The sequence below is a fragment of the Lycium barbarum genome, chromosome 12 (genome assembly GCF_019175385.1).
Source record: "Lycium barbarum isolate Lr01 chromosome 12, ASM1917538v2, whole genome shotgun sequence".
NCBI classification, from domain to species: domain Eukaryota; kingdom Viridiplantae; phylum Streptophyta; class Magnoliopsida; order Solanales; family Solanaceae; genus Lycium; species Lycium barbarum.
The window spans coordinates 93,876,716-94,020,894 of record NC_083348.1 but is presented as its reverse complement, the minus strand read 5'-3'; the positions used below and the strand labels follow the sequence as shown (position 1 = coordinate 94,020,894).

The window sequence follows — 144,179 nt, the reverse complement described above, 5'->3', positions numbered from 1 at the left end:
CACATTATTTTCCAAATTTTCCAACCAACCAATTTGCGATATAACTATTTAATAATTTTATTTCCGTAAAGAAGTCGAAATTAACACTAACAACATCCTCCGCATTCTACAAGTTAAATACATTTGTTTTCATCCAAAATTTTCTTCAAACCCCATTCCACAATTCAACCATACCAACAAACGAATTTATCAAGCTATTTTCTTCGTTCTAATCCGTTAAAACACTAAATAAACTTGTTAACAATGAAAAGGAACCTTATTCATACCTTAAGTTCACAGCCAACACGTCCACCCTCTTCTCTTTAGTAGTTTTTTAGCTCAAATCGAAGGCAACGCGACGTAGAACACTTTTCTCTTCATGGGCTTGGGGATTCGGGGCTCCGATTTTGGTCAAAAATTAGTTTTCTCTCTAGGCTCTCCTCTCTCTTTTTCTCTAGAGTTTTCTAGGTGCTCCTGGTCTGAAAATGAGGGAGAGAGACCGAAAATTTTAATTAAAAAGCATGGGTAATGGGCCTGACCCGAATTGGATTCGGGTTGGGCCGGATTTACTGTTCAACTCGACCCTTCTGCCTTAAAACGTTCATATCTCCTTATCCCGATGTCACCTGTAGGCCCACGACCTACCGTTGGAAAGCTAATTCAATTATCGACAACTTTTATTTCTTGGAGTTTTCCCCAATTCCAAACTTATAATGCCGTGTTTGCCCCTCCAAATCAGGTCATCCGAAAACGTTTTCTTAAATCGTCCTTTTGGAGGGCTTACACTCATTTTTGGCTTATGGGTCATTCTTAGGACTTGCTCAACTTCACATGTAATACCCATATATCTCTTCATATGTCTTTTATAAAGTCCCGACGTGTGGGCCCCACCTTGACTTATGGTTACGAGGGCTATCATCGAGTGATCATGTTAACCGATTTACTTCCTACACTCTCCAAATGCCATATATATATATGTACTTATGCTCATATAACATAATCTTCATCCCTAACCTTCCTCAATATTTCCATACCAACAATAGGCAACTCGTGCATTAAAATAAAGTCGGGGTTAAGAGCCTCTACCTCGTGTTCCGAAATAGTCTTATTCCTAACTTATCATAATTATTCTAGACTAGCTCCATGGACAAAGTACGGGCATAACACCCGGTTATTGAAAAACGGTCATCTCCGAGATCTGCTGAGCGAGCGAGCCAAAAACCATTACAAGGAAAGAGAAGCTCATCGAAGGGCCGAGCCGGTGGAGCCCCAGCATACAATCAACATGATAATTGGGGGCGTCGATGCCCCTCGGGGGCCGGTAATGAAGAGAACCAAGATGCGTTGGGCTCTATCTCTTTCGATGACGAGGACGCAGAGGGCATCATTCAACCGCACAATGATGCGTTGGTAATCTCTATACTTGTCTTTAAAACTAAGGTTAAACGTATTTTGATCGACCCAGGTAGCTCGGCCAGCATCAACCGGTGGAGGGTGGTCGAACAGCTAGGGTTGCTTGATCAGATCGTACCAGCAACCCGGGTACTCAGCGGGTTCAATATGGCAAGCGAAACCACAAAAGGGGAAATCTCGCTGCCCGTAAACGTTGGTGGCACCATTCAACAAACAATGTTCTACGTGATCGAAGGGGACATGAAGTATAATGCATTGCTGGGTAGACCCTGGATACATAGCATGAGGGCAGTACCCTCAACACTGCATCAGTTGCTGAAATTCCCCACCCCAGAGGGGGTTAAAACAATCCGAGGTGAGCAGCCCGCAGCAAAGAAAATGTTCGCAGTAGAGGAGGCGGCGCCCCAGCGCAAGGAGCCGGCTCAGAAAGAGAGGGGTGTTACCGTAGGGGAGGTCCCCCAATAGCAATCAAAGCACTCCGGGCCAGATCCGGTTCATGAAGAGGATGATTTCGGGATACCCAGATCTTTTGTCATACCGGATGACTCGGACGCAACCAACTCAACCGTAGAGGAGCTGGAGCAGATCATCATATTCGAGTTCTTGCCGGATAGAAAGGTATACCTGGGCACGGGGCTTACCCCGGAGCTCAGGCGCAAATTAATTGAGTTTCTTCAAGCTAACGCCGATTGCTTTGCATGGTCGCATATAGATATGACAGGCATATCACCGGAAATAGCATCTCACAAGCTCAGCTTGGACGGGAAGTTTCCCCCGGTGAAGCAAAAAAGAAGGCCCATGGCGGAGCCAAAACACGCCTTCGTGAAAGACGAGGTAACAAAGCTTTTAAAAATAGATTCCATCCGGGAGGTGAAATACCCGGATTGTCTTGCTAAAGTGGTGGTGGTGCCCAAAAAAGGTAATAAATTTTGAATGTGTGTTGATTATAAGGATTTAAACAAAGCATGCCTGAAGGATTCATTTCCATTGCCTCACATCGATAGAATGATCGATGCGACGGCCGGGCATGAAATGTTAAGTTTTCTCGATGCTTACTCCGGGTATAACCAAATCCGGATGCACCCGGAGGATCAAGAGAAAACATCCTTCATCACCCGTTATGGGACTTACTGTTATAATGTCATGCCTTTCGGATTAAAAAATGTCGGTGCAACTTACCAACGCCTAGTTAATGGAATGTTCGAAGAACAAATAGGGAAAACGATGGAAGTTTATGTTGACGATATGGTTGTTAAGTCCCTGGAGACAGAGGACCATTTAAAGCATTTGCAGGAAACCTTTGATGTGCTCCGCAGATACAACATGAAGCTCGACCCGGAGAAATGTGCCTTCGGGGTAAGGTCCGGTAAATTTTTGGGTTTCATGGTGTCAAACCGGGGAATTGAAATCAATCCGGACAAGATCAAAGCCATCGAGGACATCGAGGTTGCGAATAACATAAAAAGGGTGCAAAAGCTCACCGGGAGAATAGCGGCGCTGAGTCACTTCATATCGAGGTCCTCGGACAAGAGTCACCGTTTCTTCTCTTTACTCAGGAAGAAGAACGACTTCGTGTGGACGCTGGAGTTTCAAGAAGCTCTACGGGAATTGAAGAGGTACTTGTCTAGCCCCCCGTTGCTGCACACACCGAAGGTCGACGAGCCGTTTTTCCTCTACCTAGCTGTCTCCAAAGTGGCGGTAAGTGGCGTTTTGGTCCGAGAAGAATCAGGTACGCAATTCCCTATCTATTACGTGAGTAGAACTTGGGGGGACGCGGAAACCCGTTACCCCCATTTGGAAAAGTTGGCATTAGCACTGGTAAGCGCTTCCAGAAAGCTCAAACCTTATTTTCAATGCCACCCCATATGCGTAGTAACCACTTACCCTTTGAAAAACATCATGCATAAACCAGAGTTATCAGGTAGGTTAACAAAATGGGCTATAGAAATTAGCGGTTACGATATCGAGTATAAACCTCGAACGACCATCAAATCCCAAATCTTGGCCGATTTTGTGGCAGACTTTTCCCCAGCTATGGTCCCCGAGGTCGAAAAGAAACTTTTGCTGACCTCGAGAACGACCACGGGCATTTGGTCTCTACACACGGACGGGGCCTCGAACCTTAGAGATTCCAGACTAGGGATTGTCCTTAGGACCCCTACCAGGGATGTCATTCGACAATCCGTTAGAACTGTTAAATTGACTAACAATGAAGCCGAGTATGAAGCTACGATTGCAGGTCTGGAACTGGCCCGAAGTATGGGAGCCGAAGTAATCGAAGCAAAGTGCGACTCATTTTTTGTCGCAAACCAAGTGAACGGCGTGTTCGAGGTCAAATATGAGCGGATGCAGAGGTACCTCGAAAAAACCCAAGTGGTGCTTCATCAATTTAAAGAATGGACCATGCAGCACATACCAAGAGAGCAGAACAGCGAAGCCGATGCATTAGCAAATTTGGGATCCTCGGTCGAGGGGGAGGAAATTGACCCCAGGGCGACGGTGCACTTATCAAACACGGCCATAGAAAGCGGACACGCTGAAATATACACAATGGGCTTAACCTGGGATTGGCGCAATAAGTACATCGACTACTAACGTGGTGGTAAGCTCCCAAATGACCCAAAGGAGTCACGATCACTACGGACCAAGGTTACCCGGTTTTGCTTAGTGGACGGCCAGCTGTATCGACGCTCTTTCCTCGGTCCCCTGGCTAAGTGTTTGGGCCCCAGGGGAACCTGCGGCAACCACTCCGGTGCGGAAGCTCTGGTTCGAAAGATTATCAGGGCCGGTTATTACTCGAACCGGATGGATGAAGACGCGAGAAGTTTTGTCCGAAAATGTGACGGGTGTAAGAAGCATGCTCCGATGATTCACAAGCCCGGGGAGTTGCTGCATTCGGTGATCTCACCTTGGCCTTTCATGAAGTGGGGTATGGACATTGTAGGTCCGTTGCCTTGGGCACCAGGTAAGGCCCGTTTCATTTTGTTTATGACTGACTATTTTTCTAAATGGGTTGAAGCACAGGCCTTCGAAAAGATAAGAGAGAAGGAAGTCATCGACTTCATATGGGATCACATCATCTGCCGTTTCGGCATCCCTGCCGAGATAACTTGTGATAATGGTCCTCAGTTCGTGGGTGGCAAGGTCAACAATTTTCTCAAGGGGTTGAAGATCAAACAAATCGTGTCAACCCCGTATCACCCATGTGCAAATGGACAGGCAGAATCCACGAACAAAACGATAGTCCAAAATCTGAGGAAAAAGACTTGAAGCATCAAAGCACCATTGGAGGGAGATATTACCGGAGGTGCTGTGGGCTTACAGAACTACATCCAAATCGAGCACGGGGGAACCCCCCTTTTCGTTGGTTTACGGGGCCGAAGCCCTTATTGCCGTCGAGGTCGGCGAACCGACCCTCCGTTTTAGGTACACCACCGACAAGTCAAACGAGGAGGCCATGGCCGTGAAGCTCGACCTCGCAGATGAACTACGCGAAAGCGCGTCGGTCCGCATAGCGGCCGAAAAGCAGAGGATGGAAAGATACTACAATCGAAGAGCAAACTTTCGACATTTCCAAGTTGGGGACTTAGTGCTTCGAAAAGTTACCTTGCACACCAAGAACCCCAACGAAGGAAAGCTGGGTCCAAATTGGGAGGGCCCGTACAAGGTAACCGGTATAACGGGCAAAGGATCGTACCAATTGGAGTCCATGGACGGGCAGCGTCTGCGTAATAACTAGATCGTGGCCCATCTGAAGAGATACTACTGCTAAGGTATGGTCTCCCCGTATTTTCTCATTAACCTTTCACTTTTTCAGGGAGTCGAGAACGGGATAAAGCTAGAATTAAGGCATGAAAACACGTGTTGCACTCTTTTCCTTAGTACGGTTTTGTCCCAAAAAGGGTTTTCCGACAAGGTTTTTAACGAGGCAACAAGTACAACGTGTTACTCGACAAAGATAAGGGACCAGCGCTCGGAAATTCGAGGCCACACTCTCCGATTGGGGAGTTAATATCACTCACCCGACCTTGGAGCTCCGATAAGTGCTAGGGGAGTACTATGCCCGCATCGGAGATTACTCCGGTCAAAAGAAAACGGAGAAACTCAAAACTCGCTACGGCATTACAAAGGCCCGGCCACTGGCCGTAGTCTTCAATGTAAGGGCCAAACGATCATAATGAATCGTGCCCCATTTAGCATTTGCTACGGCAAAACTAAGGCCCGGCCACTGGCCATAGCCTTCAATGTAGGGACCAAACGATCATAGCGAATCGTGCCCCATTTTCTTTATTGTTTTGCTACGGCAAAGGAAGAAAGAGTTAAAACTCTCATATGTACAAACATTTTGCAAAAACAAAGTTATCAAAAGCTGGGATAGCAACTTTCTGTTAAATGTACTCTGCCGCGGTGATAACCACCATATTTCGACGCTACCTCATTCACATACCCCATACCGGGTACCAAGGTCGAAACTCGGCAAAGGCAACAAGGTCACAATGATCCGAGCCAAAAATTTGATAAACCCCCCGAACGGGGACTGCTACGTCAAAAAGTTTTCTAGCCAAGGTCGAAAAGCTACCGGTCCTGAAATATAGCCAAAGAAAAATACCGGCCCTAATTAAATGCTCTTCGTAATTTGGGGATGTCCGAATTACGAAACAACGGATAAGTTCCTACGGGCACGATGAATCAACGACTACGAGTCGCCTTGTCCAAAAGCGGACCAAATATTGTAGCAAAAATAATAACAAACATTCAAACGAAGAAGCAAGAAAGATGCACTTTTTATACAACGGATGTTCTTTACATCAAAAGAAAAACAAAGTCTTACGAAGACAAAAAAATAAAGAGATAAAAGCCAAGCACAGGCCCTACGCTATTCGGCATGACTAGAGGAGGATGAATGATCGGACTCGGTTCGCTCGGAGTCGTCTGACTCGGACCCGAGAGCACGGTTAGCCTGCTTCTCCATCCCTTTGGCTTCGAATATCAGGGCCGGAAGATCCGTAAAGACGTGCTCAGCTTGCTCGAGGGTAAGACGCCGAGACTTCTACTTCTCATACTCGGCGACAATAGCAGTGTGAGCCTCGTCCGCCTCCATACTCTTCCAGGTTTCTTCCAAATCAGACTCAGCCTTGGCCTGTTTGGCTTCCAGATCAACCCGGTTCTTCTCAAGGGCATCTCTCATACGGGTGGCCGCACCCAGCTCGGCCTTAAGGCCGTCATTGACAATAATCACTTCCTTGAGCTCAGCTCTTAGGCCTTCACATATCCGAGACCGCTCCTCGGATTTCTCCTCGAATACCCTACTGCGCTCGATGAACAAAGCAGCCTCGGACTCAAGCAGCTGGTTCCTCTCGGCCAAGCCCGTAGCATCAGCCTTCATCGAGTCCAGTTCTCCCCGAAGTTGGGAAACCATGGCCTCGAGCTCATCTAGCCTCAAGGAAAATTGGGTTTTGTCCCGGCTGAAGCTGATCTTGTCAGCCTCAAGGCTCTGGTTATAATCGGTCATAGCGGCCAGTTCGCTCTTCAAACGACAGTTTTCGTCCTTAGCCGCATCAAGCTCAGGGCGAAGGTTGGCCAGCACGGCCGCCCGATTCAATTCTTCCTCCTTCTCCCAAAGAAGATGCCGGTATTTCTCCGTTTCTCGGCCCTGGGTATCCAGTTGACCCCGAAGATCGTCTATCTCGTGTTGGGCGCGGATGAAGGTCTCATTGACCAGCACCACACTCTGCAGATAAAACAAGTTAAAAGACTTAGGCGAAGTAAGGGTAAAATCCTCAGATAAATTATACAGGGATGGCCAAGAATCTTACCCGGTTGCCCGCGTGCATGCCCTCATTAATAAGGCACTTCCAAGTGACCCTGGTCATTTTGCGCCTGTCCGAATCAGAGACGAGGGGTCGCAAATAACTCGCTACACCCACCGGACGCGATAGGAAGCTGCAGTCCTCGGGGACGGTGATTACTGCCGATCGGGTTCTCCTTGGCTCCACGCTCGGGGCCGGGAAGATATTCACCAAACTATCTCTGGCGCCGGATTCGGAGGTCCGGTTAACCGGCTTCGTGGCCCGCGGAATAGGAAGATGACCAAAGTTCGCAGCTTCACCAGTGGCGGGGGAGTCCTCGAGAACATATCATCAAAATCATCCACCCGCAGAGCCGGGGTAGACGAACTCGGAGCAGCTTCAATATTTTCGGCAAAGGCCGGGGGCTCCGCAGAGGTAGCAGACCCACGATCAGGAGACGAACTAATGTCTATGGGGGCTTTAATCTCCGGTGCTGGAAAGGTTTTTTGATCGGCTTCAGCAGCAGCCGCTTCCTCGGACCTACTTTTCCTTTGCAGAGGAGTGTCTTCTGATGAAGTTTCACCTGAAATGTCGACAAAGTCAATCGACCGAGGAGGAGTCGGGGAAAGTATTTCTTCTGCACCTGAACGTGGAGCGCGAACCAAAAGACCTTCGCCGATAGAAGGAAGGGGCGGAACGGAGACCGTCTCCTCAGGTATTGGAGCCACGGAGGGAAGCGATCCGACTCTCCGAATAATGATGTCGGGTTCCGTCTCTTCCTTTGAAGACCGAGCTACGCTTCTTGACTTCTTCTTTTTTGGCGTCTGCCCCCTTTCGGAGGGCCGTTTTCTTTTTGCAGCATCGGCAAGAACACGGGAAGACCCCGCCCTGTCAAAATCTGACGCCAGTGCAGGGGGCGCGGTCCCCGATTCCGGTCGAGGCCACCGAGCCCTTGGGCAGACCTGGAAAGCAAAGACAGCAGCAAAGGTTGAGAGGGCAAAAGGCCACGGGCAGTGGAAAGCACAGCAAGCATGAAGAAAACCGAAATATTACCATGGTTTTGTGCGATCCACCGGCCACGAGACAGGTAAGCCCATGTCCGGTCATCGTAGGGATGCTGGCAGAGTAGTGTAGTAACCCATTCTCTCAGATTGCGAATAACGGGAGGAACGTACCCATTGGATAAATAAAAGCAAGGAAAAGGCAATGAGAAAACGAGACTGAAGAATGGCTAAACACGTAAAAACGATTGCTTAAGGATTCGAACTTACGCTTATTGTTCCAGTTCTCGAGGAAGGGCATGTAGTCGGCCGGAATGATGTCCTCGGTTTTCACCCGGACATATCGCTCTAACCAGCCCCTGTCCCGGTCTTCATCCATCTTCGAGAAGAGTGGATTCCAGCTGCGCTTGGCAAGTTTTATTACGCCGCCCTGGAAAATCCTCGGGGAGTACAGGTAGGGCTACGTATCGGGTGGTTCGGTTCGGGTTTGAAAGTTATCGGTTATCGGTTTGCAGACATGTTAAACCGTTAAAGAACCATTAAGATATCGGTTAATGGGTTATTGGTTAATCGATTTTTGATCGTGATCGGTTTAACCGTTAAGATATCACACGAAATTTTTTCAAGAACAAAGAACCCATTTTCAAAGCAGAATCAGAAACGAATTAACGAGATGCAAAATGAATAAAGTAGCTACAAAAGAAAGTGCCTGCAGTAGTTAGCTATAAATGGAGTTTTAAAATGAAAGCTGGCTGACATCTCCCAGACGTTTAAAACTTGAAACCTTTTCTTCATATTTACATGAATCCTAGTTCCCAGACCGCTGCTGACAGCTTTCCAATTTGACAAAGTTGTCTTTTTATGCTTCTTCATCCGAGTCCTCAACAACTCTCCTCATTTTTGCTCTCTTTACCCGTTGCATCAGTGGCACAAACTTGTAGAGAGGAGCTGTTAGCTGCCTGCAAGTTATTTCCACAAGCATTTGGTACTTGATGCTTGGTAAAGTTTGTTTTACACCTTTGGAAGCAATTAGAAGCTTTGACATTCGGGCTAAGTTCTTGTAAAACCTTGCAGCAAACTTCACTAGTGAGAAATAAATTGACTTAGGATTTACTAAGTAATTATATATGGAAGGGTAATAATGGAATGAATTCACTGGGCTGGACTCCACAAATTATATATGAAAGGTTATATATGGAAGGGTATAATTGTAATTAAATAAATGGTTATCGGGTTATCGGTTCACCCGTTAACAAAAGTGGTGAACTCGAGACCCGAACCAATACCCCAATAACTATAGAACACCACCCGATACCCGAACCATTAACCCACTAACCCGAACCATTAACCCAATAACCCAATTATCGGTTCGAATTATTGGTTTAACCGTTAACATGCACAGCCCTAAGTACAGGTGTATCAGGTGACCCAGTGAGAATTCCTTCTCGGCATTATTGGCCAGTAACCGGATACACGCAACGACCCTCCAAACGATCGGGCCGATCTGTGCCAGAGTCACGCCATAGGTCCGGCACATATCAAGAATGACCGGATCAATCGGAGGATTGAGCTTGAGGGTGAAGGGATAAGTGTATACGTACAAAAAACCTTCTCGGTAGTCGGTGATGGATTCATCCGGACCGAGTGCAAAGACCCTTACCGGACGGGTGTCCCACCCGCAGTCAGCCCGGACTATATCGAGCTTCTCCTCGGTAATAGATGAGGGGTATCGCCTCACATCGTATCCTCTGTCCGAAATGGAGGAAGGCTTTTCGACCTCAAGATCTTTGTTGAAGTTGAATTTAGCCGGTATGATGTCCGAGGCCGTGGGCTCGAATTTAGCCGGGGATGCGGGCTCGGTCGCCGAGGGAGACACCGGTGGAGCATCAGGGGAAGTGGTTTCAGACATCCTGGAAATATGAAAGAAAGAGGATTCGAGAGGGGAATTTAGGACGAACGAAGGAGCTGGCGGTTTGAGAAGTGGAAAAGTAAGAAACAACAACAATCGAGCAAGAATATTCGACAGAAATGGCGACAAAGTTGGTTCTTTTGCACGTAGTATGAAGTAATGAATCAACAAGCAGATCAAATGTGGAGTTAATTGTGTGTGATGCAAGTGGGAAAAACGCAGAAATGCAGTAGAGTTGAAGAAGAGCAAAGCGTGAAAATGATAAAATGAAGGGGTAAAAGGCCTTATATAGGTGTGAAAGAGGAGCGGTTACCGAGGATGACCAATCAGACGACGCCACGTGCCCCCATCATTAATGCGAAGCGACTTGAAACGACGTGAAAAGGACGGTTGGCAGAAGCGGACAACCCGGGGTGAGACACGTGGCCGATAAAAGGGGAGGCGTTATGCATCCGTTTCCGCCAAAATGAGAAGATAACGACGAGCTGAAAGAGCCACCAGTTTCAGAAGTTATAGACTCCCCGTTACTCCGATAGAACGGAGATCCGGGGAGTGTGGGGCTATCTGTATGCGGTAAAAACCGGATACAAGGCAAATCGGTGGAACGAGGAACCGGTGGAAGGAATGAGGATGTGCCGGATACTATTCGTCCTTGATCGAGGTAACGCTTGGACCGGAGCTGAGCGGGGGCACCGATTGATCTTCCTTTGCGTCATTGGAGTTGCCAAGCCGGGTGACCCGAGCATTCGTGGTCGTTGGTCCGTATAGCTATTGGTCCGAGTAGGCGTGGGTCCGTGTGGCCGTTACACGCGAGCCACGCGCCAGTAGCGTCCTGTCATGGTCAACTACCCACCATACGTGTGTCAGACGGCGCCGTCAGTCTAATCCCACCAAATCCGTGCAGGGCTGTCCTTATTACTATTATTTTATCAGTTCATATTGTATGAAACCCATGGAGGTCACACTATAAATAGAGGACATCCCCCTCCTTTGTAGGGGTTGACTCCTTTACTTTCCAAGAACCTTTTTTAATAAGGAAACTTCATAAATACAATCTCTCTCTCTCAATATCTGACACGTCCAAGGCTATTTGTTTCCATTCATATTGTGTTCCTTCCATCAAGTGTTGACGATAGCTTCCAAACGTCCATGTTCATAATAACTCAAGCAAGTTATCATTATTAGCCGTCATATTATTAAATACTCATATATTTACTTTCCATTACCGCACATATAGCAAGATCCAAGCGCATATCCTATACCCGCGTACAAATTCAATTGGTTTCCCAAATTCGGGGTAAACAATATTATTAATATGCAGTGTTATTCTTTGCTTTCGATCAAATCTACATTATTTTCTGTAATAAGCCTTATACTATTAAAAGTATCCTAAGCTCAATCTGTAATTTTTTTTTCTTTTTTAAAATTTTTGTAGCAATTCGCACACCTAACAATCTCCCCCAAGAGTCAAGTTTTACATAACTTTATCAGGCCAGTTATTGCCCTAAACTAGCCTAATGATACTCTTAAAATGATAGTGAGATAATATGTCCTCTAAAATAAGTTCACACCTTTTCCTCAAAATATACCTCACACATGAATATTCCCCTTCACTTTATTTATAGCTGTTATGAAATATATTATGAATGTCCAATACACAAATATAATGCTTCTCCTCCACCATTTTAATGGTTCCTCCATTTTCCTCCACCATCTTAATGGTTCCTCCATTTTCCTCCACCATCTTAATGGTTCCTCCATTTTCTCATATATTGAATGCATATGTAGCACTATAAATAGAGGCATAAGTTTTCATATGAAATACACTTGAAACACATTTTGGAAGAATAGTAAAAATCTCTCCTCTTTTGTCATTCTATTTCTATAGTTTTCATCCTTTAATATTGTGACTCTTTTAGCTTCATTTTATAACACGTTATCAGCACGAGACTCTGCCGTTCCGAGCAAATACTTTAAAGCCTCGAATGTATTGATTTTCTATCTTTCTTTACTAATGGCAAAACTTACCAAACGTGAATTTGTAGCTTTAGATATATCCGGCAATACCTATATGTCTTGGATTCTTGACGCCGAAATTCACCTTAATGCGATGGGTCCGGCAGACACCATCAAAGATAAAAATGAGGCATCAAACCAAGACCGTGCCAAGGCTATGATATTCCTCCGCCATCACCTTGATGAGGACTTGAAAATGGAATATCTCACTGTTAAAGATCCTCTTACTCTGTTGAATAATTTAAAAGATAGATATGACCACCTGAAGATGGTCATACTTCCACAAGCACGTTTTGATTGGCTCCATTTAAGGCTACAAGATTTTAAATCTTTAAGGCATATAATTCCGCCATGTTTAAAATTATTTCTCAGTTGAAATTATGTGGTGAAAATATTACTGATCATGATATGCTGGAGAAAACATTCTCCACTTTTCCTGCCTCGAGTATGCTCCTGCAGCAGCAATACCGAGAGATGAAATTCAAGAAATATTCTGATTTAATAGCACATCTTTTAGTTTCTGAACAACATAATGAATTATTAATGAAAAATCACGAAAGCCGACCCACTGGTACTGCCCCATTCCCTGAAGTGAATGAGGCAAATTTTCGTCATTCTAGGCGTGAAAGAGTTTGTGGCCCCAGTCGTGGTCATGGTCGTGGTCGAGAAAGCAATTTTAATCATGATTCTCGTCTTGCACCAAATAATATCCTTCACCACCAGCAGTGTAAAAGGAAGGATGAAAAGCATAAAGCTGTGCAAAAGAAAAATTCAGAAAATAAATGCTTCCGATGTGGAGGAAAGGGGCACTGGTCACGTACCTGTCGTACGCCAAAGCACCTAGTTGATTTGTATCAAGCCTCTCTCAAAAGGGCAGAAAAGGATGCCGAAGCAAATTTTATTTCTAAAGATAATGTTGAGCCCATGCATCTAGATATGGCAGATTTCTTTGAACTCCCTGAAGGGAAAATAGATCATTTGATCGGTGATGGATCTGTAAAAACTTAGATATTTCATACGTGTCGTTTGTATGTGGTTATGTTTCCATGTTTATGTAAATGAAGTGTGTGTAATGCTTTGTTTAAATAGTAATATATGTAATAAAATGTGTGTAATGCTTTGCCTAATCGTAATATCTACTTTGATATTCACTTTATCTATTATTTCATTTTGAAGAATCTATGGAAATTCCTCAAATTTTATTTGGATCAATGACCAATCATGAAGATATTTGTGTGATTGATAGTGGAACAACACATGCCATATTAAAAGATGAGAAATACTTTTCTCACTTGTATAGAAAAAGGGGAAAAATATTAATACAATTTCTGGCAATTCAAAATTGATTGAAGGCTCCGGAAGAGCTACTATATTTCTGACTAAGGGGACGAAACTTGTTATAGAAGATGCATTATTTTCTTCTAAATCCCCAAGAAACTTGTTAAGTTTCAAAGATATCCGCCGTAATGGATATCACGCTGAGACATTAAACGAAATAAATGATGAATATCTTGCCATTACAAAGAATGTCTCCGACCAGAAATATGTTTTGGAGAAATTGCCAACTTTGTCTTCTGGTCTGTATTATGCAAAAATTAGTACAATTGAAGCACACTCGATCGTAAACCAGAAGTTTAATGATTCAAGTACTTTTATGCTTTGGCATGACCGAATAGGTCACCCTGGATCAATAATGATGAGATGAATTATTGAAAATTCAAATGGACATCCACTTAAGAACCTGAAGATTCTTGAAAGTGGTGAATTTTCATGTGCTGCTTGTTATCACGGTAAGTTGATAGCTAAGCCATCACCAATGAAAGTTGACATTGAATCCCCTGCTTTTCTAGAACGTATACATGGGGATATATGTGGACCTATTCATCCACCTTGTGGGTCATTCAGATATTTTATGGTCCTAATAGACGCATCTTCAAGATGGTCTCATGTGTGCCTCCTATCGTCTCGAAACCTGGCATTTTCGAAATTATTGGCACAAATAATACGCTTAAGGGCACAGGGTCCGGATTATCCCATTAAGGCTATACGTCTCGATAATACCGGAGAATTTACGTCTCAATCTTTTGATGATTATTGTTTATCAGTTGGGATAAAAGTTGAACATCCTGTAGCACATGTTTATACCCAAAATGGTCTTGCTGAGTCATTTATTGAACGACTACAATTGATAGCAAGACCACTACTTATGAAAACACGGTTGCCCACTACCGTCTGGGGACATGCTATCTTACATGCAGCATTTCTTATTCGCCTCAGACCGACTCATTACAATAAATACTCCCCATCACAATTAGTATTTGGTCATGAACCAAATATTGCTCATCTCCGAATCTTTGGTTGTGCTGTATATGTGCCTGTAGCACCACCACAGCGTACTAAGATGGGCCCCCAAAGAAGGTTAGGTATATATGTTGGCTTTGAATCACCCTCTATTATTCGCTATCTTGAGCCATTGACGGGAGATTTATTCACTGCCCGATTTGTAGATTGTCGATTTGATGAAACAAATTTTCCACAATTAGGGGGAGAGAGAAAAGAAATCAAAAGAGAAATTGTGTGGAAAGTTCCATCACTATCTCATTTTGATCCACGTGCCCCCATATGTGAACAGGAGATCCAGAAGATCATTCACTTGCAAAAAATAGCAAATCAAATGCTAGACGCATTTACTGATTTGAAAAGGATAACTAAGTCACATATCCCTGCAGAGAATGTGCCTATCCGAATTGATGTCCCAAAGGGAAAATCTACTAGTGTCATAGCCTCTGAATCTCATGCACGCCTGAAACGTGGTAGGCTATTGAGTTCTAAGGATAAAAATCCTAGAAAAAGAAACACGAAAAATGATCAAAATGACACTATGAAAGAATATCATGAAGATATTCAAGATCTGACTAATCCTGATACTCCTGAAGATATTAGGGAACCCGAGACTCAAGTAAATAAAGAACTATCATTGAGTTCTTCTGGTGATGGGATAAATTTGAATCGATCGAAGATTATGGTGGATAATGTTTTTGCATATAATATTGCCCTAAATATTATGAAAGACATTAACGATCAGGAACCCCAATCTGTCGAAGAATGTCGACGAAGATATGATTGGCCAAAATGGCATGAGGTTTTTAGACCTGTAGTCCAAACGCCTAATGGTGTAAAACCAATTGGCCATAAATGGGTTTTTGTGCGAAAAAGGAATGAGAGAAATGAAATTGTGAGATACAAGGCATGCCTTGTTGCACAAGGATTCTCTCAACGACCCGGTATCGACTATGAAGAAACATATTCACCAGTTATGGATGGCATAACATTTCGATATCTCATCAGTTTAGCTGTACATGAAAACCTTGAAATACATCTGATGGATGTGGTTACAGCTTACCTTTATGGCTCACTTGATAATGAAGTCTATATGAAAATTCCTGAAGGATTTAAAATGCCTGAAGCAATTAACTCAAAGTCTCGGGAGATGTATTCAATCAGATTACAAAGATCGTTGTATGGTCTAAAACAATCAGGGCGCATGTGGTACAATCGCCTCAGTGAGTACTTGGTAAAAGAAGGTTATATAAATGATGCCATTTGTCCATGTGTTTTTATTAAGAAAGCAAAATCGGAGTTCGTTATAATCGCTGTTTATGTTGATGACATAAACCTAATTGGAACTCCAGAAGAGCTCCAAAAGGCGATTGAATATTTAAAGAAAGAATTTGAGATGAAAGATCTGGGAAAAGCAAAACTTTGTCTTGGTTTGCAGATTGAACATTTGACAGATGGGATCCTTATCCACCAATCTGCTTATACCGAAAAGGTTTTAAAAAGATTTTACATGGACAATGCGCATCCTTTAAGTACTCCAATGGTTGTTCGCTCACTTGAAGTGAGTAAAGATCCGTTCCGACCTCAAAAAGAAAATGAAGAGCTTCTTGGTCCTGAAGTACCATATCTTGGTGCAATTGGTGCACTTATGTATCTTGCTAACGCTACAAGACCTGATATAGCGTTCTCTGTTAATTTGCTAGCAAGATATAGCTCTTCTCCTACACGAAGACATTGGAACAGAGTTAAGCATATATTGCGATATCTGAAGGGAACTAGTGATATGAGTCTGTTTTATACTAACAAAGGTAGTACAGATCTTGTTGGTTATGCAGATGCAGGTTATTTATCTGATTCACATAAAGCTCGATCTCAAACAGGCTATCTGTTTACATGCGGAGGTACTGCTATATCATGGCGATCCACAAAGCAGTCCATTGTTGCTACTTCTTCGAATCATGCTGAGATAATAGCCATTCATGAAGCAAGTAGAGAATGTGTGTGGTTGAGATCAGTGATACATTTCATCAGAGAAATATGTGGCTTGAAGTGTGATACAAAATTACCCACAGTATTATATGAAGATAATGTTGCATGCATAGCTCAATTAAAAGGAGGATTTATAAAAGGAGATAGAACGAAGCACATTTCACCAAAGTTATTTTTCACACATGATCTCCAGAAGAAAGGTGATATTGATGTGCAACAAATTCGTTCAAGTGACAATCCTGCAGATTTGTTCACCAAATCTTTGCCAACTTCAACTCTTGAAAAGATGATATTCAAGATTGGAATGCGAAGACTCCGACATCTGAATATTGGTCTTCGTCAGGGGGAGTGAAATACGCGTTGTACTCTTTTTTTCTTAACCAAGTTTTGTCCCATTGGGTTTTCTTGGTAAGGTTTTTAATGAGTCAGCTCTCAAAGTGTATTACTAGATATGTGTACTCTTTTTTATTTCCTTCATTGAGGCTTTTTCCCACAGGGTTTTTCCCAATAAGATTTTTAACGATACACATCATCTATGAAATATATTATGGATGTCCAATACACAAATATAATGCTTCTCCTCCACCATCTTAATGGTTCCTCCATTTTCCTCCACCATCTTAATGGTTCCTCCATTTTCTCATATATTGAATGCATATGTAGCACTATAAATAGAGGCATAAGTTTTCATATGAAATACACTTGAAACACATCTTGGAAGAATAGTAAAAATCTCTCCTCTTTTGTCATTCTATTTCTATGGTTTTCATCCTTTAATATTGTGACTCTTGTTTACCCCGAAATTGGGAAACCAATTGAATTTGTACGCGGGTATAGGATGTGTGCTTGGATCTTGATATATATATTTGATAGCAGAAAATAAGCGTGTGAGTATTTGGTAATAAAACGGCTAGTAACGGTGATTTGCTTAATTTGCTACGGACATGAACGTTTAGAAGCCATGTTGAATACTTAATGGAAGAAACACAACGTAAATGGAAACAAACGGCCTCGGCCGGATCAGATATTGAGAGAGAGATTGAATATATGAGCTCTTCTATTATAAATGTTCTTGGAAGGTAAAAGATGCCAACCCTTACAAAGGAGGGGGATGTGCTCTATTTATGGTGTGACCTCCATGAGTCTCATATGATGTGAACTAATAAAATAATAGCAACAAGGACAGCTCTGCACGGATTTGGTGGGATTAGACTGACGGCGCCGTCCGACACACGCATGGTGGGTAGTTGACCAGGACAGGACGTTACTGACGCGTGACCCGCGTGCAACGGCCACACGGACCAACGGCTACTCGGACCAACAGCCACACAGACCAACGGCTACTCGGACCAACGGCTACTCGAACCAACAGCCGTACGGACCAACGGCCACGAATGCTCGGGTCACCGGGCTTGGTCGTTCCAATGACGAAGAAGGCAGATCAGTCGGTCCCCTCGCTCCACCGATTTGTCTCGCATCCGGTTTTTACCGTATACAACTCTTTTAGCTTCATTTTATAACAATAGCTTATTTTTATTTTTAATTATCAATATCACTTTATTTCCACCTTTTGGTGGAAAGAGAGATGCCCTTTGACTTTATTAGGCGTCTAAGATTTGACTCCTAATATGATAGGCTATTGATTAAACATATCTTCTGCTCGTTGTTCATCTTACTTTTGGGCTTGAGGCGCATTCTTTCTGATCACCATTTTGCAACTAGCCCTCAATATAATTTAATTATCGCCACCAGTGTAGTATTCCAAAACTTCGAAATAAAATAATTGGAACAGAGATTCAGATCGAATCAGATCGCATGCAGTGTCTACTATGACATATTCGTCATCATAACCCCTTCCATTATTCATTTTGATACCCAGAAGAAAAATAACCATTGTTTTCCTAATGTTATTTGTTAAGTTGAATTTAAACAAAAAGGTTAAGGAAAAAGAAGAGAAAGCATTGAGGGCTGTAAATTTCTACTATTTCTTTTCGTCTTTATATATTTCAATATTCCATTTCGTATTTCAAGAATAGGATCTCTTTAGTATCATATATTGACATTTAGAACTACGCATGCAGTGAACTAAATTTTACTCCGTTTTATAAAATGGTACATTAGCAGTGAATAATAACAAAGATGCTCATCTGCTTCGATCTCCCAAGAAGGATGGATATTACTCTGTAACTTCTTTAGATTGTTGAAATATAATGTCTTTTGACCTCTGAGATATGAGCAGACGTGACACCAATTATATTAGGAGTACTAATTAATTATTATGAACTAGACGGGCAAGGCAGTCAGTGCACAAAGCATCCCGCGTTAGTGGGGTTCGGGGAAAGGTCACACCAGGGGTGTGATATAAACAGTCTACTCTAATGCAAGCATTGGCTGCTTTCACGGCTCGAACACGGGATCTATAGGTCTTACGGAGACAACTTTACCGTTGCTCCAAGACTCCCCTTCTATTATGAACGGGACGATTCAATCAATTTCGTCAACCTAAATGAGCATAACTCGAATAGCTATTTCATTCTGGATCGCTTGACTTGTCATGGTTAATAGGAAATTAATGATTAGAAAAATAGCCCAATCAAATTTTTTATAGTTGGCTAAATTGCAGCGACATTATGAAAATTTTATTACGCATATAACTCTAAGCTTCTTTATTTTTTTGTTACAATCGATAGTCCATCCGTCCTCTCGATAAATTTACCATTAATATTAACTTCCAGTTTCTTTGACTACTAGACAAATCACTTACATAAGATCAACTATTCCTTCCATACATGAAAATGTAAGTATCAGAACAATGAAAAAACACATACAAACATGGCAATGTTAATTATTCTTTAATTTCTCGTTTTCAAGCCCTTTCCGCAGAGGAGGATCCAGGAATTTGAGATTCCGGGTGCCACACTATTTTGGGCTTCGATTCTGGTTATTCAGCCTTCTAATTTATGTAGACCGACCAATTATCACACTATTTTGGCCTTTGACTTGATTTATTTTGAGCTTCGGTTCGGGTTGTTCATCTTAGCTACAAGTATTTCTATTGTTACAATTTTTAACTCGTGGAAAGGCAGAAGCGTCGGCTTTCTCGACGCGTTCCATAGCCCAGTTCCATAATCAAGGGAATGACCCAATGCATCAGTTGACTTAAACGAGTTGGGGAGTGCAGCAACTTCCGTCCGTTTATATAGACAAACCGATTGTCACACTATTTTGGATTTCAACTTGATTTATTTTTTCTACTGCCGCAATTTGGGTTATTCATCTTTTCGATTTATATAGACATCGATTAAACGAAATAATTTAATAATTATGATAATTTTAAACAAAGCATAAAAATTCAATAGTATTACTAATATCTACAAAAATATATTATTCATTTATAATTGAGAGTTATGTTTTGAAGCTATCAGCTAACTCAAGACTAATCAACTAGAACTAGAACTCAACATAGATGCACATTTAGATATCAAAATGAAAAATTAATGAACACTATTAACTATAAAGAGAAGCAAGGATATATAAAATTTTAAAAAGTCAATGTGACTCATTAGGGGAAAAAAAACCAGCAGCAAGTAAATAAAAAGAAAAGAAGAAACAAGGAAAATAAAGTAAAGAAGAAGCAAAATAGAAAAAGAAAATAAGAAAAAAGGAGAACGAATCTTCTGTAAGCTTCTTATAAAAGAGAAGTCTTTAAAAGAATTGGTGCAAGTTAGACTTGATTCCAGGTGCTGTGGGCACAACTTTCGGCTCTTCACCAGTGGCACCAAACAATCATTTGTTAGTAGGGGTGTCATTTTACATATTTATACTATTTCCCATATATACTCACATATATATATATATATATATATATATATATATATATATATATATATATATATATATATATATATATATATATATATATAAGGTTTTGCTCGAGGTGTGCGGGTGGCGTGGCATCCCCACCCGCCTTACTAGATCCACCCCTGCCTTTCCGCCTTTGATGACATTTTTTTCACCACCTTAACTTTCTTACCCCAAATCTTGAATATCGTATCTCTGTTCTTTTTATCACTAAGGTTTACTCAATTCTTCTTTGTACTTTTACTATAAAGTAAAAAACATCCATTCTATCTCTTCTTTTTTCCTTTGGACACCGACCTATATTCGTGATTCACATGTGCATATATGTAACATATTCAAAATTGCATGAGCTAGCTAGAGTGTGAACATATCTATAGAATTTTGACCCTTTTGCATGGTTTAAAAGAACTAATTAAGTCTAAAGGAGATGGTCTGAATTTTCCTTGAACCTTTCGGCTTTCAGTTATCCTTGCATAATATTTTAATTCCGTTTATTCTTCAATCTAATCTTTGAAGGATTTGCACGGTTGGGAGGGAATTAAGATATTTTGTTCTCATTCAAAGTTTGTTAGAAAATAAACGTAAAAAGTTTGTGAATCTCACTTTCCACTATTCCTGTCGAATCAATTGCTCTCTCAATCGATCAAGTCATAATAAGATTAAAATTCATTACTTTCTTGACCCGTAGAACATGAATTAGTTGTTCTCTCACCGGTAATATAACAAATTGTTAATTATATATGCTTAAGAGATGAATTAGAAATTTTATTGTATCTTAGTAAAACTGCCTAGTGCCTACCGTAAGATGCAGGTTTTATTTTTTAATAATAAAATGTTGAGCCAAATCTGTCGAAGGGTTAATTCGGCGAGAATGAGAAGAATGTTATTGGATTTTCGTATAAAATGGGCTAGGCCTATAATAAGCTTGGGTCAGTCCGTCAAGTGTTTGGAAAATGGGCTATCCAGCGGGTGTCTAAGCTGGATCATTTGCACTTTTTCCGTATTTTGTGCTAGTCTTTAATTTTTATCTCTCAATGTAAATAAATTTTTTCGCGGCGTATAAGTTTATATTTTCGCATCATAAAATTCACAAATTATGCCCAATTCCCTTGAGAAACTTATGCCCCGCTAGCATAAGTTGATTTTGAAGGACAAAAATAAAGACAAGCCCATTTGAAGGGAAAACTAAAGACCGGCCCATTTGAAAGGCAAACCGTGCAATTTCTTCGTCTAAGCTACTTAGCGGGGACAATTTGCACGATTGTCCTTATTCGGGGGTAGTCCTTAATTTCTGTCCGTCAAATTCTTGGTCTTTAATTTTTGCCCTTCGCATAAAATTTCTGGGTTCCGGGTTCAAACCCTTGCTCAATCAAACATTTTGAATAAATAAATAAATCGCAAGACAAAGTTTGACTTCAAACTTTACCTTAAGGGGGAGTTTGCCTCAATCTCTACCTTATCAGGCAAAGTTTGACTGCAAACTCTACTTAATACAGAGTTTTGTAGAGGTTTGTATTAAGGTAATTTTTTTTGTTTACTCAACTGGAATTTTGCAAAACTCTGCCTTAAGGCCTAACTTTTGCCCGAATAGGCCTAATTTTTCTATGAAACTCTGCCTTCCGGTTTTTTTTCTTACTGAGCCGGGGTTTGAATCCCAAACCTCGAAGTATTAGGAGAAGGACAAAAATTAAAGACCAGTGCCTTTGAAGGACAATCCGCGCGAAAAAATGACTTAACGGGGGTGAGAATAATGGATTTTCATAGCAAATGGGCTTGGCCTATAATAGGCTTTAGTCAGTCCATCAAGAGTTGGCAAAATTCAACCGAAGAATGCTCAGCTTCAATTAAGCATTTTTTTTTAAACTTTTTTTTTTAATTTTTTTATTTCATAGGAGTAGGGAAAGGGGAAATGAGAAAGGGGATTACAACGTGGGAATTCGACCCCTCATCAACAAGGTGAAAGTTCAGGTAGCCAATTTGACTGAGTTTAAAGAGGTGTTGACACCAGAAGAACGAATCACCAATCCTCCTCAAATCGATGAATGACAACTATAATTTTTTCCTTTTACATTGTCAATGTAGATAACTTAAATTCTATGTATAATCCCTACCATAGAGGCCAATCAATCGTCTATGTTTGCTGTCAGCTATCTCATGATAAATGTCGTGATCCAAAACATTCAAGGATGTTAGACAACAGTTTTGAAAATGTGGCTAACTGGTTAGGTTAGCCACTTAGCCTAACAACTGGTTTAATGTCTAAAAATAGGTTAGATTGTACTGAGTAGTGATAAAACAACCACATATATGTGTCATCACATTCCAATCATTATTATCAATTCAATTCAGGTCTAATACATTCAATTTACAGTTTTTAAGTCTATTTACCAGGTATTCCTTGGTCGCATGTGTTACAATATGCAGTTACCAATTTATTTGATTACAGTTAAAGGGGAAGAGAATACTAAGAAATGTAAATGTGTCACATAAAATTGGAACAAAGGTGGAATAATATGTTAAGATGATTTTTTGTTTTGGTAACAACTGTCAATATATTACCAGAACACCGAACAACCAATACAAATGAAGAGCACCTACTTCCGGAAACAAAAGTTAGGCCTCCAACAAAACCAGAAAACTAGTTACAAAGTAAGTGTTGAACTAAACTCCTACATCTTTGTGCCTTCTTGGAATTTCTAAGTAAGTTTAATCTTCCTACAATTTCTTTTTTCACCTGTAAGACTACCTCTTCTCTATGTACATTTATACCTTTGTGTAACTTCCAATTCCTTGCTCGCCAGATGTGGTATAACACTGCTCCACACAATGCAGCTATTATCTCCTTTTTAAATTGTTTCCCGTGCTTCCTTCTAATGCCCTCCAAGACTTGTTTGATGCCTCCAGCTTGCACTGTTACACCTGTCCACTGGTTCACTTCATGCCATACAGCTTTAGTCCATTCGCACTCAACAAACAAGTGAGCAGTTGTCTCCATAACTTGAGCTGCACATAAGCAGCAGTTTACTTCATCTACCTGGATATGAAGCTTAAGCATTCTTTCCTTTGTAAATAGTCTTCCTTGGACTGCCAACCATGCTATAAATCTGTGCTTAGGTTGAGCCATAGATGTCCAAATTAAATCAGTTGTCCTTAGCCTGACTTATTGTCCCACAATTGCCAAATAACTTCTAGTAATGGAGTATTCACCCCTTTCTATAAGGTGGTACCTGCCTTGAACATACCATCCTTGCATTGTGGCCTTGAGTGAATTAAGTTTCTTCCAATACCAACTACAATCTATGGGTGGTTTGTGCTCCCAAATATTAATGTTGTCCTTCATATAGATACCGTGAACCCATTTGACCCATAGTGATTCTTTACACATGATCAGTTGCCATAACAACTTACCCACAGAAGCGATGTTCCAGTCTCTACTGCTTTTAATATTTAGTCCACCTAGTTTCTTAGGATAACAGATTCTTTCCCATGAAACTAGCACAACTTTTTGCTTCTCCTCCGTTCTGCCCTACAGATAAACTCTGCATATCTTGTCTACCTCTTTGAAAATGCTCTGGGGAAGTATGAAAACAGTTCCCCAGAAACTATGAATAGAAAACAAGACTGCAGTTATCACTTGTAGTCGACCAGTGTAAGACAGATGCTTGGAGTAAGTAACATTAATCCTCTGTGTTATCTTCTCCTCCAATAAGTGACAATCAAGCTTAGTCCATTTCTTAGGTGATAATGGCAACCCTAGATATCTCATGGGAAATGTACTTACTGTAAACCCAGTTCTTGCCAACAGTTGATCTCTGGTGCTATCATCTACTCCAGCCAAGAAAATGCTAGATTTATCCATATTAGCTACCAAACCAGTAGCTGCACTAAAATGAGTCAAAGCCTTCATGGCTCTACTTACTGAGCTCACATTTCCTTTACAGAATATCATCAAGTCGTCAGCAAATATGAGATGAGTTAGTTGCAAGGATTTACACATTAGATGAAATCTAAAATCAGGCAAATTACTCATTGTCTTCAAACACCTTGACAAATATTCCATCACCAGAACAAATAACAAAGGAGAGATAGGATCTCCCTGCCTAAGTCCTCTCTTACCAGCAAAATAACCATGTCCTTCACCATTAATCTTAATTGAAAATTTGGTAGTTTATACACATATCATGATCCACTGTATGAACTTATCAAGGAAACCAAACCCAGTTAATGCCTCTTCTAGAAATTCCCAACTCACCATGTCATATGCCTTTCTAAGGTCAATTTTCATAAGGCATCTAGAAGATGCATTCTTCCTAGGCATCTAGAAGATGCATTCTTCCTATTGTAATGCCTTAGAAGATCATGACAGATCAATACATTATACAACATCGACCTGCCTTGCACAAATGCAGATTGATTGTCTGCTACGATATGATTAACCGTTGCTTTTAGTCTACTACAGATCAGCTTGGATATGCACTTATAAATGACATTGCAATAGGAAATAGGTCTAAATTGACTTGCAAATTCTGGTACCTCTACCTTAGGAACGAGGGCTATTTATGTTGAGTTGATTTGCTTTAGTAATTTACCATTCTGAAAGAACTCAAGCACTGCATCTATAACATCTTGCCCTACTATCTGCTAAGCTGCTTTGTTAAGACGATTATTATTACGGTATCTTTAAGTGGTTTTTAGAAAGTCGAATGCTTTAGAAGAAGCTTGTACAGTTACGGAGGGGGTTTTGATTGATTAAAAAAAAAAATCTACTTCAACCGATATTTCCTTAGACACGGTCATACATTGAAATCACACTTGGAAAGGGCCCACCCCCGAGCATATGCTTCAACAGGAATCACACAAGGTAGATTAGAAATCTCTAATAAAATATCTGACCGTAACTCAACAGTTAAAGTACATTACATAGTCCTGGAATTGGTGACCTACCCATCTTGCTCCATAATAGCAGTATTCTAGGAATACACCATATCGTGGTCCGTGGAAACTTAATTTAGCAACTGAGCAGCATGCATTTAGTTGTTTTTTCATAACTATATTCATGTGAACAAATCAGTTGCTCCATAACCAATTCCGATTTCTAATTAACTCTATAAATCTAAATTTACTATGATGCTATATATTGCTTTGACGAGTCTCTCCATGTCTATGATCTTTTTTTTCTGAATATCGTCACTGCTTTTTACACGTCAATCTTTTTTTAAAAAAAAATTAGGGTTAGAGAAAAGGTAAATGGAGAAGGAGATTACAAGGTGGAAATGAGCCCTCACTAATAAGGTGAAAGTTCTGATAGTCAACTAACTGAGCTACTAGGATTCTCGTGTTCTCCACGTCTATGATCCTTTTTTCTGGGTTAAAACATTGCACATTTCCACCGGCCCAATATTACTGTTACTGGCCATTTATGGCGTTTGGCTAATTGGCAGCGATACCAGTTGGTTAATTAATGGCAATATTAATGAAGTAGAACTACGTGGTCCCTGCCCACCAAATGAAGAATTTATATCTTTCCAACGTGCAGTATTCGATTATGTTCTCCTGTATATTTTCTCCGTTCACTTTTATTTGTTTAGTATTTTAAAAATAAAGTTTTATTTTTACTTGTCAATTATAGCATATTAAGACAATACAATTTCTTTTTTCCTGTTTTACCCTTAGTATTTGCTCACTTCATATTTTTCAAATCCAATAAAAATATGCATCAATTAATATGGCTACATTGATAAATTGTGCACTTTATATATTACTTATTTCTTAAGGGGTGTGTATAGTCAAAAGTAGACAAGTAAAATTAACGGAGGGAGTATAACCTACCCATTCCAGCTCGTCCTATTTATTATATTGTGCTACAGCGCGAGTAGGAAACAGTGGTCAATTAGCCAGCTAACCTATTAATCTCCCGTAGCTAGTATTGAGGCGGATTTTAAAGCAGCTTAATTCTGTGGGATCATAACTGAAATCATTGCTTTCGGTTCATATATATATATAGCCGGAGCCGGAATTTGAAGCTTATGTTCGAGATTCTATAGGAATTGGACCAAAGTTATGTTGAAAATCTTACGAAAAATACCGGATTACAAACACTATACGGGATTCTTGAGAGCTTGAGGCGTGTCCGAAGATACCGTCCTTAAGGATATTTTACCAGTGTGAGTGTACCCCCAGGATTCAGCAAGCTCTTCTAGTATAAAATTAGGAATTAAAATCTGACAAAGATTAAAAAAAGTAACCCAGCAAAATAGAAAATGAGAAGAAGAAAATGTATCATTTGCCACCGCCTCAAAGTGAAAACAAATCAGAATTTATAAGTGAACAGATAACCTCTTATTGTTGTTACCAAACGTTTAGCTGTGATAATTAATATAAACGGAAAAGGGTCAAATATACCCCTGTATTATCAGAAAAGGATTAAATATACCCCTCGTTATACTTTGGGTCCAAATATACCCTTCCCGTTATACTTTGGGTTTAAATATACTCCTCTGTTATACTTTAGGTTCATATATACCCCTTCTCCGTTAAAATTGTTCATGGCTGACATGAAATATGACGTGACACTGATAACTCGGTGAGGTGGACACCACATGACATGCCACCTCACACCACCAACCTATTTACCCCTCTCTTCCCCTTCTTTTTCCACCACTACCATCTCTTCCTCTCCACAACCTTTGCCACCATTAGCACCATCACACCACCATTAACTTGAAAGACTTTTTTCAATATTAAACAGCCACATGCCTTATTATGATTGGCCACATATATTATTTAATTTTAAAAATAAACTTATTCACTTTTAAATCTAAATCGGTTGACCTGACCAATTTATCAATTTTCCGAAACACTTAATAGGTACCTCTGTCTCTCTTTTTCCGCAGAATTGAGGATATCAAACTCGAAAATTTATAAACTCACAAATGATGAGATTATTCAGACAATTGGTTTTTCCAAAGCAAATGATTTGAAGAGGCAGCTTCTCCTTGAATAACTTGTACTATATGCAACTAAATTAATTAACACATAGAACATCCTGCTGTCATATGTGGAAAGATAGAAAATAACTGGTTTCTGTACGCATATATATCATCCAAACTCCCGCCCTCTATGGAAATCAAAATCATAAAGCCATAAGTAAGAAACCAAATTAAAAAGAGAGAACTATGGTACCACCAATGAAGAAAAAGGCTGGGGAGGGGAGGAGATGATAGCGGTGGAAGAAGAAGGGGAAGAGAGAGGTAAATGGGTGAGTCTGGTGAGGAGATGATAGCGGTGGAAGAAGAAAGGGAAGAGAGAGGTAAATGGGTGAGTGTGGTGAGGTGGCATGCCTTGTGGTGTCCATCTCGCCGAGTTTTCAGTGTCATGTCATATCTCATGTCCATCGTGAACAATTTTAACGGAGGAGGGTATATTTGAACTCAAAGTATAACGGAGGGGTATATTTGAACCAAAAAATAACAGGAAGGATATATTTGGACCCAAAGCATAATGAGGGGTATATTTAATCCTTTTCTGATAGTACAAGGATATATTTGACCCTTTCCCGTAATATAAAAGCCATTCAATTATATTGAATGCTATTAAAAGACAATTCAAGTGACTAGAATGGAATATCAAAGCTCTAGAAGTTTGTTGTTCCGTAGTAATTAGAAGGATTAATGGCTAATTTAAGAGTTAGTCAACTTGAATAATAAGACTCAGTTGAATGGTATTAAGGGGAATGAATTTAGACAAGTTTATATTGTTTTTTTTGAGATATCATATGAATTTTTCAACAAGTAACTGGCTCATAATTCCGAACCCACAACATGCACCGTAGCTCCGCCCTGTATGTATATATTTAAAAATAAAAACAAAATTCCATACTAATTCTAAAATTCTGAATTTACTGAATCAGGATTCTAAATTCGTCTTTGCTTTCGTAGATATACGTATCTCACTACTTTCAATTATATGTGCCAAGTGTTTGGTAAATTAACTTCCGCTGCTTAGCTGCTTTCCTTCACATTCAATTCTCAGCACTACTCTTGTTGTTGCACCTGCCTTCCAGTTTTGTGGTTTTCGGACATGCTCATTTGCAAGCACACATTTTTTTCCAGCAGTAATTAATTTTAGGAGTTCTTAAGTTTTTGCGTTATTTATCTATAGATTTTTTTGTTACGTGCACTACTATCAAGTTAAGTTCACTTATAACAGTATCATAATAGCAAGTCTAATATGGTAATAGAAAATAGAAGAACTGCTCTAAAATTTTAATCGGAAAAGGGCCAAAAATACTCTCGAACTATTGAAAATGGAGCAAAAACACCCTCCATCCACCTTTCAGCCCCCAAATACCCTTACCATCCACCTATTGGGTCTAAAATACCCTCATTGCTAACAGAATCTTTTCATTAAACACGTGGCATTTTTCTATTGGTTGGCTTATAAAATTAATTAAACGAATTAACTTTTGCAATATTGACCAGATAGTGCCCCCCACCCCCCGACCCTCCCCCCCTTCCCCCCCCCCCCCCCCCGATGCAAAAAAAATTAATATTTGGGGGTTGGGGGGAGGGGGAGGGTGCGGGGTGGAAAAAAAAGTCAACTTTTTTTTTCCAGCTGGGAGGGGACGGGGGCGTATGGTGCGGGGTTTGAGGGGAGGGGGGGGGTAGGGGTGCGGGGGAGGTGTAGGGTGCGGGGTGGGGTGCAATTACATTAGACATTTTAATTTATCAAGACATTTCAGAGTACTTGTCCTTTTTACTAGGAAGTTGAGAAGCGTAACAATACTTTTTTTGCACCCCACCCCGCACCCTACACCTCCCCGCACCCTACCCCCCCCCTCCCGACGCAAAAAAAATTAATATTTTTGAAAAAAAAAGCTCCCCTCCCAGCTGAAAAAAAAAGTTGACTTTTTTTTCCACCCCGCACCCTCCCTCTCCCCCCAACCCCCAAACCCCGCACCCTACGCCCCCCTCCCCTCCCAGCTAAAAAAACCAAAAAAAAACGTCAATTTTTTTTTTTTCAAAAATATTAATTTTTTTTGCATCGGGGGGGGGGGGCGTAGGGTGCGGGGTGGGGTGCAACAAAAAGTCAACTTTTTTTTCAAAAAAAAAAAAAAATCACGGGGGGGGGGGGGGTCGGGTCGGGGGGTGGGGGGCACTATCTGGTCAATATTACAAAAGTTAATTAGTTTAATTAATTTTATAAGCCAACCAATAGAAAAATGCCACGTGTTTAATGAAAAGATTCTGTTAGTGATAAGGATATTTTAGACCCAATAGGTGGATGATAAGGATATTTGGGGGCTGAAAGGTGGATGGAAGGTATGTTTGCTCCATTTTTAATAGTTCGAGGGTATTTTTGGCCCTTTTCCGAATTTTAATTGACGTGATGGTATAAAAGTTCTTTACATATCTGTATATAAGTTAAATTCTTAATTTTAATCTACTACTATTGGAAGATAGTTAACTAGTGCTCGCACGAACAATTTTATTACTGGTAAAAGGACTTCGGAATGAAGAACGGCACGATTATCAAAAAACAGTTATCTTTCTGTTTTAGTGTATGCCATTCATTTATAACTGTTCTGAAAGGAGGGGTACATGATATAAATTTGTAGTAGCTGAGAAAAATAAATAATTATACAGCGTTTTTGGACACAGTAATAAATACCCTAAAACTAAATGCAAATGGTGTGTATGCTGCAGACATTTGACCAACAACCATTTTACATGTAGCCAAGAAAAAATCTACTCCAGCTGTTAAGGAAGAAAACTCAATCACACATAGAAATTTTTAACAAAGAATACTTGCTGAATAACACCCTAATATTTTTTTATTTTTTTTTTAATATATAGCTTTGGAATTAAAGGGTGTGTGTACTTAAATTGTTACAGCTTGACAATCTCTGGGATGAACACTGGGTACCTATCAATGCAATCTGCCCATGGTCCATCCGTTGGTTTCTTGATTGTGCGATTACACTTCCAAACAGCACTGTTACACTTGAATCCACTTCCAAATGCAATTTGCCAAACTCTGTCACCTTTTTTCATCCTTCCTTTTGCCTCAATGTAATTCATCTCATACCATAGTGAAGAAGACGAAGTGTTACCTGATGAGATATAATATAATTAAATAATCAGAAGAATGCTCAAAATGTAGATGTTTAAATTTTTAGATGAGGTAGTCACACCAAAGGTGGATCTAGAATTTAAAACTTATGGGTTACTACAAAAACATCAAGTTAATATAAAAAAACTAAAAAAAAAACATGGGTATACAATCAAATATTTGTAGATATTTACTGAATTACTTAAGATATATTACAGAATATGGGTAAAAGTATTGGGTTCCGGTGAACCCGTAAGTTTTCTTCTCGATCCGCCCTTGAGTCACACAGTTGTTGTCTCACTGCCACACATTTTTTTTTCATGTGTTCATAGGCTTGTGAAAAAGAATCAGACACACTCGCGAGGGGACGTATTGAAACATAATAGAATTCCATCTGAACTCCCTTCTCTCAAATTAAACTGTATATACAAGGTTAGAGTTATTTTTTATGTATATATAATAGATGTCCCCTAGACTTTTTTGTTTACTTCTTTATATTTTGAATTGCTTCGTAGAAATGTTGGTTCCGCTAATGATTAAGTGCACTTAAAAGTATGCTTACCAAATTTGTGGAGAGTCATTCTTGAAGCCTCAACATGCTCAGCAGATAACTGGAGGTTCTTCTGAAGCTCATCAATAACAGCTCTTCCACCAGCATGGATACAAAAGTGTTCAAATGCTTGCTTGAAATCTGGAATATAAGCTTTCCATTTGGGGTTGAAAATTTTCCTTCCAATGAGAGTGAATAAGAAAAGAAGCTGCTCCGAGGCTGGAAGAACCAAAGGACCAATAGTAGTAATATTGGACTTCAAAGCTTCCCCTGCTATAACCATAAGGTCTTTTGAAAGATTAATACCAACTTTCCCTTGTGGATCTTCTTGTTGAAATACACATCTAAATGCCTTATCATCAGCACCTTTATGTGTTCTCACCACATGCATTAATCTGTACTTTGCTCTGTAACTATCTTTTCTTTTATTGGACAAAAGTATAGCAGCACCTCCCATTCTGAACAAACAATTTGGAAGTAACATTGCTCTCTCTGCGCCTTGGTAATAATTAGGAGTAATAATTTCAGTACTTACAACTAAAGCACATGAATTTGGAACCACTTGAAGAAGGTCCCTAGCCAAATCAATTGAAATTAAACCAGCACTACATCCCATACCAGAAAGATTGTAACTTTTTATGTTACTTCTCAACTTGTACTTGTTCACCACCATGGCAGATAAAGATGGAGTTGGAGAAAACAAGCTGCAGTTAACGATAAGAATATCGATATCTTTAGGCTTAAGTCCTGTTTTCTTCATCAAGTCATCAATAACAGTGAATATGACAACCTCAGCTTCTTGCCTAGAAGATTCCATTGTTGGTTGTGGAGGGATGTAATGAGTTGAAGGTGGCAAACATGTTTCTTCACCAAGGCCTGACCTTTCAAGAATTCGCATTTGGAATTCGACACTTTTGGGATTGTCTTTCAAGATTAAACGTGAGTGTTCCATGAAAGTTGAAAATGGTACTCTACAGGTAACAGGAGCCTTGTAACATGAGTAATCTACTAAGTAAATGGATCTTGGTTTTGACATGAAATAAACTGTGGCTATGAAAATGATGAGGAAAGAAGAACATAAGATTTGGATAAGATCAAAGTTGAGTGAATTCCAAATACTTAGTATTTCTTCAGGGCCTAATTTAATTACCTCAATGGAGAGCCCAGCCATTATAGGGACTAGCAAGAATGTTAGGAAATTATTCACAAGGTATTGGTACCCAAGCTTCACATATTTCAGCTTAACTGAGTTGGAGAAATTTGGGACTGGCTCTGGCATTTTGACAACAACAAAAAAATGAAGAGAAATTTTCTTAGGGAGATGAAAAAAGAAGAAAGGAGGAATATTGTTTGATTGTAGCTAAGACAATAGAAGGGAAAGATTTGTGGGAATTTAAAGAGTAAAATGAGGGGCAAAAAAATTAAATGAATGGAGGGGCAGATGAGAGGATTAAATGAACCAACTTTCACGTCACACAACTTCCTCTTAGCTAGAAATTTTTAAAAAAATTATTTGTCAATTTTGTATTATCGTGTTAAGATTATACTATGTTTATTTATTTTTACAAAATGATATGTCTATGTTTAAGGACCAAAAGTTTAATCTTATCTTGTGTGATTAACCAAACACATTTAATTAAAGATTGTGCTTCAAGTTTCAACAACTAGTCTACTACTAGAGAATTCTGATCAATCATCTTTAAGAATGATGATTAAGCAATTACCTTTGGATATATGGTGATGTGTGTCATGCACTTTAATTTATTACGTTTGTAATTAGAGATGAAATGATTGCCTTGTTACTCCACTCCCCACCCCCCACCCCCCACCCCACCCCGGCGGTCACAAAAATATGTCGTTTTATCAAACTGATTTTGTTTTATTAAATATATTTGACATTAAAATATGAACAAGAAGTCAAGAAGTCACTTATTAACCTTTTACCCAATCCATTCTTTGTACTGTTCAAATTAATTTAGTGTTAATTATGTACTTAGGACATTTAAGGAGATAAAATGTATTTAGATAAATATTGATTAGCACTATCAAATGTATTTCTTAAGCAATCTTAAAATGGGCGGGACATATATATATATATATATATATATATATATATATATATATAATACTTAGTTAATTGTGTGATCCTTTAAACGCTTAGCTTGATATATAATACGTTGTTCGACGATCACAACTCGGTCATTTTTAAGAGTAATACGACTCTATCGATATTTTCAAGCAGCAAATAGAATGGAGGATGTGCTTGAGATTATTTAAGTGAAAACGTTGATCCAAGATCACATGATTTAATTAATTAGTAACTCAAGAAAGAAGCTAAAAATAATACTCCCTTTGTCCCAATTTATGTGATTCACCTTCCTTTTTAGTGTATCCTAAAAAGAATGATACATTTCTATATTTAGAAATAATTTAACTTAAAACTTTCCCTTTTACACTTAATGAAAATATTTACAGCCAAACAAATATCTATGACTTGTTTTAGACCACAAGTTTCAGAAGTCTTCCTTTCTTTCTTAAACTTCGTGCCTAGTCAAACTATATCATATAAATTTGGACGGAGGGAGTAATGGATAATTTGGCCAGAGTAGTTTCACTTTTTATTCTTTGAATGGATAGATATATTGGCTTCAGGCTGAAGGAATGAACCACAATCATAATTCATAGCCCGTTCTGGTCTTGAATTCAAGGTTAAATGCTCTAACCCTCTGTTTGGATGGTTGTTTCCCGTGGTTCATTAATGTACAGTATGGTATGGTACAATATGGTGTTGTATTGTATTGTACTGTATTAATGAATACAATGTTTGGATAGACTGTATTGTTTGTTGTGGTTTAATAACATTTGTATTGTTTGGTTTGATTGTATGGTACTGTATAATAATTTGTAAGCTTACTAAAATACCCTTAATTCTTAATTAGAAATTAGTTTATATATATTAATAAAACTCAGGTAAAGAATAAAATAGGAACTTTAAAAATAAGTAGGTAGTGAGTGGGGGTGGTGGAAGGGTGGGTGGTGTGAGGTGGGTGGTTGTGGGATGAAGATGGGGGTAGTGGGTGGTAGGGTGGGGGTGAGTGGTTGTGGGGGTGGGCGTGGGTGGTGGTGAGGGGTGGTGGAGGGGTGGGTGGTTGTGGGATGAGGGTGGGGGTGCATGGTAGGGCGGGGGTGAGTGGTGGGGCGGGTGGGGCGGGGTGGGGTGGGGGTGAGTGGTAGGGTGGAGGTGGGGTGGGGCATGGTGGAGGATGGGGTATAATGTGGAAATGAAATACGTAACCACAGAAAAACTACCAAATCTGTGGTTACAAAAATTGGTACTTTTCATAGTTATATAACCATGGGATGAACCACGAGTTTACAACACCATACCACATAATTTTAAAAACAATGAAAACAAACATGATTTCATACAAAATCATACATTAATGAACCACGGGAAACCACCATCCAAACAAGGGTAAGTCTCTAACTGCAACGTTCTTCTATTTTTTTTCTTCTTTCTTTTTATTTATTTATTCTTTTATTTGTTTTATTTAATTAAAACTCTTCCATTGTGGACTATAGGGGTGTACATGGACCGGGTTGGTTCGGATTTTTTAAACACCAAACTAAACCAATTGCGTCGGGTTTTTAAATTTATACACCAAACCAAACCAATAAAATTCGGGTTTTTCAACCTTGGGTTTTCTCGGGTTATTCGGTTTTCTCGGATTTTTCGGGTTTTTTTTTTTCGGAATAGTCTTGATACAATACATATAACTTTTACTTCAAATATTTCTGTCCTAGTAAGATACAACTATATAATTAAGGTGTTTCTTAAGAAAATAACACAAAATGTGAGAAGAGTGATAACATTATATTAAAATATTCAACAAAAACTAATAAAATTGGTTAAAATAAATATTGCTAATTAACAAGCCATAAAGAAAATGACCATAATCTAAAAATACTAAGTCATGCTAAAATAAGCACGGCTAATAAGTATTAGTTACATAAAAAAGAAAGAAAACTTAAGTTATGTATTTTCACTCTCTAAACTAATTATGCAAAACTAAAGAATAGATATCCAACATTATTGTCATTCCTAGTGGTAAATTGAATTTCTTTTGTTAGCGTTAGTGTTGAGCTGGTTTTGGTTTGAACTTTATTTGAGTTACAAGTATCCATAGGATTTAAAACTTATTGACATTCAAAATTCTAAGTTCAAGCTTGAATAATATGATAATAGATAAAAAAAAAACTACGAAAAAATAAAAGAAATATCTATAAATTCCATTACAAATAAATATTTTTATGTATAAAATATTTTAAAAATTGAATACAAGTAATGTCGGGTTGGTTTGGTTTGGTTTGACTTTTTTTAGTTAAAACCAAACCAAACCAATTATGATCGGGTTTTTTTTCTCAACACCAAACCAAGTCAAACCAAACCACTAGTCGGGTTTTTTTCTCGATTTGACTCGGTTTATCAGTTTGGTGCGGTTTATCGGTTTACTTTGTACACCCCTAGTGGACTATAAGCCAAAACATTGAAAAATACAAGTATGAATATGCCGATGCTTCACACATTTGCCACCGGAACAGTGACCTTAATGATATAAAATGAAGTGGGAACAAATTGCTGGCCCACATATAGCATTAACTCTCTAATCATCTCCCTTTAAGAACTTGTGAAATTCCAGAATTCATATATGCATCACCATACATGATATTCTATGTTTCTTGGGGGGTGGGAGATTTTATATTTTCTCCTATTTCATACAGCAGAATAGGTGACCCTTTAAGATTAGAAAAATGTAATAAAAACATATTGATCTTGAGAAGAGGGTCCAAAAATTAGAACGAAAAGACTGGGGAAAAATCAGTATATAACGTCCAGTTACTTTCCTATTAAAAACTGACATTAAAAGCATTTTGCCCCACAAATATGACGAAATAGCACCTTATTATCAGCTTAGGTTACGATATTGACACATTACCCCTTAATTCCAGTCAAGGTTTATAAATTGAAGCAAAATGTATACAGTTGGGGTAGTTGTAAGTTGGGGTTGTGACCATTACCTTCTTTTCTCAATAGGAGTATTAAATTTCAGACCCATACAGCTAACCACTAATCTATTGAGCTAACATTATCGTCCTTTTTCGTAAAATGCATTCATTGTTACAATTTAGTTTGGAGAATATAGTTCCCATGGTACAAAAATAATCTTAGATGCCCGATAAATCAAAGTAATACGTAATTGTTACTGTTCCTTTTAAACTTTGTTTTGCTTTTATTAGCAACGCTTTTGTGGTGGATATGATTAACCTTATTTGGAATACTATCACTAATCTATTGTTGACGTTATTTGGTAATTATATAAGTCAAGAAATAGAAAAAAGAAAAACAATTTAAGTACCTAAATTGCTTCTAATTATGAATATGGTATTAATTAAGGATCCATTTGATTTACTTGGTTAAAAACTCACTCCCTCATTACTCATAGGACTATCTATAAAGGTGTTTTCAGTACAAATATGCTTATGTTGACACGTGTATGTATCAGCCAAAGAAATTACAAGGAAAATAAGTACTCTACTTTAAGAAATAGACACAACACGAAAGTAGCGAACTAGAAGATCTTAGGTTTGCAGTAACATTGAAAGATATAATTGAGCAATTTCATTACTTCGCTCTTCAAAATTTACCCAAACAAATTACCAAAGTGCTGGTCCGGCTTTCGTTTTGTTCCTTCCTTTTTTTGGTACAACTTTAATTTTATTGTCCCTGTTCAAATTTTTAGATACTATCAACTCGAGTCCGGAGCCAAAATGACTTATTTTTACAGCCATTAGACAAAAATAGTATGTTTTTTTTTTTTAGACCAAAATGGGTATTTCGTTGGATAACCAACGAAATACCCACACAACGTACTGTTCCGGTGCCGATGAATTTCTTGCATTTCGCTACATGTGTAGCGAAATGCAAGATTTTTTTTTTTTAATTTTCCTTTGCATTTCGTGAATCAATTCACGAAATAGGCATTTTTAATATATATATTTTTTTTTTTGCAATTCATGTAATTAAAACTGTTTTTTTTTTTAGCATTTCGTGATGCAATTCACGAAATGGATTTTTTTTATTTCGTCAATTAAATGAACGAGCAAAAAATTGCAAAAAAAAAAAAAAAAAACCTATTTCGTGATTTGATTCACGAAATGCAAGATTTTTTTTTTAATTTTCCTTTGCATTTCGTGAATCAATTCACGAAATAGGCATTTTTTTTTTTTTTTTTTTTTGCAATTCGTGAAATTAAAACTGTTTTTTTTTAAATTAAAATTAAAACTTTATTTTGAATATAAATCTAATTCAATTAGATAAAAATATAGGAGAAAGAGTAGTTGTAAATTGGTGAAAGAATAGTTATAAATTGGTGAAACTTTAAACAGTCATAACTTTGCGCTCGGATATCCGATTTATGCAATTTTTTTTTTTGATTTTGCATAAATCGGATATCCGAGCGCAAAGTTATGACTGTTTAAAGTTTCACCAATTTACAACTACTCTTTCACCAATTTACAACTACTCTTTCTCCTATATTTTTATCTAATTGAATTAGATTTATATTCAAAATAAAGTTTTAATTTTAATTTCAAAAAAAAAAAACAGTTTTAATTTCACGAATTGCAAAAAAAAAAAAAAAAAAAAATGCCTATTTCGTGAATTGATTCACGAAATGCAAAGGAAAATAAAAAAAAAATCTTGCATTTCGTGAATCAAATCACGAAATAGGTTTTTTTTTGCAATTTTTTGCTCGTTCATTTAATTGACGAAATAAAAAAAAATCCATTTCGTGAATTGCATCACGAAATGCTAAAAAAAAAAACAGTTTTAATTACACGAATTGCAAAAAAAAAAAAAAATATTAAAAATGCCTATTTCGTGAATTGATTCACGAAATGCAAAGGAAAATTTTAAAAAAAAAAATCTTGCATTTCGCTACACATGTAGCGAAATGCAAGAAATTCATCGGCACCGGAACAGTACGTTGACGAAATACCCATTTTGGTCTAAAAAAAAAAGCATACTATTTTTGTCTAATGGCTATAAAAATAAGTCATTTTGGCTCCGGACTCCTATCAACTCCATCTTACATCGATAAAATGAGTCAACTGTGTACATGTAAAGACACAAGTCAACCTTGTAACTAAGATCTACTAAATGAAAAAATAAAAATAAAGCACCTCGAATCCAATAGTATTTAAAATGAGCTAGACATTCAGTTGGAATATCTAACTTAGTCGAATATATGTATAGAATCTTAGTGTCGCGGATTGGGCCAAAATGGATGCTTAATTGCTTCATTTTTCTCATCCGAGTTATTTCAAAAGATTTATCAAGAAATTAATGAAAAAAAAATAGGAGAACAACATACTTAGCTTGAAGCGCAGTACAACCGAGGGTTAATTGTATGCTATGTTTGGGAGGAATGAATCACTTCCAGGAAAAATCTATGTGTGTGTGTGGGGAGGGGGGGGGGCGTGGGGGTGCAGGGGGGCAATTTTTTTCAGCTTTGAACCGATAGTCAAAATTAAGAAAAGGAATAAAATCATAAAAAAAAAACTGTCTTTAGAACCGATGACTAAGTGGTTTCATTTAATGACCATGTTGTCAAGTTATCAATTGTCGTAGTCAGCAATGACTCTATGATCACACAATAGTGTTTCTAGTCGTGATATTGCAGTTTCTGTTTTTGTTCTGATAAGTTTCAAATTTGCAAAAATTGGACCATCAAGCTGGTTATGACTAATTCACTGACCAAGATATGTTGCTACTTAAAACACTTATCAATACCAAAAGGATAATATGGATTACGGATTGAAATAATTACTTGCTTAAAAAGCGCTTACCAAGTTAAACCATTATTAATAAAGTTTCGTAAAAAAGTAAGCTTGTTTCCCGTTAATCATAAGTATTATTATGACCAACAACTTTCGAACAAGATGTAAATATTTCTGTGCTACAAATAAGTTACTATGAACAAGTCCACCAACTCTACCACTGACTTGGTGGAATATTTATGATGCATAATTTGTTTGAGCACTGAGAAGCTAGCCTTTGAGCTCAATTAATATTTTGTGGGGGTACAATTAATTTACAATTGGCTTCTTTTTTTCACTTGAATATCTGTTGTGAAACTTGAATGCGCTAGGTACTGATCGCCAACCCTAATCAATTGTTCCCATCAATATTCAAGTCAGGACTATTAAAGTCCCTCTCGTTATTTATTCATCTACTTTCTTCTCCTTTTATTTAATTTGTCAACTAAAATAAACACAATTATTGCTAAGAAAAATTCGGTATATTATTTTTCTTGTCGCTATTTTTTTAGTATTTGTTTTTTCAGCTTCTAGAAGACATACTGATCTTCTTGTTAATGGTTTTCATTCGTGTTTACTATAAAATATTGACTTTTCTTGACATTTTTCCCATTTTTTCTCACTTACGTAACCTGATGATGTTAAAAAAAAGATGCACTATTTTCAACTTATAGGGTTGCAGAAGTTAATTTGGAAAATGAACAATGTAAAAAGGACAAAAGATTTTAACCAATGTTACATTTTTTTTTTCTTTTTTCATTGAATTTGAATACAAGTGACAAAGTATTCATGGCGAGATAGGAAATAAACTGGAAACATGAGTTTTGGATATAGAAATATACTGGGCCCCATTTGTCCATAGAAATAAAAAAAATAAAAAAAACTCACTTTTTTTAGAATTATGGAGTTGGAGTTGGAGTTGGAGTTGTGTTTGGCCATAGTTTTTAAAATTGTAGTTTTTGGTGAAATGTAGTTGTAAAAAAGTGAAAAAATTTAAAAAATAAATTTTTTGAGTTTTTAGTATTCCGGAATACAACTTCAAGTTGTATTTGAAATTCTTATGGCCAAATGCTGAAAAGCGAAAAAAGAGAAAAAAATCCGGAATAAAGTTAATAATTCTTATGGCCAAACGACTACTAACATTTGCCTACTTTTATTAATGTTAGTACGTTAGTTCAAAATGTGTACACGCGTGCAAATGCTACAAGCTTTCCCGGTAGTGAGGTAATTGACATTAATTAAAAAGTTTCCACTTTCCACTCATAGCTAAATCTTCCAAACGTGAGACACACGTGGCACTTGAAGATGTAACTAATAAGGTCTCTTTACAATTACGGAAACGTTATAATTAACCCAACTCTTTAGGTGTAAAAAATGTACGATCGAGTCTTGCATGAAAAATTAAATTATGTTCCAAACAGCTTAAGGTCACAGTTGCTCGTATAGTCTTTTTTTTTTTTTTTTTTTGGCTTTTCGATTAACTATATATGATTACTTAATATAGTTAATTAGTACATATATATTGTCATCTCAAGTTTATCACTACCTACTATAAACAAATATATTGTTTGATATAAAAAGTTTGTTTTTTTCCTGATACATATAGCAAGGGCACATAAACCTTGAATCCTCCTTAAGAATTTATTTACTCTTTGTTTATTTTTTTAACTATCCCTTAAATCACACCTAATTAACCCCATTAACTTTTGTGTTTGTGAAACAATACCGCTTCACCTTTTGAAATATGGGCTAATCAACCCCCTTGATCATAAATCAACTATCAAATTTGCTTTCATGAAGCAAAACGAGGTTTTGAAGATCAAAGGAAGAAAAAACTAGAGGTATGAAAATTTAAAATTTTATACAATTCAATTGCTTAAAATTTTAAATTATTGAAAATTATAAATTGAGGACTATTTTTGACATTTTAAATATACATGCAATGATTCAATTCACGTTGGCCGTTAATTTTACGATCGAGGGGTTTATTGTACCTTTTAAAAGGTAAAAGGGGTATTATATATATTGTTTCCCAAACTCAAAATTTTAAGGGTGTTAAGCGGAATTTACTCTTAAATTAAATATGTTTTGAAGATTAAAACACATGTTTCCTAGAAAACAGGCGCATGCATTAAGATGAACTGAGGGTGTGCGTCCACTGTCAGAAAATTTGTATTGACTATTGCTAGTTTAAAGGTGTGATAGAGGGAGGTTCAACCAATGCCGGTTCTGATCAAATGGATAAGATCTCTCAACAGGGGCGGAGCCAGCCCTTCGGGTGGGGGTTCGGCCGAACCCAGTAGCTTTTGTCCGAACTATATATTTGTATTAAATTTTTTGTCAAATATGTATAAATTATTAATTAAGAACCCAGTAACTTTAAAGAATTAGAACTTCGAACCCACAAGTTTCGAATCCTGGCTCCGCCTCTGTCTCTCAAGGTTAATCAGAGCTTGTGTTTGAGTTCTGGAAATGAAAAAAAAAAAAACATATGTCGAATGAATCCGAATCAATTCAGGACCCTAAAATGGATACCTGACACCAAATAAAAAGAAGGAAGTTATGATCCTAAAGCTTTTGAACGAGCTCCATGGCTCTAGCTCAAACAGCACTAATAAACCTTACATGGCTCTAACTCATACAGCACTGATAAAACCTTTCTTTTTCCTTCTTTTAGGATTTTCCCCAGCTACATATAAATACTTCCAATACTTACTTATATTTGGTATTGGTTGCGTAAAATTGCTATAACTACTTCGTACATTACTCACTAGACAAAACATGTTTGATTACACGAAACCTGATAATGCATATATTAATAGCATTTCCCTTTCCTTGTGTTAGGAAGTTCGTTTCGTGTGATTTTTAACTTTTACGTACGCCTAGTCATCCTGTGTCAAATCCAATGGGTGGTCAAATTTGATTTTACTAGTGACTTCATGAGGGACATTAATACTGAAAACCTCAATGGACAATACTGAAAATTAGATCCATTTGTCAGTTTAAAATTACTATGGTTTATGTTAGGATCGGTAACCCGGGTAATGAGAAATTTAGCCAAACAATATTATAATGATAATAACAAAGACAATAATTAGTTGATAACAACAGCAAGTAAAGAAAATAAACGAGGCACAAATTTAACGTGGTTCAGTCAGTGTGACCTACGTCCACAAGCGGAGAGGAGCAATTTCACTATATCAACAAGAGTACAAAATTAGAGTAAATACTCTAATTACCCCAAAGGTATCCCAAGAGAATAACCTCACAAGATCACTCCAAAGAAGGGTTCACACAAGTGTTTCCCAACACATAACTCTCTTACAATAATACTCTAAATAAAAAGGGAGGAAGAAGAAGACAAAGCTAAGAGATGAGAAGCTCTTGAATTGTTTTGGTGTGTCTTCAAATGGAGACAAATGCTTTCCTTTTATAGGGGCCAAACTTGGCCTCCAGTTGTGGAAAAAGAAAATGAAAAATAATCAAAAATTTCTCATCCATACAAGCAAACTTTGGCTCCAAGCATAATATTTTATTTCAAAATAAGGCCACATTACAAATCTCCACCTTGGCCTAATTTTGAGTGATACAGTAATTTTGCTCCACCCTCTCCGCAAAAGCCCATATGGGCTAAATCATTCTTCATGAATGCCAATCAAGTTCAAGCAGAGCTTGAACTTGCCAACTGGAAGAGCTTTTGTGAACATGTCGGCAGGATTGTCTCTGGTGTTGATTTTCTTAACAGAGACCTTTCCTTCAGCAATGGTTTCCCGAATGAAGTGATACTTGATATCTATATGCTTCGTCCTCTCATGATACATCTGATCTTTAGTCAAGTGAATGGCACTTTGACTATCACATAAAATGGTAATACCACCTTGGTGTAAGCTAAGTTCAGCAAATAGACCCTTTAACCATAAGGCTTCTTTGATCATCTTAGTTACGGCCATATATTCTGCTTCGGTAGTAGATAAAGCTACTACATGTTGTAATGTAGCTTTCCAACTGATACCACAACCACCAATGCAAAACACGTAGCGTGTCAGTGATCTTCTTTTGTGAAGATCACCTGCATAATCAGAGTCTACAAAACCAACCAAAAGGTCAGTATTTCTCCCAAACTCCAAACATGCGTTTGAAGTACCTTTTAAGTATCTGAGAATCCATTTCACAGCCTGCCAATGTGCTTTACCAGGGCAAGCCATATACCGGCTTACCACACTCACTACTTGTGAAATATCTGGACGTGTACACACCATCGCATACATAATACTGTCAACTGCACTAGAATATGGTACATGTGCCATATACCTCTCTCCTTCCTCTGACTGCGGTGATTGAGCAGCTGATAACTTAAAATGAGCAGCAAGAGGGATACTCACTGGTTTAGCATCTTTCATGGCAAACCTCTCCAAGACTTTCTCCAAGTACTTCTTATGGGTCAGGAATAGCCGGTTGGCTCCTCGATCTCTTTTGATCTCCATGCCAAGGATTTTCTTAGCTGCTCCTAAATCTTTCATTTCAAATTCACTTTTCAGCTGACTTTTCAAATTGTGAATTTCTGTCAAATCCTTAGCAGCAATGAGCATGTCGTCAACATGCAACAATAAGTAAACAAATGAACCATCATATAACTTCCGGAAGTAAACACAACTATCATACATGCTCCTCGAATAATCATGACCCAACATAAAGAAATCAAACCTTTTGTACCATTGTCTTGGAGACTGCTTTAATCCGTACAAGGATTTCTTCAACAAGCAAACATGATCTTCTTTTCCTTGAATCTCAAAACCTTCAGATTGATGAATGTATATTTGTTCCTCAAGTTCACCATGTAAGAAAGTTGGCTTAACATCAAGCTGTTCTAACTCCAAATCATACATGGCAACTAAGGCAAGCAAAACACGAATGGAGCTATGTTTAACAACAGGTGAGAAAATATCATTAAAATCAACTCCTTGTACCTGACTATAGCCCTTTGCAACTAATCGTGCCTTATACTGTGCATCTTCAACCCCTGAAATGCCATCTTTTTTCTTGAAAACCCATTTGCAACCAACAATTCTCTTTCCTGATGGCGCCTTTACAAGAGACGAAGTACCATTCTTGTGGAGAGATTCAACTTCTTCATTCATTGCAATCAGCCACTTGGCTGAATCACTACCAGAAACTGCTTCTAAATATTTTGATGGTTCTCCAATTTCTTCAGTTTCCTGTGCAATTGAAAAAGCAAATGCAACATAATCTCCATACCTTCCTGGTTTTTGAATTTGTCACCTTGGTCTGTGTGTGGCTATGGAATACTCATTTGGTTCAACTTCAGGCTCAACTTCTGGAGCTTTAGCTTCTGGCTCAACTTCAGGAGTTTCAACTGTATTTTGTTCCACAGTTGATGAGCTTGGCTTAGAAGGATTGCCAAGCTCAACCTCCACCTGCTCATGTATACCTTGCTCTTTATTCTTATTACAATAGCTAGAAGACTCTTTTCTGGGATGTAACATAGAAGATTCATCAAAAGTTACATCTCTACTAATTACAAATTTTAGTGACTTGGGATCAGGATACCATAGTCTATATCCTTTCACCCCAAATGCATATCCAAGGAAGATACACTTTTTAGCCCTTGGCTCTAATTTTCCTTCATTCACATGCATGTACGCGGGACAACAAAAAAAAATTAAATCTGAATAATTAGCAGGAGTACCTGACCACATTTCCTCTGGAGTCTTAAAGTTCAAAGGTGCAGAAGGAGCACGGTTGACAATATAACAAGCTATAGAGATAGCTTCTGCCCAAAAGGCGTTTGTCAACCTAGCATTTGAAATCAAGCAACGAACTCTTTCCAAAAGAGTTCCATTCATCCTTTCTGCAACACCATTTTGCTGAGGGGTCATCCTCACAGTGCGATGTCGAGCAATTCCTTCATTTTTGCAAAATTCGTTGAACTCATCATTATAAAATTCCAAGCCATTATCTGTTCTAAGCCGCTTGACTTGTTTTCCCGTTTGCTTCTCAATCAAAACTTTCCATTGTTTGAAATTTAAGAAAACATCACTTTTATTTTTCAGGAAATAAACCCAAACTTTCCTTGAATAATCATCAATGAAAGTTAGCATATACCTGGCACCACCTTTTGACGGGGTACAAAAAGGACCCCAAAGATCTGAATGAATGTAATCCAAAGTACCTTTTGTTCGATGAATTGCTGGAGATTTGAAGCTGACTCTTTTCTGCTTCCCGAACACACAGTGTTCGCAGAACTCTATGTTTCCAGTACTTTGTCCACATAGGAGACCTCTTTTGCTGAGAATGGAAAGACCTTTCTCACTCATAAGCCCCAATCGCATATGCCACAATTTGGTGATGTCGGAATCAGGTTGATTTGATGTGGAAACTGCAGCAGAACCTGTAACAGTGGATCCCAATAAAGTGTACAAAGTACCAGATCTGCGTGCTTTCATGATCACAAGAGCACCTAGAGAGATTTTCAAAACTCCACCTTCACCTGTGTATTTGCACTCAAGAGATTCTAGAGTGCCCAATGAGATGAGATTTTTCTTTAAGTCAGGAACATATCTAACATCAGTGAGAGTTTTCACCACACCATCATGCATTCTGATTCGGATTGTACCTTTACCAATAACTTTGCATGGAGCGTTGTTGCCCATCAAGACAACTCCACCTCCAACAGATTCATATGTGGTAAACAAATCCTTATTGGGACACATATGATAAGAACAACCTGAATCTAAAATCCACTCATCATTAGATTTAAAGCTATTGTTAGTAGCTAAAAATATTGTTCCCTCGGTCTCATCTGCAGTTACACTTGCTTCAGCGGTGTTAGTATTTTGGTGCTCATTTTTCTTTTCCTTATGCTTTTCTTTGTTTTTCAACTTATAGCATTCAGAAATAATATGACCTTTCTTATGACAATATTTGCACACAACATTTATGTATCTAGACTTTGACCTTGATTTAGACCTCTCACTACTTGATTCTTTCTTATCGGATCTACCTCTTATAAACAAGCCTTCCCCAAGGGGTGCACTAGTTTCCCCAGTAGTATCTCTATCTATCTGTTCTTTTGATTTTAAGATAGATTTGATATCTCTATAAGAGATATTATCCTTTCCATAAAGCATAGTATCTCTTATATGTTTGAATGACTGGGAAGGGAAATAAGCAATAACACGGCTTGATCCTCATCTTTAACTTCAGCATCAATATTGCTCAAATCCGTAAGAATGGAATCAAATGCATCAAGATGTGAGAGTATAGAAGTACCTTCAACCATACGAAATGTGTAAAGTTTTTGCTTCAGGTAAAGTCTATTTTCCACTGTCCTCTTCATATATAGGGTTTTAAATTTTTCCCACATGTCTTTGGTTGTGGTGTCTGCGGATACTTCACGTAAAACCTCATTTGAGAGATTTAAAATGATACCTGATTTTGCCTTTTTATCTATGACGGCAGACTTAGGGTTCGTCATACTTCCTGGCTTCTTTTCTTTTCCTTCCAGTGCCATATCTAAGCCGTCCTGAATTAGGATAGCTTCCATCCTCAATTTCCACATCCCGAAGTTTGCACTTCGGTCAAATTTCTCAACAAAAGTTTTTGTTACAATCATTTTTGGCTACTGAAGTTTACCTGATTAGATCCGGCTCTGATACCAATTTGTTAGGATCGGTAACCCGGGTAATGAGAAATTTAGCCAAACAATATTATAATGACAATAACAAAGACAATAGTTAGTTGATAACAACAGCAAGTAAAGAAAATAAATGAGGCACAAATTTAACGTGGTTCGGTCAGTGTGACCTACATCCACAAGCGGAAAGGAGCAATTTCACTATATCAACAAGAGTACATTAGAGAGTACAAAATTAGAGTAAATACTTTAATTACCCCAAAAGTATCCCAAGAGAATAACCTCACAAGATCACTCCAAAGAAGGGTTCACACAAGTGTTTCCCAACACATAACTCTCTTACAATAATACTCTAACTAAAAAGGGAGGAAGAAGAAGATAAAGCTAAGAGATGAGAAGCTCTTGAATTGTTTTGGTGTGTCTTCAAATGGAGACAAATGCTTTCCTTTTATAGGGGCCAAACTTGGCCTCCAAGTTGTGGAAAAAGAAAATGAAAAATAATCGAAAATTTCTCATTCATACAAGCAAACTTTGGCTCCAAGCATAATATTTTATTTCAAAATAAGGCCACATTACAGTTTAGGTGTCTCTCTCAACGATGGTTGAATCATCAATAGTACACCCCATAGAGACATTTATTTAGTCACCCTACTACCATACAGGGACCGTGGTTACATCTAGATAAGTATAGAGGTAAGTAATTATTTGCTATGATAAATTACGTACACTGGTAACATAAATTTATGTGTATGATCAATATACATAATTTAAATCAATATGCTTTTATGCCTTATACATGTCATCAATATGTGACCCATTAGGTTTAACGGGTTGGTTTAATGACAGGGGCGGATCTACAGTGTCCGGTGGGGGTTCTCGGGAACCCACTAACATTTGCCCTGACCCTGTATTTATACTGTGAAATCCGTTGAATATATAAATATATTTCGTTGGGAACCCACATCAAAGATTCGTTGTTGGTCTAATGGCGAAGAAATGGTTGGCTAAAGCTTTGTTGTCCATTGATCAGGGTTCGAAACAAGCTGGGCGGCCCTGTTTCATTTTTTAACAAAACATCAGTTTTATTTCTCTTTTCCTCATTAAAAATCATAGAAGTCTAATTAAAAGAGACCATCCAAATTTAAAACTTGTTGAAGCCCAAATCTCAGGCGCTAATTCATTCTTCTTCCTCATTTTTTTTTTTTTTTTGGTTATTTTCCTCTTATATTGTAATACAACTATACAAGTTTTCATAATTTTTTCTAACCATTTCATGACCCTTCGAAATGGTTATGTATATATATATTTGAGATCGCTGGGAAACGGGAACCCATAAGTTTCAAATTCTGGATCCGCCTCTGTTCAATGATCAGGAGTTCGTTCATGAACTCAAAAGTCCTCCAAGTTTAGTATTTCCTTTACCAACCCCCTAATAGGGAAAACAAAATTAAAGATAAAGGTGACACTTACTTGATTATGCCTCTAACTTGTTGCTCTTATGCTCCCTTAGCTTATGTGTTATATTTAGTCAATCAAGTTACTTATGAGATAATGACATAAAATAACAATTTGTAATTTGATTAAACTGTTATAATAAATTAAATATATTGACCGTGTATACTTACCATTTGAGGTATAAAGTAATCCCATTTTTTGCACAAAGCTTTATCTTGCAATCTCGTTTAAGGAGACAGTGGCATACCAAAGGTTCTGGCACGAGAAAGGCATTTTGAATGCATGAACTCCGAAAACTACGTATACTATAGCAGTTCACATTTATTGTATTTGTGGTATTATGCTGAAATGTTGTATTTTATCTTTCTTTAGGATTCCTTTACCTAAGTACTTAAAAAGTTTCAAGAGAAACCTTACTGTCTTCAACAACTAACTATATAACTTTTTATTGATTCAAAATCTTAAAATTTCATATACATTGCAATTTTTTAAATGTAAATAAATAACTTTATACTATTTCCTAGCTTATTCTTGTTTAGTTATCACCTTTACTTTTCCTTTCCATTCTAGCCAAAATCAACAACTAAACCAACTTTTTCTTGAAATATATGCATGAGCGGTATAAATGTTTTCGTGATTTAATTTTTTTTTATACTGTGGGCTGTGTGAAATGGGTTAAAACTGTAGCTTCACCTGATTAATTAGAGTGCAGAAAACTCCACCAAAAGACTATCACAATATGGTTTTGCTTTTCTTGGTTTAAATCATCCCAGTATTCGAAATTTCATTAGCTTGCCTAATTCATATTCGTGTCCAGTAGGCCTACCAAGAGAGTAAAACGTTTTCTGCTAAAAGGTTCTTTATTCTCAAAACTCAAATTCGAAATACTAATTAAGAGAGGAGAGTTTCCATTTATCCCGGCCCACGACACTCCTCGGTAGTAATATTGCTCTATTTTTCTCTTTTTAGATTTGATTCAAGATAGTATAGTATACCTTTTCTTTTTTCTTTTAGGGGTCATTGTCCTCTCTTCCACATAGGCTACTTTAGTTACAACTTACAATCATCATGTTTTCTGCTACTTCTTCCAATCAACGTAAGATGTACACTTGGAAGACAACAAAGACACAAACGTTGTGGTCTTGAAATACAAATAGCAAGGCAATAAAGGCCTAAAGAAGAAATAAAAAGGCAACTAAACAAACCAGTATGGATGCAAAAGCTACCATTTAATGGCAAGCGCAGCATATATTGCCACATAAATACTGCTGCATATACACATATACACACTATATAAAACTAAAAATGATTGAATTACAAACAAAATTTGCTGGCCAATAAATGCATGCATGCTGTTATATGCCCGGTCTACCAGAGTGGGTAACTCAAATTTAACTCTCAACGTCGTTACCTTGCCCCTACTTTGGGGTGCTCATAGTCAATGCTCAACTTAAAATGTATGTATAATTGAAAATAATTTTTAATAGTAGCATATATTTATGTTAAAGTTGTATACTTGGCAGTTGGCACAAAAGAGTAATTAACAGTGCACCCATGGTCACAAAACAATACTCTCTCTAGTCCGTGTTATCTGTCTTTTAAGATTATTGCACACCCTTAAGAAAGAGATTGAATAACCTTTATCATAAGAAAATTAATCTAAACTACCACTTATCTATCGCTTAAGCGTTTCACTACTAATTGGAGCAGGAAAGGTAATTTAGAGAAATGAGTAATAGGTGACTTCTTATATATCGATCTAAAACACCTAATATTTTGAGGCCGAAAGATGTAATCTAAAAGAGTAAAAGGTACAACAAAACATAGGCACGCGCTGATTTAAAATTCTGAATCCGCCTATGTTCATCTTCCCCTTTGTCGCTCCTGCTTAGAGGATAGGGGAAGAGTTGCAAGATTTGACAACCAATGGCAATTAGGTCAAGTAATACACATCAAAATTAAGAGCAAAAGAGGAGTTAATGGAGTTGTATCCAACTCCCAACCACTTAACGTGATCGTCATTGTTTATATATATATCCCTTTCTGTACAGCACAAAAATGTGATCATTTTTAATAACGCTGCTAATAGGCAAATAGCTAGCCATATTTATTGCCCCTTCCCCACCGGGTTCTTTTGTCATATTTGGTATCTCAAACAAGTCAACCGCTCCGCAACTGTACATAAATTTACAACCATTAGTAAAAGCTTCTATGGAATTTCATATTGGCTTGGTTGTATTTTAAAAGGTAAGGAAAAGGGCCAAAATTACCCTGAACTATCCGAAATAGACCACATATACCCTCCATTTGTTTTTGGTACCAAATATACCCTCGCCGTCACTCCAAGGACCACAAATGCCCCTCTACTTGACAGACTCATTTGGATGGCTGACGGGGCATTCCTACGCGGAAATATTTTCCCACATGGCCATCCACATAGGCAAATAACCCGACCCACCCATCCACGTAGACAATTAACCCGCCCACCCATCTTCTTGTCCTTAATACAAACAAATGGATTGATTCACCCGTCAATTATGCTCTCTTTCTCTTCTTTAATTTTCTGTGCGAAAGATCATATATTATACATTAATATGCTTCAGTCTGTAGTATTTAACGTCTTTAATTTTTATAAAAAGAAATATGTACTCTTATAGTGTTCCACAATTTTCTTTTTCGGATTCAGTCTCCGTTTGTTAGATGGTACTCTATCAATTATGCTTTCAATTTCATACTAAAAGATACGTCACTTTTCCGCCATTGTAGTTAACAAAACCTATCACCAGGATTTAGTGGTTTTAATCCATCTTCTCCTTTGTCAATTTTGTCGTCCACTTCTAGTCGGATGGATAAACCACCGGATTCCGTCAGTGGTACGCTACTGTCACAGCCATCCCAATTGGTCCAAGCAGAGCAGAGACAAGTAACTGGAAACAAATTGCAAGAATTACCAACACATTCAAGGGACTCGATCATTGCCAATCTCCTCAAACTCTCTGACTCCCTCTCCGCATTCCAACGGTGCATCACTGAGCTACAACCACATATTGATTCTTCTATGCAACTGCTCCCACCCCCACCTACAACTAATGCCAATTCGTTATCACCGCCACATGTGGAGGGATAAATTCCTTTTACCCCTTTAGTTAGAAGATGGGTGGGTCGGGTTAATTGTCTATGTAGATGGGTGGGTCGGGTTATTTGCCTATGTGGATGGTCATGTGGCAAAAAAAATCCACGTAGGATGCCCCGTCAACCATCCAAATGGGTCTGTCAAGTAGAGGGACATTTGTGGCCCCTTGGAGTGACGGCGAGGGCATATTTGATACCAAAAATAAATAAAGGGTATATGTGGTCTATTTCGAATAATTTAGGAGTAATTTTGGCCCTTTTCTTTTCCGTAAAAGGAAAAAACTACAAATGGGTCAAAACAAGTAACTTCTACCATGTTTTGTTTGCTACATCACACAACCCCCGACCCCATAATAATATTTAAATAAGACTTTCACGGTGCATGTTGATAAGAATATGCCCAAAATAAATTTAAAAATGGAAGAAATAATCAATGAGAACAGACACAATCTTCCCAAATGTAAGGTTTGAATAAGACGAAGAGTTAAAGTCAGCTTCCTCCTCAAAGGTCCGGGTGTTCACGGTTTGATTAAAAATCGATCCAAACCGAAAACAAAAATCAAATCGATTAAATAAATCGATATTTACTTAGGTTAGGTTTGGTTTGGTTTTGAATTTTTAAAAACCAATAATATTTGATTTGATTTTGGTTTTGGTTTTACTAAAAGCAAACCGAAGAAAAAATCGAACCGAACCGACAGATTTTATATATAATTTTATAATTATATATATACAATATATTGATTTTTATAAATACTTTTGAATAATTTATATACTTTTTAAGAATTTTTTTTATTTATCTCTAATAGGCTAATGAACTTTATACCTTAAACCGATTTTAAAGAAGAAATCCATGAATTCAAACTCATTTATTCAAGAAAACAACTATATGAGATTTACCTGGATTTATTTTTTGTATTTCTTATAAATTTTATTCACTTAATTAAAATCATAAATCCTAAGACATTTTCTCCATAACGTAAGAAGCTATAGCTACAGCAATAAAAGGGTACTAACGGATTACAAGTTGGAAAAGGATAGAAAATTCTCTCCTAATTGTAGGAAAAATATCATGAAAGAGAGAAATACTGTTAATTTTCTTAAAAACTGAAAAATCGACCCAAACCGAACCAAACCAACCTCAACCAAACCAATGGATATGTACTATATTTGGTTTGGTTTTAATAATTTTAGAAACCGACTATATTAGTTTGATTTTGATTTTAACCCAAAACCGACCCATGAACACGGCCCTAACTATTCAACTTCTCTAATAATACAGCTAGGAACATTGATTAACTTGACTTGGTATCTGATACTGGCAATCTTGGATGAAGTACTATGGAAAAGGACTTAAACCAAACTGGACTGAGAAACCCCCCAGTCATAACTGTCTTAGGGGTCGTTTGGTACGAAGGATAAACATAAATAGTCCTGGGATAAGAATTTAGCAATTCCTTATACCTTGTTTGGTCAATAATCATGGGATAAGTTATCCCAGGACTAAAAATAGTGTTGGGATATCTTATACCTGCCATAGGGTGGAATAAGTTATCCCGGGATAAGGAAGAAACCTCTTCTTTTTAGAAATTATTCAATGTATAATACTTTTAGTCCAACATACCAAACAGTCAATAAAAAATAACTCCAGAATAACTAATCCCAGCGTAATTTGTTTTTGAACCAAACGCCCCCTTAGAGTCTTAAGTTCCTTACTTCAGTCACCTCTATTTGACTTCAAAGTGTGAGCGGCTACACACATTCACAAGTACAATTACAACTACATCAATAAACCAACTGAATCCCTCAAACAAAAGAAGAGAGAACAAAAAAAAAACTTGCTTGTGATTGCAGCCATTTCCGGAAGAGAGATCAGGTTAGATGCAATTTAGCTCGCACGAAGTGGAAGGGGTAATAGATTATTACTGTCCAAGTTACATGACAAACCAAGCATCATAAAGTCCCAAATTCTGCAAAGCGCTAAATCTCCATTATGTCGTATGATATATCAATCTTAAGCCATAGTGCATGATTCTCACTTGGTCATAGAAATGAAAGCGTTGACAGATTTTCCTAGAGTTAGAAGCTTTGGATAGAGCAAGTGAGAGAGCTTAGGCGAGTAGTTCTTACACCCCGCCAAATATTTTTTTAAAAAGGAGAAAGGAACTTGATATTCATCCCGCTAGCTTCTATTCATTCTTTTCTTTTTTGGACAAGGTTAAAAGATCTATTCGTTCTTATGTTTTAGTTCCACAAAGACTGAAGGAAAGACCAGCTTATACACAGAGGCATGATTAATGGCATTAGGGAAAGATTAACTCAGTTAAGGGGTACTGTTTCCTCATTTTTTCCTATTAGTATTACCGGGTGTCTGATCTCCTCGAATGAAAAACATTCGTAACGAAGCATTCATTTTTGACGTAAGAGAATAATGTACAAAACATAGTTAACCACGTCACACACAAGAGAACTACGTACTGGATATCCATCTCTTACGACATGTAGACAACATGCAAACCCAAAAAAGGGGGTGCAAACAGAGAGAGCAGCGGGAGGGGCCAACAAAATAAAGGTAACTCTAAAAACAATGAAAATTGAGATACGGGCAATCACAATCCACAGGAAATGGGCTAAAATAGGAGAGAGTCCCCTCCTAATAGTTCTGCTAAGCTCAGTCATACAAGGTAAATCACAAGACTTGAAAGTATAAGCATCTTTCCTATTTGGAAATGAAACTAAAAGCTTTCATTTACACATTTTCAACCGAGACAACTATATGACCCCTTCCAAAATGTAATACAAGAAAATCACCAAATACGTACTAAATATTTTTCTTTTCTCTAATTGTTTGACTTGAAAGCTTAAAAAACTCCCATTGTTTCATGTTTGTGTACATAAAAATAAAAAGAAACTGCGAGAAGCAGAGGAGCATAATTACTGCCTCAAAGAGGAATGGGTACCTTCTTGGTGGAGTTACCATCAAGTAAACGATATGCAGAAGAAGAGAGAAGGTGATGAGAAAATATTTTAAAGTTGTAAAACGAGAGCGGGTCTCCCTTGTGTCTTCTCTTTGAGCAGGTGCGTTGTACAGGAGGACGAAGAGACCATATAAAGCAATATATGGAAGAATCAATTCATCACGCCTTAGAAGAGGGAACATAGAGAGCAAGGCAAAATAAGTTAGCCAGCGAAAAATAAGAGGCTCGTCAATCGCCAAGAAGCTTGCTGGAAGAAGAGGCAGCAGAATAGATTTCTCATGAACTGTAATGCAGCCACAAAAGGATCAACTAGAGTTATACTGAGATGAGAGAAGCATAATCACATAAGTAGAAATGCATCGATAAGGGAATCAGATCGATTTTTGTACCTTGAAATGAGAAGAAGTAGAATGATAAAGCACTGCTGAGCAGTCCAAACAGGAAGTTTCTTCTGCTCGGCACCAATATTAGCAGCATCATTGAGGGCAGGCATGCGGAAACAGTTGAAACAAGACTAAGAATCCTTAGTGATTGGGTACCGAACAATCTCTTCCACTTCACAATGACTGAAGTGGTGCACCAGAAGTTAGCCACGTAATCCTCGTATATGCCCCTCTCAAAAGGAGCTAGGCGGGAAAGAACCTGCATCAAAAGAAACTGATTCAATAATCTCGCATATTGTGATGGAAATCTTTGCCAAACAAGATGGACAAGGACCCAATCCTCAATCAGGTCGGCTATTTCCATTTAGAAAGGAAGACACAAATATAATCAGGTCACAAATATAATCGCCTAGCAGTCAATAAAGTAGGATGAAAATCATGAGAGATCAGATTTCAAACCCCACCCGAGGCAAAAAGAGCTAGGTGATTTCTTCCAACCTCCCCTAAGCCTTGGAGGAGAGAGTTACTCCGATACCTGTGTTGATGGGAGCTAACAAATACCCGGTGGAACAGTCAAGGTGTGCGCAAGCTAATCATATACCTCCATTGTCAAGAAAAATATAAATTGGTAACCGACTTCAATGGTACGTTCGCTTGACCTTTGAGACTTCTATGCATTTGATTTGTTATGAAGGAAGAAACAACCAGCAGGATTTCTCATTCCATAGACAAGTAACCTCAAATCAATTGCCCCAGAATATGACCCTCTTACCAGTGTTCTCATTCACTCAAAACACCTCCCATCATCCATGCAAAAGCTGACCTCTTTGTGCAATTGTCCTCTTGTACTTTACTACTTAAAGGTTGTTGCTCATATATCTAAAATGAAAAGGCCCACTATATGCTCCTGCAGTCATTCTCATTCTCCTATAGAACTAGTAAACGAGAACACATTCTGTCAAGGGTACTTAACTTTCATCACTAGCTCATTCTTCCTTATTCATTTATTTAATATGACTAGAAATCAATGTTCTGATTTATATGCAAATTCCACCATGTATGTGAAATTAATCCTCCATGCAAAAGTCATTCCCAGGCCAACCTTCTGGGTAGTATGGTAACATCTGCAATTGCCCACTCTAACGCCATTGTGAGGCACTACATCACTTTTTTCATAAAATCAAAAATGACATCCAGCACAATAAGAACTGTTAAAACGTCTATGTTGTTAAGAATTTCTAGCATAATCAATAGAGAAATCCTAAATTGTTTTTTACTGTACGCGCAAGTTTTACAGATGCAATATGCAGATTCAAGAGAACAAGGTAGAACCATTATTTTAAAGGCAAAGGTATGACATTTTACCTCAATCTGGCACGGATATAAACCCTAAGGAAAGAGGCATGTAGAAAAATGAGTTTTAAAATTGTACACATTTAGTACAATACATACTATCTGAATAAAGAAAAAATACTAAAAAGGTTAGAGATGAGGGAATGCTCAGCATTGCTAAAACCTTCCAGATAATTATTTTTTATATAGGTTAAATTTTTGTTTCTTTTATAACCGAGAAATCCAAAAGGCACATGGTGCACGGTTTGAGACCCGGTGGATAATGTCCACCCCCTTCCCCACCCCACCCCACCCACCAACCTCTTCTACCCTTCACCACTTATACCAAGCTTTTGATTATGGTAGGGTTCAACCCATGATGTGTGCCTAATCCACACAATCACGTGTTGCGCTCTTACCACTAGACCAAAGCTCTGGGGGCAAGAACATATTTGTTAAATTAGATGACCTTTGATTTGAATTGTTCTGTTCTTACAGAAATCAACTAAATGGTGACAAAACTCTAGAAAGAAAAGCTCCATTTTCAAATAAACCTAGAAACTAATATTGGCATTGGGACTTTCTGCACTCCTTTTTTAACATAAAGTGAATGTTTATGATACAATTATTAGATAGTTACAAGAAAAATTGTCATACTTGTCATGTTTATTAGGGTAGAAGGCTAGTAAGTAGTCGGGTGTAGTTCTTTCCATTCCCAGAGTATTAGTATTATTCTTGTAGTTAAAGTATGACTAGATTTCTATTACTACTTGTTGTTTCTTTCGCCTCGATTGTTGTATTATTAGATTTCTTAGATTATTACCTTGTTGTTGCTTCTGCTTGTTGCTACTGCCTTCTTTTTCGTCTTTCTCTGATCCGAGGGTCTATCGAAAACCGCCTCTCTACCTTCTCAGAGGTAGGGGTAAAGTCTGCGTACACTCTATCCTCCCCAAACCCCATTTGTGGGATTACACTGGGTTGTTATTGTTGTTGTTGTTTGATGTACAATGTGCCTATAAAAATATGTCGCTTAGAAATTAGAATTCACATGTTCATTCAATTCTTTCTCTGATCCGAGGGTCTATCGGAAACCGCCTCTCTACCTTCTCAGAGGTAGGGGTAAGGTCTGCGTACACTCTACCCTCCCCAAACCCCATTTGTGGGATTACACTGGGTTGTTATTGTAGTTGTTGTTTGATGTACAATGTGCCTATAAAAATATGTCGCTTAGAAATTAGAATTCACATGTTCATTCAATTCTTCTCCCACTTCTCTTTTTTTTTTTTTTGAGGAACGGGTACTGTTGTATTCCTCAGCATTAAGGGTATGCTAGCGACCACCAAAAACAGACTTTTCCCATTTCTCTTATTCTCAGAAAGATTTTAACATAAGTATATCATCTGTTTTCGTTATCTTTTTAGCAAAATTGAGACTCAAAAATCATCCTACTTGCTTAGATTTTTGGGTTGAACAACAAAAAAAAATAAGCCCGATGGAGCTAAATTTACCTCAAGCAAAATTTAGCATGAGTCATGTAATTGTATTTTGAAAAAACATATATAATAATGGTAATTCCTCCAATTATTAGCTGAGGAGATTTTAGGATATTGGATGTCATCTTTCAAACCAAAGGAACCAGTAACCCAAAGCACGTAAATCATGATTCGATGTACTTGTAATTTTAAGCACCGTTGTTTTACCTCCAAAGGTGCTTCCAAAGAATAAAGATATGGCCACCAAATAACAATGAACGTTCCTAACACCGCGAAACCCAATTTCAAGACCTCGAGAAAAGGATTCTGGCGCCTTAAGCACTTTCCAAAGAGATAGCCAAAAAATGCAGGTGCAAAATAGGCACTCATCTGCAGAAAGCAAGATCTGTAAGTAATACTTGATAATACAACGGAGCAGAGGACCAAACACCGATAACTTTAAAGAGTAACACCCAATAAATCTAGTAGATAGTCAAGCATGATAACAAATCTCTGGCATAGTTTTATCATCACATCAAGTTACTCAAGCAAAATATCATAACTTCAACATCAACTTTAAATCACATAGCTAATTCCAGATAATTATTACCCTCCGTTTGATTTTATATGACAACATTTGACTGGGCATGGAGTTTAAGAAAGAAAGACTTATACATAAGCCAAGTATGCACAACATACCAACAATATCTCAGAATCTTCTAGTTTTAGACATGTTATGTTATTCCTATAAGAAAGTGTCATAAAGGGTAAAATGGGAATTTTAAAAACTAAACATTTCAAGTATAAAAAGATATCAATCTTTTTGGAACAAACTAAAAAGGAAAAAAGTATCATATAAAATGATATGAAGGGGGTACTACCTTCTCCTCATTTCAGTTGACACTATTGGACAAGTTTAGGTGAATAAAGACCTGTTATGACTTGCATGCTTTATTCATGGTAGTGGATCATCAATTCTTAGTTAAAACCTATTTGATCCTTGATTCAGCAAACTTGAGAGCCATTTATTCAAAGAGGGAGAGGAAGGCACAGACAGCAGAGAAAGGGAAAGGTCCTACTCAAGCCATCTTGAGGAGATATAGAACAAGCTTACATATTAATAAAGTCACAAGATGCACCTTGTTTCTCAAAGTCAGCTTTCTCCTCTTTTACTAGAAACTGACTGCTATTATTGTTCGAATCTTGACTGGATCCGAATTCCCCAAGCTCTTTGGGGAACTCTACTATAGTCGCACCAGTCTTCCTTCATTTCTTGTGCACATGACTTCACTGCCAATAAATTGGCACATGAAAGCTAAGATCTTTTTACTAATGAGAATTATATGGTCCTACTGATCTTGATTCAACAGCTTCGTAACACAACCATATGTCCTACATTGGTTCAATGTGAAGTTACTTCATAAACTTCCTCCGTGTCGTTTAGTAAAATATACGTGGGAAGCTCATAGCAAATCCTAAAGGCTTAATCTTTATCACTTAGTCCAACACGTCTACTACACTCTTTTTACAAACATGTATAGTAGAACCTTTAAAACCTAGATCTTTGCACTTTTTTCCCTTTCTGTAAACTGCTTTGGTCATTGACTACTTCTTTATGCAGGCTTAGACCCTACTTCGTCTCTCCAGAAATTCGTTCCTTTTCATCTCTCCAGAATGACTCTACTTCCTCTCTATAGAAATTCTATCCTTTTCATCTCTGAAATTGGCTTCATCTTGTTAAGACTCCCACATTGGTTGAGGGTGTCGGATGTATTCTCTTTAAATGGTCTTGGATAATTCTCACCTCATAAACTACCTTTGGAGTTGAGTTAGATTCAAGATCTACTTCTCTTAGGTCATTAAGAATACTACCAAATACAAATTAGTATAGGTATTCAGTCACCACTCAGAAATCAAGCACGGCCAGCACCTCAACCGAGTACCAAGAGATACTATTTTTGTGACATTAGTATAATTATATATCTTAGTTTTTCCACCAAGAAATGAAAAGTTAACTTGCACGTCGACAATTTGGTATCTCTATATCCAAGCACAGATATGTACAAATTACATGTTCAGATTTGCTATGTTAGTTGAGATAAATATGTACAGAAAGAAATGCTACCTGTTTATGGTTAAGAGCAAGAGTGAACAAGATTGAACCAACAATGTCTCTATCAGATAGGATTGCAGACACAGCTGCAACAGTAAGCCCCAAGCTAATACAATTGTACTGTCATCAAAGAAACTCAATCAAAGACCAAATCATTCAAACAAATGAAAAAGCACTTCAAATCCAATTGTCAAATCACAAACCAGGAGACATATAGTACCTGAAAATGACCATGATCAATCAAAATAAGACATGGATTCAACAAAATCATGGCAAAGTGCCACGACATACCACTTTTCGACCCCTCATGAACACCAGAGTAATATACCAGAACAAAATAAATAACAGCAGGAAAAAATATCAGCAAATCGGATAATACCACTGTCCACCGCATTAACAATTTTCTGCATCAAAAACCAACACACGTAAAATTCGTTTAATATCTCATCTTCCCATAGATACTCCAAAAATAGAGTTACATTTCACAGATGATCACTCAACTAATAGTTAAAGTCACTTTTCTTCTTGATATTCAATTTCCTTCAACAAAGAAACCGACTTTGTGAGATAATAACTATTACTTGTGTGACGAGAAATCAAACCCCCCACCACCACCAAATATCAAACCTCCCAAAAATATGGGCAGTAATTATCCGAAAAAGTCAGTTGAAATCAAGAACAAAAATTGACTTTCTGCGATAATAACTAGTATTGGTTTGAGAGAAATCCAACCCCCAAAAATATCAAAACTTTGAAATTGATCTGCCAGGGCATACCCAATATAAGATTCATAGCCACGGGAAGTGTAAAGTTCAACTGATTGTGGATCAAAATATCTTAGAAAAAGGCCATGAATGTAACTCTGATACGCTGTAAGAGGAGGATAATCAAGACCCCAGTATTTCAGATCATTAACAGTGCTATTTCGGTACCACTCTTTAACAGGGAGATTAATGGTAATTTCCATCCAATGCCGCTGAGCTTCGTAATCTCCATACTTAGGCGGAGTTCCAGCGCCTGAATAAGGGTGGATTGATACTGCAAGTCGCACAAAAATAGCAAAGAGAGTGATGCAAATGAAGGAAACTGTAGTGCTTCTTTGAGTCAGAAATGTGAAGATGTTGGATGAGGAATCGTTGTGTGTTGGCTTCTTCTTCTCCATTTTACTCACTGAAATTTCACTGGAGACGACAAACTGCAACTTCAAACTCAATTTCGGGGAACAAGGAATTGGTTCAACCCGAGAAACGAATTCGGGCTGCTCCTGTCACGGAATTTTTTGCTTTTGCTTAAAGACATGTCATTAGTATAAATTATAAATTATTGATTATATTATAATGTTCGTAAACTATTGTAAGGGTTAGTTTTTTTCATTTTAGTATTTTTAGTTCATGCATTACTATTTTTTGCTTTATATTTTTTCTTCATAAAATAGTATACATATAGTTTTTCACATATTATTTATGATAAACTAAAAGTAATTATTGAGCATTTTTATTACTAACATATTTTATGTGGAGATAAATCTTTTTAATATGCCAATCAAACAACCCCTACACATATTTGTTAATAAAGTGATTGTTGACCATGTGTTTAATTATAAAACATTATCTCTACTTTGAGAGTGAGATATTATTGCTTTATTGATATAATAACAACAACAACAACAACAACAACAGTATTAATATTAATAATAATAATAATAATAGTAGTAATTAAAAAAAACACACATTCCAAATGTGATTGCATCGTGATGCCTAAGTACTATGATCTAAGATCGTTGTACCGAGTAATTTGATCATAATCTTTTACCATAAAAATGGATGCATGTGTGGCAACACCAACTATGAGAAATTCGCTAATTGACATGTGGAGTGTGAATAATGACCGTGGTGGCTAGATGCGGGTAAGTGGCATGAAATACATATGATGAGCAACAATAATAATTAAAGAGCATAATAGCATGTCATCACGTTGTTGAGATCTCGTATAAAGATGTCCCTAACCTGTAAATGAACCTTATGAGCTTCTAAGATATCTTTTAGTTCATAAGCAATAATATCTCGGTTATATACATGTGACCTTTTATCGGGGTAAATTTTCTATCTTATCGAATGCTTTACAAAAATAAATTCCACAAACTAATCATGAATATTCGTCATGAAAATACCGAATGCTTTACAAAAATAAATTCCACAAACTAATCATGAATATTCGTCATGAAAATACCGAATGCTTGAAATATCAAGCCCCTGTCCACAAGTCATCCTCAGGCCAAATTAAATAACACTCACTATAATGTCATGTTTGGAAGGAAGAGTCAGGATTATCCCATAAGAGCCAAAAATGACCAAAATGCTACTCTAGCACAATAAATTTCATTTTATTTGATTTTGTTATGTGATGTTTATCGTTAAGTTTTATATAGGATTGCATATAAGCAAATTAAAAGTGATAATAATTTGTTATGCAATCCTTGTTACCAAGACAAGATGAAAAAAAAAAATCCAATTCCTTATCACTTAATAAGATTTAATTTTGAGGATAGAGATTATACAATTTCTATTCACGTATGTATGTTTTTCTTTACTCCACGCAATTTATTGTTAGGATATCCAATTGATGCAACGAACATTTCACAATATGAAATTTAATATTTGGCTGAAGTAGCAATCACAAAAAAAAAAAAGGACATAAGAATTAGTGATATTTCTCTCATTGATAAACTACATACATTATTTCCTAATATAAGCGCTCTTTTGTCATTACACCTAAGATTGTATGGCGAATTTAGAAATATTAGACATTATCCAACAATATTTTATAATAATAACGTTTATATTTCGTCAACTCGATTACGTATCAAGTAGCTCTGCTTGATACAAAAAGGTACAAATAACATAAGGCATTTCAATTCCCGACCATTTTACCATCTTAGGCCTATATATGTTTGAATTTGATTTTTGAAGATTCAATATACAAGAAAATAAAAGACAACGTGATTAACTACGTAGCTGTACGAGGAGAATTTTGGATTTGATAGGTGAAAGAATCAGGTGATGACACATGGCAATAGGGACATGTCTGAGTCGGCAGAGAAATTCGGTTCATGCGCCCGATTAGCGTGCATCTTGACCCAACAATCACTGAGATCATAGCTCTAGAGAAGAGGAACCGAGCATAGGGTATTGACCAGACAAGATAAGCCCCGGAGGTTAGCCGTTATAAAAGATTCCTAGGACGTTGCCACCGTTACTCAACGTTGATAATGGACATTAAATGAGCTAAATGAAGAATGTGATTCATGAAAGAGATTTGAATTCTGATCAACATACGGGCATCACGCTTATACTTGTAATTCTTGAAGTTCTTGCTCATCTTTAGTTTCATTTCAGTATTGTGTTACTCCGTTTGACGGCCGTTCCCGACGGCTTTGTCAACCTATAACATAAAAATTCAAACTACTTTTATTCAATTATATAATTCTTGTTATTTTGTCCTTCGGTCATACAATTTTCTTACGTTTCTTGTCAGTTCAATTTAATCATCTCAATCCTCGTGTTCACAAATCACGTGTACAAATTCAAACTGTACTGTTTTAAGGATAACAATAGCATTTTAAGGAATCACACAGTTAAATCATGATGCATTCGTAAAAACACCTAAGCAGTATATACAACTTAAACTCCATCTTAAATGATAACTAACATTGAACATAGATTATAGTCTTAGTTAGATACTGCTGATAACAGTAAACCGAAGATACAGTGAAGTTGCACCCTACGTGGCATCATATTATTGGTCAAATGATTTGGGTTGCCAAAGGAAAGGACGGGCGGTGACCAGATAATTGCCTTTGCTTGGACTATATAAACCACGACAGAAACGTTTTCACAGTGGCTCCGACTTCACATTTTCTTCTCTCCCGAGAATTTACACGTGGCTGTCAGTTGAGGAACAGGTTAAACAAGAGGTTGAAGATGAAGATTTTTGTGAAAACTTTGAAAGGCACTCATTTTGAGATCGAAGTAAAACCCGAAGATAATGTAATTAACTACTATTACTTTTTTCTCTTATATTTCTATTCGTTTATGCTGCTGGAACATGCTTATTCGTCTGTAATCTAATGTGTGTATCAAATTAAATGGCTCTTAGCGGCATTCGAGTATGATTAGGGTTTTGAGTGGCAGCTCATGTGGTTTTAGGGCGTTACTTTGGTAGTAATTCTGAATGTGTATCTGTTTTTGTTCGAGGTTAAGTTATGCTCTTCAGTATACGTGTGAATGCTGCTTATTAATATTTTTTCGGGACATACATACATACATATGTGACTGCTTGTATACTACTTAATTTGGTGTTCCTTGGATAGTTGTTTCTTAGTTAGCAGTTTTAATTGCTGCACTGCAAATACTACACTACTTGACTGCTGGTGCTGTAAAACTGCTTTTGGTGCCATTTGGCATAATGCCCACGGTAATTTGACTAGTTGCATACTAGTTAGGTTGCAAAAGAAAGCTTCAAGTTGTTGTTTGTTCAAGAGGTGTAAGCTTGGGTATTCAACAACACACCCCAGTGTAATCCCACAAGAGGGGTTTGGGGAGGGTAGAATGTACGCAGACCTTACCCCTACCTTGGGACGTAGAGCTTGGGTATAGTTTATCTTTTTCTTTTTTTTCTTTTTTTTTGGGGGTGGGGGTGGGGGGGGGGGGGGATGATCGTGGAATAGTTTTTCATTATCCAATGTATTCGAAGCTGCATTATTTATTTCTATGGTAATGGTTCCTCTTCCCCCTCCCCTGCTTGTTCTTTTTCTTTTTTGCATAAGCTAATGTACCAGTATGGCTAATCAGGTTGTGGATGTGAAGAAAAACATAGAATCAGTTCAGGGGCAAGATGTCTACCCTGCTGCACAACAGATGCTTATCCATCAGGGTAAAGTTCTCAAGGACACTACAACACTTGAGGAAAACAAAGTTGCTGAAAATAGTTTTGTGGTCATTATGCTTTCCAAGGTACCAACTATGCAGTTACATGCATGTGCTGAAACATCGGCTTTTCTATTGTTTGGCTTGAGAAAACCTGTTGTTTAAGGGAAGGATTTGAAATTGCAAGGGTAGTTTTTCTTCTGTGAGCTGTGCGAATGTCTTTTTATATGTTGGCTAATGCTGGCACTGTCCATATTTTCGTGGTCATTGTAGAATAAGGTCTCATCAACTGGAACCTCTTCTACACCGGCAGCTCCTTCAAATACTGTGAGATCTTAATTACCTTCCTAGGTTCAGATCGTTCTCTTGCTTGCTTGCACCTCGACCACCCTCCTCTTTGCTTTCAGAACAAACATTTCTTTGCTTTAGATGCATTTATGCACTTCTAACTATTGGTGGGTGTGGCGATCTTCAGCCCTGGTTTGATGCTTGAGACTACATTTAAGTCATTTTTGTAACATAATTTATTGCGGGAAGAGAATAAGGACATTAGTGCTTTGAGAAGTGGCCATATTTTCATTCTCTTGTAGAGTATCAATTCACATGCCATTCCTGTGTAGCAAGTGTAACAATTCTTATTTAAACAATTGAAATGGTTATGTTAATCTAGATTTTGAGAGCTGATAACATCTGGTTGAATAGGCACAACCTGCTGATTCCACTGACCAAGCTAGACAGACGATAACAGCACCTCAAGCTACTGCTGCAAGTGCTGCACCGTAAGTTTCTCATCCTTGATTTTTTCACTGGTCGGCTGTACCTTTTTTTTTTTTTTTTCCTTTTTGCTGTTTTTGTGGGTTTAGTTTTAAGATTTGTTTGCTCTGCAGTCCACAATCTGCTTTTGAGTCTGCTCCTGCCCCTGTGCCTGTGCCTGCTGCTGCTAGGTGAACACATATGACATGCTTGTCTAGGGAATTGCCTATTGATTATATTCGTTTTTACTATGTGAGTAGTCTTATCTTTATTTGAGTATTACTCCTTTTTGCAAACAGTCCTGTAACAGATGTGTATGACCAAGCAGCATCAAACCTTGTTGCTGGAAGTAACTTGGAGGGCACAGTTCAACAAATTCTTGATATGGGTGGTGGAAGCTGGGATAGGGATACAGTTGTGCGTGCTTTACGTGCTGCATATAACAATCCAGAGAGAGCTGTTGAATACTTGTATTCTGTGAGTCTGCAGCTAGCTTTTCTTTTGAGATCTTTCTTCGTGTTCATTTTCTTGCACCTCATTCCTCGTTAGAGTTTTCCATGAGGTAAACTCAAATTTACGCTGGTAGTGTTTGACTTATTCTCCTTTCTGCATATGGCCACCATCCTTCCCTCTCTTTGGTGTCTGACCACCTTCCTTCCCTCTATTTGGTGTCCTCTTTTCCTGGCTTCCAAATAATTGAGGAAATATTTTTTTGATGACATGGGAACCCGCAGCCGCTACCCTTTTGGGTGCGCACAGGGTAAACCCAACTCCTGTGCAATAGCTCGCAAACCACACAGGAGAGGTAACCCGCACTAGGCAAGTCCGGTGCGACGAGCTCGACCTAGAAGACAAATCCCCTGCTGTCGTAGGCAGGGGGTTTCGAACTTGAGACCTGTTGGAATTAAATCAAGATTACTAATCCAAAGTTGTTTAGAATTGGTATTTGGTATTTATTTAATTCATATTTAGTTAGGATTTATTTGTCTAGTTCATATTGGAATGGGTTTTCTAGTCCTAGTCTATTTTGGTTTCTAGTATTATAAATAGGGATGCTATGTCACATATTTTATTGTAGTGAGATTCAAGAGTTTTTGAGTTATTAAGTAAAGTCTCCTATCTTCTCTCTCTAGTTTGATAAACTTTTTCTATATAGCCATTGTTGAGTCTTCCGCTTGTGCTTATATTATTCCTTTGAGTATTTTTATTTCCTTCAAATTGGTATCAGAGCCTGTGTGAGATCCGACACATAAAAGAATATGAATATTCCATATTTACCAGGTTGTCCCGTTTTTGTGTTTGATGGCAAAAATAATTTTGAGAGTTGGTATTAACAGATGAAGAATTTCTTCAATGTTGTTGGGCTCTGGTCCATTATTGATGAAGGGTTCGTGGAAACCCCAGAAGGCACAACATTGACTGGTGAAGCAGCTACACAATTGGAGAAAAATATGCAATTGAATTATAAGGCATTCTACTACCTCAATAGCAAAGTCCAATTGCATGTATATAACAAATATTTACATGCAAAATCAGCAAAAGAGGCTTGGACAATATTGGTGAAATCATATAGGCGTGCTGCAGATGTGAAGAGAGAGAAACTTCAAGAGCTTTGGAGACAGTATAAGTTGGCCCAGATGAAACCAGAATCTGTCAAGAATTATAAAAATAGTTAATGATATGAAGGCCAATGGAGAAGTATTGGAAGATGTTAAAGTTGTTGAGAAGATATTGCAGTCTCTAAGATTAGAATTTCACATTAAGAAAACAGATATTGAGGCAACCCAGGATCTTAATACGTTGAGAGTTGATGATCTAGAAGATGAATTGGTGGCATATGAGATGTCATTGAATCGGCAAACACATGAGATAGTGGATGAGGCATTGCAAACAAAGGATGAACCAAAAGATAAAGAAGAGTCATTGAATCTGGCAAAAATAAATGAAGAAGGCCAGAATTCAGAAATTATGAAGAAAAGAAGAGAAGGTAGAGGTAATTTTTGTTGTGGTATAGATGTCTTTGATTGCAACGCAGAATCCAATAATGTTCAAATGGATTTATCAATGATTTCTGGGATAGCTAAAAAGGATAATTTGATTGGGACTGATGCTCTTTCGGTAGAGGCTACTAGTGTTTTAAGTAATGAAATATGTAATAGACATGATTGGTCTATACAATGTGAGGCTATTGAAAAAGGAATAGAAGTACCCGCCATTATCACACAAGAAAAATTGTTTGAAGGTATTGAAGATGAATCTAGTGATGAAAGAAGCAAAAGAGTTCATCAAGAGCAAGTTTTTGATGATTTACCCAAAATTGAAGCAGAAATAATTAAGGGTCCAGATCCACAATTGACGTGCATGATTCTGGATATTGAAAACACAATCAATTTTGAACCATTATTTGAGATTGTATATTTTGAGGAGCTTGAAGAAAAATTATTTGTTGATGATACTGCTCTACCACCTATTGAAAGGTCAACTAGAGTCGGATGGGCACACAAGACCAAGTACAAATCAAGTGAAGAAGCAGATGATTTTAAATCAAGACGAGTTATTGAAGGATACAAAAAGAAGAACAAATATGCTCATGATATTTTGAAGATGGAGAAAGCCAAATTAACTTTGAATGTTGTTGAAGAGAAACTGAAGCTGACTAATGATGGCACTCGCAAGTTTGTTGATGCTACGTACTTCAGGAAATTGTTCGAGAGTCTGAGGTGGTTGACTTCTACAAGATATGATACTGTTAAGGGCACGCTCAAGGTTGAAGATCTTGGTTTAAGGGAGGCTATGTTGGAATTAAACCAAGATTACTAATCCAAAGTTGTTTAGAATTGGTATTTGGTATTTATTTAATTCATATTTAGTTAGGATTTATTTGTCTAGTTCATGTTGGAATGGGTTTTCTAGTCCTAGTCTATTTTGGTTTCTAGTATTATAAATAGGGATGCTATGTCACATATTTTATTGTAGTGAGATTCAAGAGTTTTTGAGTTATTAAGTAAAGTCTCCTACCTTCTCTCTCTAGTTTGATAAACTTCTTCTATATAGTCATTGTTGAGTCTTCCGCTTGTGCTTATATTATTCCTTTGAGTATTTTAATTTCCTTCAAGACCTCCATTATGAATGCCCCATGCTCAACCAACTGAGCCACCCTTGCGGGTATAATTGAGGAAATTTTTCTTTCACTATTCTTATTTTATTGGTTAATATGATGAATCAAATTGTCTGGCTAATGTGAGAGTGATGTAAGATTGATTCATCTTCTCCTAAAAAATGCCCTTCCATTGCGTTTCTTTCTAGGTCATCCAAAACACGGCCTCCTAAACCTTGTGCATTGCATTGCCTTTATAGTTTATTCATCCCTAGAGCTTCATATCCATCTAAACCTGTTTTGCTAGGAAATGGGACTGATTCATGAAGTAAGAAAATATAGTTATATGGTCCCAATGTTACCTTATTCAAAAAAAAAAAAAAATAGTTATATGGTCCCAGTTTGTGCCCTTAGTAAGTCAGATACTGGTATGCTCCTTTATTTTCTGTGGTTGCATCTTTTACCTATCCTGAAAACACATGAATTTCTTTCAGGGTATTCCTGCTCAACCTGAAATCCCACCTGTTGCCCGTGCGCCCGCTGCTCCTGCCACTACTGATCCTACCAGTGGACAAGCTGTAAACCCTTCAGCTCAGGAGGCTTCACAAGCAACAGTTCCTCCCAGTGGACCAAATGCTAATCCTTTAGATCTGTTTCCTCAGGTAGTAAATATACCTGGAATTTTAAACTTGCCTAATTATTCGTTGTGGCCTTATCCTAAATTTGTATTTACCCAATCAGGGTCTAACAAATGTGGGCTCAAATGCTGGTGCTGGAAATTTGGATTTTCTTCGCAATAGTCCACAGGTGAGTTATACGCTTTCTCCAAATTAGATTTTATAAATTTGAAAGCATAATTTCTTATCCTTCTCCTTTTACAGTTCCAGGCCCTTCGCGCAATGGTGCAAGCCAATCCACAAATCTTGCAGGTATTGAAATTATGCTAAGATCAGTTGTTTGTTTGCTCCTAGTATTTTCAGACTTGCTAGAACCATGACTTTTGTTTATCTGCAGCCTATGCTCCAAGAGTTGGGTAAGCAAAATCCGCATTTGATTCGACTTATTCAAGAGCATCAACCCGACTTCCTCCGCCTCATCAATGAACCTGTTGAAGGGGAGGGGTGAGAACGTTTGCTATTCGTCTTTTGATTTGAGACAAATCCATTTTTCTACTGAAAGTGCTTTTAATAGGACTGCATTTAAAAACTGGTTTTATGTGTCTTGAGTCATTCTATTCTAGATCCTTTCTTTACCATCTTGTGTCTGTATGCGAGACTGATTTCTCATTATATATGGAGTATCAGGAATGCGTTAGGGCAGACAGCGGGAGCAATACCACAAGCTGTGACTGTTACACCTGAAGAGCGTGAGGCTATTGAACGTGTATGTTACTTATTTGTTCTTTAGCTTGCATCAGATAAAGTGTTCTGTGGTAGAAGCTTATTTCGTAATAAATTCTATGAAGGGGTAGAGTTTCGTTGGGAACTTAAATGGGTAATTCACTGTTGCAAATATTTTGACGTAACACCAGGCCATATTGATAGTTGGCTTTTGGATTACGACACAACCATTTTGTGAAAGGAGACAGAGGCATTGCATTTTGCAATTATTGATGGTTTACTGTGAATGCTTTTACTTTGATAGCTGAAAATGCTGATGGATCTGCGCGGCAAGATTGTCAGCTAACATACTTTTCTTGTACTTTGTTAATTATGCTTTGTGATATTGTTTTGGCAGCTTGAAGCTATGGGGTTCGATCGAGCTTTAGTATTGGAAGTATATTTCGCGTGCAACAAAAATGAGGAGCTGGCTGCAAACTATCTGTTAGATCACATGCATGAGTTTGATGAATGACATTGGTTAGAACAGGGTGCTATTTGACCTGTTTTAGTTTCCATTATACTAGTTTTGCTTCTCTTCATTTTAAATCTATGACACCCTATATATCTTGCCATGTGGAGTACATTTTATTTCCTGCAGCGGCTAACCTTGGATACTCGGACCCTTTGTATAATGGATCATTTATATCAGTAAAATCGTGCCGGCGAACTCTCTCGTCATTCCTCAAGTAAGACTAGGTGTCACTGTCTTTTTCGATTTGGGTGGCTGCTAGTTATGGCTACTCAATCGCCAAATCGATTTCTTGCCTTGGTGTCTTTTGTGTTTAATTTACAGGATGTGAACTTAATATCCCTCGTCTGACGTCTCAAATGCTGATAGTTACTTGACTAAGTACCTGGACATGAAACCTCAAGATTGTTATTTCTTCATTTATAGGGCAAGGAGAGGTGTACTATAATTTGTACCCCCCTCAAACAGATAGAAGTCATCTCGTATATAAATAGCCATTCCTTAAAGTGCAAGGAGTATATTAGTGGATATTCACTATTCAATCAAATGTGTAACGTTAATATAGTGAGATTACCACAGTCCAGAGGAGAGTTTCCTCCGAGCTGGCTCTCTGCTGTGACAATCAAATCCTTTTTGTTTTTTCCAACTTTCTAGTAAAAGAATTACTATGGAAGGGAAATTAGTCTATCCCTTGGGATATTATGATGGTCCTTTTTTATATTTCTTCTGTTGCTTTTCACTGAGCTACGCCACAATTCTTATATTTATGGCGTTTTTGGTACCGAACAAAATAAATAGAAACCTTCTCTACTTTATTTCCCATTATGTCAAATCTTATTTTTATATAGGTTACGCAAAACTATTGAGAACAACATATTTCACTTTAAACTTTTAGCAATGTATATTTGTCAATGAGTGGCTGCCAGTATAATTTTAAACGTATGTCATATAACATAGAGACAGTATTTCTTGCTTAATAGTCACTGCGAAAGGAAAAACCAAGCATGAAATAGCTTTGACTGTGCATTCAAAAAATTTAAAACCTGTTTTTTTTTTTTTTTTTTTTTAGTGCATTCGAAAATTTTAAAACCTGTTTTTTTTTTGTAGTTCCTGGTGGTTTCTTACATGGTGGTTCAGAAATTTCACAATTGAAAAGATTAGTACAATTGCTTTGGTTGCCCCTTGGTGGTTGGAGAGGGTCGAAAGATGGGAAGCTTCAACTAATCAACTCCTATAAAATAAGTTCTACAACATTCAACCTCTGAGTGAAGAAAGAAAAATATAACTGGAAAGTGAAAGCTTAAAAAAGAACGAAATCAATCATGCTGAACAGGTCACAAAATAGTTGTTGGACTGGTTAATAAACAGGAAAACGTCTTTATCTAAAAGTAAACGGGAAAAAGTGTAAAAAGACTGCCAGCAAATCGAAGTATTCCTTCCACGACAGCCGTCAAGGATCCGTGAATTGAACTAAGTTGTTGACAACTTCAAAGGTTGAAAAAATAGATTTTAACACGTTATAAAAACAAAGGGAATTAAGAAATCAAATTGTCAACTACAACTGCTTATCTTCAACATGACTTCTTCAATTGCATGTGTCTGTGTGTTGATATATAAACAAGATTTCACTCCATTTTGTAGTAAGTAGCAGCCTCTCTCAACACACTTCCTACTAGAATACCAAGAAACAATCACACAAACATGGGACTCTTTGGAAGAAAATTCAAGGCATCAAAAGTTACAACACTGGCTAACCTTGCCATTTCAAGGATTGCCATTCTCAAAAATCAGCACCAGGTTAGGTGCTCACTAGCCCTTTCTGACGTTGCTCAACTGCTCCATCTTGGTCGCCAAGGAGACGCCCTTCATCGAGTAAGTCCCCAGAATATACCCCATTCCTCCTTTCTCTTCTACCTTTCTTATGTTCTCCTCCTCACATCATCATTTTTACTTATCAGGTTGAACATGTTATCAAGGAACAGAACGCTGTAGATGCACTTGCAATGATGGAAAACTACTGCCATCTCCTAATAGAAAAAAGGGTGCTGATAAAAACTCAAGGGTGAGTACTTCTCGTATCTTATCGATATCTACTACTAGAAGAATCCTGCCATCTTTTTTTTCCAATGCTTGACAATATACCCACCTATTTTTAAACAGGGAATGTCCTGAGGAGCTTGCAGAGGCAATCTCAAGCTTGATTTTTGTGGCTTCAAGATGGGGAGAGTTCCCAGAGCTTCATGAACTTCGGGAGATTTTCACGTCAAGATATGGGAATGAATTTGCGGCTCAATGTGTTGAATTAAGAAATAATTGTAGCGTGCAGCCAAAGGTAGGATCTGAATGATTGTGCGCTTTATTTTCTCGTCCCCTCTAAAATGTAAAATCTATAGGAGATTTGAGTTCTCAAACTAATCTGATCATGAAATTTCTCCAGATGATACCCAAGCTATCAAAACGTCACTCAGGATCAGAGAAAAGAAAGAATATGCTTAATGATATTGCTGCTAATTGTGGTATCACTCTGTGTGTAGAGGATGAGACTTCTCACATATCACAATCGAGGCCAGAGGTTAACAGTGAGAATGACTGTGCTAAAGGTATTTTCTTGACTATTTATATTAGCAATTACTACTTGTGAGTGGAACTTCAAATGCTTACTTTATAAACAAAATGATTGAAACTTCAAATGGAATGACACTTTTTTGCCATTACAGGTCAAGAGGGATCTCAACAAGGCATAGAAGCAGCTTCGGTTATCATATTGGAGGATAGTCAGATAGTACAAAATGCCTGATGCTTCTCTATCAGCAGCTAATGCAATAGCAGCACTAAGCAAGAATTGTTTGGATTTATCCAAGCCTAACAAGGGAAATCATTAGGGCATGGTTGACTGGAAAGCATCTTTGCAATCATGCAACTGTAACGCGTTCGGAAGGGACAAAGTCGAGAACGGATGCAACAGGGCTCAGCGAAAAAAAAAGCATCCGCACACAATGTTACAGGAAAACAACGATAGAGCAGCTGCATGCGACAGACCGGAATGAACTGCTACCTCCAGCATCAGACCCATTGGTGCTGCATCGAGTGCCTAGCTAGAGCTTCTTCACATTCTTTTCTTAGATAGGAATTTGCTTGTTTGTGTGTGGTGCAGTTGGTTTTGGTTGCCGGGGGGCGGGGGTGTAAGGGAGTTGGCAGAGCTCTTAGCTTTATGTTTAAACCAGATCATTTCTGCAGATGGTTTATGCGGACAGACAACATGCGTATAGATATAGAACAGTAAACAATCACATTCTTTCTGCAAAATTTAGAGTTTGGGAGATGATACTTCTATTGGATAAAGAAAATGTGCAATTGGATCTTCAATCAGATAGATAAGTTAACAGCACGAAATTTCTATCCCTATATGAAAGTCTGTCAACCTGTATAAGAATAGGAATAACACATAATCTATATATAATATAAAGCTATGCATAGACAATCCTATGTGGCACCTCTCTATAGCCTCCATTAGCATTTATCTTTTTTCTCATTTTTTTGGCTTTTAAGTAATTTTTTATTAGAATTTAATATATTTATGTGATTATATAGAATTTAATGTTTACCTATAATGACAAAATTAATATCAATAAAGGCAATGACTAATTATGAAGTTAACAAAGAAAAACAAAGAACTTTCCCACTCCCCACGTCTGATATAACTTACTCCTCTTGACTCCTTCCGGTAATTAATTGTGATTAATTTGTAGTAATTTTTTCTTAGTAAAAGCAAAGGACTCCCCCTCTCCCCACTTCTAAGTTTACTAATTGCTGAAATTCTTCTTCGTTAGTATTTAAATAGTTTAGTTTTGTGTTAGTTTTAAAAGTGCTCCAAATGTACGAATTTATACATCATAATCTATTATTTCCGTAATCGTCTTCAAACTAAATTCAGGTGAGAATTCTCTTTACATATCTCTCCGAATCATTTTTGTTAGTTTGTTTCCTTTGAATTGAGTTGATTTTTTCTTACCAACTTAATTATGATTATTAGAAATTCTGATCATTTGGAAAATTAATTGTTGAAGCTTTTTGCTCCTTTCTTTTTGTGTTTGTCTATTAATTATGTATTGTCGATATGTAAAATTCTTATATGTAAGGTGTTTTTGTTATACAAAATTGCATTTTAGTTGGACGATTGCTTTTGTCTTTTGTCTTTTTTTTTTTTCTTTTTTCCTGATGGAAAGATAATGTTTGGGTGTTTTTTTCTTAATGCACTTTTTTTTTACCTTTGAGTAGCATCTAATCTATATAAATATATAAAGCAAAGACATGGGGCAGGTGATGTGGCACTCCCTTAAGCTAGAATTTCTAATTTTTTTTCTCAATTTTTTGAGTTTTCTCTAATTTTCTCAAGCACAAAAATTACTCTTTTAAAATGATGGTGCCTTTTCGGAACCAAAACCGTTTACTACTTTATAACTTCTGGTGCCTTTTTACTCTCTAGAGCGTGAGTTACATTAATTGTCTAACTTTATCTTTTACTATCCCACGCACCGTTTTGGATTTATTCTCCCTTTCTTGCTTCTATTTCATTTTCACCTATTCAATTATTTATTTTTATGTTAATGACAGATTCCATTCATCTTACTGTTCCATCTAATTCTCACTTTCAGTTTTCACCGCTAAATTCAATGTGATAAAGTGAAAGTAAATAAAGGCGTAATGGCTCTCCTCGCCATAAAAATGAAGTGCCAATGAAAGAGTAGTACACTTTCTCTCAAGTTCTCATTTAGAATTATGGGGAGAGCTCTTTGGTGTTATGAGGCTAAATCTTGAAAAAAATGTCATACCCATCGATAGAAGATACCAAAATTTCACTCAACAGTATGAGATTAACGACAATTTTAACAACAAAAAATGACTACATGGCTACGAAGGCGGCAAAAATGATTGCTTTGAAGGGAGAAGCCGTGGAGATGCAGTAACGCTCACAAACATTTGGGTATGTGATTAGTATCATTACATATAAATCATATAATATAATTTTATACATGATAAACAAATCGAAGTCTCACAAATTTTTTTCTATTCATAATCTCATATTATACTCTCTTTTTTGTTTCTGTTGAACTTTGACTCGTGATGCCTTTATTTTTAGATTATTGTGTTTATATGTAAGAAACAGATGAAAAGTTGTAAATGATAAAGATGGTTTTTTAAGATATTGTTGTATTAGAAGTTACGTTTTACATTTAGTGCAATTTCAAGGAAAATTGATTTTGTTAATGTTTAGAGGCTAGAGCAATGATTTTAGTTGCTCAGTATGTGCCAAGTTTAGGGGAGAAAGAAGAAAGGAAGTTGAGAAAAAAAAAAGGGGAATTTTACATAAATGACTACACTTTGGGGGTTTAAATTTTGCCACAGCTATAGTTTCAATATTTATATTTCGTAGCTACAGTTACCTCGCTATATTCGAAAAATGGCTCGCTGTATTCATAAAACGGCCTAGCTGTATTCATGAATACAACGAATAAAAAAAATTCAAAAATTCTTTTCACTGTATTCAAGTCATATGTATTCAACTCAACTGTATTCATGTCAAATGTATTCATCTATAGCTACTTTTACATTGTATTTAAAACCGATTGTATACAAAAAAAAATCCCTTCAAAATACACCCCAAAACACATAATTTTGCACTAAAACAATTAATGAATACACTAAAAAACTGAATACAAAGAAATAAATTTCACTATATTCATTTGTATACACTTCAAAATTCACTGTATTCAACAACAACTAACGAATACACTCAACAACAACTAACGAATACACTCAAATACTGAATACAAAAAATAAAATTCAATAGATCTGGAGAAGATGATGACCGAAGAAAGAAGGGGAAAGAGCAGTGCCGATAGTGGTGACAGATCTGGAGGAAAAATGAGGTGGTGTGTCTTAATTCGACCCTTTTTAATTGATACATAATGGCTCATTTTGCTCTTCTCCATGTTCTGGTAAGCTTCCCCAACTTCTGTTTCTTTTTCCTCCATCCTTATTTCTTGAGATCGATGTTCTGGTAAGTTTCCCCAACTTCTGTTTCTTTTTCCTCCATCCTTATTTCTTGAGATCGATAAGAAGGGGAAAGAGCTGAGGATGGTGGTGACGTCGGCCATGGTGGTGGCGGTAAGGAGAGATAAAATGGAAGAGAGAGCAGAAGGGACGTTAGAGAGAGAGAGAGAGAGACAGACATAGAGAGAGTTGTAGACGTTAGAGAGATGAGGAGGAGGAGAGAGTTCTGTATTTTTACCTTAATAGCTAATAAGTGTCATTAACATACAACTTTTAGCTATGAGATGTAATATATATAAATATGTAGTAGAGTTAGTTACGCTATGTAGAATTCCAAAAAAAAAATTAGGAAGGAAAACACGGCTACTAGAAAAGGAAGAACAAAACTAATAAATGAACAAGATAAAGAAACAATAAAAAATCAAAATTTTCTAGCTAAAGATGATAGTCAGGATGAGAAAAGAAATAGACTTCTTTTCAATTCTATGAGGTCCAATATCCTACAGGTCGGAAATCTGCTTAATGAAGTCGTAGTAGCCTTTGTTTTTTTAGTTTTCACATACCTTTTACTTCTCGTGACATGTTAGAACATGAAAAAGCTATTAAAGTCCGAGTACTAATTTTCTACTATCTTTTAAGGGAAGAAATCAAATATTTACACCTACTTTTACCCACTTAAAAAGTAAGAAAGTTAAGTGTGTGAGAAACAAAATGTAATATTTATAAAACTAAATATGGAATCCCATAATTTATGTAAGAAAATTTAAACAATATTATTTCTTTTTCTAGGCTAAAAAATGTTGATAATAAATTCACAACTAAGGATCTCAAAATGAGTTTTGTTAAAATATATTCGCACATATAAAACTATACATTTGTGAAGAGAATGGAGAGGTTAAAAAGCATGTAGAAATTAAAATTTACGGTTTTATCCAAATTTCCATCTAAAAATCATTTCAAGAATTTAGTAAAGTATTTTACAATCGCGCGAAGCGCGAGCAAATTTACTAGTTAATCAATAATACAATTTGCCAAATACATCTAAATTCAATGTCATGCTAAAGAAATCAACCATGCTACTTGAGAATGTTGATATACTTTCTTTAGGTCCAGCCTTGCTATTTTCTGTTTCTTCTTGGACTACATAAAAAGAATTACAACATCTTATTATCTTTAACCTCACATGAACTCAATTCTCAAATCATGAATAGTATTTCCTCAACATAATGTTGCACCATATTAGGGATTGCTCTGGATTTACAGCTCCAATTGGAAACTCCATTTTGAACTTCTTCTGACAAGCAGATAAAAATCCTCTCCAACTGATAAGAGAACTTGTCCTTGGCAATAATTGGCTCTTCTTACTGGTGCATGTGTTCTCTGATCAATAGAGCCAGCTTCTAGCTGAGAACACTAGATACGAATTCCACAAATGAATATGGTAACTATGAATCATGTAGAAATAACATGTCTGAAAAGGGCACGGATTTTTGGCTCCTCATCCCTATATTTTAAGGTGAAGATGGAAAAATTACCAAGCAGCGGTCAAGACCATGCCTCAACATGATACTTGCCTGCCTTTTCCAATGCCCTAAGCCATCTCACTGCAGCTTCCTTTGGAACCCCGCCTTCTTTAGATACAATTTCTTCAAATGCCAACAGCACATCAGAAGGCATTTTATTGGCAGAGCCTGCAACATACACAGCTGCCCCCTCGGTTAATAGATTCCATATTTTAAAGCTTTCCTCTCTCATTTTATGCTGCACATAAACCTTCTGTTGCTGGTCTCTGGAGAAGGCAGCAAAAAAGCCGCCACCGTTTTCTTCAGAAAGGACTCCACCCTTTTGTGAATGAAACAACCAAAAATCTTGGTATAAGAAGTCATTGTCTTCATTTCTACAACCAAAGAAGAAAAGAACAGGAGCAGTTGGACCGGATTGACTCTGAAGGGCTCTTTCCTCCACAAATCCACGAAAAGGTGCACACCCTGTGCCAGGTCCAACTAGAATAAGAGGAAGTGAAGGTGGAGGGGAAGGCAGGCAACCTTTTTGAAACCATGCCGGTACGAGGACTCCTGTTTAGCATAATCCAAAAATCATCATAAAAGAGCTACAAGAGGTGTATGACGTAAATGAGTAAATGAATTAGGCATTGTAATTATGAATTACTCAAAAACCATACTTTTCTGAGGATCAAGCCCAGCTAGCCATGATGAGCAGAGACCGGTGCGCTTCCTCTTATAAGGTGTTGTCCATGACACCACACTAACTGTTAAATGCACTTGGTTTGGATGAGCTGAGTGAGAAGAAGAGATGGAAAAAGCCCTGGTTTTTAGTGGAGGTACCAACTGAACCAACCATTCAAACGGCATCTGAACGGATGGAAAATCCTCCAGTACCTGAAACACAATATGGGAAAGTAAAATATCAAACACTGAAAGAAAAAGAGATAATAACAGCAGAAACAGTTCTATAATTCACTTCCAAATCAAAAAGTAATCTCCTGTGAATCGATAATTTAACCATAAAAAGGCATTATTAGCTAACAGAAGGAGCATTCTATACGAGAGGACCAAGTGCTTTCATGTTTTCGAAAATGAAAACATGGAGTCTGTAGCTTGCTTTATCCCATACTTCAGCTAAAAATAGTGTTGGCTACCTAACTAACATATCAAGCTTCCATTGCTTGCAAGTAAAGGGACTAGCGGAAGATGTGCTCATTCCAATATTTCACATTTAGAGAGTCCAGTTGATTTCTAAACTGAATAACAACTAGAGCTATTTTCTTATTTGACAATCAAGAAGCTGTGATGTGAATGTATGACAGGGTTGATGTTGGCTAACCAGTTTCGCTTCCAAAAGAACTGGGCCAACTTCTTGCTTCTTAGTATGTCTCCTTAAACTATAGTACCTATACATTCCATGAAATAAAAATCTACCATAAGAGAAACCATATTATTGAAGAACCCAACAGCAAGGGGAAATGTCAATGACCACTCAAAGGCAACTTCATTAAAATGGAAATATTCTCATCACCTCAAGTACAGTTCTTCTTTCCTTCTGATTGTAATCATAAAGATCATCTCTTCCTTCAGGTGAGGTAAAATATTGAAGCCTCTCCTTCTCATGTTCGGCAGTGGCAAAATAACTCATAACCTGAAAAGTCAACAATCCAAATGGCTTATCAAATTACAATGACATGTGGTGATAATGCATAACATGCTATTCCACAAGCAGCACAAAGAAGATGAACACAAGATGCATCAGTGAATTCCAGGCACATAACAAAGACAACAGCAGAAGATATTAATTATACATATATTAATTATACAATGTCATGGGATATTACTGGTAAGAACACATAAGAAATTCAGACCTTTCATGTCTTACCTCAAAGAAATATCGTCTAGGGGAAGCTGATGCAACATCCATTGCCAGTTCCACAAAAGTTTTTAATCTTACAGGGACCTTCAATGTGTTTCTCAGATCATGACTTTGTTCATTTTCTTTATTATCTTTAGGCTCAACCTGAAAATATGTTCAAAGAGTAATATAAGAATTAGAGAGTTCATTCATGATAAATTCGACTTTTCAATAGATAAATAGCCAACATTGCAAACCCTAATCTCATCACAAAGAAGGCAAAAAAGGAAATAGACAATATCTGAAATTCCACATTGTATAACAGTCTCATTAGTCATTAACTTATCCAAAGCAAATGAACTTCAGTCACGGGGTTAGCACCATATTTGTTCTAGCTACACTAGGTTGGAGCACCAAGGACTTTGCTGGTTCATTCATGTCACTTAAGCCAGAAGAAAACACACTATCCTTTTTCTTTTTGTTTTGAAAATACAAGATCTTTAAATTTCATACTTTCATGTCAAAAGCAAAACTAGTGTAGTGGACCTCTAACTATGGATACCCTGAGCTGACAAGGTCTTTCTCCAAAATAATATAAATTGATTGGAACTCCTTATTTACATAAATGTATAAGTGATTTTAACTCCTTATTTACATAAATGTAGAAGAAGTAGCTTTAACTGTACCCCTTTAATTTTATTCTTTTTCGATATGGTATTGCAGTACCCAAACTCCCTACCCTGGAGTCCCTTAATGTTCCTTCCCATTTGCTCCCTTGGTTACCCAAATCCCAACATAGAGGTGCAGGGTCTTTGCCACTAGGGTATCGCTCCCTTGTCTACCGTGTCCCAAGTCCTTTACAATACTTGTACACTTCTCTTTCAAGTTACGCTTTAACACTTTTTTTTTTTACAGGTAAATTTGGATGTTCTTAACACTTCAAAATACTTGCAATCCACATGATATATTAACATGGAAATGTAAATCGTGTTCCATAAAAAATTGCACAACAAAAACCTTCAAAGATGCATGAATACAAAATAAAGTCTAGGAAGAAGATCTGAAGGAGAGCAGGGTACTAGTGACAGCCAGAGAGTCAAGAAAGTAGACAAGTACATACTTGGATGTATGACTCAGGGTTCAAATTACAGCGCTTTATGAAAGCATCAACAGCTGCAGCATCTTGTCCAGGGAGAATATGAACAACATCACCAACCTCATACTCAATATTCTGAGATTACAAAGGAAATCATCAAATGGATCATATAAGGTGAAAGGAGTAAAGAGATACCAGAATGTACAACATGACTTACAGATGAAACAGCTTCAAATTCAAAATGGCGGACATCTTTCCCAGAGTCAGCTTTACTTAACGGATCATTTTTAACCTACATCAATAGAGTGAATTAGAACGGGTATATCTGCCTACAGAAGAACCATCACATTAAGGAGAAAAGATCTTACACCTCGAAGAGAGAGAGAGAGAGAGAGAGAGAGAGAGAGAGAGAGCATAAAAGCATCCTTCTGAAATGCGCATAAAATATAGAACTGCTTTGTAAAAAAAGAGGACTCATTTCAGAAAACGCTCTTCTCTATTGATTAGTGTAATTTATTGACTACAGGATTACACTTATTTTAAGTGAAGCAAAGCAACCACTCGTTGTAGCACTGTTCCTTTGTTCCAAGTCATGTTGGAGCTTCTTTTTTTTTTTTTTTTTTTTTCATGTTGGAAATTTGATAACTCATACCCTATTTCCTGCAAGTTGAGTTACTTCTACATCTTTAAATCTTATGGCTTAAAATAGCAGTTACAGAGGCGTAGAATCATATTATGTTGTAGATTCTCTACTTTTTAGTATACTGCTTGTCTACGAGAGATTTAACATTGTTACTACAATTAATCACCTTCTCCAAAAAAGAAAGGTAGCAGAAGATACAGAGGCAAAACAAAATGGTAAATATGGTTCTTCCAACATTTTGGCACAATTGATTTGTGTGAATTGTAAAAGGAATTTCAGGAAGGGATATATTCTCACCATGTGGATGGGATGGAGTGGTACTCTACGCTTGCCTATATACTACTCCCTCCTTTTCAATTTATGTGAACCCATTTGACTGGGCACGAAGTTTGAGAAAGAAGATAAGACTTTTAAACTTGTGGTCCTAAATGAGTCACATATATTTTGTGTGGCTATAAATCATTGCATAAAGGTAAAGTGTTTTCAAATATAGAAAGAGGTCATTCTTTTTGGCACGGACTAATAAGGAAATAGGTTCACATAAATTGAAACAGAGGGAGTATATAGTAAGCTTGAAGGATTTTCGTGTGTGATAGCTTTAACATATTCAAACCAGTGGAGGCAACATCTTCTTTTTAGTGGGTTTTTGGTGGCATATTTTTCAGTAAGTAATGATGTGCACTTCTCACAAGGAAAAAAACAATTATATATCTTGTTGATGTAGTAGTTTAGAATCTATCTTAATGTAAAAAAATAAAGTTCCTCGATTGAGTGACACAAGTTTTTATATATTCAAGGATGACATCAAATATATCACATTTCTGTTGGAGCTAAGAGACGCCCAGTATACTATGCACTATCAATTTGTCACAATCACTTCAAAACCTCCATTATAGACCTTCCTGGTTAAGGACATCAATAGATGATTTTAAGTAATAAACTTCACTTTTGCTTGGTACAAACCACAAGTGGATCCACAACCGAACTCCCTGTTTCAGAGATTAGGAGCTCTTCAACTTCTGCAGGCGACAGCTCCAGTGCATGCACTGGCACATAAATGTATATAGAGGTCACGTACCATTTTCAAGAAGCAATCAGGGCTGTGCTTTCCAGAAAGTTTTCCTGGCAATATGAAGCGCGTGCTCTCAATCTGCATCTCAAGGAGCTTAGAATCTGCAATTTTCACCGCTTTTATCATTATTACATGTTGAGAGACAACTACCAGAAACCTTTAGGCCAATAAAGCCATACAACAAATAGTGAGAAGCACAAACCTATTCAAAAACCAAATAGTGGAAATCACAAGGAACAATATTTAGATGCACTCATGCATCAAAATGATATCAAGAAAATGATTTTCCAAAGCTTTAATGACAAGATAAAAGTAAGAATCTCATGGTACTCCTGATTGAAGCTACCGCAGAACAAACTACAGAGACTTATGGATGAGTTCTCTTTAGTATTGTACAAGATTTTAGAGATACATACTGATCTTTCCTTTTAGAGGTAAGTTTCTATATAATCCGGGTTTATAAATTCTTTAACGACTGATATTTTATCGACATAACTACTGCTTCCTTTTTTCAAACTGCTCTATCATGACTTATTCGCTTTCTTTAGTTTCGTTTTCATTTTGCTTTGAACTACTTGTGCTTATCTGACCTTTTCTCGTCGTGTTTTCTCTTGGGCCGAGGGTCTTTCGGAAACAGCCTCCCTATCTTCCGAGATAGGGGTAAGGTCTGCGTACACTTTACCCTCCCCAGACCCCACATTGTGGGATTTCACTGGGTATGTTGTTGTTGTTGACTGATATTTTATTGACTGTCAGCCAGAACTCTAAACCTACAAGAACCTGAAGATGAAAATGAACGTTGATTCCTCAAGTCCAATTTAGTAAGTTACCTGGGGTAGATGAAAACTTTAAAGTCCCTTCATCAACATCATGATATGTAATCTGTACTTTAGGTTGATCCATCAAACTCATATTTGAAGTCATGAATTCTGGACCTTTAGGGAATAATTTCGGATCTTTTTGGTATAAAGCCTTCCACAAGGTGCACATCCAAGGATCCAGAGCACCTTCATACCTGCAAAAAGAAATCGATGCATCTATTAAACCTTTCAATAGAACAGCTGCTAAATAACAAGACATTCTTCTGGGTGCCCATGATAACCAGATGAATGGCATTATAAAGTGAAGAGAAGGCAAATAGCAGTTCGAACCTCGCTCAATAATAGGCCACCTCTCTACCCCCTCCAACCTCCCTCCCTAGGGTTGGGCGTTCGGTCGGTTCGGTTTCACAAATTCGGTTCGGTTTTCGGTTTGTAAAAAATGGGAACCGAAACCGAACTGAAATAACTTCGGTTCAATTCGGTTTTTGCAATTTCGGTTCGGTTTATTCGGTCGGTTTCTTCGGTTTAGATATGGATGACATAGTTGAGCATCAAGCCGATACTTCATCATTCCAGAAAATCCTAATAGAGCTAGGTGTGAGACAGTAGAAGTGTTGACTACATAATAATCACTTCATCAAGCCAAAATACAAATTAATGCAGTGGCAGAACTTTTCCCCACATTTCACTTAAGTCCTCTATTACTAGTATTTCTTGTTTATCAGCCAACATCTTCTCTACTGTAATCCAAGAGATATGACAGAGGGAATGGAGATTATAAGTAGTTCCTACTTATCAAACTTTGTCGTATCACATCTTCCTACCACTAACCAACAAGAGTTTTTTATTCACAATTTGCAATGTTAATGTTACTAAGATAACACCCATTGTCACAAGAAAATATGCTAATGGGTGTTCTAAGATACATTGTTGAGGAAATTTATTAAAAATCTACAAGGAATTGTACAAGGAATATATAATATATGTTTCAAGAAAAAAGTGGCTTGTTAAAATTCGGTTTTTTCGATTTAACCGACTTAAATTTTGCATAAACCGAAAACCGAACCGAATTGTTGAAATCTTATAAATTTAAACCAAACCGGACCGAATAAACTGAAACCGAAATTAACTTCGGTTCGGTTCGGTCCGTTCCGTTTTTTCGGTTTGAACCATATTATGCCCAGCCCTATCCCTCCCCCTCTAAATTCTACTTGAGTATTTGAAGAAATTAAGAAGAAACGAGGAAAGAGGAGTATTCGACATAAGTAGGTGAGCCTCACCAGAGCAGTAAAGCTATTGTAGTCTAAAAAGAAGCTTCAACACATGTATTCCACCTCAATCACTGAGAGAGCAATGCCTTCTGGATTCTTAAATTACCATATCCTACAAAACTAGGAAGATAAAAGATCCTAACATGTAATTCTTTTAGATCTGTCTCCTAAAGAATTAGATAGAAGAAATTTGATGCCATTCAATCCCTGTGGTTTAGTTAAATAAATGGAAAAATAATCATCCTGTACATCACATTGGATTCTCCTCCTTAACAACTTTAAAAGACGATGAAAAAACATGCATCTGGAGGACTGTTTGGACAGAAGGAAACAAAAGATGCTTTGAAGATGGTGTTAACTCAATCCAAAAGATCAAGCTTAATTGCATAATTTTGCTTTTTTATCGTTACTTAGTTTTGTTTAGTTTTGGTGGAAAGGAATTTGTAGATGAGGCTGAATCACAGTTAGCATTCATGAAATTCCTACAGGAATAGAAGGGAATACTTTTGCTTTATACTATACCTGTAAAGAACTGTCAGCACCATCTTAGTGCCATACACTATAATCCTACTTTCTCCACAAAAGAAAAACGCAAAAGAAAAATAAAAAACAAAAGATGATGAAACAACACAAGAAAAGGACAGGCTAAACAGGAGAAGTAATGAAATTCAGATCCTATTTTGTTATGAGTGGTTTGCTGATTCAACCAATCTACAACACAATACATGCAGAAACAGTGCAGAAGGGCAGATCTTCATGCAGGAATTTCTGCAGATGATCAGGCAAAATAAATCTACTATTCGTCTACAAGATTAAAGCATAACAATACCCTGAAGGGTGCTGATCATCTCCCAGACCTCTTTCCACCATTGCTGTCGCACCAAGATCTGAAAGTCTTTTGTCAAGTTTCTTTGCAACAAACTGCATCAATAAAATCCACACATCAAAATCCAAAGATGGAATACGTAATTGCAAAAAAGTAAAAGTTTTCTCAAGAATAAATACTTGGTGGGGAAACACCAGACAACAAGCAAAAAATCATCCAGAAACACATAAAGCACAGAAATTGACCAGGATCACTACATGTCTTTGTTATAAAGAGACTAAATATATCTTATGGGAAGACAACGTTGGAAAGTAATTCCTATCAAAGAACTGATGAGCCTAAAACCCGAAGAGACGGGCCAGATGAGTTACATGAGTTGTTAAGAACCCATATATGGACTTCACTACGGAATCCCAATGAAATTGAAATTATAGACATCAAGTTTCTCCGGGCGAACTGAACCAGTTGAAACAAATTTTCAAATCAGACTGAGTTTCGTTCACAAAATCTTATGCTAAAATAGCAGTGAAACCATGAAGTGGGATTATTAGGTAGAGTCAGCGCATACATTATATTTCTGGTAGCTCGAATCGCCCAAACCAAACACAGCATAGCTGACTCTGCTAAGCCAATTCTGGGTAAGATTCCTTCGCAAGAGAAACTTCCAAAACACCTACAAGAAAGTTAAAGAAAACAAGTAATAAAGGTTCAAATATGTACAGACATGTCTCCAGGTATCAAGAACATAGATAAACAGACGAGAAGCTTAACAGAGGCAATAACAAACAAACCTTAATAGAATCAGGGTTGTCCCCTTGACCTGTAGTTGAGACCACAAAGATGACAATTTCCTGGTCCGGTAGAGAACTCTAACAAAAAAGAAAAGAAAAGAAAAACGTGATTGACAGTGGAAATTCCAAGTGTGCGTGCCAGATAAATTGGGAGTAACAATTACGTACTAGAAAAGTGAGTTTAAGATAGAGGCATAATCACATACAGGGTCAAAATCGTCAATGGAGAGGACGGAGACAGGGCATCCTCTACGCTCAGCTTCCCTGCCAACACGTTCAGCTGCGTCAATAGCATTACCAGTCTCAGATGCATACAAAATCAATACCTTCTTTCGCTTCTCCATAATTTGAAGCTTCGTCTCATAAAAATGGAGTCTTGACGACTAATGGGCACTTATGCTTAAAAGTGACCCTTTTTCAGCTTAATCCAAACGGGCTCTAGTTTATACGAGCGTCGTCAAAAGCTTTGCTCGATATTAGTTAACAAAAATTTCATATCCGTATTTTAATTATTTTTTGTATTGAGATATCATGGATGATGTAATTGAATAAATTAAATGAAATGCGGTATTGTAAGTGTTAATGGAATAAATGAATAAAACAATTATGATTTGAAAATAAATAATTAAATTCAGATTTTAAAATGAATAATTAAATTGGGGTGATGAAGCAAATTACACACGCGGATGAAATGGATAAGTAGTTAAGTACCACGAGTGAAATGAAGTACATAAATTAACAAAATTCAAACACACAGTTTTACGAACTTCAAACAAAAATGTTTTAAGTCAAATTTCAAATATATAAATGATTAAACTTTGAGATTACAAAGAAAATATTACAAAAATATCTAACATTTTAGTAATTTCTCTTAATAGCACACTGGTATCATCATTTCTGTTATGAAATGATAGTGGATGTCCATTAGTTAAGATAGTGGTCATTAGTTAAGACAGTGGACATTAGTGGAGATAGTGTTGATGACAAAGTCATGATGGTATTGCCATGTGAGCCCATATGACCATCATTGTATGAGGCTATATATATCCATTCATCTGTTGATGGATAGTACAACAAAAATTAGTAAAACAAAGTATTCTTCGTTTCTCTCTCTGTGTGTGAGTCATACTACTTACTTATTTTAGTGGTTAGTTTTATTTTATAACACGTTATCAGCACGAGACTCTACCGTCTCAAGAAATTCTTGAAGGCTAAGGTAATATTTTTATTCTCTCTATTTTATGGCTAACCTTACAAAACTCGAGTTCGTTGCCCTTGATATTTCAGGTAAGAACTACCTATCATGGGTACTAGATGCTGAAATCCATCTTGATGCTATGGGTCTTGGAGACACCATTAAAGAAAATAATAAAGCATCCAACCAAGAAAATGCCAAGGCTATGATATTCTTGCGTCATCATCTTGATGAGGACCTAAAAATTGAATATCTTACTATTAAGAATCCACTCGTTTTATGGAAAAACTTGACAGAAAGGTATGACCACCTGAAGATGGTCTTCCTCCCAAAAGCACGACATGAATGGATCAATCTAAGGCTACAAGATTTCAAATCAGTTATGAAGTATAACTCTGAGATGTTCAGAATTACTTCTATATTGACACTATGTGGAGAAAAGATTAGTGATTCTGATAAGCTGGAAAAGACGTTCTCCACTTTTCATGCCTCGAATGTGCTCCTGCAGCAGCAATATCGAGAGAAAGGTTTCACAAAGTATTGTGATTTGATTGCTCATCTTCTTGTGGCTGAACAAAATAATGATTTGCTGATGAAAAATCACGAAAATCGACCTACTGGCGCTGCACCACTCCCCGAAGTGAATGAGGTGTATGCCCATTACTCCAGGCGTGGAAAAGGTCGTGGCCCCGGTCGTGGTCATGATAATAGTCGTGGTCGTGGTCGTTATAATGGTCAAAGAAGAAATTATTTTCCTGGTGTTAATCACTCTTCAAAGAAAAATCACCACCAAAAGGGGAAAAAGAAGGATGATAGGCATGAAGTTCCAGAAGCACGTGGCTCAGAAAACAAATGCTATCGATGTGGTGGAAGTGGACACTGGTCACGTACCTGTCGTACGGCAAAGCACTTGGTTGAGCTTTATCAGGCATCAATTAAAAGAAAAGAGAAAAATCTCGAAGCTAATTTTATCTCTGAAAATCAAGTTGACATCACACACTTGGATGTAGCAGATTTCTTTGAGCATCCTGAAGGAAAGATAAATCACTTGATTGGTCATGGTTCTGTGGTTAGAGATGATTGAGTTGTTTATTTTAATCTTTACTAATCATAGTAGTTGATGAATAAAAAACCATGTGACAGTGAGTAAGATTACTATATTTAATGCAATAGTACAATATCATTATTTATGTGTTAATTGAATGTAGTTAATGCATAGTAGGAGTACGCATATATTTTGTGATATTAATAAAAGATATTACGTTTGCAATGGTTTAAGAATGTTATATCATTAATAAACAAGTGAAGTTGCACAATTATTAAATTGAACTATGACACACTTAGAAAGAGATGTTAGATACTTTTGTATATGATATAAGACAATTGGTAGTTTACAAGCAGTTTTATTTTATGTACTTGCTTTACGCCTCGTAAATGCTTATTTTTCCTAACTAGAGAAAAGGAAATTATGGGTACAGTACTATTTATAGCGATTGTTTACAGCAACTCTGTTAATCATAATTTTTAATTTCGAGTCCTTATTTCGGCATAAGAAATTTTTGGTTATCCACAGAAATGTGTTATTAAATTAGTCTGTTGACCTAATAAGTTAAGTAAATATCCTAAATGATATATTGACTTGGATTATTATATTGAAACGTTGTATTGGTATGTAGTTTCATTTGTTTGTACAACTTTGGTTTGTATTTAGTTTACTGGAATTTCTAATACTTAGTATTTATTCTGCTTTGTTTATGTCATTTCATTCGAAGATATGGATAACTCTCAAAGTAAGTTTGGATTAAAATCCAATTATGAAGACATATGTTTGATTGATTCTGCTACCACACACACGATCTTCAAGGACAAGAAATATTTTTCTCATTTACTTATGGGTAAGGCAAATGTTAATACCATTTCTGGTAGTACTAATTTGATTGAAGGCTCCGGAAGAGTCGCCATAATTTTGCCTAAGGGAACAAAACTCATTATAAAGGATGTCATGTTCTCTCCTAAGTCCAGAAGGAACTTATTAAGTTTTAAAGATATCCGTCAAAATGGATACCATATTAAAACAATGGATGAGATGAATCTTGAATATATTGGTATCACCAAGGATGTCTCTGGCCAGAAAGTTGTTATAGAAAAGTTTCCTGCTTTGTCTTCTAGCTTATATTGGACAAAAATTGGAGTAATTGAGGCACATTCTGTCGTAAACCAGAAGTTTATGGACTCCAATATGTTTGTACTTTGGCATGATCGATTGGGACACCCTGGATCTATAATGATGAGACGAATTATAGAAAATTCAAATGGGCATCCATTAAAGAACCTGAAGATTCTTTTAAACAATGAATTTTCTTGCCCTTCTTGTTATCAAGGCAAGTTAATTATTAGGCCATCACCTACAAAGGTTGAGTTTGAATCCCCTGGATTTTTGGAACGTATACATGGGGATATTTGTGGACCAATTCACCCCCCTAGTGGGTCATTTAGATATTTTATGGTCCTAATAGATGCTTCTTCTAGATGGTCTCATGTGTGCCTACTGTCATCTCGCAACCTAGCGTTTGCGAAATTATTGGCACAAATAATTCGATTACGGGGAAATTTTCTGATAATCCGATAAAGTCTATTCGCCTTGATAATGCTGCAGAGTTTTCATCCCAAACATTTAATGATTATTGTTTATTAATTGGGATAAGAGTTGAACATCCTGTAGCTCATGTTCACACTCAAAATGGCCTTGCAGAGTCATTAATTAAACGTTTGCAGCTGATTGCAAGACCATTGCTCATGAAAACGAGGTTGCCCACGACAGTCTGGGGTCACGCTATTTTGCATACAGCAACACTCGTTCGTCTCAGACCGACAAACTATCATAAATTTTCTCCGTTGAAATTGGTTTTGGGTCAAGAACCTAATATATCCCATCTAAGAATTTTTGGATGTGCCGTATATGTGCCTGTAGCACCACCACATCGCACCAAGATGAGTCCTTAAAGAAGATTAGGAATATATGTTGGGTTTGAATCGCCCTCCATTATTCGCTACCTTGAATCATTAACCGGAGATTTGTTCACTGCTCGATTTGCAGATTGTCAATTTGATGAGACAATTTTCCCAAAATTAGGGGGAGAGAATAATGAAATAAAAAGGGAAATTTTGTGGAATAATTCATCATTGTCTCATCTTGATCCACGTGCTTCTATTTGTGAGCAGGAGGTTCAAAAGATTATTCACTTACAGAAAATAGCAAATCAAATGCCAGACGCATTTACAGATTTGAAAAGGATTACCAAATCACATATCCCTGCAGAGAATGTCCCGATTCGGACTGATGTCCCTGTAGGACCATCTACTAGTGTCATAGCAAACGAGTCCAAAGCACGCCAGAAGCGTGGTAGACCATTGGGTTCTAAGGATCGAAATCCTAGAAAAAAGAAAAACAAATGGTCAAGATGACACTACGAAAGAACCTCACAAAGAAATTCGAGATTTGAGCAATAGTGATATTCTTGAAGAAATCAATGAGCCTGAGACTCAAGAAAATGAGGAAATATCAATTAATCCAATTAATGTTGGGACTAATTTGAATAGATTGGAAATAAATGTGGATTATGTCTTTGCCTATAATGTTGCAACAAGAATTATGCAAGATAGTGAAAATCTTGAACCCCAATCTGTTAAAGAATGCCAAGAAAGACGTGATTGGACAAAGTGGCAAGAGGCAATTCAATCAGAATTAAACTCACTTACCAAACGGGAAGTTTTTGGACCTGTAGTCCAAACACCTAATGGCATTAAACCTGTTGGTTATAAATGGGTTTTTGTGCGAAAAAGAAATGAGAAAAATGAGATACAAAGATATAAGGCACGCCTTGTTGCACAAGGATTTTCACAAAGGCCTGGTGTTGATTATGAAGAGACATACTCCCCTGTTATGGATGCAATAACATTACGCTATCTCATTAGTTTCGTTGTCCATGAGAGACTTGAGATGCATTTGATGGATGTAGTTACAGCCTATCTATATGGATCACTTGAAAATGAAATATACATGAAAATCCCTGAAGGATTTAAGATGCCTGAAGCATGTAGTTCAAAGTCTCGGGAAATGTATTCAATTAGATTACAAAGATCATTGTATGGTTTGAAGCAATCCGGGCGCATGTGGTATAACCGCCTTAGTGAATATTTGTTAAAGGAAGGCTATACAAATGATGCAATTTGCCCATGTGTTTTTATAAAGAAAGTAATATCGGAGTTTGTTGTACTTGCTGTATATGTTGACGACATAAACCTTATTGGAACTCCTGCAGAGCTCAAAAAGGCAATTAATTATTTAAAGAAGGAATTTGAGATGAAAGATCTTGGAGAGACAAAATTATGCCTTGGTTTGCAAATTGAACATTTGAAAAATGGCATTTTTGTCCATCAATCTGCCTATACAGAGAAAGTGTTGAAATGATTTTATATGGATGAAGCACATCCATTAAGTACTCCGATGGTTGTTCGATCACTTGATGCGAATAAAGATCCGTTCCGACCTCAAGAAAAGAATGAGGAAATTCTTGGTCCAGAAGTACCATATCTTAGTGCAATTGGTGCACTAATGTATCTTGCCAATACCACAAGGCCTGACATAGCATTTTCAGTTAATGTGTTAGCGAGACATAGTTGTGCTCCTACAAGGAGACACTGGAACGGAATTAAACACATATTGAGGTATCTAAAGGGGACTATCGATTTGGGCTTATTTTATTCTAGCAATTGCAGTCCCGATCTTGTTGGTTATGCCGATGCAGGGTATTTATCTGACCCGCATAAAGCTAGATCTCAAACAGGCTATGTATTTATTTGTGGGGGCGCTGCCATATCTTGGCGATCTACAAAGCAGTCTATTGTGGCTACCTCATCAAATCATGCTGAGATAATAGCTATTCATGAAGCTAGCCGTGAAGTTGTGTGGCTAAGGTCAATGATACATCTCATTCGAGAAAAGTGTGGTTTGAAATGTGATAAAATACCCACAATCTTATATGAAGATAATGCAGCATGCATTGCCCAATTGAAAGGAGGTTTCATAAAAGGAGATAGAACGAAGCATATTTCACCAAAGTTATTCTTCACACATGATCTGCAGAAGAATGGTGATATTGATGTGCAACAAATCCGTTCAAGTGACAACCCTGCAGATTTGTTCACCAAATCTTTACCAACTTCAACTCTTGAGAAGATGATATTCAAGATTGGAATGCGAACACTCTGACATCTGAATTTTGGTCTTTGTCAGGGGGAGTGAAATACGTGTTGTACTCTTTTTCCCTTAATCAAGGTTTTGTCCCATTGGGTTTTTCTTGGTAAGGTTTTTAATGAGGCAGCTCTCAAAGCGTATTACTAGATATGTGTACTCTTTTTCCTTCACTAGGACTTTTTCCCACAGTTTTTTTTAATAAGGTTTTAACGAGACACGTCATCTAATTAATGGACATCCAAGGGGGAGTGTTATGAAATGATAGTGGATGTCCATTAGTTAAGATAGTGGCCATTAGTTAAGATAGTGGACATTAGTGGAGATAGTGTTGATGACAAAGTCATGATGATATTGCCATGTGAGCCCATATGACCATCATTGTATGAGGCTATATATATCCATTCATCTGTTGATGGATAGTACAACAAAAATTAGTAAAACAAAGTATTCTTCATTTCTCTCTCTGTGTGTGAGTCATACTACTTACTTATTTTAGTGGTTAGTTTTATTTTATAACAATTTCAGCATTCTCTTGCCACATTTACGACAATCGTAAAGTCCCGTAAGTTTTAGTTTTTCTTCTATTGTATGGCATAATTTTAGAGAGAGATCACGTCTAAATATTAAACAAGTAACAGTTACGTCTTAAAAGCTGATGAGTTCCAAAAGAGAGTTAGGGACCTCGGAAAATTTTTGAGTTCTAGTTAAATTCTTAACCATATAATAGTAGACGAGTTTATCATCCCAAACTTAAAGCATATTGTAGTCTACTTCCGTCTTTTCAAAATCAAAAGGCGAAATATGAAAAACGAGAGAGGCTATTAAGACTTTTTATTTTATAGTTCAAGGTTTTATTTGCGTCTACATTTATTCAAGAGACTAGGTGAGATTATGTTGATAAGTTAAAAAGTTGCCTTAAGTGTCAAAATAATCGAATCATGTGATAACAACCTACGTTCAAGTGACTCTTATGGCATAAGCGAAGCTTAGGCTGCATCTCTGATCTCTATTTAGAAAAATCATTTAACTCATACACAATAGCTAACACTGTGAAGTACATTCATGGAGAACATCGTTACAATGGAAAAATCTTAACCTCACGCAGCACTAGAATAGTTATTCAATCTTCAACAAAAATTGGCATACAATGTCAACAATAATACCGCCTTTACATAAACCTATTGTAATGACCTTTCCTATTTTGGTGTCTGTATTTTAACTTAAATATACAGCCTACAGTGCCATCAAAGGCTTTTAAATGTTTCCTGCCAATCATATAGGGCTAATAGAGACCCTGGACTTTTGGAGGCGATTGAACGTGGTCATCATTTTTTGTCAAGGCTCACTTGTGCCTTACCTTCTTAATTTTTAGAGGACTGCTCGGACAAATCTATATTGGGACCTTGGTCTTCGTTTTCCGCTTTTCTCTCCTCATGGTGATCCTTGAGTGAGGTTATGTCTCTCATATCCTTCTCCTCATGGTGATCCTTGAGTGAGGTTATGTCTCCCATATCCTTTTCCTCATGGTGATCCTTGACTGAGGTTATGTCTCTCATATCCTTCTCCTCATGGTGATCATCAATTGCAATTTGTTCTTTCATATCCTCATTAAGATCACCAAGTAGCATGCTTTCTGTTTCAGCAGGTTGAAGATTCGGCAAAGCACCTTCATTTGTTTCACTAGATTCTGCTCTACTGCTATGAGGATCCTCATAAGAGGAATCATGTGCTTTTACATCTTCAGCATGTTCCCCGAGTTCAGAAGACAAATTGCCACTGGTTCTCTTTTGGACCTCCAGGTTTTCACATGTTTCAGGGCCTTCTCCTACCTCAGACTGAGAATCAGGCAAGATCACATCATCATGGCGCAACGCTGCTCTATCCATCTCAATGTGGTGAGCATCTGATAACTTGTCGTCATGGAAGCTATCTTGGGAACCATTAAGCTCCTGTGTCTGGTTGCTGCTATCGGCATTGCCCAACAGAGTCTTATCGTCACTACCCATTTGATTTTCAGCAGCAATTTCTCCTACCTCATTCTCAGGTGTTGGAATAGTTTCTCCCTTAAAGTCACCATCTGAAATTGTGTTTTCAACCGAGTGAGAATCCTGGAAGTCAGTTTTAGTTGGATCAACTTCAGTAGTGGAAGGAAAAGACTGAAAAGTATCCCAATCATCTTCTTCCTCTTCCTCGGAATTGTCCTCCACCTCTTCTCTGCAAGCAGCTGAAACAATATTTTCCTCTTTTTTAGATTCCTCTATTTTTGCAGGCAGCTTGATACTTAAAGACGGTCCAGTGGAACTGACTTGTTTCTGATTCTGGTCTTGCATCACAGAAGCACGTATTATATCCTGTAAGCATAACATTAAATATGTGAATCTCTTTTTGGTTTCTGCTAAACCAAAACTGTATTACTCATATTGAGCCACTCAATACATGCATAAAATTATAAACCCTTTGAGGACATTGCTTATTGCCAGACTTCTAATGTTAAAGAAAGAGGAAAAAATCATTAATGCCTGATTTTCTAGGCAGTCAAAATCCCAAAAGAAGGTAAATGGGCTGCATTCCTACATAAGAGAAGCACTCCCTTGGCAACAATATCTGTGCTACACTTTTGAACTCAGAAAATGTTTCACACTTCCAAATATAACTGTATTCTACTCAAGTTTCAAAATTTAACACAACAAACTTTAACCATGACCTGAGGTTTTGTCCACCAAAACCATTCGAACTGCAATAACATTTAATTAATACCAAAAATATAGTATGAAAGTAGTACCAAGTTCTTAAACTCGACAGTGACCTTGCATATCAATATTACCAAATCAAAGAACTAGAGAACATCAACAAAAGAGTGCATATTTTTCATGTTTATAATAAAGTTATCACCTGCAATTGTTGTCTTCTCATCATGGGCATTGTCAGTAAGACCTCCTTGATACAAGCGGATGAATCAGGGAGTTGAGCCAGTTGTGTAACCAATTTTATAGCTGTAATCTTCAAATCACGTGCTTCCTACAATGTAAACAAGAACAATCAGCCCGTGAAGGAAAATGAAGCAAATTTAAGTTTCATAAACAACAGAACCTGAGAAGAATTCTCTGATGTTGTAAAAAGGAGAACAGCTTCCAAAAACAGATTCATTAGGCATTTCTGACACTCATTAGTTCTTGAGAGAGTCTGAAGAAGCATTAAAATCTTCAAACACTCCCCAGCAATAGCCACCACTTCCCTGTTCATAGGTGTCTGCCATCAAGAGAAAACAATCAGGTTCTGTACGCACGTGAAATTCAAATCACTGGCTCCCCCGAGCCCCTGGCGCCAAAAACAAGAATTCAACTCCTACACGTGGAAAATAAGTAAAACTGAACTTTGACTACCTTAAAAAGTTTCTGGATTACAGATCCAAGGTCTTCAACAAGTTCCCCAACAAAGAACATAAGGAAAGAGTTAAACTCCGAATTGGTTTTTCTTGTTAGCATGCCTTTCAGTATTTGCAACCCTATTGCTTGGACCTGCAGTTGACAAATTTTGTTCATTAACCAGTGAACAAAATCATAATTCAAAATAAAATCTGCTTACCTGAATGTCAGAATCAGTAAGAGCACTCCTGAAGCACCGGGTGGCATTGCATATCATGGCACAGAATATTGGCTTACATCCTTGGTTTTCTTCAAGAAGTTGAATTTCAAAAGCTAGTTTAGCAAATGAGGTAGTCTGTTCAAGAGAGAGAGCAAGCTTCAAAAGCAGCAGTTTCTGTAAGTTGGACCTCTTATTCTCAAGCTGATGAATTCCTTTAGTGCAATTCTCAGCTAAAATAACACTCGCAGTCAGACAAGTTCTTGTTATTGTCATCAAGCACCCAACGCTATCATTTCCAAGTTCAGAGATATCTGTATTTAGAGCAAATAACCATCACCCAAGTATGCTAAATAAGTTATTGCGGACAACTTTAAGATTGGAACTTAATAAATAATCAAAAGAGGAAGAACCTGAATGCTCCTTATGAGAATTGCTTACCAGTAACATATGTTTTCATCACAGAAGTTAGACGCTGGACAAAGTCATGAACTCTTGAAAGAGAAATTTCGGTTGAAGCCCTTTCAATGCACTTGTAGCCAACCAAAAGAAAAGCCAGAATTGTTTTCAAACTCATCTGCATGAAAACCGTCAAAATGAAAAACATCAACTCTCAACGGATGAAAAATTGAGATGCAACGGATGAAAAATTGAGATGCAACGGAAGCAGTAGAAGCTTTAAAATATTTAACTAGAGACCAAAAGGAACTGTCTGTAAAACACGATACCCACCTTTGGCTCACATTTTTTCAGAAGTGTTGGTGCTGTGGTAAGTAAGACAGAAACAATATCGCCCCAGCTTGAATGGTATTGAGAAGTTGCACTGACAAACAGAAAGCAAGTTAGTTCAAAATTACTTTTTGTTACAGTTTCATGGATAAGATAATTTCACTTTCATTGAAAAGAAGTAGTACCTTGTGAAAGATTTAAAAAGAAGCGCCAAATAAAGTTCTGATACTAAATACACAAAACTTTCGGTCTTTAAGAAATCCATGGGGCAGTTCTGCACAATCTACCAACCAACCAAAAGAAACAATAAGTTCAAAGACAGATCTTTATGGGGCTTCTTATGCACATATAAATAAGCAATTGAAATATGTTCCTGCATCTAATATAAGAAAATACATTCAAATGAAGCCATAAAAGAACTTACCGGCATGAAGTCCTTTAGGTTACAGGAAAGATATTATACATGACAACAAAAGGCCGTACATAAAAGGAAATCATAACTAATGCAGAAAGTCTACAGCAACATACATAAAACCAGGGTTCATATTAATTTCATTAATAAGTTGGTATACCATCATGCTTTCAATGCAAAGGACCTTGACATGTAATAGAGACCCTATATTAACTACATCTTGAAAGTAATAGCGTGATCATGATATGAAATGGAATGTTACCTGTGATAAAATAGAGATAGCAAGATCGTCCCATGTATCTACAACAAAAATGGAGAAAAAGCAAACCTGCATCCATTTGAATTTTGAGCATGATTAGACTTCACGAAAGGCACATCAAATAAGAATATCTAACCGAAGACTTCCTGCACATCCTAGTGTAGAAACTAAAAGGTTAATCCGCTGATTTTCCTTCTCCTTTTCACAAATTTTTTTATTTAGCACTTTCCTATATCCCCCCTCCCAAAAACCGCATCAGAAAAGGATGATAACAAGGAACTCCAAATGATAGCTCTGGTAGCTCCATTCTTTTTTTATCAGGTAGAGCTCTGGTGGCTCCATAATATCAAGTAACTAATTGGTTATGACTTTCATCACTCATTACCAAGTAAGCAATTTGCACAAAGCCACAAATAAAAAACACATCATAAAATTTCTAGATTCACTCGCAGAAGTTCGCATTTCGAACTTCATTAGAGATCATTATATGGAAATTTTTTGTTAAAGGACTAACACTAGAAGAAGAAAGAAAAACCATATATATGACATGCATGCCAAAAGAGATTTTGTTTGATGATAATCAAGGTCAAAAATTAGAATATCAAACTGAAGAACCACAACATGGATATTGTCTAAGAAACCAAATTTATCAGTAGCAATAATTACAATCTATGTAAGAACCTTAAAATGCACACCCAAGAAAAATAGAAATAGTTGTCATATCCATAATGTGAATCAGATAGAACACACAACTAATTTAGAGTTACTTAGCAGGAAGAACAAGACATTGAAAGTACCTGCAGCAGTTCTTGACAGGAATCCATAGTGAGAAATCCTACACTAAAGAATCTCTCCGCTAACAGGACTTGAAACACAGGCAGAGCAACTTCACACAACTCCAAAGCAATTGAGTTTACTTCTTCACCAACACAGCCACCATTGACTGAACCAATATCTAGCCTAGATTCACCAAGAACCGAATCTTGCCCCTGAAATAGAAGAAGAAGAGCAAAGCCCCACAAAAATCGAAATTCTTCTGAACCCAACTCAACCATGCTGTAACCAGAAATTAAGTCTGTAATAGACCGGTTCTCAGTTTCTGATGATCCTTTTATGTAAGTGTTTGAAGGAACTGCATCTAATGCCACGGCTTGCACGATCAGGGGCCAAGCTTCTTCCAGACATGCTAGCAACTTAGTTGAAACTAGGGTAGACTGAATCCCATCAAGAAATGGTTTCCACTGCATGTAGTGCATATTCCAACATGGGAAAGAAATTGCCAGAGTTAGAAGAGAGAGAGAGAGAGAGAGAAACTACTTAGAGTCCTACTAAAAGGAACAATTAATAAAGACAGAAACATAAGAACTATGAGCTCACATTTTCTTTAGGAAATGACCGAATCCTGATATAGCTGTAGTCCTTCAGAAGACAGAGCCAGTAAATTCCAAGAATTTTTGAACTCTCAGAGAAAAGAGGCAATAAAGCTAAATATTCAGCAGAAATCTCCTTCTGCTGATTTTTCAAGAATGCAAAGGTGTAACATTTCAGAGAGGCATGTGCTGTAAGGAGTCTCACTTTGATCTGGAAAGATAACATTGATTAATAGGTTATTAGATAAGAGATAATTTGGCTATCCTAAAGAAATTTTAAATATTTTGGACATGAGTGAACCAACCTTGCATGAGACCCATTCTGCAAAGGATGGATAGTAAAGGTCACTGAATTCATTTAGAGGGCGTGAAATCAATGAAAATATCCGTTTTACAGCAAGTTGATCCCGACTAACAATTTTACATGTCAATATCTGCAATATTCACATGTGATCCTGTTTAAACTTGCATCAATTAAATTACACCAATAAATGCATCTCAGTAATCAACAACCTTTGTGGCGAGCTGCAAGCCTGCTTCCAATAGGACAGGACCGGAGGACGAGTCCAATGCAGTTCGAACTGCAGAAACCAATTGCGCCTGAATAGTAGTGACATAACTAGCTTAGTTGAGCTAATATCAGTAAGGATTTTGCATCATTTTGAATTGTGCCTTTAAACTGGATTATTTAAGATATTAAGGAAGTATCCTAGCTGCTTAGCAGGATAAACTGAAAGAATGATCCAAGGACTTGCCTGATACTGTTCCAGAAGAAGGTGACCAGGAAGCTCAGGGTCCAATGTTCCAAACTGAAATTTATAGTAACAGCATTGACAACACATGATAAGCATGACAAACTACAAATGAACTCAACAAAGATAAAGTAAGAAAGGACATAAGGATCTTGGTGCGCCAATTATATGCGGCACTAAAATGAGCAGCAATGACCAAAGATGTAACAGCAAACTTTGCAAAGTATCTATGTGCAAAGAATAATCAGCATTAGTCCTCTCGAGGAAGACAAGAGAAACTTTTATCAGAGTCGTGCATAAGCAGTTGAACCAAGTGCTCATCTACTAAAATAGTTACCAATAAGATGCAAATCAGGGAAGATAGGTGAATTATGACAGAAACATGACTCAGGCTTGGTACTATCCACTGTCAAAACTGAGAGGTAATTGAAAAGAAAAAGGAAGAGGAAACCATCTTACATGAAAAAGGCTGACAGTGTAAGTATGTGAGCTCTGCAACTAATATTCTGATCTCAGAGCACTTAATGTTTTGAGGTATTCAGAAGTCATAAGCCACTGCTTTCAGAAATAATGTGAAGCCATGTCTTTTCTTCACATATTACTATCCTACCTTTAGCCCTCTTGTAAATGCATACTGTCAGTCTTGACGGATATATGAAAGAACTAGTAAATGCTTAGCTCAAACAAAAATGTGCCCTCAGTTTCAAGCATTACTCATAATGCAAAGTTCTGCTTAATACAGACAATTTATTTACCGCTTACCTCAACTCATGTTAGTCCATTAAGTAGACGGGGAATCAATGAATGGCTTTTACAGACCAGCAGTTACCCGAAAAGGAAAAGGAAAGAAGGGAAAAACTAACTCTTCTATTGAAAAGATAAGGGAGCTGAAACTGTTCAGTATGTCTACAACTAATATTACTAATTTCGATACACTAAAAGTTCAAGGTTCTTAGAAGCCCCATATAAGATCATGCAATCAAAATTAATCAATCAACCTTGCCTCTGTCCCAAGTCAGTTGAGGCTGACTATATCATCTAACCATATCGCTCTAGCTCCATTTCATTCCAATACTAAATAATTTTCCTTTTAATGTAAATCAGGGTTTATTGAAATTCCAACATAATATAAAACGAGAAATTTGTTTGTGTCTAGGAATGTCTTGAAAATGTTCATATATATTTAGCATTACAATTCTTCCTGTTTGAAGGTTAACTAGATCTATAAAAACAAACTCAAAGTCTGATGTCTAATAGATGATGCTATACCAGTTGAAATGACCGTAAGTGAATAAGTCTAACCAAATAATTGAATGAGCATTGAAGCAGTACCTTATCTATAATAGTACTCAGTAGGGTCACACCAACTGGCCGCATGTTCTCAAATTGAATTGTGCTAATCTGTAAGAGGTGATGGGAGAGAATCAATTTTTTTCCTTCACCAAAGCTGACTTTAATAGCATCAGTCCAACAAGGTTTGATTTCAATTTTAGCACCTGATAAGCAAGTGAAACTAGTTCTTGCAATTGAAGAACCAGCCAGTCTCCAGAAGTCGATCCACTGGCAGGCTGCTTTCTTGCCAACGCTATGTCAAAATGCGCTGGATTCTTTCCAACTGCTGCAGGAAGATGACTCAAACACCTAAAAGCCGGAGAAGATTATTCAGAAGGATACAGTTTATGTAATATATGAGAAAGATTCTCTCCGGAAGAATCAAAGTGAGAATCAAAGAGAATATGAGAAGGTACGGCACATAAAATGGAACTAAATAAGGATTCTGTTTTCATTGTAATTTGAAGCGCAGATAAGCTTGTGGATCTGGAGAACTTCGTATGAAATCGCATCAATTCACCAATCCTAGATCTTGATGCACTCACAATGTGAATGAGCAAAAGCAGTTCTGAAAGGCTAATTACATGAATAACTTATTTGGATTGAGCACAAGATATAACCATATTACTTGGCTACAAGCTTCCAAGTGAACCTATCAAGAAAAGCACTCCTAGATAAGTTTACTGAATTAGTTAACTGCACTTATTGTTGTTGACCTTTAGCCTCATTTCAGTTGCCGCATAAAGAACTGGGATATCAAGAGTTACAAGTGGAAACAAATTGCCTTCTGTATCACCCTCTTAGGGCTGTTATTGCAGATTGCAGATACTTGCTAGAAACCACCAAGACAAATATCATACACATCTGGAGAGAGGCTAACCAATGTACAGATCTTAATGAAGGTAACAAACATGAACAAGAGCTGCTAGTTTGGGAGGACGCATTGAAGGATATGGATTTTTTGCTCCTGGCAGATTTAAGTAATGTAGCTTTTGAAAGATCTTAGTTGTTCTATTTAGTTCTTTCCAGTGTACCAAAAAAAATCATTCTTTTCCTTCTCAAAAAAAAAAAAAATCATTCTTTTGGGCACTTCTTTTTGTGAAGAATAGTATAGCTATGCATCCATCTGAAAGAAAAAGGGTAAGGTAATAATAAGGTACAGCAGGATGACATATAAAATTTGTGTAATCTTAACAAAGCGACAGCAAATTTCATTATAGAAAACACATTTCAGCTGGGAATTGAATATAAAGAACCTTAATACTATCTAAATAGCAACCTATAGTGTGAGGTAAAGTTGGACACCAAAATTATAGAAAATAGATGCCTGCCATATTCCCACCATGTTTCTTTGGCATTGATGATTTACCGTCTCTGTTCTTGACATTTCATTATCCTTCAGGAATTGTTTTATATTGTTCATAAGAATAAGAACTCTGTTGGCTGATTATACCAGTTTGAACGGTGTGTTGCAGGGAACAATGAACATCTAGATGATGTCAAAAGAAAATGCTTACAAATGGCATACAGGAGAGCTGCAGTTCTAGGAAACTAAGAGCCGAGAATAAAACCAAAATCGCTCAGAGAGTGGAATAAGCTAATATCAGTCACAATACACCAGGAAAACTACGGGCTACTCACTCTGCAGCAAAAACTCTTGTTCGATATCTGAGGTGCTTGTCCCTAGGAGGATAGGCAATCGGATGATTGCTTCCATAACCTTGAAAGGTTTGGTTTTGGGAGCTAGACACCATGTTCTCATCGTCATCTCCGATATTCAGTCTAGTATCACCATCCAGACCACTTGAAGAATCATTCTGTGAACCGTCACTGGTGCTGATCACTCTTGAGGATGACGAAAGAATCTAGGCACAATAAATAGTTTAAGTGAAGCATTTGGATCACGCTAGAAAAAACAAGAAAAGGAAGCTTAACGCGCCATGTTTCAGAAAGCAAAAATGCTAGACAGGCAAGGTATAGATTAGGGAGAGCATAAATGCTCGACTCAGGGCTGTGAATCACAAGCAGTCATATTGATAACTGATCTAACTTGCTACATAATCCTTGAATAAGATCATAAATATTTAACAGAGGAGTTTCGAAGAATCAATTTACCCTGTTCAGTCTAGCTTAATTTTAGAAAATGTAAAATGGTTTCATATGACAACTGCAAACTTTCAATTTTTGGAATAGCTTAACTAGTCCCGGAAGATGTTGGCCAGATTAGAAGAATCAGTAGGGGATACAGATGATAAATTACCATGTTGCGGCAAATTGATAGCCATTGTGATGGCCGTAATGGACAAGATGCATAAAGCAACCGCATAACGGTGGTCCGTGCTAAGCTTCCAATCCTGCAAAAATTGGAAGAATTCTAAGTAAGGTGCAAGATTAGTACCAAAAATTTGGAATCATCAACTTATAGGTAAAAGGTAAAAGTTGAGACAATTAAAGCAAAAAGGTGTAGCAAACAAAAAGCAAATGTAAATCTATCCAGGTAAGATTATTATAAAGCACTCTGACAAGCAAGCTAGCAACAAAAAAATAAATACAGCAAACACTGCTCATGGGGGTAAAGAAAGAAGATGCATGGTAATAAAAACTAGTCTCATTCAAATAGCTACTCCCTTCGTCCCAATATATGATGATATCAATATTTTGGGAGTCAACTATTGTTTCCTTTTCTTTTTTAATTTTTTATCACAAGGGAACCCGCAGCCGCTACACTTCAGGTGCGCCCAGGGTAAACCCTGCTCCTGTGCAATAGCCCGCAAACCACAAGGAGAGATAACCCGCACTAGGCAAGCCCCATACGAAGAGCTCGACCTAGAAGGCAAATCCCATGCTGTCGTAGGTGAGACCTTCATTATGGAATCCCAAATGCTCAACCAATTAAGCCACCCTTGCGGGTAGTCAACTATTATTTCTTTGACTACAATTTTCTCAAGAATTACACTAGTTAAAAATTTGGAAGTTGGTTATGTTGTCCTTGTATCTGAATCTATAACTCATATCCAAAATTAGAAAACCAACACCAGATGCTAGACCTAAAACTAATAAACCCAGCCCAAACAAACAGAGAGAGAAGCGATCACCAAATTAGAGAACAATTAATGGAGATAAGGGTTAGGATAGGCTTGTGTGGGCATAATCAACTTACTCAGCATCAGTTTCCTCATCCAGCATATGGAACAATGTATCTTCAATATGTTCATTCATGATGGATCCCTGCATAGATTCAAGCATCTGTACTAAGATATAAGCAGACAAATTTGAACTATCTCCTGAAATTTATATACTTATTGCTCTTCATAAACTCTTCTCAAATACACGTTACATTACTCATTTGAAGAGTTTGTTCTTAGCATTATGATTTACACATGTTGTGTTTTCCATGCGGAAAGAATTATGGGAGCAGTTTGACAGAAAGAAGGTTTCTTCTGGATTCAGAATGTTTCTAATTCTACGGGTTTCTTGGGAGGACTACTTAAGGACGCTAAGAGAATGTACAGTGCGTGCTTTGCGAGCCATATGCTGAGGATAAAGTAAAGGGGATCTTCAAAAGAGGAGATGAAAGTTTGAAGAAGAAGATTGACCTTTTTATATGCAAAAAAAATCATTCCTTTCACCTGTTCAGTGGATGTCGTCAATGAATACGTGTAACCTCTTGGTGTTTTTAGTTTCATACATGGGATATATATACTTTAGATAGGGTTAAAGGGATCTGAACCCAATTGATGTTTTGCTCTTGCAGGATATTCAAGCATTTAGACTTGTGAAGAGTATATTTTATTGCCTGTAACACCATAAAAATAAAAAATAAAAAAATACCATATTCCTGTTTGACATAGATTTGAACAGAGAAATAGTGTTACTAGAGCTTAAGCAATTAATTTGACTATTGAATATTAGCCTGTCTTGATTAGTATTTGAGCAAGCTATTTAGTAAACAACAAAGGGGTTTAAAGCATAAAAACTGCTATAGTTCCGTCCATATCCCTGACAACTTCCAAAACCTAGCCTTAAGGCATCAAAATATCTAAAGCACATAGAAGTCAAATTACTTACTGGATCCTTTTCAATGAGATGTCTCAGAGTGGATAGAGCTAAACGTCGCAGTGTTGGCTGTTGTAAATAAAATTCAGATGTTTCAGTACCCACATGATTATCTAAGAAAGGAGTCACTCCCAGACCCCCGGACCCACTTTTTCCATGGGAGAGAAAGCACTACCTGTCTTGAGGATAGAGTTGGGAGCAGTGTCTGCACATTGTAATGCACAGTAACAGCTTGTGGTGCAAAAAGAACCAGCTGCTGAGTAAATCGGACATTCCTTCAAATTAACAAGAAAAATAACATAAACTCCAAACACTCAAGAAATTCAACATGAATATTACAAAGCTAGATGAAGTCAAATGAACTTTCATGTGCCCCTGAGACCTAAACCACACCGGTCTCAAAACTATTGACTCTTATTTGGTTTATAGACAGGTGGCCATACTCATAAAGTGTTGCAGTCTCTTGCCGGGAGCTGACCTCTGCAATGACAGACTGAAGAAGAACACAAGATTAGAATGAAACTGGAAAAGTAAAGTCAGAAATCTACTACATAAAAGAGAATCAGTGCTACTGAAGTACAAAGCCACTTCAAAATGACGTATATGCTAACAAACCTAATATGGCAGCAGATTTATTCGCTGCATGTGTTACCCGGGGAAAATATTTTATACCTATTAGATACCTTCTTGTTATAATTTTCATTTATACTTATGAGTTTATCTAACCAGAAAATAGCTAAAAGATAAATGGTTGAGATTAAAGAGACAACCCCCAAGGTTGATAGTTTGATGTTCAAACTCACAAAAACAATGTGAAATAGTAATAATTGAAAGCTTTAATACACCCACAAAGACACACACACTAGAAATTTCATACATCTTTCATAACATGATTGAAATTATAAATAATGATTTCATAACAAATAGTACATTATAAATCCAACATTTGTCTCAGTTAAATTTGACTACATATATAGAAACTTTAACAAACATGATGAGTTTCACGAATGTCTAGAGACTTATGCTACAATTGTAACCCATATGTGATCCTTTTATTTACCAATACAATACACTTAGTTGCACATATGAGACCAAAAAAGGTAGTAATGAAATGACATAAACGTTTCTCAATTCTAGAAACTTATTAATCTCAGAAAGTTTGCTTAACATTAAACTAGCTTCCTAGAATATGCATGTGAGTTTTGTGAAGTTCTTGCACTTATGTTTTCTTAAGGTATTGCTGATGTCTTTTATATGGATCAATTATACAGATATAAGCTTATATATTGAATTGACTAACCTTGCAGCGCGAGAAGAAAATGCTGCCAGGGGAAAGTTCAGGACCAAGGACAGCAACAATAGCATTTATAAGGCGGCCCACTGCCTGCTGCAGGTTAGTCGAACCAATCTCATTTGACAACAGAATATCCATGGCAAGGCTAAGTGTCGCCTGAAAGTCAAAGAAGATCAGAAACTTCAGTTTCAAACAAAAAAGTTGAATAAAAACCTAGAGGTGCCAAATAACAAATCCAGCCTTTCTTGTTTATCATATCAGAGGGTAACCTCTTGCCGCACTGTGAACATCAAAACATCAAATGGCTAATAAAAAAGGAAGTTATAACATATCAGGCAGAGAAGCTTTAAAGGCCTAACAGTGAACTCAAGAAAATTGCTGAATCAAGAATTCATCTTGATCAGGCTTCAATAGGAGGAGCAATGAGGAAGGATGATCACCCACTTACAAATCTCAAGATGACACAAAACCAAATGCTATGGATAACGGAGCAATAAATTAGTAGAATGAACAAAAGATGCGTCTCCGAACAGAGGTAGCCAAGTAAATTTTAATGGATCTATTAACAAGACACGATTATTGATATCCAAAGGTCCCTTCTTCAAAACTGTTAATCTCGACTTTTTCCATTAGATCCAACATGATAATTAGTTTCTTGATAAGGAAGATGTTCAAGAGAGAGCCATAAGCAGCTGGCTGAAGTTTGAGAGTTTCTAGCATTTATCACTTTGTTCAAGAGACACTTCTGACCTCCAATAAATCAGAAGATGGATAACTGATGTTAGCCATGATAATTTAAAAAAAAAAAAAGTAGATAACTGATGAACACCGAGACACTGATGCATCATATTAGAGAATATAGTCACCTGAACATGAGAAATATAGGATAATCCAGCAGCCTCCACAGTTAACAGTAGACCATGCAAAGACCAAATTTGTAAGCCAGTGTTTGAACTTTTAGCCAGAGAAGAGAGAGAATTAACAGTAGCAGGAACCAAACTTGACAATGCAATTCCTCCTGCGCTGTAAGAAGGATCAAAAGAATGAGGACTTTGACAACTAACAAGCAACAATTCAAACAGCATACTCAGACAGACCTTTAAGCGTGGGAAGATAATTTTAGTTTCCAGAATGCATTATAATCAGACAATCAGCTATTACCATTACACATTTATTCACCTTAAATGCTGCTTTGCACATCAATTTGATATGTTGCCTCATGGACAAGTAGAATTATGGTGCATTTATACTTGAAACACTCAGCATAATTACCAACATCAAAGATCTGTTCTTTGGTGGGAAGGGGAGAAAAAAAGAAAACAGTAGCACCTCCCGATTCCTTAATGCTGAGGAATACAACTTTACCAGTGTCAAAACAAAAAAACAAAAAAGCCATAGCACCTCGAGATTATCAGAAGATGTGGAAGAAATGTTCATGCAAGAAAGATAAATACTAAGTTACATCACCCAAGCTTACCTGCGATGAATGCAACCAAGTGACAGAGCAACTGAACCAGCGTAGTTTGAATCAACGGCTGAATTTATATCACCAAGGAGCACTCTTGTCTGCAATGACACGTACCAGTTGGAATGACAACAGAAGATGAACACTTAGTGGATAATTGAGGTTCTTAGGAACTCATTGTGTAACTAGGGTTCTTAGGGATTCAATAAGACTAGTTGTTGCATGACACTACAAGATGCAACTCAGAAAGCTGTCCTAGAACCAGAAGGTTATGAAAAGATACAAAAGGAACTAACCAATCTAGCAGTGAACACATCATTTCCTAGACGAGCTAATAGACCAAGTCCTTCAGATGATGCTCTGCGTTGAGAAGCACAGATGTCACCCTCAGCCAGAATGCTCTGTCAAAGTAAACATCCAAAGCTAAGAAACACTGAAAATGGTAAAGAAAGGCAATAGCACCAAAATAGCATTCAAAATAGAGAAGAACCTGAAAGATAGACTGTGCCAAACTAAGTACTTCCAATGGTAAGGGTTCAGGACGTAAAGCAAGCAAGGCCTGCGAGGAAGGTAAGCACAAGAGAAGCAGATGTAAGGCATGTAAAACTCCAGATAAGCCAGAAAAAGTCTAATATTTAAATCACCTTCAGGCCAGATAGCAGGCCCACACATATGTTTGTAACACTGGTCGCATGCCATGCTTGTTTCTTTCCAGCTCTCAGACACTGCTCTACCATTTCTAGGAGTGAGAGCATTCCACCAATATCCTGAGAAGAACAATGACATACTAAGTTGCAAGCTATCAATGCCTCCATATCTACTTGGCCAGGGTACCAACCATATTCGCTTACCTCGGACGCAAATATGTTTCCAAAACAAAGGAGCTTCTGATTCACTAACATTTTGCTTATAGTCTCCGGCTTCATGATCAGTAACATGTATTAGTAATGGATATCAAACAACGGGAAAAAATTGAAAACCTCTTCAGGACTTCTGAAGTTACATGGCGTCAATCAAATTATATTTTTCCTTGAAAGTCAATCTCTTCATGAAAGTTCTTTACCTTAGGAAAGCTCGGAAGCTCGTTATCCCATACACATGGTACTAGACCATCTTTTCCACCTTGAAACGAGCGAAGTTCATCCTCAAACAAATCCCTGGTTGAACAATGAACAAGATGAATGACTAATATCTACATTGGATTATAATTTATAACTTATAATTACCAAGTCAGAAGGAGACAACATTATGTATGATGTGCACATCACTAACCATACCATGATTAAGAAAACAAACTACTCACACAGAAATAACTAATGATCCATAGAAAGAAAGGAACAAGTTCCATGATTTTAGTGCTAAGTACCTGCCAGGGTTCCAAGGACCCAGCCAAGCATCTCTTTTGTCTAACAGCACCCGCAAGCATGAACTTTCCTCACATTTTGAAGCTTCCCTGTCCCAAAAAGAAAAAAGAATGGTGAAATTGCTCTTCCAACAATGAAAAGAAAAAAGAGGAAGATACATAATGAGCTGGATCAAACATTCACCTATAAGGAGTTGCACATATCTGAATAAGACGGGCATGGTCTCTTCGATATGCAGTTGGCTCTGAAATTGACTGATAGGCTATTAGTGTCTTGATGATAAATAGGTCTGATGCCTGTTTGACACTCAATTGGTCTTTGGCTGCCAACAGCAATATATATGATAGAGCCCTATATTAACAAATTCCACAAACATAAGTGACAGCTCCATAAGACTTTACATGCATAAACATCTATAAGAACATTTTTCACATGTATCATTACCTACTAAGGTATAGCAAAATTGGTTCAAGTAAGATCCCCTTGTTCACAGCACCAGAAGAGACAAAACTCTTTATAAATGCAGTCAATGCATCCAGTGCAGCAGACCATACACTACAAATAACAAGGAAAAGAGCTTCACAAAGTCATATATAGTCACAGACTTCACAAAACAACATGAAAGTTTTATGAAATAAAATTGTACAGCAACACAAAGTGACATTTGCTTGAACACATTTTATCAAGTACACAATGCTGCAATGAGAAACATCATGAGAGAGAAGTTTAGAAATTATACTAATGATACCCAGCAGAGCATCAAATATTATCTGCTTTCCTAGCAAACATATGTCAACAATAGAAATGCAACTACACATTAGGTGAGTGAAATATATGAATTGCCTACATCCATTTCACTAGATTTAGGCCTGTTTCATTCACTACTCAATTGCCTTTTAGAACAAATTAGAGATTCTCTTAAAGTCAGGATTCTTTGCATTTCACACCTATCCCGACAATGTAATACAATATCCGGCAAAAATTAAGGACTCCTGAATAATGCGAGTGTGTCAATAACATCCAAACCTAAGAAAGCTAGTTGGTATCAACTCTAGGGGTACGTTGCCGCCATTGTGTTTCTTCTATTTTCTAAGTTTGCATGAATTCCAAGTAGCAAAACATTCTTTTTTGATAACCGAGAAATCTCAAGGGCTAGTGACACACAGTTCAAAACTCGGTGATAGTGGGCCAGCTCCACTCCTCTACCCTTTTCCACTTAAATACCAGCCTTCTGTCTGTTGCGAGGTTCAAACCAATGTCGTGTGCCTAACCCACACGTCATGCGCTATTACCACTCGACCAAAGGAGTTTTCCGGAGAAACAAATGAAAGGGGAGGGGGGGGGGGGGGGGGGGGGGGGGGTTGCCGGAGTAAGATGAAGAGGTAATCCATCGAATAAGAAACAATAAGGGCCGGATTTGTTTGAATGTATGTATATAATATATGTATGTATCTACTTCCTCCACATCAACACTGCTGGCCAATAGAATTAGCTAATCGGAACGACAGTATGGCCTTAAGGCTTCATCAAGCTGATTAGGATTGATAGGGATACAATATTCACCCACAAATCTCTTTGCATATCTGATCTCTCCCATTTGGTGCATTACGTGCAAGCACGGGTCAAGGACATCTGTTCCTGCATTCACTCTCTTACAAAGAAGACTTCATCGTTAGTTATCCCCTATAAACCAAATCTGACTTCATCAATCTTGAAGTTCATTTCTCTTTCTTATTTTTTGGCAATTGACACACTTGACAGCGAAAAGCCTGGACGACATATGCAGCACTTTTAGCTGTTTATGTTTCTGACAATAAATCTCTCATAGTTATCCTATCCATCCATCTAATGTGGGTTAGAGTTGTGATATACTGGCTTATCCAAAATGTAGGTTATCTAGGCTGACTGAAATGATATTGAATAGAAGATATGCACACAAGGTCACTACATCATTACCCAGATGCATTTTTTCCTAAAATCCTACCAATATGTTAATAAATATTTCTATATAGTTTAACATATCTTTTTTTAGGAAAAAATTACACTTGGCAGGTTAGATATGTTATAAATTACATATGGCAGGTTAAGTATGTCAAATTAATATAACTTAACATATCTAACCTGCCATGTATCAATTTTCCTCAAATTTTACATATCTAACCTTATGTTAGATTGGAGATCTTTTGCTTCACTGATATGGCGTTCGGGATTTCCTTGGAATGCGGAAGCCCACAAAGAAAGAATATCAAAAACTTGATCCTCAAGTTCCTGCACCGAATGAAATAGCACCATGAGAAACAAAAGAGGAGACATTACATCTACTAAACCAATTACTGTACCTCTTTTGGCATGCACGCAAGCAGTGAGGATAAGAGCATCCATCCAGCCTCTTTTTCAAAGGCTGCTGCCATAGGATTCCGACTTGATTCCATTATCATTTTCTTAGACAGTTCAACTACTGATCTGGGCAAACTGCATAAGGTCCCCAAAGAAAAGACAAGAAAAGATAAAGAAAAGCATGAAAGGGCATGAATATATGATAATGCGAACAACCATAAAAATGCCTTTGACTGGAAAGATAAGGAGGCAGAGATAATAGTTGTAGTGACGGAGATGATGAGAAATCAAGGGAGAAAAGTCTACAGTCCTGTCGAGTCTGTTTTCAGATAATTTCGAGTAGTGTTACTTCGGATGCCTAATATCAGAAGGACAGAAATAGGTAACTCGAAGAGAAATGGATTTGAGAAAGAACAATACAACAGAGAAACAATTCCGAGGAAATATACAGCTCAGTAACACTCTAAATGCGAGACAACCATGACAATGATACAACTGCTACCCATTATTCGTCAGAACAATATGAATGCCTAAACAAAGTAAATATTATGTATCTCAAATTGTAATGACAGCTAGGCACAGATACAACTTGAAAACAAGAAGTCACTGAGGAATTAGTTAATCTACAGCAACGGGAAGCCAAAAAGTATGCTTAGCAAGATTTGCTAAATATTGTTTTCTTCTAATAACCGATCTGCTAAATACTGTTTTCAGTCAAATATCCAGCGATACAAAGATTTAAAAGTATGCTCTCCAATAGGTGCTAAATACTGTTTCCTGTCAAATAAATCTTCTCACTTTTCCCGGGAAAACCTATCGTCGCCCTTAAACAATAATAGTCCAATTTATAGCAATATGTTTGCAATAACATCTTCAGAAATGTTCAATACTATCACAAAATATTCCGCTAATTAGCGGAGATCATGAACTTCAAAGTTTCAAATATAAGGTTAGACTAGTTGTTCATGGATGACTAATCTACGAAAAGTAGTGAGATTTCTACAGCTAGCCTACTCTATAATCATATTAATCTGCAAATGTGCTTTAACCGAACAGCAATTCAAAGAGCTATGAAGGAAAATCTGAATTTAACACTTTAATCAGAAAAGCTGTCCGCACAAAAAAGAATCAGCTTTAGCAGGTGAGAAATATTTAAACATCTCCCAGTTAAGTAGATTGAAGCTTTCTAGGAGTCAGGACTATATAAATTTCCCAAGGCGTCTATGAATGGGAAGCTCGTATTATAAGGATGAGACTAAGGTAGATATGCTAATAAGGAAACAAAGGCAAAACTGCAGAGATTCTGCAAACTGAAGAAAGTACATAAGAAAAACTAATTAATAGTCATAACTCGCATGGGTTATGCTTTTCGTTGGGAGAAAGTTGTAAAAGCTTGTACATAAATGGAGGAAGCCCTTACCGAGATGGATAACCAAGAGGTAAGTTTGGTGAAATAGACACCAAAGCTGCCAAAACCGCAGCCTGACCATCTAGACACTCCAGTTCATACTTTAGATTAGTTCCCTGTAAATCACACGGAAAAATAGACCATCAAACTGATTAGTCGCTGTAATAGGACATGATGCACAGCTGGTTTCAGGAGGAGGAGAGAAGGCATGGGACATAGCTCTTTTGACCCAAATTTGGTTACTATGGAGTGAGAGGAATAGGAGAGCATTTTTCAGCGAGAAGAGTTGCAACTTATAGTACTTTTCGTGTAGTTTTTGAATATCTAAATTATAATTTTAAAATATTAAATTGATCTAATCCAATTTAGAGCCCGTTTGGCTTAGCTTAAAAAAGTGGCTTATAAGCTGGTTTGACCAAAAAATAGCTTATAAGCCCCAAAAAAAAATAAGTTGGGCCACCACAACTTATTTTTTTTGGCTATTCTAAGCACTTTTTAAGCTTATAAGCTGGTTTGCCAAACACCTAAAAAACCAAAAAACAGCTTATAAGCTGGTTTGACCACTTATAAGCCAATCCAAAAGGGCTCTTAGCTCCAAAGATTGGTCAACTTGACTCTCGAAAAGCGAAACAGGACAACTAATATGGGACAGAGGGAGTATACTAGCAAAACAAAATGTTGTCAATCACCTTGATGACAAGGACACGATAACAGTATCATGCCAAAAAGCTGAAAGGCCAGAAATTGTCAGAGAAGAAAAACCAACTCAACAGAGACACATCTAAGGAAAGTTTTTGGTGAAAAGACAAAGACACACCTCGAGGTATTTGAATTGAGGTCTTATTGAAAGTGGAACGTAAAATATTCCATTTTTTCATTTTATATGAAGATATTTAACAGCCTTCACAAGGCAGGGGTAAGGTCTGCGTACACTCTACCCTCCCCAGACCCCACTTGTCGGATTACACTAGGTTTTTTGTTGTTGTATATTTGAATGGAACTGGAGTCCAAAATGTTAAATTGACTTGCGTACTATATTAGAGGAACGGAAGAAAACATTAGAGTAAATTTTCTCAAGAAAAAAAATATAGTTGAAGTAATGGTTGAAAAGTTTGTCTGATTGAGAAAATATCACCGCAAAAGTTTAAAATTCAAATAGTTAATTGATCTGAATTCTTGAAGTTGCATAAAATAAGACTACTAATGAATGTAAGAACATCTCAAAAATGAAAACAATGTCATAAAAAAATGAAGTGCAGGAACTCAGGAAGTATAAGCAAAAGCACAATAATTAACAGGCGAATCAAGACTATGATTAAGAAAAAGAGACAAACCAACGTCAGTTCCATTTGTAGAAATATTAGGGACTTTATCTTTAACTTTAGCTTATCTGACTTCTTTTTATGCTTTTATTGAGCCGAGGGTCTTTCGGAAACAGCCGTCCTACCTCGGTAGGAGTCAGGCCTGCGTACACTCTACCCTCCCCAGACCCCACGATGTGGGATTTCACTGGGTTGTTGTTGTTGTTGTTGTTGTTGTTTATCTTTAACTTTAGCGATGTGGTTGGCTGGCCTAGTGCATGGACCATAATAACAGTTAGACACGACATGCATAACCTATTTCCACCAAGACATGCAATTTGGAGCGATTGGATAAAGATGTTGAACAGAGTACAACCATCATGACAACCAAAAGCACTGAGAAATACAAAATTAAACCTGCTGATACGGCCAGGACAAACTAGAGAATTGGGTACTAAGTATTTATCTTGGCTTTACCTTTTCAAATGAAATATTTTCTCTGACTGCTCCAAGCATTGTTATTGCATAAGAAATCAAACCACCAATACATGTAGGATCAACCTCAGCTAACGCACGCAAGGTCAGAGCAGCCTCAACACGCACCTAATAAAGCAATAATCAAGGGGTTAAGAGACGGTTAGCAACCACCAATGAATTAAAGTAAATTATGGATTCAATAAAAGACCTTGGGTGTTCCAACTTGGAAGTATATAAACATATTATTACAAATCTAAGGCATAAACAGGATCTCTTTCCATCCTTCCCTACTCGGCCTAACTCAACCCCAAAAGCTAGCTCATGAGATATACCAAGAATATAAATAGGTCAGATATATAGATAGCCTTCTAAAGTTGCCATCAACTACCAACGAGACACCTTAACTTTCCAAAGTGACTAAATACACACCTCTAATTGGCATATGTGCGCCTCGTAGATACCTGGATCTGACCTAGTACCACGTGCGTGTATCTAAGTGCTAGTTTTTCTCAAGCAATAACTTTTTTCTTATTTATCATAAAAAGAACTTACTATTATTTAGCACCATGATAGAAACAAGAGTCATTTCTGCACAAGTTAAAATAAATTGCAAATTTTGCTAGACACAACTGGGCTTATGGCACCTGATTTATAGAATCTCTTGACGTGCTTGGCCTTGAAAACTCAAGTCTTGAAACATGCTAGTATCTACTACCGTATCAAGGAAGCCTCATTTCTACTATATTAGAAGAGTGGGTTGGATCGTCGTCCACCCACTCTTCTTTTCTACTGTATTAGAAGAGTGGGTTGGATCGTCGTCCACCCACTCTTCTAATATAGTTAAAATAAAATAAAATAAGGTGGGGCCCACTCTTCTACAATAGTAGAAATTTTTTTAAAAAAATTAAGGTGGGTCCACGTGAACAATTAGGAAACAATTGCAAAAAAAAAAAAAAAAAAAAAAAAATAGGACACTTAAATAATGATAATAAGTTCATAAACTGGTAAAGGTACGCTTAGAGAAAATTTAAAGAAGAGAGATTCATGAACAAAGAAATAATGATTTAAATTGAATACAAAAACCGCTAAAGAAGTCACAAAACCAAAAGATTTAAAACCTATACACACATACGTCTCACACAAATAATGAGGAATAACATCAAAAAGACGAAATATAAACGGTCAAGAAACGTATACACATAATTTCTTAAAATGATTAAGTTGGTCTATACTTAAAAATTTAAGACTACAACAAATGATAACACATAAAAGCACTTTTCAGTGTTGTTGAGTAGAAAGAGATGATGGCACGAAACTCGGTAGGAGAAGGTGTATTTCAAATCTTTCAATTGGAGAACCAAACCAGAAAAGTCATATATGGGAGAAGCGGACTAAGTAAAATAATTTATTGATATTTTCAATTAATTGAATTATAATACTTTCTATAATAAAAATTCCATAATTATATTACTAAAAGGTACCCTCTTTGTCCTAATTTATGTGACATAGTTTGACTAGGCACGAAGTTTAAAATACAAAGGAAAGATCTTTGAAACTTGTGACCTAAAACAAGTCATAGATATTTGTGTGGATTTAAATCATTTCATTAAAGGTAAAAGGGGAAGTTTCAAGTTAAATGATTTCTAAACATAAAAATATATCATTCGTTTTAAGACAGACTAAAAAGAAAAGTGTGGTACTATTTTTTGTGTTGAGCCCGTGCTAGCACGGGCTTTCATCATCTAGTACCAACATAGTACAAGCTTACCAATGGTTCATGATGGGAAACTGCAGAAACAACTGTGTTATCAAGAACTTCCTTAAATTCAGCGGGAACCTGCATAATGGCCATACCAATTACTAACCAATCACTAGTTCTACAAAGCAATCTAAACATACTTATCATAGACCAAAAGAGCTTCTTGGAAAAAAATGTATGCAGAGCCAAACATGAATTTCAATTAATTATGCAAGCAATAAGCTCAAATCAATTCATCCTAGAAACAGATAACAAGAGACCCAAAGACCTATCACCTCCCTGCTTCAACCCTGTTAAAGGATAGGTGAATATCAGCCAAGTCAAACCAAGCAATAGCATCAGCTGGCAGACTCGTGCTCAAAATATTTTGATTTTCGAGCACAGGTTAGTAGATAAAGATGAAATTCTCACTCTCACATAGCAAAATAAAGTCCACACTATTCAGACCAAATCAAGCTGCATAGAATCCCCAATCCCCAATCAAAGACAATAAGTGGACCAAGCAAATCATATACATGTTTAATAAAGTGGACAAATAACAGTTAACCATAAGCAAAGCAAAGAATATTGTCCTTCACCTCCCCTAGTGTTTTTAAAGCATACGACATGGTGCGCAAAGCAGCAACTCGCATGGAAGGAGTAGCATCAGGCGATTGGAGCTGCAGAAAGAAACTGTTAGAGCAGCTCAGGTGACAACACACTGCATAAGATCCATCCAAAACACCGCCAAGAACTTCAACACGAAACTTTCAAAATACAATTCACTAGGACAAACCTGCTTGCCCAAAATAACCAACAGGCCTCTCTGAGTAGGTTCGCTCATTTGATCAGTTATGCCCACTCGAAGGATATATAAAATGCATGCCTTCAATTATTCAATAAAACTGGTGAGGACATTGAGTCTACAATCTCGAAATCAAAAAAAGCATATATTACGAAGCAATGAAGAGGACAAACCCTGGAATAAAATTTAAGGTAAAGATCAAGTGGATACAACTTGAATAGACACTAGTCTAACCTTTTGGCATTTAGAAATAAGATTTTACAAATTTACCTCTTGGTGATTGTATAACACTACATTCAGCTTCTTTTTTTTTACAGCTAAAAACGCCATGCTTAAATTAGATTTCCTCCAGAAATTTCACTAGCTAATTCGGAGTTGGTGAGTCCACAATAGAGCAAAGTTAGTATCTGAGCAACTTTGTACTTAAAAGCAAGTCTTTCTAGAGATAAGGTGCAATATCATAACATAGATTTTATTCTGAGTTACAAAACACATAAGGTGTAGTATCATAACCTAGATTTTATTCTGAGTTACAAACCAAATTAGAATGTTCATTGAAATCCATAAGCATTTTGATTGACAATTATATTGATCAAATTCAAGCCACACCAAGAGCATGCAATGATCAGAGTTCCTGAATTATCAATTTGAATCTAGGCTTCAGTCAAGTATATTACAGATGTAAATCTTATTTTATATAATAACGTCTATAAGTCAATTCTTGAAGCTATGAGGAATTATTAATTATTAATTCTTAAGCATTCTTAGAACTTTTGACGTAATGATGAAAACTCTCATTCAGAAACAGCACGAACGCATTATATTGAACAGCAATCTCGTGCAAATGAATAAAAACAGGGTGAGGGAAGGGCTATAACCAAGATTTGTCAGACATTAGCAATTAGACAGTTTTACACTTCATCATTTGCTTCCTGTAGTGGAATAAACTCTCTTTCACTTCAGCAAAGACAAAAAGACAATATAGCAATGAGACCAGTCACCAACTAGTCAAATGAAATGCCACAATTGAATGAAAATTTTGTGTAGTAAAAATGGACTGCATACCAGTGCTTGAGCATCAAATAGACTATCAGCACGAAGCATATCCATCACTAGAAAAATGTACTTTTCAAGCTCAGTATCAGGCTGAAGATACTTCAAGCGGATTGCCTGAAAAGAGGAACTCATAAATGGTATACTCTGCTAACATTCTTTGCATTAAATTCTTCTTCTTTTTTTCTTTTTTTGTGGTGGGGGGGGGGGGGGGGGGGGGGGTCAGGGGCGTTTTGTGTAAAAGATTGTATCATATAGATTGCACCAAGGAGCTATGAAAATGCACGATCGAAAAAATTAGGCACATCAACAGAAAAATCTTGAAATATGTTTTGTTTTTCTAGACAAAAGATACAAAGTCAATCTTCTATTTTTGATAAAGTACAAAGTCAATATATTATATCTGCACAAAGTTCAGATTAGAGAAGCATATTTGTGGCTATCAGACCACGAACACAAACCAAACTCATCAATTATTGGTATATTCTTCACTAAGCTAACATCCTCATTTCAACATTATCCGAGCAATAGATACACATGAGCCCTGAGTTGCTGTCAGAAAAGAATTAAGAACTAATAATATGTGAAGACCAGTACACATGAAAGAAGCTGACATGAGGATTGTAAAGCTTTCACTTTCGAGTAATATTCTGAAACTATACAAAATTATTTGAGTCTTCAGCTAGCATCACTGCGGAAGTAGACAAAAGGGACAAAGAACAACCTGAATTGAATGAAGTCATACGTCTGCAGATGTTGCTACAAACTAATACCAGTGTCACAACATCACTCAGTAAAGGTGCGGACTGATATCACCAGTAGCTATTGGAGAAAAGCAAGAAGAACTGACTACAATTTTGATGCGATAAAACTGAGAGTTGAATGGGGTTGGATTTACTAGCCTAAGGAAAATAACTATCAACACACATGTGGTATTATTGAGGACAATAGTCCAAGAGTTGGTGGGTGCTTCAGATTTGGAAAGAACAAGAACACCTTGGCTGTAATATCAGAGCTCGGTTTTATTGAATTTTAGGTTGCATTTGTAGGTATGGGAAAATTACTACTCGTTAACATATTTGGTGGATCCAAGGACTTAAAGAATTTGAATGTCAGAGAGTTAGGAATAGAAGCAATTTCTATCTTCCTCTATATATAACAAGAGTAATTAAAAAGATGACTTTATGCCTAACAAGGTTTTATACCTCAAAATGGCTATCTAGCCTATAATTTTGGATCCCAATACCAAAACTTTCTATCATACTCGCACTTCATTGTGGTAATAATAAATAATAGAAATATATTCGATTAGTTTAAGAGAACTTAGGAAAAAACAAACAAGAAACAAACTACTGGCTTATATGAATCATTAACAAGTGAAGGTGTCCTCTACCCTCCCCAGACCCCACTTGTGGGATTACACTGGGTATGTTGTTGCTGTTGTATTAATAAGTGAAGGTGTCATATTCAGACAAATAATTCCCACCATGCATCCAACTCGATAATCTCAAAAAATGACAGAGCACCACAAGCATTGAAACTAACTACTTTTCTAGGAAAAATTTTGCCATGCTTTTCCCAGCTTCAATTATAGTGGAGGTGGGACATTAAACCCTATTTTATCAAAAGAGGACAACGCCTGTATAATCATCCTTGATGGTTACAAAAGTATTCACATATAAAAACTTGGACAGACATCCACATGCATACGTACCTATGATACTCCAAACAGTATAAATTTTTATCCAACGTCCCAGTGGGCGAGGGAAAAGGAAGTTTGAATATAAAAGAGGATTTATTGATTCATCGTTACCTGGAGAAAAGAAACCCACGACAAGGTTAGGCCAACTCGCAGAACTTTTGCCCGAGGCCCACTAGCTGCAGTTTAATCAACTAATCAGAAACTGAGAAATCATTGAAAATCTTCCCAGGATTTTCAAGCAAGCAATACACGCACTGAAACATAGAATCATGAAACAATGAAAATAATGTGGAGAGGAGGAGAGACAAACATGTCAAGTTACACTTTGCAAACATAAGACTAAGAAATCAAGCATGGAGATGTTAAATCTGACTTTTCAATGTGAATAGTCTTTCCCATGAAAGTTCATTGTTCTGGCAGAAAATTACAACGATTAGACATGATACTTCTCTGGAGCAGCAACTACTTATACTTGGAACAGAAGGGACAAACGAATAAAGAAAAAGAAGGAAGGGGGGAAAGGGGCATGAATTTCCAGCCCCTCCTGTTCCAGTTCTGTTCCTTCAGTGTAAGTCGGAAAGAGAATCTTGTCACTCCACCAAGAAATACACTAGCAATCTCCTTTGGTTATGGATTTGTAACTAATAAGGATACTGGCGTCTGACCTAGACAGATCCACTCACCAATCACCATTATAATGGAGCAGGACAATCAACTTCGCTAATGCTCAATTATTATTATTTTTTGAAAGATGAGCAAAACTGAGAACCGCACGAGAAGGAAGCTCCCCATTTCTTGTTTGAAATTTGATTTTAATAGAGAATTTTTACTAAAAGTTGAAATTTTTACAACATCTCACTAAAAATGGTTGCGTTTCTATAAGACAGTCAATTCCCTCAGGAAGAGTTGAAGAACGAAAAGGTCACACCAGCATATATTATGTTTAACGCTCTGAATAAGTAGCACATGCCATCTTTCAACATTGACTAAATTCACTGCAATGATTTTTCTGGCAATTTTAACATATATATTACAGTTTACTGAAAAGGATATTGGTGAGATGTTAAATGTACCTTTTACAAATGGCGAAGTTAAGTGTCTCTCTAAACCCCCATCAAGTTTCTTGGGAGTAAAATGACTTTTTCCCCTTGGTTGTACCTAATGAGCATAAGCAAAGTCAGATTAAGCAATATAAAATCTTTTAAAAGCACTTCGAATATATTTCTCTCCTTCTCCAATTCGAGGGTTTCTTTTTGCCCAGATTTTCTTGCCTTTCTTTCTAGGGTCCGTCGTCTTGGTATATTTCTCTTTTAATCATATAATTTTCCTTCTTCTAATGAAATTTTCTTACATTATCAAAAAAAGGCTTATAACCTGTGCATCAGGATTCATCCCAAGACCAAGCAATGCTCCCAGAGCTTCGGCGAATGCATCCCTTACTGACGATAGAGGATCTTCAAGGGCCTGCAAAATACAGATTTAGAGTTTCAGTGTTTATTTCCAATAGGTGAGAAGAAGTATCCACGTTAAAAAGAGAAATTCACCAACCTTGACACAAGAAGAAGAAGCATTATCAAGTTCTCCAACCCCTAATCCTGGCCCTCCGATGTTTGCAAATGCTTTTAGACATCTAGCTGCAGCTACTCTAACAATAGATGATTTGTCCACGATCCCAGTTCGCATAATGACACGAAATGCATCAGTATATGCTGCGGCGGCCGCACCGCCACCAGAGCCTTCCAAAGCATTTTGAAGCATCTGTAAAGCCTCTTCTCTAACAAAGTCCTGAATGAGCAAGTGGTCAAATAACATAACACCAAGTAAACAGCTTCTTTTTTTTTTTCTCCACAAGTCAAATAAACGTTTGAAAAGTTACACGTGAGCTTGAAGGAAAAAGAATAGGAGATTTTGTGCAACATATGGACATACCGTCAGAGGTTCAGCCAGAAATTCTATAATGCGTCAACGAAATTATTATTCAAAGAACTTTTGATAATACCAAATGATTAAAACCGTAAGACATACAACTACCACTTACGCACCAGAGCAAAATACCCAAGAGTTCTCCATAAAATCAACCAAACTTCTTTCAGCTCCCTTAGCCTATAATGACAGCTCACATCTCAATCTCCCACTCACCAGAGTCCTAAAACTAATCTTTGGTTGGACATTATAAATGCAATACACTATTTGCATCATAGGCATAAGGATTTTTCAATTTCTTTTTCTTTTTTATGAAGAAGGATTTTTTTCACAATAATTATTTGAAAAGAAGAAATGGTGTTTTTAAGTGGCCTATGCAGGTCATAACTTAAGGATTTATTAAGGCTTCAACGGAATCATAACCACAGGCTCTGAAAGTGATGACAGTCCAAAGAAGAACAGTTGGGACAAATATAATAAAACATTAAATAGCAATATCTGCAACATTATTGGACTTTACAATCCCCCGATATAGTCTATTCTTGATTCCCAACTTTAACTGAAGCAATGAACAAAATACCATCTTGGACATGCATTCAAATGGGTAAGAGACCAGGAACAATACGCAAGTACCAGTTTGAAATTCTAGGACAAAACGGACAGCCTGTAAAGTAAGATCTTTTATTAATTCAGGGTATAAGGTCCTACATGGCCCACTATTAACCACCCTCCCCCCCCCCCCCCTACCAAGAAGCAAAGCGTTGGCACAGTCCGTCATGTGACCTGGAGGTCATGGGTTCAAACCACGAAAATTAATCTCTTGCAAAAATGCAAGGTAAGGTTGCCTACATAAGTTCGCGGGAGCTTAGTGCACTGAGCTTAAACAACCACCTCCCCCCCCCCCCCCCCCCCTCCTCTCTTTTCTCTTTTTCTTGGCGAGTACGTTTTTTGGATTGGTAACAGATAGGGTATATTTTATTAATGATATAGTGCCAAGTAGTACATTCTTTACACGAAATGCCCACTGCTGTCACCTCCAGAAAGCTTAGGAAGCTCATCTACTCTGTATCGCATCTGATCTTCTCATGTCTCAAGCCCATTACAGAAGTAGTATATACTAACTTTCTGCTACACATTTACTCAACGCTCTGAATTGGAAGTTATCTTTTGGTTGAGACTGGATTTATCAAAAAATCAAAAACAACTTCTGAAAGGTGGTCAGCTTTTCTTTGGTATCTAATTGCTTTAAGGGACAGCAATTTCAAAACCCAATTTCACCCGTAGCCCTCTGAAAGGACCCAAAATCAAGCTACACAACAACAGAATAGCATTAAAAATGGCTTTCTGACTCACACTACTCTGACGAAGTTAACTAGATTGTACTGAAAAAATAATCTAGCAAATTACTATTCCTAAACAAAGAGATTCATGCATGACCGCATACTTTGGATAGACATCGAATGATAAAGAAATCTCAGTACCTCATTAAATTTCAGCAGTTTTGCAACAATCGTGGTTGTTTCAAGTAAGCCTGAAGTGATTCGTCTCCCAAAATAGCGATACAATTCTCCCAAGCACTCAGCAGCACCTAAAATACAGTGACTCACTCAATATAGCAACTCTTGTATACTGAAGGAAAGCTCATAATGCATATGAAGAAACATAATACCACAGGGCGTAGGTCCTACATATCAAATATAACAACGAAAACAAGAGGCAGCCTAAAAATAAAGACACGAAAAATTGATACTATTCCATTTAGATAGTTATTGGATTGTTGAATCTATAAACCTAGAGTTATCAGGCATAAAATAACATGGGCATATTTGGATGAGTAACTACAACAAATTAATAAGGCTTTTTAATAACCACCAGATAATAACTAGAAAGGAAATTTATCCTGCAAATATGAAATTATCAATGAACTAAAGCATAAATAACAGAAATTGAAGTCTTAGCGATTCTTGACGCACCCGCGATTCGCTGAGGCTCGCTCTTCTTTCCATCAGAGAGAAATCCCTGCAAACTGCTAGCCCTAGAGTATATTGAAATACTGTCACCCTTTTGTATAATCCTTGCCATTGCCACTGAGGCCAAATGACGCACCGGTTTCCTTGCCCCTAGCACAAGTAGAGAATAAAGTGCATCCTCACATTTCCTTTGACACAGCAGTATAGAGTCCTGAAATTTTACAACTTTAGGTATCCACTAATCCAACTTCCTCCACCCGCCCCCCACCCCAACAAAACCAAATCTACATCATGTTAAACTGGATTAACAACGATTCAAATAAGAATTTTGAGATTAATCAAACAATGAGTTCAAACTGGACCAAAATATACATTCATTAGATCATGTGAAGGACATTTAAGAAAAAAGCACATTATTAAAAAATGTAATTGTTGGTACTTGTACATACTTCTCAGCATTTTCTTAATGCTGGCAATCTATGACACTATCTTTTACTGATCAAAAAAAACATCAAGAGAAAAAAAAAAAAAAAAAAAAAAAACTACCTAGAAGTCGTCAACAAATCAAGAAGAAACCCATTCACTCCATATTGCTCAACAATGGATTAATTTCAATTGAACCCTTTATACGTACTCCTTTCTTTGCAATATCTTTTAAAAGAAAGTCACCCTTTGTACTCCGGAAAAGGCCAAATATTATGAAAACATCAGCTACTTCCCTTTCAAAATTTAGTTTTACTTCATCATTGAAAGGGGAAACAGAATGCAGCACCCCAACCAAACAGCCCCAAGTGCATCACATTTTCCAAGAATTGTCAACGTTGATATGCAATACCTTCGCCCAAAGAAAATTCATACATTTGAAACCACTTTATTAACCAAGAAAACGTAGATGTGAACTTAGTAAAAAAAAAAAAAAAAAACACGAATCCTTTATTTAGAGAGTTTAAGACAAGATTAGTTGGTTTGAGACTAGGAAAGTAAAGAGAAGTTAAGACGTTGATAAGTAAGATACACTGGGTATGTTGCTGTTGTATACCAAAAGACAATATATTACTACATAAATATCAAAGATGAAGAATTGATAAGTAGCTAGTTGATAGATTGATTGATTCACATATATCTATTTGGAAGAAGAATATGCAGATAGACATAGTAAAAAGAAGTTAGCTTTCCTTTCTTGTATAAGTAAAGATAAGTTAATAGAATTATATAGTGAGTGAATGTAAGAAAAAGAGTGACCTTGGACTCTTCAGCAATGGCAGAGATGAGATCAGAGAGAAGATCAAAACAGAGTAGAGGGTCAGGTGACTTGTGAGTAGCTGAGGCAACTATAGATTCCAATTGCGCCACCAACACTCCAAATCTTGATAATGGCACCACATCATCTCTCACCAATTTCTTCGCCATTGTAATTTAGGGTTTTAGAAAGTTCCTCATTAGTACTAAGATGGAAATCAAATATGGGTAGCCTGGGATCGGGGTTTGGCAACTCTGTCTCGAAAGGTCATTATGGAAATTGCAACGTTGGAAATATCATGTCTCAATGTTTGATGAATACAGTGTCAACGTGAATCCTCAGTGCTAAACTTTCTGTTTTCTTTATTAAGTATGATATGAATATACTGGGGTGGTGGGCATAGTTTGGACCAACTCGAAATTTAAATTGAAATCTGAATTTTTTGGTTTTTTGGATTATGAATTGAACTTCCGATATTATTATTTTAAAATTTTTGGATTTCGAATTGGATATCAAATTTAGTACGTTGGATCAAAATTTCTATACTTTATATTTACCTTTACTCATATTATATGTGTCTAATACTAACTAGTCCTAAAGTCTAGTATAATATTATGTCCAATATAGAATTTTCTATTCAATTAAATATAATATAGCTTGCAAAGCTCGAATTTACTTCACTACTTTAAGAATAAAGCAGCTTCCATTGAAACAAAGGAAACAATATAGAACTTAACAATGTGATTTGATACCTTTTGGTTTAGTGGTAATAATTTTTTGCTGAATCCACATATTTGGTTTCACATTATGCTAAGACGTGTAACTTGTAACTGAGGCACATGAATTTTGTTACTAATAAGCCAGCATTAAAGGCTCAAAGCAAAACTGAAAATCCGAAATATCCAAACCAATTTATTCAAAACCGAACTTAAAAAATCCAATCCAATCCAATCCGAGCTTATTTGGATTGGATTTAGATTGTAATTTGTTCAATCCGAAAATTGAAAATTCAAATCGAAATTTTTATATCCAATCCGACAGCCCGAACGCCCACCCTAAAATATGCTATGATCAACAAAGTTCATGATTGGCTAAGAGCCCGTTTGGATTGGCTTATAAGTTGCTTATAAGCTGTTTTCAACTTTTTTGAGTGTTTGACTGGTCAATTTAAAGTCATTTTGTGCTTAAAATAAGCTCAAAAAAATAATTGGGCCCATTTGACTTAACTTATCTAAAGCAGCTTATAAGCTGAAAACAGCTTATAAGCCAAAAAAAATAAGTTAGATTACCCCAACTTATTTTTTTTAGCTTATAAGCTGTTTGCAGCTTATAGGCATAAGCCCATCCAAGCAGGCTCTAAATAACTGTTTGGGAAATAAGAAAACAATAAGGTAGTTTATTAAATAAGAATTTTTTTTTTTTTTTAATAAAAGTCCACTAGGCTTTTGGCCTAGGGCTAATTTTATAAATTTTATCAAAAAATCCAGAAGTTTGTACAACTCTAGCCAAAAGGCTAATGAAAATACAAAATTTAAACTAATGATCAAATTAAGACTTATAACTTGTCTTAATTTGATATTACAAATTGTTAAAAAATTACTAATAGAATGAAATTTAAAATAATTGCTCCATAAAGAACTTCTGTTTCTATATCTCACATGCTCTATATTTGGCCCTCTATATGCACCAAGACAGTACATTTTCTAACTAATGACCAGTTCTCAGTAGGATGAGCATCCCAGGGTGCTAATACCACCAACTAAGAAACAACCACTAAATAGAAACTGTATGCCCATGTGTACTCAAGAGGTCTGTTGTGTTCCATGTGCTCAATCATTTGGAGCAGTAATTCCACTTCATGTCATTTGTCAAAAGTGCCTCCAACCAGTTGCAATTTATGCTGGTAAAACTTCTCAACATCCTGATTACACTGTGTTTCGCTGCTTGTTGGTATTCCTTCAGTGTGGTTGTTCTGTGGTACCTGTTGAATTAAAATCCTCCATTTATGTTAGTTTGTGTACCTGCAACCATTAGCAAACAGTTAGTGTAAACCAAATCCTTCACATTCTCCTCCCAAAGGATTTGAGTGTGAGGACCTCATTTTCTCCCACCTTCCCCCTATATTCAGTCTCCTTAACATGATTTAATTCTTAGACAGGGCAGCTGTAATTTGTCACTGTTCACAATTCTTTTACAGTGGCTCTCCATGTCATGAAAGGAATTGAATTGTATGTCCCCTGTGTCCAAAGCTAAATTAGCCAAGTGATCTGCTAATTTGTTTCCTTCCCTATAAATATGCTCTATCACCACCACTTTTTCCTCACTTATTCTCCAAATTTCTTCCACCATAGTAATGATTTGCCAAGGAATTTCCCATGTCCTTTGAATAGAGTTCTTCAGCAAAAGTGAATCTGTCTCTATCCTTATTTGATCCCATTGACTGTCTTTTAAATACCTGAGAGCCTGTAAAATGGCTAGGGCCTCTGCCTCGGTGTTGGTGCTTTGAAGATCCTCTATTTCTCTGGCCTGTGCTTGTATCACATCTCCCCTTTCATCCCTTACACAAAAGGCCCATGAACTCCTACCCGGGTTTCCTATTGAGGCTCCATCAGTATTGACTTTTATCCATCCAATATCTGGAGTTCTCCAAGTCACTGGTGTTACTCTTATCTTTGGAGAATATCTCTGTAATGCCTCAACAATCACACTCCAATTATATGGTGCATACCTAAAATTTCTCCTTCTCACCTTCATGAATTAAATCAAAGTATGCATCACCTGGTAAATGAGTTTTGTGATTGACACCTTCCCTTCATGTCTCATAGTGTTTCTCCTCTTCCAGAGTTCCCAAATAATAATAGCAGGGACAGCTTGGTTGATGCATTTGGCATGTAGTCTACTAGGCATATCCCACCATCTGTTAATTATTTGGGTAACTTGCAAATTCTCAGTATTTATTCTCACTGGTCCACAAAAAGACTTCCAGATGGCTTGAGCTGTTGGTGAGTGTAAAAAGACATGGGAGGTATCTTCCACTTTTGGATGTTGACAATAATAGCATCTGGAAGGGAATTGGTGTCCCCATTTCTTCAACTTATCATCCAATGGTAGCTTGAACTTCCAAAATCTCCACATAAAAAAAGATATCTTTATTGGTAGTCCTTTGATCCACATCTGCTTATACAAATTACTGGGGTCTTTTCTTTGTCTGAGCAATTGAAATGCAGACCCAACTGTGAATTTCCCCCTCGAATCTAATTTCCAGAAAGCCTTATCTGCTTGGCCATTTTCATTTGGTGGATTAATGTGCTGCACAATATGGTCTGCTAGATCCTCAGGAAGGATTCTTCTTAGCAACTGTTCATCCCATTGCCCCACTTCTGCAGTTTCTTTTACAAGGATGATTGTGGGATCACACTCAAAATCTGGTGGAGTAATATGGTATAGGGCTCCCAGTCCTGTCCAATTATCAAACCAAAAATAAGAATTACCTTGTTGAAGCTTCCACCATATCTCATGTTCCATCTCATCTCGGTATTTAATCATCTTCTTCCACACATAAGTACCTGATCCGCTAGGGGCTATCACAGCATGAAACTTCTTTAAGTACTTATTACTCATGAAAGTTCTCTATAAGGATTGTTTGGTTCTCATGTTCCACCACAGTTTAGCAAAGAGGGCTTTAGATATATCTTGTAGGCTTCTAAACCCCATGCCACCTTCTTCTTGTGGGTGACATAAGGTTGTCCAAGTTGCCCAGTGCTTACTTGAATTTCCCACAGAGTTGCTCCAAAAGAACTTAGCAAACAATCTATGAATCTGAGCAAGTATAGCACTAGGAGGGTCACAAGCGGATAGTAGGTGTATAGGCATGCTCTGTAAAACATGTTTAATCAGTGTTGTCCTTCCTCCAATAGATAACAGCTTACCAGTCCATGAGCTCAGTCTATTCTGAATCTTTTCTATTATCTCCTTGTAGTGAATGTTCCTTCTTCTCCCATAGTAGATTGGTACACCCAAATATGTGAATGGAAAATCCTTTTTAGGAATCTGGGTGACAGAAAATACCAGCTCCTTAATGTTATGAGATGTCAAATGATGCATATAAACAGCACTTTTCTGCTTGTTGATCTTCTGACCACTCACCTTCTCATAATTACTCAAAGTCTTCATCACTAATCTCATAGACTGTTCATTAGCAGAGGTGAAAATGATAATATCATCTGCATATGCCAAATGATTGACATATGGACTCCATTTTGGCATCCCATATTCCTTGTACTCATCCTCAATATGCAGTGTATTGAGAGCCCTACACAAACATTCTGCAGCCAAAATGAATAAAGTAGGGGACAGTGGATCTCCTTGCTTTACTCCTCTAGATGATTTGAAGAATCCATGAGGTTGCCCATTAATCAGAATGGAATACCAATTATTTGAGATAACTCTAAACACCAGATCAATAGTAAATTCACCGAACCCCATTCTCCTCAGGACTTTAGTTAGAAATAACCATGATACTCTGTCATAAGCCTTTTCCATGTCAAGCTTAATGACAACATTTGCAGGCTTTCCTCTAATCCTAATATCATGTACAATTTCCTGAGCCAACAGAATGTTTTCTACAATACTCCTGCCTTTAACAAATCCTGATTGCTGAGGTGAAATGATTTCAGGTAGCAGATATATCAGTCTTTCATGAATGATTTTTGAAATAACTTTGCTAGTGATGTTACTCAAGCTGATTGGCCTCATATCAGAAAATGTATTAATTTCTTTCTTCTTTGGTATCAAAACTAAATTGGTACAAGTTACATACCTTGGGAGTTCATGCCCACAGAAGAATGATCTCACCATGGTCACCAAGTCATTTGCAATAATTTCCCAACAAGCTTGGAAAAATCTTCCTGTGAAACCATCAGGACCCCCTGCACTGTCTCCATTTAAACCAAAAACTGCTCTTTTCACCTCTGCTTCATCTGGCATTTCATAGAGTTGTTGATTTTGTTCTTCTGTAACCATTTTAGGAATCTTATCAAGCATAGAGAAATCTGTAGGGATATTTTCCTCTTTGAATTGGTCTGAGAAAAATCTGATTGCTTCCTGTGCAATCTCCTCTTCAGTGTCCAGCCATGTACCTGTATGATCTTGAATTCTCTGTAATTGTAGCTTTCTTCTCTTTCCATTGACATGAGCATGAAAGAATTTTGTGTTCCTATCTCCATCCTGAAACCACTGCATCCCTGCTTTTTGTCTCCAAAATTTTTCTTCAATAGCATAAAACCTGATCAGATCAGCTTGTACCCTTTGTAGCCTTTCCCTGTTAAGCCCTGTAGGATTCTGTTCAAATTCTTGCTCATGCACCTGCACCACTTCCTCCAGAGTTGCAATTTGCTTGAAGATATCACCATAAGTGTCCCTACTCCACTTAGAGAGAGCTCTTCCCACCTTTTTTAACTTATTATGAAAGTTAAAGAAGGGGTCTGAGCCATAAGATTCCACCCAATTTTCTTTGATTACATCTAGAAAAGATTCATGCTCCACCCAAAAATTAAGAAACCTGAAAGATTTTCTAATTGGTCTACTATCTGCTCTCATATTTACCAGTAAGGGGGAGTGGTCAGAACCTTGTTTAATGAGATGCTCTACCTCCAAATTAGGAAAACTATTCTGCAGAGCCTGATTTCCCAAACATCTGTCCAGTCTTTTAAATATACAAGCCTCATCCGATCTCCCATTCCACCATGTGAACATACTTCCAGTAAAACCAAGATCCATCAGTTGGCAAATGTCTATACATTGTCTAAAATCCTCTGTTTCTGCAAACTGTACAGGAAGACCCCCAAATTTCTCAATGTCATCTGTAATGACATTAAAATCCCCACCCACAAGCCATGGGATGGTGATGTGTGAAGACATGTCATATAGATCCTCCCATAGAGCTATTCTCCCATTTCTATCAGTACTCGCATAAACAACTGTAAGCACCAACTCTTGCCCATCACCCAAATGAGTGAATCTACAGGATAACAGTTGTTCTGTATCTCTCATTATTTCTACTTGAATTTCTGCATCCACAAAAATCCAAATCTTCCCATTCACATTATGCCATGATGTCCCCATATTTAACCACAATTTGTACATGTCAATATGTCTAACATGCTGGAAAGGCTCTAGTAAGGCAACATAATTAAAATGTTTCTGTCTATGCAATAGTACTACCCTCTCAAAGGCCTGTTGAGTGTTTACAGACCTTATATTCCATATTAATGAGCTATTCATTGAGAAACTCCTTTAGAACATGCCATTCTTGTTTGTACTCCTCCCACTGTCTTGGGAGGAACACTTTTATCTCTTGGCTTGTGGCCTTTTTTAGTTTTTGTCAAGTGTTTAGGGGAAATATCTCCTTTATTGTTGCCCTCCATTAAATCAGAACTAATAGTTTCACCTGCTTCCTCCTCTCCAATATCTATTTTATTCTGATTCACTTCTTCTTGTGTTGTGTTTTCATGATCTTTGGCTACCAGTTGATACTTATGATTTCCTGAAATTGCCTGCATTTCTATGGCTGTATCTCTGTTGTTTTGATCTCTCTGATCCCTTGCTTGTGTTTCCCTTTCATTATTTTGTTCCTTATTTGCAGATGATGCTGTATCTCCTTCACCCATATTGTTTGTATCAGGAGGCTCTTCCGGTAAGTCCTTCATTTGATCCACTTGTTGTCTAGCTGATTCCACTTGCTGATATGAGCTTGAATTAACACTGTCATGTACTTCTATGGGTTGAAGTACGTTTTGGCCTTCAGTAATCTGTTTGTTATCATCTTCTTTTTTGTTATCATTTTCCACGATATCTGTAATTGTTCTTTCTGAATCTTGTATGGCTATCTCCTCTGACTGATTATCCCCTACCCCTTTCTCCTTCTTATTATCTTGCTCTTGTCTGCTATCTATCTTTCCCTGCTCTTTCATAACTTTGTTATTTTCTGTTTGTTTCCCAAAGGCAGCATCCACCCATGGCCTAGTTGTCTCTTTAACAGGATTACTACCATGTGTGCTTCCTTCTTGTGTTTCATTTTGTTTTTCTTGTTCCTCCTCCAAGTCCACCAAAGTGTTAAATTTGTTGCATGTAGCAGTGACTGTTGTCTCTTTCTGTTTGCTATGATTTGCACTTCCCTTCTCAGCATTGAAGTTTCTGTTGTCTTTGATGGGATTCCAATTTCCCGAATTTCCTAACACTCTTCCACCTGCCAACACTCTAGCAGAATAATTGTATAAATTATTGTATCCTCTATAATTGTATTTTCCATAATTCTTTTTCCCTTCATATCCTTGTTGGTTTCCATCCTCTTGCTTTTGTTTGCCTTTGTCATTAGTTTGCTTTTTATTATGTTGTTCCTCTGCTTGTAATCTCTTGGCCTTTTTTGCTTCAATTTCTTTATCCTCTTGGAGATCTTTATTGCTTTCCTTACTATTGTGCACTTCATCAGAGCTTTTATGAGGTTTTGTCTTGCCATTCTCCTTTGGCATTTCCTCCCTTTCATTGTCATACTGAACACGCTCTGGATTTATAATTCTACAATCATATTCATCATGTCCCTGTAATTTACATTCCTTGCAATACTTAGGGAGGTAATCATAATGAATCTGAACATTAACAGTCCTTATTGCTCCTGTTTTTTCATTTTCAATATCCATCCTCACCGTTTTGGGTAAATCCGCTACCAGATCTACTAAAACCTTGACCCTAGCACAACTAGGTCCAGTCTTGTTAATCGTAGCCATATCCAATTGTATAGGAATACCCACTGCAGATGCAATTGAAAAAAGAGTTTCCTTCACAAAGTATGTAGGCAATAACTTTGGGAAGGAAATCCATGCCATTGTCTTTGATGTTTCTTCATCAACCTTGAAATTCGAATCATAGATCAGTGTTCTCATTTGGTACGAGTATCCCTCTCTATCTTGAATGTAGTATACAGGCTTTGATGTGAAATTCACAAAGTCTTCAAAAAGACTTAATCTGATAAGCACATGGCGGTTTCTTAGAAAACCTGTTCTACACTCACCTTTTATTCCACATTGTGTAGGGATTATGAGACGAAGTTGTTCAATATCTGGTTAGCCATATGAGAACTTTCCTACCACAGCATACTGAAGATTTTCAATGATATTCATCTGATCAACTTCTACTTCAGTGTATTTAATGTATGGCACCCCATGTAGGTAAGTTACTGGTTTCATTGGAATTTGGGGCAGTGATTGGATCTGACTATGTAATGTATCATTCAAGGTTTTTGGTTTGAACAGATCTGAATATTGTAATGGATTAGGATTGGTTTTTGGAATAGTCGTAGATAGTGAGGGTTGGCCAGCGTCCATTGTGGACTGGCCACCGGCCATCACTTATTCCACAATTGAAGACGGAAAAGTGATGCAAAGTACCAATCTTTAAGGGTAAAATTGATTCAGATCTTGAGTAAATCTAAAAATAAAAATTGATTGCACAAGAGAAGTAGCTAAAGAATTGTACCACTAAACAGAGAAAGAGTCAGATATGATAAATTTGCAAATAATCTAAAAGAAAGAAGGTAGGTGTACCTTCAGATCTGCTTTTTCGGACAGTTTGAATTTTTAGTAATCCATTTTGCTTTGAATTTTCAACTTCATGAACAGACTTCTTTTCCAAGACCTTAAGGATCTGAATTCGCCCCTTGTGATTTACGTTATCTTTAAAACTCTAGCGCCTGCTGCTTGAATCTGTGCTTTTGGGCTTTTTAAATAAGAAATTATAATTAATCTAATACTAATATATTTCTCCATTCTAAGCGGAGGGTCGATTTATTTTCTTTTGACTCCTGACCAAATTTTTCTTGCAATCATAAACTACCAGTAGAACCTAGAGTTAGAGGTTGGACTTAACACTTAGGGAGGTTTGGTTGGGAAATAAGTTATTCTAGAATTACTTATTCTATAATTAATTATTTCATCCTTTACATAGATAAAATAACACTACAATCCGGGGATAACTAATCCTGAAATTAGTTATACAGCGATTTTTGATAAATAGTGTAAATATGTAGTAAAAGAATATTTTGTAAATCTTCTATTTTAGGTTAGTATAGTTTGTATCCTAATAGGACATTGTAACTATGGTATATTTATCAACTCAATCAATGAGAATAATCACGGAATTAATCTCTTTCATGATATCAGATACTAGGGTTTCTTTTCCTTCTCTTCCGCTGCCCTAATTCTCCGACGTCCTCTACCCACTTTTCCGACGTCTTCTTCTTCTTCTTCGATTTCCGTCCATTTTTCTTGCCTTCCATCAATGGCAGACACCAAGTTTCATCCTGCTTTGGTTGTCTCCAACATCAAGAATCACATCCCAATCATTCTTGAGATGGAAACGGATCATTATTCGGCTTGGACCGAATTATTCAAACTTCATGCCCGGTCTTACCGTGTCCTTTCCCACATTCTGCCAACCGGAAAGGAGAAGGCTCCTACCACCGACGACGAAAAGGAGTTGTGGTCCACTTTGGATGCCACGGTACTTCAATGGGTATATGCAACCATCTCCACGGACTTATTGCATACAATCATCGAAGAAGACCTATCGGCAAAGGAGGCCTGGGATCGCCTCCGTAATCTTTTTCAAGACAACAAAAACTCCCGTGCCGTTGCTTTGGAACATGATTTCTCTCATGTCAAGATGCGGGATTTTCCAAACGCTTCGGCGTATTGCCAACGTCTCAAGACCTTGGCCGATCAACTTAAGAGTGTGGGGGCTCCGGTGACCGACAACCGTCTCGTTCTCCAACTGGTGGATGGACTCCCAGAGGCATACAAGAATTTGGGTACCTACATCCGCCAAAGTAAGCCTCTTCCACCATTCTCCGAAGCTCGATCAAGTTTGTGCCTTGAGGAAAAGGCGTTGGCTGAAATGCACGATGACTCGCCCGCGGCTATGGTGGTTAATTCCAAACGTGATTTTGATGACTCTTCTCATCTGGAAAAATTCTGGTCGTTCTCACCATCATCGGGTCAAAAATAACAACAAAAACCGCGGCTCTAGCGGCGGGAATAATAACGGGGGTGGCCGTGGTTCGGGCGGCGGCAGTGGCAGCCGACGCCGTGGAGGACGCCCTCAGGTGACCAGCAGCAGTGGCAACATCCCTCCTCACCGTGAAAATGGGGTTGGATGCCTCAGTGGGCTCCCCCTTGCCCGTATCCTACCACGCAGTGGGCTCGGCCACAGCAGCAGTGGCAGCCGCCATCTTCTTCGTTTGGCCCGAGGTCGCTGGCCCAGCCTGGCATTTTGGGCTCGCGACCACAGCAGCAGGCATATGCAGCCGCGGGCCCCCCGATGCAATGGACTCCGACGGATATTGAATCGGCCATGCACACGATGACGTTGAACCAACCCGATTCGAATTGGTATATGGATACCGGCGCCACGTCCCATATGACATCCACAAAAGGTACTCTCTCGTCTTATTTTAATTTGAGCAATCGTAATACTGGCATTGTTGTTGGTAATGGTAATTCAATTCCAATTCGAGGTTGTGGTCATGCTAAATTGCCTCCCCCGAACCCTCCTTTATTGTTAAACAATGTCCTTCATGCGCCAAAACTCATAAAGAATTTGATATCGGTTCGTAAATTTACTACTGATAACTATGTGAGTGTTGAATTTGATCCTTATGGGTTTTCTGTGAAGGATTTCCGGACGGGGATGACTCTCATGAGATGTAATAGTAGGGGTGCTCTCTATCCATTGTCCACCTTCAAATTTTCCACCAATTCACCGTCGACTTTTGCTGCCTTGTCTTTTACCCGTTGGCATGATCGTTTGGGCCACCCGGGAGCTTCTATTTTGGATTTTCTTAGGCGTAATAAAAGCATTGAATGTAATAGTTCTAGTTCATCTAGTATTTGTCATTCTTGCGTTCTTGGTAAACATGTTAAGTTGCCATTTGCTAGTTCTATTTCCGAAACTTTGTTTCCATTTGACATTATTCATAGTGATTTGTGGACTTCTCCAATTTTGAGTTCTATGGGCCATCGTTATTATGTTCTGTTTTTGGATGATTTTACCAACTATTTGTGGACTTTCCCTTTGGCTAGAAAATCTGATGTTCACTCAAAATTCATGGATTTTAAGACCCATATTCTTACTCAATTTGAACGTCCTATCAAGAATGTCCAATGTGATAATGGGAGGGAATATACTAATAGTCAATTCGGAAAATTGTGTGCATCCAATAGGATGTCTTTCCGTCTTTCGTGTCCTCATACATCCTCTCAAAATGGGAAAGAAGAAAGAAAAATTCGTTCACTAAATAATGTCATCCGGACTCTTCTTGCTCATGCCTCCATTCCTCCGTCTTTTTGGCATCATGCATTGCAAATGGCGACGTATCTCATTAATATTTAACCAAGTAAGCTATTGGGTCACAAATCACCTTTAGAGGTCCTTTACCAACGGAAACCATCTTATTCTCATCTCCGAGTCTTTGGATGTTTATGTTATCCCCTTTTTCCGTCTACTACTATTCACAAGTTGCACCCTCGGTCAACTCCATGTGTCTTTTTGGGATATCCACCAAACCATCGTGGCTACAAATGTTTTGATTTATCCTCAAATAAAATCATTATTTGTCGTCACGTTTTATTTGATGAGACTCAATTTCCGTTTTCCAAAATCCATACTCCGACTCCCACCTCTTATGACTTCCTTGATGATGGCCTCTCTCCTTACTTGATCCATCATATAGCCGCCAGCCCTCCACCGCTGCCCTGTCCCCCTCCGTCGCTGCCCGTGACTCAGGACCACGCCGACCCCTCCCCACCTGGGCAGCAGCCTCCATCGTCCTCTACGCAGGACCAGTCTGCCCCTCTCCCCCACCAGCTTCCCACCACCCCGCAAAACTCGACCATTTCTCCACCTGTCCAGCCCAATACCCACATACGCATGGTCACTCGTAGTCAGCGCGGGATTTTCAAACCCAAGCACCCATTTAATCTACATGCGGCGGTTACCAAGTCCCCCATACCTCGTAAACCGTTGGATGCGCTACGTGACCCGAATTGGAAATTGGCCATGAATGATGAATATGATGCTCTTATTAAAAATAAGACGTGGGATTTGGTACCCCCGTCCACCTAATGTGAATGTCATTCGGTCTATGTGGATTTTTACTCATAAAGAAAAGTCTAATGGTGATTTTGAGAGGCATAACGCCCGTCTTGTAGGTGATGGAAAAACACAGCAGGTTGGCATTGATTGTGGTGAGACTTTCAGTCCGGTCGTGAAGCCAGCAACGATCCGCACTGTCTTAAGTCTAGCTCTATCTAAACATTGGCCCATTCATCAGTTGGATGTCAAAAATGCATTTCTTCATGGCGAGCTCAAAGAGACGGTTTATATGCATCAGCCTATGGGTTTTAGAGACCCATCTCGTCCTGATTATGTGTGTTTGTTGCGCAAGTCCTTATATGGGCTTAAACAGGCACCGAGAGCTTAGTATAAAAGATTTGCTGACTTTGTTTCTTCCATTGGTTTTGCTGATAGCAGGTCTGACCACTCCTTGTTCATCTATCGCAAAGGGCACCACTTGGCTTACATTTTACTATATGTGGATGATATTATTCTTACTGCTTCTTCAGATGCTCTCCGCTGTTCTATTATGGGCCTTCTTGGCTCAGAATTTGCTATGAAGGACTTAGGTCCTTTGAACTATTTTCTTGGCATTGCGGTGACCCATCACAAGGGTGGTATGTTTCTATCACAACGAAGTTATGCTACGGACATTATTGAACGTGCAGGAATGTCCTCGTGTAAGCCTTCTTCCACTCCGGTTGACACTAAACCGAAGGTCGGTGCCTCTTCTGGCGATCTGTGTGACGATTCCACTCATTTCCGGAGCCTTGCAGGTGCTCTTCAGTATCTTACCTTCACCAGACCAGATATTTCTTATGCCGTACAGCAGATTTGTCTTCATATGCATGCTCCACGAGATACGCATATGCTTGCTCTTAAGCGGATTATTCGGTATATTCAGGGTACTCTTGATCATGGTTTGCATCTCTACTCATCTTCAGTTACTGATTTGGTTTCATACACTGATGCTGATTGGGAGGGATGTCCAGACACCAGACGCTCGACGTCGGGTTATTGCGTGTTTTTGGGAGATAATTTGATATCCTGGTCATCTAAGCGCCAACCTATTCTTTCCTGCTCTAGTGCGGAAGCAGAATATAGGGGGGTTGCTAATGTTGTCTCTGAATCATGCTGGATACGTAACCTCCTCTTGGAACTACATTGTCCGATCCCTAAGGCTACTTTAGTTTATTGTGATAATGTCAGTGCCATTTACCTATCAGGAAATCCAGTCCAACATCAGCGCACCAAACACATTGAGATGGATATACATTTTGTTCGTGAAAAGGTGGCGCGCGGCCACGTCCGTGTCCTTCATGTTCCGTCCCGATATCAGCTCGCCGATATTTTCACTAAAGGACTGCCACAGGTCTTATTTGAAGATTTTTGGGACAGTCTCAGCGTTCGTAAACCTCTCGTTTCGACTGCGGGGATGTGATAAATAGTGTAAATATATAGTAAAAGAATATTTTGTAAATCTTCTATTTTAGGTTAGTATAGTTTGTATCCTAATAGGACATTGTAATTATGGTATATTTACCAACTCAATCAATGAGAATAATCACGGAATTAATCTCTTTCAATTTTATCCCAATCAAATGCGAAATAAACTCATCTTAAATTTAATCCCGTAATTTATTTATTCCTTATCCCTCGTACCAGACGATCCCTTAGATACTCATGTTAGTAATCTTCGTGAAAAAATAGCCAATATAATGTATACTTTCAGTGTATGACTGCTGTTAAAATTATCGCTATTATTTATTTTTATTTTCTTCTTTTGTATGTATCCCTCAAAAATAGGGTGGTTGATATGTTTTACTGCATCGCCATTGTCATGAAGGTGTACCCTTTTTTACAATCGCTCAAATCTTAGCTTAGTTTGTCCAGATCAGTCACTAAGAGGGGTATGTAATCATTTTTCGATAATTACTTTTTCTCCGTCATAATTCAAGTTTGAGACTATTGTTGATGATGGAATAAAGAATGGTGTTTTATTAAATGAAGGTTTAGTGCAGAATTTTTTGGTACAACTAACTAAAATCAAGCAAGAAATCTGAGAATATAGAACATAAAAATAGACGGAACAACAATCAAACATGAATGAGAACTTCAAAGAGCACACCTGTTGTGTGTAATAATAACCTTCCTTCAATTGATAAACTCTCCAATTTTATATTTCAATATTAAAATTAATGGGAGATTATTGAATAATATTACGTTTTATTATTAAAATAGTAATAAATCACATTTTTTTACGAGGCTATTAAGTGGAGAAAGTAATCATAACCCTATTAAACTTGTATCCCATGATCAAGAAAGCGGTCATTACTTCTTTTTGTCTGCTCAACTATGATCTACCCTACTATTTGCCTACTAATTAAATTGTCCACTAAACCCGCTATCACATTTTCTTACTAATTTATTTATCTACTACCATCTTATTCATTCCATGGAAAAACTCCTACGCAATATAAATAGGAGCTTTTCATTTTTGTATTGGTGGATCAAACTGTGTGCATGTAAAAGTGAGGTCGATAGTGTGAGAATAGATAATTTGAGAAAGAAAAAAAAGTCTAAGTCTCCAATTTATTCATTACAAAAGAGAGATTTATTTTATTGAAGAAAGGTGTTCTTAATTATCGGTAAAGCTTTGAACTCAATAACTAGTCTTTGTTCAAGTCATATCACATGGTTAGACTGTTAAGTCAAAAATTGTACCACTGAATCAGTGAAAATTTTGTTGCAGTAGCTTGAATCTAGCTCGTTAAAAAGAGCGAGGTATATATCAACACCTGAGAATATTTATTTTTCAACTGTAATAATTTTCGCAAATAGAAATTATGTGTTCACGCTCCTTTATGATCAACATCAGCTTCAATAACCATATATGTAACTGAACCTTTGACTTTCTTAGTTCATGAAAGATCTTTATGAGATCCTTTGTCTTCATGAGTTAATCACGTTATAGAAATTAAACTTGGACAGACTGAAATTTTATATTAATTCACAGTAACAACAATCACCAGAAATAGTTGAAGGCTTGACCAACTACAAGATATGCTACAACACCTGCACTCCTGCCCTAGTTAGCTATATATCTAAGCCATAGCATCACAACATTAATTTGCACACTAAATAGAGATAGATATAATTAAATCATTCTACATATCCAACAATTACTACTAAATACTCTTAAGTTAATGATTGTTGACAAAAGCCTTGAGATGAGACATCATATCTTGAGTTCTTGGCTGAGAGAGTGGAGAATTATGCAGAATCTGAAATGCATGGCCTACACCTTTATAAACCTGCTTTTCCACTTTAATTCCAGCATCTGCCAGTACACTACACATTTCCAAATTCCTATCTTTGAGTATGTCCATCTCCGATATACAGATCAACACAGACGGCAGTTTCATATTATTACTCAGTCTTGGCCTACACCATGGATGGTCACGATTCGAACCCACTGGCAACGCCAGTCTCCAGAAAGTATCCGAAGTAGATAAATTCAAAGCAGAGTATGAAGGCTGAACTGAATATTTCTCAGAGTGAGTCCGTGATTCGCCTCCGAAAAATGGTTGGATTAAAATAAGTCCTTTGAGACACAAAGGCTTGAGATTATACGAATTTAGCCTAATGGCTACGTGATAAGCAATATTAGCACCAGCACTGTCACCACTTAGGAACATGTTGGAAAAATTGCATTTGCTGGACCACCAATTTTGTTCTTTGTAATTGGCTAGCGCTTGATTTTTTAGCCACGTTATGGCGTGGAATCCATCGTCGTAAGCAGCAGGAAGACGATTTTCGGGTGCTGAACGATAATTAACTGACATAATTACACAGCCAATTTTCGAAGCAAGATTTGCTAAGAAATCATGGTAACATTTCCATGCAGCAGAGCCTACGGAGAAACCGCCTCCGTGAAAGTAAACAAGCAAAGGCAGTTTATTTGCAGCGTTGGGAAGGTAAATTCGGGACCATAAATTAGTTGGATTGTGTAAAATGACATCTTTGGCTATGACGTTGTGATTAGGCAGGGAATTAGATGGAACATTTGGGACAATAGGTGGTCTTTCAATGTGGCCATTGTTGTAAACTTTTATAAGACCTTCAACTTCTTCGACTACAACTATTCCATGATGATGGTCTTTTCTTACGTTGTGATTTTGCCTTGGATCGTTTGAAACGGCAGTCACCATTTTTCTTCTTCTAGAGGGTGATACTCCTATCTCTGTAGTGAGTAATTTAATTGGTTTCTTGTTTTGGGTTTGGTGATTCATATGTTAGGACTTTGGAGTCCTTTTATAGAGAGGTTCCGAGGCTTGTACAGTTTGTGGCATATACTATATCCCACTTCGTAAAAAGTGAAGTAAGACAAGTGAGGGATCCTTTGGCACAACACGGAATTTTATTTTACTTTTGGGTCAATGTAGTTAATATGTTTTCATTATATTTGATTTTAAAAGTCAATTGTTCAAACTTGCCTGGAATGCATATCGAAATTACTTGATACTCATTATATTGATTATTAAAATGGATTGTATTTTTTCATTCTAGAGATTTTGAATTTGAGTCTTAAAAATTAAATACCTTTGATATGGACAACTTTACTCCCAAAGTAAATTTCCTAATGGAAATCCGGATTAGTCAGCCCGGATACCGAACACCAAGGAAAAAAACGCTATTTTTTCTAGAATTTGTTGTGACGTGCATTGACAGCGCATAATGTTTATACACCATTTGATTTAGTGCTATAACTAGTGACTATATTTATAAACCCACAAAAGTAAGTAAATGACTTATTATAATAAGTTAAATTGCAATAATAAGAGTATAAATTATCTACTATATCAATATATATAATTTAATAGTTTCTCTATCATATTGATCAGATCGTGAACGAGTATGGTCGGAGATACGGAATAAATACTCCTACCATAGGGGAATCACTGTGCGCCCAAATTAAGAACAGCTTAATATTCATAAATCTCCCGCATAAGTAGTTATGCGAATGTCGGCATGTGTAATAGTAATTCTTCGGCTTTGTAAATGAGGTGTATATAGATTCTAAAGGGTTTAAATTATTCCTAGAATTTGTACCAACTGTTGAAGATTATCATTCGTAATGATTTTTTTTATTTTTTTTGGTAATAAGTTAAATAATCACGTACTTCAATAGAAACAAAAAAATTGAGTTCAAATTTAACCACCATCGCGAAAAGAATTTTGATGTGTTTGCCTCCATATCCCAAATAACACAAGCATATCATACATAGATAAACTGGATCTGAAGTTACTAGAAATACATTGAATCTATAATGGTAAGTTTAAGAACTTTCCCTATATATGTAAGTCGTGACGATACTCTTCTGTTTGTAACCTCCTTCTTTTCATAAGTAATTACTAATTACGAAGTGTTAACTCTAATTAGTTAAGATTCTCAAAAAAGCATTTGATTCCCTTTTCTAGAAATACCAGACCGATTATATGTATATTTCTTGGTAAGGAGGGGGATCCAAGACTTTGAAGGGAATATAATATAGACTCCCTCATGAGTGCACCATGCATGTATCAAATCAGGATCATCTAAATTAAATTTTTTTGAAAATTAAGATTGGAAAATGAAAAACTATATCCATCTCGCGTGGCTAATTAATTTGTGTATGTGCACCAAGAGTGGATAGTGAAAGAGATTAATTCCGTGATTATTCTCATTGATGGAATTGGTAAATATACCATAGTTACAATGTCCTATTAGGATACAAAATATACTAACCTAAATTAGAAGATTTACAAAATATTCTATGACTACATATTTACATTATCTATCACACCCCCGCAGTCGAAACGGGAGGTTTATGAACGCTGAGACTGTCTCGAAAATCCTCAAATAAGACCTGTGGCAGTCCTTTAGTGAAAATATCAGCGAGCTGATAGCGGGACGGAACATGAAGGACACGTACTTGGCCGCGCGCCACCTTCTCACGAACAAAATGGATATCCATCTCGATGTGCTTGGTGCGTAGATGTTGGACTGGATTCCCTGACAAGTAAATAGCACTGACATTATCGCAATACACCAAAGTAGCCTTAGGGACTGGACAATGTAGCTCTAAGAGTAGGTTACGTAGCCAGCATGATTCAGAGACAACATTAGCAACCCCTCTATATTCTGCTTCCGCACTGGAGCGGGAAAGAGTAGGTTGGCGTTTGGATGACCAAGATATCAAATTGTCTCCCAAAAACACGCAATAACCCGACGTTGAACGTCGTGTGTCGGGACATCCCCCCCAGTCAGCATCAATATATGAAACCAAATCAGTAACCGAAGATGGATAGAGATGCAAACCATGATCAAGAGTACCCTGAATATACCGAATAATCCGCTTAAGAGCAAGCATATGCGTATCTCGTGGAGCATGCATATGACGACAAATCTGCTGCACGGCATAAGAAATATCCGGTCTGGTGAAGGTAAGATACTGAAGAGCACCTATAAGACTCCGGAAATGAGTGGGATCTTCACAAAGATCGCCAGAAGCGGTACTGACCTTCAGTTTAGTGTCAACCGGAGTGGAAGAAGGCTTACACGAGGACATGCCTGCACGCTCAATAATCTCCGTAGCATAACTACGTTGTGAAAGAAACATACCACCCTTGTGACGGGTCACCGCGATGCCAAGAAAATAATTCAAAGGACCTAGGTCCTTCATTGCAAATTCTGAGCCAAGAAGATCCATAATCGAACAACGGAGAGTATCCGAAGAGGCAATAAGAATAATATCATCCACATATAGTAAAAGGTAAGCCAAGTCGGGACCTTTGCTGTAGATGAACAATGAGTTGTCGGACCTGCTATTAACAAAACCAATGGAATAAACAAAGTCAGCAAATCTTTTATACCAAGCTCTCGGTGCTTGTTTAAGCCCGTATAAGGACTTGCGCAACAAGCACACATAATCGGGATGAGATGGGTCTCAAAAACCCATCGGCTGATGCATATATACTGTCTCCTTGAGCTCGCCATGAAGAAAAGCATTTTTGACATCCAACTGATGAATGGG

General features: G+C 37.3%; 8 protein-coding genes across 14 annotated transcripts; 2 read left to right on the top strand and 6 right to left on the bottom strand.

Annotated features, from left to right (window-relative positions):
* Nucleotides 1-23,823: 23,823 nt before the first annotated feature.
* Nucleotides 23,824-24,615, bottom strand: LOC132624666 (uncharacterized). The gene is made up of 2 exons (XM_060339409.1): nucleotides 24,550-24,615; nucleotides 23,824-24,444 (listed from the first exon to the last, which is right to left on the bottom strand). Exons 1-2 carry the CDS (start codon nucleotides 24,613-24,615, stop codon nucleotides 23,824-23,826), a joined length of 687 nt encoding a protein of 228 aa, XP_060195392.1.
* A 5,209-nt stretch (nucleotides 24,616-29,824) lies between these two features.
* On the bottom strand, nucleotides 29,825-32,335 carry LOC132621776 (3-ketoacyl-CoA synthase 6). Its single transcript, XM_060336168.1, has 2 exons — nucleotides 30,970-32,335; nucleotides 29,825-30,408 (listed from the first exon to the last, which is right to left on the bottom strand). The coding sequence occupies exons 1-2, from the start codon at nucleotides 32,234-32,236 to the stop codon at nucleotides 30,185-30,187; spliced, it is 1,491 nt and encodes a 496-aa protein (XP_060192151.1). The 5' UTR covers nucleotides 32,237-32,335; the 3' UTR covers nucleotides 29,825-30,184.
* Nucleotides 32,336-53,644: 21,309 nt separating this feature from the next.
* On the bottom strand, nucleotides 53,645-60,655 carry LOC132622909 (probable dolichyl pyrophosphate Man9GlcNAc2 alpha-1,3-glucosyltransferase). The gene is made up of 6 exons (XM_060337590.1): nucleotides 60,131-60,655; nucleotides 59,575-59,758; nucleotides 59,367-59,474; nucleotides 57,470-57,631; nucleotides 54,444-54,696; nucleotides 53,645-54,337 (listed from the first exon to the last, which is right to left on the bottom strand). The coding sequence occupies exons 1-6, from the start codon at nucleotides 60,514-60,516 to the stop codon at nucleotides 53,898-53,900; spliced, it is 1,533 nt and encodes a 510-aa protein (XP_060193573.1). The 5' UTR covers nucleotides 60,517-60,655; the 3' UTR covers nucleotides 53,645-53,897.
* Nucleotides 60,656-63,060: 2,405 nt separating this feature from the next.
* Nucleotides 63,061-70,178, top strand: LOC132621063 (ubiquitin receptor RAD23d-like). Of its 3 annotated transcripts, none has more exons than XR_009575402.1 (12): nucleotides 63,061-63,400; nucleotides 64,205-64,366; nucleotides 64,553-64,606; nucleotides 64,982-65,058; nucleotides 65,167-65,223; nucleotides 65,332-65,509; nucleotides 68,624-68,791; nucleotides 68,871-68,936; nucleotides 69,011-69,058; nucleotides 69,144-69,162; nucleotides 69,434-69,512; nucleotides 69,867-70,031. XR_009575402.1 is itself a non-coding variant. In XM_060335193.1 (12 exons), exons 1-12 carry the CDS (start codon nucleotides 63,335-63,337, stop codon nucleotides 69,981-69,983), a joined length of 1,179 nt encoding a protein of 392 aa, XP_060191176.1. In that variant the 5' UTR covers nucleotides 63,068-63,334; the 3' UTR covers nucleotides 69,984-70,178. The 3 variants fall into 3 exon arrangements, 2 of the variants coding, with proteins under 2 accessions (XP_060191176.1, XP_060191177.1); XM_060335193.1 differs by having other exon boundaries at nucleotides 63,068-63,400; nucleotides 69,144-69,250; nucleotides 69,867-70,178; XM_060335194.1 differs by lacking the exon at nucleotides 64,553-64,606 and having other exon boundaries at nucleotides 63,071-63,400; nucleotides 69,144-69,250; nucleotides 69,867-70,178.
* LOC132621066 (uncharacterized) lies at nucleotides 70,058-73,475 on the top strand. Of its 2 annotated transcripts, XM_060335196.1 has the most exons (6): nucleotides 70,058-70,197; nucleotides 71,622-71,852; nucleotides 71,939-72,042; nucleotides 72,141-72,312; nucleotides 72,418-72,580; nucleotides 72,698-73,475. In XM_060335196.1, the coding sequence occupies exons 2-6, from the start codon at nucleotides 71,682-71,684 to the stop codon at nucleotides 72,775-72,777; spliced, it is 690 nt and encodes a 229-aa protein (XP_060191179.1). In that variant the 5' UTR covers nucleotides 70,058-70,197; nucleotides 71,622-71,681; the 3' UTR covers nucleotides 72,778-73,475. The 2 variants fall into 2 exon arrangements, with proteins under 2 accessions (XP_060191179.1, XP_060191180.1); XM_060335197.1 differs by lacking the exon at nucleotides 70,058-70,197 and having other exon boundaries at nucleotides 71,220-71,852.
* A 3,478-nt stretch (nucleotides 73,476-76,953) lies between these two features.
* Nucleotides 76,954-86,450, bottom strand: LOC132621171 (NADPH-dependent diflavin oxidoreductase 1). Of its 4 annotated transcripts, XM_060335334.1 has the most exons (13): nucleotides 86,124-86,450; nucleotides 85,918-85,995; nucleotides 85,695-85,799; nucleotides 85,130-85,221; nucleotides 83,039-83,223; nucleotides 82,215-82,309; nucleotides 80,711-80,785; nucleotides 80,518-80,628; nucleotides 79,425-79,562; nucleotides 79,071-79,190; nucleotides 78,217-78,433; nucleotides 77,570-78,109; nucleotides 76,954-77,447 (listed from the first exon to the last, which is right to left on the bottom strand). In XM_060335334.1, the coding sequence occupies exons 1-12, from the start codon at nucleotides 86,259-86,261 to the stop codon at nucleotides 77,580-77,582; spliced, it is 1,884 nt and encodes a 627-aa protein (XP_060191317.1). In that variant the 5' UTR covers nucleotides 86,262-86,450; the 3' UTR covers nucleotides 76,954-77,447; nucleotides 77,570-77,579. The 4 variants fall into 4 exon arrangements, with proteins under 4 accessions (XP_060191317.1, XP_060191316.1, XP_060191318.1 ...); XM_060335333.1 differs by having other exon boundaries at nucleotides 76,954-78,109; XM_060335335.1 differs by lacking the exons at nucleotides 85,130-85,221; nucleotides 85,695-85,799; nucleotides 85,918-85,995; nucleotides 86,124-86,450 and adding an exon at nucleotides 84,310-84,407 and having other exon boundaries at nucleotides 76,954-78,109.
* Nucleotides 86,451-93,406: 6,956 nt separating this feature from the next.
* On the bottom strand, nucleotides 93,407-125,284 carry LOC132622445 (protein SWEETIE). Its single transcript, XM_060337046.1, has 48 exons — nucleotides 124,941-125,284; nucleotides 123,702-123,909; nucleotides 123,210-123,316; nucleotides 121,354-121,590; nucleotides 121,180-121,269; nucleotides 120,879-120,963; nucleotides 119,917-119,981; nucleotides 118,116-118,220; nucleotides 117,042-117,131; nucleotides 116,845-116,925; nucleotides 116,276-116,344; nucleotides 114,508-114,633; nucleotides 112,742-112,845; nucleotides 111,324-111,456; nucleotides 111,146-111,252; nucleotides 109,429-109,539; nucleotides 109,168-109,335; nucleotides 108,987-109,073; nucleotides 108,684-108,777; nucleotides 108,472-108,540; nucleotides 108,265-108,387; nucleotides 108,111-108,179; nucleotides 107,917-108,021; nucleotides 107,633-107,721; nucleotides 107,022-107,178; nucleotides 106,162-106,311; nucleotides 105,305-105,354; nucleotides 105,037-105,136; nucleotides 104,874-104,930; nucleotides 103,966-104,033; nucleotides 103,066-103,159; nucleotides 102,447-102,670; nucleotides 100,970-101,114; nucleotides 100,806-100,874; nucleotides 99,477-99,530; nucleotides 99,235-99,321; nucleotides 99,027-99,155; nucleotides 98,729-98,932; nucleotides 98,149-98,592; nucleotides 97,355-97,420; nucleotides 96,866-96,963; nucleotides 96,684-96,774; nucleotides 96,393-96,528; nucleotides 95,955-96,265; nucleotides 95,753-95,887; nucleotides 95,460-95,618; nucleotides 95,262-95,387; nucleotides 93,407-94,720 (listed from the first exon to the last, which is right to left on the bottom strand). The coding sequence occupies exons 1-48, from the start codon at nucleotides 125,106-125,108 to the stop codon at nucleotides 93,731-93,733; spliced, it is 6,834 nt and encodes a 2,277-aa protein (XP_060193029.1). The 5' UTR covers nucleotides 125,109-125,284; the 3' UTR covers nucleotides 93,407-93,730.
* Nucleotides 125,285-140,182: 14,898 nt separating this feature from the next.
* LOC132621065 (probable carboxylesterase 17) lies at nucleotides 140,183-141,382 on the bottom strand. Its single transcript, XM_060335195.1, has one exon. It carries the CDS (start codon nucleotides 141,312-141,314, stop codon nucleotides 140,307-140,309), a length of 1,008 nt encoding a protein of 335 aa, XP_060191178.1. The 5' UTR covers nucleotides 141,315-141,382; the 3' UTR covers nucleotides 140,183-140,306.
* Nucleotides 141,383-144,179: the final 2,797 nt, after the last annotated feature.

What these genes read in the sequence shown, in the direction of transcription:
- LOC132621171 (XM_060335333.1), bottom strand. Translation starts at nt 86,261, where the DNA reads ATGGAGAAGCGAAAGAAGGTATTGATTTTGTATGCATCTGAGACTGGT. An exon ending in CTGATTGCTTCTTGAAAATG is followed by an intron (nt 80,786 to 82,214) that starts GTACGTGACCTC and finishes CTATTGATGTAG; the next exon opens with GTTAAAAATGATCCGTTAAG. An exon ending in ACCCTGAGTCATACATCCAA is followed by an intron (nt 79,563 to 80,517) that starts GTATGTACTTGT and finishes ACATATTTTCAG; the next exon opens with GTTGAGCCTAAAGATAATAA.
- LOC132621776 (XM_060336168.1), bottom strand. Translation starts at nt 32,236, where the DNA reads ATGCCAGAGCCAGTCCCAAATTTCTCCAACTCAGTTAAGCTGAAATAT. An exon ending in AATGACTCTCCACAAATTTG is followed by an intron (nt 30,409 to 30,969) that starts GTAAGCATACTT and finishes ATATCTCATCAG; the next exon opens with GTAACACTTCGTCTTCTTCA.
- LOC132621063 (XM_060335193.1), top strand. Translation starts at nt 63,335, where the DNA reads ATGAAGATTTTTGTGAAAACTTTGAAAGGCACTCATTTTGAGATCGAA. An exon ending in CCTGTGCCTGCTGCTGCTAG is followed by an intron (nt 65,224 to 65,331) that starts GTGAACACATAT and finishes TTTTGCAAACAG; the next exon opens with TCCTGTAACAGATGTGTATG. An exon ending in CCAATCCACAAATCTTGCAG is followed by an intron (nt 69,059 to 69,143) that starts GTATTGAAATTA and finishes GTTTATCTGCAG; the next exon opens with CCTATGCTCCAAGAGTTGGG.
- LOC132624666 (XM_060339409.1), bottom strand. Translation starts at nt 24,615, where the DNA reads ATGCCTAGGAAGAATGCATCTTCTAGATGCCTTATGAAAATTGACCTT. An exon ending in TTAGAAAGGCATATGACATG is followed by an intron (nt 24,445 to 24,549) that starts GTGAGTTGGGAA and finishes TTTTCAATTAAG; the next exon opens with ATTAATGGTGAAGGACATGG.
- LOC132621066 (XM_060335196.1), top strand. Translation starts at nt 71,682, where the DNA reads ATGGGACTCTTTGGAAGAAAATTCAAGGCATCAAAAGTTACAACACTG. An exon ending in ATTGTAGCGTGCAGCCAAAG is followed by an intron (nt 72,313 to 72,417) that starts GTAGGATCTGAA and finishes AAATTTCTCCAG; the next exon opens with ATGATACCCAAGCTATCAAA. An exon ending in TGAGAATGACTGTGCTAAAG is followed by an intron (nt 72,581 to 72,697) that starts GTATTTTCTTGA and finishes TTGCCATTACAG; the next exon opens with GTCAAGAGGGATCTCAACAA.
- LOC132622909 (XM_060337590.1), bottom strand. Translation starts at nt 60,516, where the DNA reads ATGGAGAAGAAGAAGCCAACACACAACGATTCCTCATCCAACATCTTC. An exon ending in CTTTGGAAGCACCTTTGGAG is followed by an intron (nt 54,697 to 57,469) that starts GTAAAACAACGG and finishes CTTTTGATGCAG; the next exon opens with GTTCTTTCCCGCCTAGCTCC. An exon ending in CTACTTCTTCTCATTTCAAG is followed by an intron (nt 54,338 to 54,443) that starts GTACAAAAATCG and finishes GCTGCATTACAG; the next exon opens with TTCATGAGAAATCTATTCTG.
- LOC132622445 (XM_060337046.1), bottom strand. Translation starts at nt 125,108, where the DNA reads ATGGCGAAGAAATTGGTGAGAGATGATGTGGTGCCATTATCAAGATTT. An exon ending in GGTCATTTCCTAAAGAAAAT is followed by an intron (nt 98,593 to 98,728) that starts GTGAGCTCATAG and finishes CACTACATGCAG; the next exon opens with TGGAAACCATTTCTTGATGG. An exon ending in TTACTGATTCTGACATTCAG is followed by an intron (nt 95,888 to 95,954) that starts GTAAGCAGATTT and finishes TGTCAACTGCAG; the next exon opens with GTCCAAGCAATAGGGTTGCA.
- LOC132621065 (XM_060335195.1), bottom strand. Translation starts at nt 141,314, where the DNA reads ATGGTGACTGCCGTTTCAAACGATCCAAGGCAAAATCACAACGTAAGA.